Source organism: Lepidochelys olivacea (genome assembly GCF_965140295.1).
Source record: "Lepidochelys olivacea isolate rLepOli2 genome assembly, chromosome: 21".
In the NCBI taxonomy this organism is placed as follows: domain Eukaryota; kingdom Metazoa; phylum Chordata; order Testudines; family Cheloniidae; genus Lepidochelys; species Lepidochelys olivacea.
In genome coordinates, this window is record NC_140431.1 from 14,025,270 (window position 1) to 14,167,394 (window position 142,125).

The following is a 142,125-nucleotide window of genomic DNA, read 5'->3' on the forward strand; positions in this document are numbered from 1 at the left end:
ATGGCTACTAGCCAGGATGGGCAGGAATGGTGTCCCTAGCCTCTGTTTGCCAGAAGCTGGCATTAGGTGGCAGGGCATGGATCACTTGATTACCTGTTCTATTCATTCCTTCTGGGGCACCTGCCATTGGCCACTGTCGGAAGACAGGATACTGGGCTTGATGGACCTTTGGTCTGACCCAGTATGGCCGTTCTTATGACCAACGTCCACTGTGGAAAGAGTCAAGCTCTTCAGAAGCTCTGGGTGGCTTGAAAGCTTATCTCTCTCACCAGCAGAAGTTGGTCCAATAACAGATATTCCCTCACCCTCCTTGTGTCTCAAATATCCTGGGATTCTCATGGCTATAACGCTGCAACCGTCTTTAAAATTAGTCATGCATCATCACCAGAGGGCTGTGTAAGGGGGTCTCTCACAGCCCTCCCCTACTATGAGTTAGTCCTCGGAACCAGGGAGCAACACAGTACTGAACAGACGAGAGACACAAGATTTGTGGCCTTCAGCCCCAGCCTGCCTGCTGCCATGCTTCGGGTCTGTCTGCAGTGCCATCAGGGGGTGTGATTTGCACCTTTAATCCAGCTAGTCAGTGACCGAGAGCATGATGGCTGTGTGGAAGCCCAGCTGGGACCCTGGGTAACTGCTCGGGTGGCCAGCCCATGCTGATGTCCATGTTGCTGCCGCTTTATTGCTCTTGGTACTTGCAAGATGTACTCCTGGATGCATCAGGCATGTGCCGCATCACAGACCCAATTGCAATGTAGACATACCCTAAGATTTAGACTAAGCTGTGCCCTAGCTGACTGCAGCCAGTTTCTTGGCAGCCCACACATTTGACCTAGTGGCACAGACTGGTCCTCTCTCAACCACTCAGTCTCCTCTCCATACTGAACTTGGGTTCTTTCTCTCTGGAAGACTCTTGCACCAAGGAACCACAAATAGCATTCAGTAAGAAGGAGCTTGTCCTCCCAGATCCCTGTCATGCAGAGAGATCACTGTGCTTATAGGAGGCAGTGTGGCCCACTAGATAGAGCACTGGGCTGGAACCCAGGAGACCTGCATCCTAGTCTTGTCTTTCACACTGGCCTGCTGGGTGAGTTTGGGCAAGTCATTTTTCTCTGCGCCTCAGTTTCTCGATCTGTAAAATGGGGAAATGATACTGATTTCCTTTGTAAAATGCTTTGGGATCTACGGATGAAAAGTGCTAGATAAGAACCAGGTATTATTGGCCCCATTGTATAAATAGGAAAGCCGAGTTCCCAATTCTTGTGATATTTGGTGTTCTTCTTACAGCCTTAGCTCCTGGAGTCATGTGATTATGTGAGAATCTCACTTTTTTTCTTTTTTCTCTTCTTTTCCTTTTCTTTTATGAAAGCTAAATTTATAGCCCACATGGCAGAGGAGAAAAGCTTGGAAATGTGACCTGGTGGCTCAGAAAGCTGACAGCAACTGAAAAAAGCCTCAGCAGTGGACCAAAAAGAAAAAAAGGAAGTCCCACAGCCAGCCAATTAGAGCCAGCCTCTTTCCCAGCTCCCAGCACAGAGGGCGTGGAGTCAGAGCACTGCTGCGCTGTGGTTATACTCGGCTGCCCACCATCCCGTAGGGGCCTCGGACAGCCTACACACAAAATGAAACACCCTGAGGGTTGCTCTAACTTACATCAGGAGCTGGCTGGGACCTGAGGACCAGGAGGCACAAAGGTATCCTCGCTTTATTTTGCCCCGTATCTGCCTGCCCCTCTGCTGAGGGTGTGTCAGGCCCCCCTTCTGTTGCCAGTCAGCGGCGGCTATAAGTCTGTCACACAGCTAACGAGGGAGTTTTTAGCAGTTTGTGCTCTTAGCGCTGGAGATCCCTAGTTCAGGCCCTGGTGTGTCGGCCAACATGACCGCCATCATGAATGCAACCCGTTGCCAGTGGAGATTCAGGTCCTGAGGGAGGCCTGATTGCCCTGGGTTGGTTACTGCGATGAATGTATGCAGCTTCTGCGGTGTGAGCCGCTCCCCTGGGGGGCTGCTTCCTATCCCCACAGGGCAGCTGACTCTCGGCCCCTGCGCAGAGCTTCCTGGGCAGTTTCTAGACAGCAGAGAGATGTGCTACACACCCAGCCCCCATATTTGAGGTGCAGAGTTTGCCATCTTGGAGTTCTGCTGCCCCCCCCCCCACCGTCTGTTTCATGTCAGACGTTCTCAGTATTTTGGGTGGCTCAGAGCTGTTCCGAAGCCCCTCTTCATGTGTCACCCTGGCCCCTCTGTCATGGTCCTGCTTTGAGCAAGAGGTGGGACTGGATGACCTCCTGAGGTCTCTTCCAACCCTGATATTCTATGTGAGAGGGCATGGCTAATTCAGTGTCCATATGACATCCTCACTGGGCATCCCAGGGACCCCCATGTGTTCTTGGAGAGGCTGAGTTCCTCAAAGGTCACACAACCCCCACTCAGTAACCGTGGCATGCACTAGCCTGCCCCAGAGGACCGGAGAATGAAAGCCATGCTGCCAACTTTCATGATTTCATCGTGAGTCCGGTGGGTCTTTAAAGGTTCTCATGAATTTCTGATTTCATCTTCCAGTTTGGTGAAGGTCTGCCCTTATCCAAAATGGCTGCCCTCTCTCATTGCGTTCGAATGCCTGGCAGTGGCTAGGGTGACCAGATGTCCCAATTTTATAGGGACAGTCCCGATTATTTGGGGCTTTGTCTTATATAGGTGCCTATTGCCCCCCCCACCCCATGTCCCAGTTTTTTCACAGTAGCTGTCTGGTCACCCTAGCAGCGGCAGTTCTGGCTTTGGACTTTCTTGAACCGCTCTTGCAACAGAACAGTCCAAAAAGGGTGAACTGACCTGAAAAAATGCAGTCATTTACCTGAGAAAATCCTGACCTTCAGTCATACCCTGTGATTTCAGTGTAGACCTACCCAGGGGGATGCTACATCACTGCTTCCTGGTCCCATCACACACGGCTCCTGGTGTCACGCACAGGACATGGACATGTAGCAGACAGCTGCGAGAGCATGATCTGGGGTTCCACCTGGAGTCAGTTCGTCACCTATAAGGCTTGCACAAGGCCTGAGTTCAGGCAGTTTTATCTTTCTCTGGTGGAGGTTTCTTCACGTTCATTCCTAAACAGAGGTTCTCTAAAAGGACATTCCCACTCTAATGTGCGGGCGATGAGGCTGGTGCATTAGCAGATGGCTTCTCCCCAACCTCGTGGGCTGGATTTTCCAAGAGAGCTTAGCACCTAGCAACTCGCATTATTCTCAGTGGGGCTCTCAACAGGAGCTGGGCGCTTTGGAAATGCAGCAGGTGCACTCTGGCCCTCGGGGCAAGAAGACACGAACATCAGGGCCCAATTACGCAGCCCTGGAGTCCCACTTTCAACCCCAGATCTTTAATGAGAGGCTTGCGGCCTGTAATCACTGTAAACTTCCTCCCACAGGACAACATGGGGATTTCCTTATTCACTTACTTTCCTCCCTCCCTGCCCACAGCATCCCCATTGTCCTCTGCTGCCAGAGCAGAGTTTCCCTCTGCTTTAGCTGGGGCTAGGAATGTGATAGCAAATGGCTTTTCTGCCATGGCCATGTCAAAATCCAGTCGCTTCTTCCTTCAGGACAGCTGTGAGATCGGCCGGTCCTCTGTCCACATGGGTAAAACTCTCGTCCAGGCCCCTTGTCATCTCACATCTTCACTACTGCGGCCTCACCCCCTTCCCAGCCTGTCTAAATAGCTCCTTGCTGCTGCTTTGGGCTTGCTGCTTTGGCTATATTCCCCCCTCTCTGTGTGTCCCTCGCCCCCCACCCCCTCCGCCACATCAAATGCTAGCTACTCATCTTCGCTTTTAAGGCTCATCATGGCCTATCACCACCCTCCCTGTTATCTCATACACACTACAGAGATGCTCACGCCTGCCGCCGCTCCTCCAGCCCCCATTGCTCAAATTGTCCAGCCAGCACTCCATGCTTCCTCCCCTGGCGCCCCACGGGGGGAGCGCTCCATAAACCTCTGCTAGTCACCTGCCTCTTAACGCTCCCCTCTGCTGGGATGCAGACAAAGAACTCGACGACAGGGTGGCAGCTGGTGTGCGGAGAGCGCGGCTTGTCAGGCCGCGCAGAGTGGCCTCGTTATTACCTTGCGCCTGCCGCCCGTCTGTGTGTTGTAGTCTCTTGTCATGTACCTACGTACATTGTGAGCTCTTCAGAGAAGGGGCCGTCCTTGTTCTGTTTGTACAGCACCTGGCACAATGGTGCCCTGCTCCCTTACACTACCATAATACCAATAATAAATAATACGGCCACACTGGCCTCTCGCATTCCGGAGACAGGCTAGCAGTAGTTTTAATTAAGTCCTATTATTTATCTATCAAAACTATAGGCTCTGACTCCATGGGTGCTCCAGGGCTGGAGCACCCATGGGGAAAGAATGGTGGGTGCTGAGCACCCACTGGCAGCCCCCCATTAGTTCTCCCACCTGCCGGCAGGCCCCATGAATCAGCATCCCCCCTCCCTGCTTGTGCCTCCCACGAGGCAAGGGGGGAGAAGGGGGGACAGGGCACGCTCGGGGAGGACTGGGTGGGACTGGGCGGGAAAGGAAGGGGGAGAGCAGAGGCAGGGCAGGGGTGGGGCCTTGGGGGAAGGGGTGGATCGAGGTGGGGCCTGGGGCAGAGCCGGGGGTCAAAGCACCCCCCGGCACTTTGGAAATTCGGCATCTGTGATCAAAACCCCACATTTCATTGTCAAGAGATGGTCCCACTGCTCTGGGCTTCACCTGTCTGTCTCGTTGTCTGTATTTTCCTTGGGACATGATCCCGATGTTCTGGGGTAGATCCAGCCAGCAATGGTAAATGATCATGCTAAGATGGTGGTACCCAAATGTTCTAACGCTGTTCTGTATGGGCTTGTTGGTCCATTCTAACGTTAGTTATACTTTTCCTTCCTCATCCAAGTGTCTGCTCACATCTCTCTGTTCATCCATTTGCCGCTGGATGATAATCAGGGTGCTTTACTTTCCTGAGGCATATTTGAAATTCCTCAGACGCAAACGGGGGATCATTATCTGACGTGATCTGGTCAGATGACCTAGAAATGGCAAACATTATGCAATGCGTCACAGGGCCTGGCCAAAGGAGTGTTCTTCGTATGGCCACCTCGTATTAAGCATTAATCACAACTTACTCTTTTCTGCAAAATGAACGTGCAGTCTTTGCCAGAACCCAGTGAAAGCTTTGGCAGACTGGCTAGAAATCCAGAGATATTTTCTCCTTTGATTTGTGCCCTTAGATGGAACTTGGATCTTTCTGCTACAAGGTTAGTTTTGGACATCTCCTGCTTTTTAAGAACCTCTTCCAAGACTTTCTACTGGAAGTCACCTAGTCCCAGTGGAAAACCTAAACGCCGCAAATGCTAGTTGGCCCCACAACATTAGAAAAATGATCTTTTTTTATCAATACCCTTCACAACATTTGCATAAAAATACACTTTGAACCCGCAGACATAAAATCCCCCTTGTTCTTCCTTTTAGTTCAACTGGAAGCAGTCCCATATTTCCATAGTTGGCCTTCTAGCTTTTCTGTTTGTTTTGGGTTTTTTTAACCGGGAGGCAGGTTTCTTGCTCTTTCGCAGTCTTGGAGCTCCTCCCTGGGAGGAAGGCTGGCCTGGGGTTAGTGCGCTAGCCTGGGCCTTTGGAGAGCTGGTTCAATTCCCTGCTCTGCCACAGCTGCCCTGCATGACCTCGGACAAGTCATGGAAGGTACGTGCACATGGCAGCTGAGAGGTCTGATTCCCAGAATGGGTAGCACATGGGCTAGCATCTAAAAACCACAGTCTAGTGGCATGGGCTAGCTGCCTGCTGAGTACATTCCCAGGGGTCAGTGCGGACTGAACTTGGGTGGCTAGCCCAAGGTCGCACCACAGCCACGTTGCTATACTTAGGTGCTAGCATATGTGTCTACCTGTGCTGGGAATTACATCTTCCAGCAGCTGTCTACCTTGAGTCCCTCTGAGCTTTAGTTCCTCGTCTGTCCAACTGGGCTAACAGCATTGTCTGCCTAACAGGCGTGTGTGAGGATAAATACATTTAAAACTTTGATGCTCTCAGCTATTCTGAGGGCCAGAGAAGTACCAAAAGATTGTTTCCGCCAACCCATCCTTCCTCCTCACAAAGCTTATTGTACTTGCTGTCCACAAAGAGCAAACAGGTCTTCTAAATCAGTGGTTTTCAACCCGGTTTCATCTGCAGACCCCCTAAAAACTTTCACATGGAGATGCAAGTCCCTTTGGAAATCTTAGACATAGTCTGTAGACCCCTATGGGTGCCTGGACCACCGGTTGAAAAGCACTGTTGTAAATCCAAATGACCTTTCATTTAGGTTTATGAGACCAGCTGAACAAGAAAGAACAAAAGCCAACTCCCCCGAGAGAGCACAGTGGGTATCCCTGCTGAATCCTGGGAACATAATGGTGGCTGAGCTGCGTGAGCTCCACTGTTTAAAGGTTCGGGACACAAAAGTGAAAGGCAGTGCAGTTTCATAGCTACACAGGTCACAGTGGGTGTTTACGCCCTGGTATTTTTGAGACTCTTGCTTGAACTACACCTAATTAATGGAAGACAAATCTAGTTGGGTAAACTTTCTGGTCTCTGCTAATTGTGCATGCTGATTTTAGGACTGTAGGGGCTGGAATTGGTCCAGGCAGGGGCTCACAGTTACTCCACAGCCTTGCAAATGCAGACAGTGCATTGCTATTGGGTAATACAAGGGGGGATGGGGGGGGAGAGAAAGACCAGAAAATTCCACAGGTAGCAGGGTAGCACCGCTAACCAGCTTCTTCTGTGGCATATGGCACAGGTGTGGCCTTGAATGTTGTTGGCATCTCTTCAAACCCAGCTCTGCCTCCAAACCTAGGCCCTGACCATACTCCCCTAACACGGAATAGTCTCTGAGTCTGTGCCTAGCCCTGCTGATGTCAGAGGAACTCTTAATAGTGCTCCCAAACATAGAACCATAGAGGATCAGGGTTGGAAGGGACCTCAGGAGGTCATCTAGTCCAACCCCCTGCTCAAAGCAGGACCAATCCCCAACTAAATCGTCCCAGCCAGGGCTGAGGTGTTTAAGGATGGAGATTCCACCACCTCCCTAGGGAACCCATTCCAGTGTTTCACCACCCTCCTAGTGAAATAGTGTTTCCTAATATCCAACCTAAACCTCCCCCACTGCAACTTGAGACCATTGCTCCTTGTTCTGTCATCTGCCACGACTGAGACCAGCCGAGCTCCATCCTCTTTGGACCCCCCTTCAGGTAGTTGAAGGCTGCTATCAAATCCCCCCTCACTCTTCTCTACTGCAGACTAAACAATCCCAGTTCCTTCAGCCTCTCCTCCTAAGTCATGTGCCCCAGCCCCCTAATCATTTCCCCGTTGCCCTTGGGTGGACTCTCTCCAGCATGAATAAGGGGGCCCCAATCTGGCTCCGGTGAATTAAACACAAGTGTGCAGGTGAGGCCATGAGCCCCTCTCCTGCATCTCCTCTGTTCGCAGGCACTTCCAGCCAAGCTGCTTGGGGGCCTGATTTGGAAAGGGCCCAGGCGGTGCTGGGGGAAGTCATCCCCAGATCGCAGGCGGTGTTTACAGGCTGCCCTCCTGGGAGTTCTGCCCGGGCGGACGGTCCCACTCTCGGGCTGCGCCGGGTCCCTTGGCAAAGGGGGGAGCTGCAGCTACTTTCCCCCGCGGCAAGGACAGAGGGTGATGCCGGCACAGCCCGTGCCTGGCGCTTCAGCCGAGCCCGAGGGCAAGACTCCGCGGTTGGACGCGCTAAATCTCTGCCCCGGCAAAGCCAGCCCCGCAGCGAGGGGTGAGGCCCGGGTGGGGCTGGGGTGCGGCGGGGCTGGAGGGGGGGGGCGAGCCTGCAGCTCGTGCAGGAACCTGGCTGTGGGGCGGGGGGGGGCTGAGGCTGGGGCACACCCCTGCCCTGCAGTCCCTGCTTCCTCTTCGCCCCTCCAGGCGCCGGGGCCGCCGCCCCCCGAGCCCCCGGCCGCCGCGCTCCGAGCCCCCGGCCGCTGCCCCCCGAGAGCCCCCTGCCCGGCCGCTGCCCCCCGAGAGCCCCCTGCCCGGCCGCCGCTAGCTCTTTAAAATGTTGCCGGGCGAGAGCGCGGCGCGGGTGGCCATGTGATTGCCGGGGCGGCTGCAGGCGGCGAGCGGAGCCCGGCTGGTGAGCGCCGCGGCTGCGCCCCAGCCCGGGCGGCCGAGGGCAAAAGGAGCCGGCTGCAGGCGCAGGGTGCCGGGGGGCGGGATGGACGAGACCCCCGTAGCCCCGGCGGCCGCTCGGACGGGCTGAGTCCGCCGCTGCCCCGTCGGGGGCCGGCCGGCTGCACGGTCGGGAGCCGCGGGGCGAGGAGCGCACGGGCGTCCGGGGCGCAGCCACTTCGGAGCCGGAGCCGGGCCGGCGCGGCTGGGAGGCGCCCGCTGCTCCGGGGGGGCAGGGACCTGCCTAGGTGAGGGGGGGGGTCCACAGGTGGGAGTTGGTGGCCGGCGTGGTGGGCAGTTGCGGGAGGGGTGGACAAGTGAGAGGAGGTGGGCTGGGGGGGGTGTACAGGTGGGGAAGGAATGGCCAGAAAGGGGGTGGCCAGGTGATGGGGGGAGTGGGCTGCTGGGGGAGGGGTGGCCAGGTGGGGGAGGGGTGGACAAGTGGGAGGGGGGTGTACAGGTAGGGGAGGGGTGGCCAGGTGACGGGGGGGGGTGGGCTGCTGAGGAGGGGTGGATAAGTGGGAGAGGGGTGGACAGGTGGGGGAGGTGTGCCCAGGTGAGAGAAGGTAGGCTGGATGGGGGGGGTGGACAAGTGGGAGAGGGGGTGGCTGGCTGGAGGGTGGGTGGGTGTACAGGTTGGGGAGGGGTGGTCAGCAAGGAGGTGGCTAGTTGGGGGATGGGCCGGCGAGGGAGGTGGCCAGCAAGGGGGCGGACAGGTGGGGGTTGCTGTCCTCACAGCTGCTCTCCAGTTGGTGGATAGGCATAATGCCAGTGCTGGGGGTAACTGTCTTCCCCATGTGTTTGCAGGTGACCAACGAGCCCTGTCACCAGCGGGGACCAGGGCACTATGGCACAGTCCGTCTCTGCCTTCCAGGCTGCCTACATCACCATCGAAGTGCTGATTGCCTTGGTGTCTGTGCCAGGGAACGTCCTGGTGATCTGGGCTGTCAAGAAGAACCAGGCTCTGCAGGATGCCACCTTCAGCTTCATCGTCTCGCTGGCTGTGGCTGACGTGGCAGTGGGCACCCTGGTCATCCCACTTGCCATCGTTATCAACGTTGGGCCGCGGATGGAGTTCTACACCTGCCTGTCGGTGGCCTGCCCCGTCCTCATCCTCACCGAAAGCTCCATCCTGGCTCTGCTGGCCATCGCGGTGGATCGCTACCTGCGTGTGAAGATCCCCCTAAGGTAGGAAAGCCCCTGGGCACAGGAGAGCCTCTGCTGCCACCTTTCAGAGTCACCTTGGGACACAGCCAGGACGCTGCTGCTAACAGCATGAAGACAGGTCCATCTGTAATCCTGGCTGAGATCAGGCATACCCCAGCTCCCTCTGCAGTAGAAGGGCCACTCTCATGTCTCCAACCCCCTCGTGTCTCCATCCCGCTTAGCAGGCTGGATGGCCAGGGGGGTCTGTCCGTCCATCGTGCGGTACATGCCTGCCACATTGACAGGCCAGCCCGTAGCGCTCGTGACAGCAGTGAATGTGTCCAGCTCCACAAGGGGGGCTGGTAGTGCCCGGCTGCCCTAGAGAAGAGCCCCAGAAGCTGTACCTGACACAGAGCTGCTTGCCCTACTCTGGCTTGCCCACACACTTAACACTTTGCTTCAACACTTCCTCCTGGGAGGTGTCTCTTTAGAATGTGCCTGCGAAATGCGCTCCTTTGCCATGTGCCTTGCGCCATGTGGCTGTGTAACCCCCCCACACACTCCCAGGCCAGCACAGAACAAGGAAGTTGTTCTTGCCCTGGAGTTGTTCTTGCCCTGGAGTTGAGCACCACTAGAGATTAAGGGCAGTGGCGTGCTTCAGACAGCAGGAATGTGAAGACAGCCCTGGTGTGACTCCTGACTCAGAGCGGGGCATGGAAGCCAAGTGTCTGATTATAATGGCTCTGGGGCATTCAAAGCAGGCAGTGGTCTGGTGCCCGTACTATGCGGGGACTCCTGAGGGTCCAGTGCTGGTGCAGCCTTGGGGCAGAGAAAGAGCCAGTGTTCAAATCAGTGCTTGCCACCTGCCCCCCTCTCCGTCCTGGGGCAGAACTGCCTGCCCAGAGGAAGGGCTGCCTAGGGAGATGCTCCAGAAGTTAGGAAATTCTGGAATCCTTATCCTCCTTGCTATTATGTTTGTTGACAAAGCCAAGCCCATAGAATGTGAGTCTAATTGCCATCACATTGTGCCCCGGCAGAATGCGGGGTATAAATCAGGGAATGCCCTTTATTTGAACTCTGCAGTGCTGATAGGAAATGTTTAACCCCTTCACTTCTCCGCTGCTGCCCTGGTGCTCCTGGGCTGCCAGGTTCGGTGGCCTTTTCACGGCAGAGACCCTGAAACCCATGGTGGGCCCTGGGTATGCCTGGCGGTGGGGCGGGGGCGGGGGGAAGGGAGCTGCAAGGTTGCTGGATGTGGCAGGGCTGGAGCTGCGTGGCTTCTAGATGCATATGTACTGCAGGGAGCTCTCTGAGGTTCCTGCTTTGGTTGCTTCTGCTCCTACTGGCTGGAGTCCCTGGCTGGCTCCCCTCGGCAGTTTTTTCCCAGGGCTCCATGGCAGAAGGAGAGGGGCGGCACCCCCAGACCATGCTGCACGTAGTGATCGTGGGGGTCCCTGAGGAAGGAATAAAACAAACTAGAGAGCGTCTGTGATGAACTGCTCTGCACAGCTACCCTGGGTTCTCAACCCAGCTTCCAGGGCACATCTCTCAACTCCTAGATTCATCATACTGACCCTCCTGAGGGAGTGTCTCTACATTATAATCTTCCACAAACATCTCTCTGCATCTTCCCTCTTAAAGAGAAACCAGTTAGCTGTTTATTTATATATGTATGTATTTAAAAGCTAACAACCATCTTATAACATGGACGTTAAATACTCAACCCATGTCCAGCACGTTTCCAAACCCAATGTGTCAACTGTCTAGAGAGGAGAGGTTACCAGCACATCTCTCTGGAGTGACTCTTTACCACTCACTTTCCCTTTCCCTTTCTCCAGCCATGGCCAATATTTTCATTCAACCTCAAATCGGCATTTCTGTGAAAGGTACAAAATAGTCATGGCTACATTACAAACAAAATTAATGTCTCCTTTCAAACCAGAGTATTTACAGGAGAACAGGAAATAGCCATTTCAGGGACAGCAGCTGCCTTTACTGGATGCTGGAGCTTTGCAGACAAAGCCCGTGGCACAATTATTGCATCCAGCTGGGCAACAAGGAGCAACAGCCCTTTTTGCAAGAGGTGCACCTGCAATTTTTGGAGCCAGGAGCCACCTGTAGCACAAGGACAGTCCTGGGGATCCATCGCTCGCTGGGTTGCTGTGATAGCTGCTCAGTCACACGGAGGATCCGAGGCTGAGGCGAGGTTTTTCTCCAGGCAGGTTAGCAAGTCCTCTGAGTCTTTCAGGACGTTTTTATCTCCCTCTCTGGATCTGCCTTTCAATAGTTGTTCTCTTGTTCCTTGCCAGTTTCTCCTTTGTCTATTGATGATTAAGGATTAGTCAGTTTAGAAAGGCCAGAGTCCACATCAACTGTCAATGTGTTGGAACTTTCTGGGATTACTCCTAGATCCCTTTGATTAAAATGTGTCCCCCTTGTCTGTCTGGACTACATAAACCCTTGGAGGCAGCTGTTCTTTAATGGTACCCCTTTGGCCCCAAATATGAGACGTGTGATTCCTCAGGCACGCTCTGTCACCTGAGTTAAGAGATGGGGAGATCCCGGCCCTTTTGTCAAAATACTTCTGCTTCCAATTCTGATTTTCTTTCATCTTCTGCACAGTTTCATTGTCCTGAGATTTCAGCACGTTATCTGTGATTGGTACATTAGATCTGATCCTCCTCCCCTTTACCAACTGAGCTGGAGAAAAGCCATTCTCCAGGGGCGTACGTTGGTAAACCACTAACGCTTTATACAAATCACCCCCACTGTCAAAAATCTTTTTTCAAAGGGTCCGTTAGTGTCCGTATTGGCCTTTCCACAAGCCCATTCGATTGGGGGTAATTTGGGCTTGATGTTTTGTGATGAAAATCCCAGTCTATGGCAAATTGCCTAAATCTGCACTGGCAAATTGTGACCCATTAACACTAAAGATTTCATCTGCCATTCCATGCATGGAGAAGATTCCCTTCATGCCGGCTATCACTGATTTGCTATTAGTACTGTGCAGTGTGCAAATTTCTGGATACAGGGAATAAGAAGCTGTAGCTATTAAAGAATCCTTTGATTGCCAGGTAAATAAGTCTGGGCCAATCTTCTCATAAGGCCTTTGTGGAAGCCGGTGAGGTCTCAGCAGCTCTGCCTGTTGGCATGGCTTGAATTTCAAGCATGAAAAGCAGTTTCCTACCACATTAGTAACGTCGTGGTTGATCCGCGGCCAATACAGCACCTCTCGTGCTCATTGTTTGCACTTTTCAATTCCTAAATGACCCTCGTGGATCTTCTGTGGCATTTCTTTTCGGAGGCTCATTGGAATGACAGCCTTACTGCCCGTGAAAATCGCCCCATCTATCACAGCCAGCTCATGCCTGCAGTTCCAATGGTCTCTTACACTTGGGCAGCAGCTGCTTCTTTCTACAGGCCACCTTTAATGATCACTTCTTTAAGGATCCCCAATGATTCATCTTTCTCTGTTTTTCCTCTTATTAGTTGCGGTTTCCTTCTCATTCGGCACTTGTGACAGCAAGTAATGGTCTTGGGGTTCGTTAACCAACAAAGCGGTGAATGAGGAAGGAATAAAACTTTTAATAAAACAAACCAGAGAGCGTCTGTGGTGAACCGCTCTACTCAGCTCGGCTGGGTTCCTTGCCCCCGCCCCCCCCCCCCCCCGCAACACACACACACACTCTTGCTGGGCACAGCTCTAAACTCCTAGATTCATCATACTGTCCCTTATAAGGGAGAGTCTCTAAATTATAAACTTCCGCAAACCTATCTCTACCCTGCATGGACCTGCTGTGGCCACAACCCAGCTGAACAGCCAGAGTTTGCTTTGTCGGACTGTCTAGACAGGGTGTCCTGGCAGGGCTACTGTCCTTCCTGCAAGCAATCCACCACCCCCACCCCCCATCTCTTGCGGTGAGCATGATGGCCTGATTAGCCCAGACTGGCCTTCTCCTTTAAGAATATTCTATTTATCTCACAGGGGAAAAAAAATCCGTGCCAGTTTGGCCAGGAGTTAAGAATTTAAACACAGCAGCTGGGGAATGCACAGTTGAAATTCCAGCACCAGGCTTGTCCCTGCAGCCTGCCCATCTCCTATCTACCAACCTAAGGCAGTATGCATGCACCCCTCCCACCTGAGAGCTGTACCACCCCCCCTCCACCAAATGGAGCTCTGACTGCTCTTTTGGATCCATGATGATATGACCATTGCTATTCTGTGTTATTATTCATTTCTATTGTGGTAGCACTTAGGAACCCCAGTCATGAATCAAGAGTCCATTGTGCAAGGCACCGCACAAATACGGAACTAAAAGACCATCTCTCCCAGCCCAGGAGTGCCGGAAGGATAGTTGTTCAGAGCTCTCTAGGCCTTCTCAAGAGGGTGAATTGAGGGGCCGGAGCCTGCAGGAATCTCACAACTGCATGGGCACAGTTAGTGAGACAACAAGGGGGTACGGTTAGCCGGGCTCCGGACTGAGAACTGCCTGGTGGTTCCCTTGTTTTACATACTAAACCTGACATTTTTAACAAGTGTGTTGCTGTGGGAATTTCTTTGCTTTTATGTGTATTTGCCACAGTAAACTAGTAGCAAAGGAGGTTGCATCGCTAGGCAGCTTGCTAATGTAGCAGTTAAGGCTGCAGGGATACAATATTGTAGTTCAAGGCTGGGACAGACAATGTTTGTGAAGGATTTTTCCGAGCTATAACCAGTATAATTTTATACCTGGTTTATCACTGTGTAACCACCACCACCCCCGGCCCCATGTGTTAAAATTACTCCAAAATTTTAGTTTTAGTTTTTAGTTTCCTGGGTCTGGAGCTTGCAGCTTTAAGCACCGCGTCACTGCACCGTTGATCAGGATGACACTGAGGCCAGGTCGACCCAGCTACGGCGCTCAGAGTGGGGTGTGATAAATCCACACACCTGAGCAACCCCGTGCAGACAGGATGCGGTTGACAGAAGAATTCTGCTGCCTCTCGGGGCGGTGGAAGAACTCTGCTGACGGGAGAGCCCTTCCCGTCGCCGCAGTGAGCGGCTGCGGCTGCCCAGCTTGACAAAGGAGTTGATCACCACACCTGGGTGCTCGGCATCGCTGCAGATCAGGCTGCTTGGGAGAAGTATGGTGATAAAGTGCCGGACCGTGTCCCTGCCCTGCGTAGCCTGGCTCAGACAGCATTCCAGGGATGAGCGGGCTATGACTGGCTGATGGGATAAGGCAGAGGAATAGGTGCCTTCTAAAGGGGTGGTGAGTCAGGAAGGGCCGTTTGGAGACATCCAGGGCATAAGCCCCATGCCTGTGTGCCCCAGCTGGTGTTCTGGGAAACCCCAGGGCGGGCTGCTAGCCCAGGGTCCTGTATCTGGCAGTTCAGGCACCAAGACACGAGGGAGCAGAGAACCAGGCTGTGATAGGATTCTGGAATCTGTCAGCAACCACAACAGGGCTTTACACAGAGAGAGAGCGAGAGAGACACGCTGCCACCCTGTCACACTGCAGAAGGGGCTCAGCTCTGACCTCTGCACCAGCCGCTTCTCGCCTCTTTCACCTCCATCCCATTGCGTTGGGGGGGACTCGGGACTGACCGCTCAGAGGCAGTGCAAGCAGGCGTGGTCTTCCAGGTGGTCTTCCATGGTCTTCCAGGTGGGGTTTATCAGCCCCCTGGTAAGGCTGTCTGCCAGCATGCGCATGGCACAGGGGGCTGATAAACCAGCCCCCACTGGATCATGCTGTTAGCCACAGTCATGCTGTTGGCTGTGCTGGAAGGATGGCCAAGTGGCATGGGAGCTGGTCTGGGAACGTGGGGACCTGGGTTCAATTCTTTGCTGTGCCACAGCCTTCCTGGGTGACCTTGGGAAAGTCACTTAGTTTCTCTCTCTGCCTCACTTCCCCATCTCTACAGTGGGGATAATAGCACCTAATATTGTTCCATGCATGTACATGGTACAGACTGGGTGGGGCTCAGATACTACAGTAGTAGGGGGCATATAAGCAGAGGTGGATTTACAGTAAAACCCATTCTGCCCTGGCACAGGGCCCCCCAATGACAGGGGGCCCCAATGACAGGGGGCCCCAAAGCCGGGCAGCTGCAGGGGCAGAAGCTTGGTCCTGGGGCTGCTGCTGCAGGCTCTGCACCCACCGGCAGCCAAGCTGCCCCTTCCCCATCTTGTCCCCCGAGTGTGCCGTGTTCCCACCCCTCCCAGCAGTTCCCCCGCCACCAAATAGCTGTTTGCCGGTGCTCTGGGAGGGAGTGGAAGAAGCGGGGCCGCAGTGCACTTGCGGGAGGAGGTGGAGAAGAGGCAGGGGTGCGGCCTTGGGGAAGGGGGTGGAATCGGGGCAGGGTGGAGCAAAGGCAGGGCCCCCGCACTCCCCCTACTCAGACAGGGTGCTGGGTTGGGGCAGGGGGCTAGGAGCACCCCTGCAACCCCAGCCCACACCCCCATCCCCTGCCCTGACTCCTGCACCCCCCTCAAACACCCCCTGCCCACCCTGACTCCTGCAACCCCCCCACATCCTCACCTGCACCCCTCGCACCAAATGGGAGCTGCCCCAGGTAAGTGCTCCACACCCCAACCTCCTGCCCCAGCCCTGAGCCCCCTCCCACACCTTAACTCCTGGCCAGATCCTGCACTCCAATGTGTTTTTCATTTTTTTTTTTTTTTTTTTTTTAACGAAACCCTCTTATCCAAAGCACTTTACAATCATTCGCTAACGGTACAAACCATATTTGGAAAGATCATTAAATGGTCTGCCGAGACCCTCCGATTTTCAAGTGGTCTGTGGACAAATAAGTTAAACTACAAAAACAATCAAGGTACCTCCCTTTATTTTAATTTACTTCCTACTACTTATAGGAGGAGGATGAAGAAAAAAATAATGAAAACAGGGGCTGGGGGAAGATAAGAGCGAATGTTCTTTTTCTTGGCTGGGCCCCGCGGAGGGGCCCCATAAATGAAGCTGAGCACAGGGCCCCACTAACTCTAAATCAGCCGCTGAAGATAAGTTAAGCAGAGTAGCCCTGAGGAAGGGAAGTTCCCGACATGGACCACAGTCACTGACCGCCCAAAGCAGGACAGTCGCATGGTGGACACTGGTGACAAGGTGGGGCTCTGACAAGTAGCTGCCACCTTGTCTGATGAAGGGCAATAAGGCCAGCCCTTTCGGCTGTTCTGTTTGCTCTTAAATTGTCCCAGAGCCCTGTCTCCGATCAGCAGCTCCCACAGCGAGCACTGACTCTGTGTTTGCTGGCAGGGCAGGTGCGCCGGTAGCAGATGGGGGAATGCTTGTCTGATGGCGGAATGCTTGTGGGGGAGGTTTAGATTGGATATTAGGAAAAACTTTTTCACTAAGAGGGTGGTGAAACACTGGAATGCGTTACCTAGGGAGGTGGTAGAATCTCCTTCCTTAGAGGTTTTTAAGGTCAAGCTTGACAAAGCCCTGGCTGGGATGATTTAACTGGGAATTGGTCCTGCTTCGAGCAGGGGGTTGGACTAGATGACCTTCTGGGGTCCCTTCCAACCCTGATATTCTATGATTCTATGATGCTGCGGGCTCCCTGTGAGTGGAGCAGGAGCAATGCGTCCTTGGCCAGCACCTCAGCTCCATCTTTGTGCAAGCGGCCATGCGGGTCTTCAGCCCAAATCAGCATCTGCCTGAGTTCTGGGGCTTCTGTCTCAGGATCCTGCTTGTTTTTCAGACCCCAGAGTGGTGGGGTCACTTGGCTTCAGGAGGGCTCTTCACAGTCAGTCATTTACTGGCCACGGGGAAGTTCTGCTCCAGTAGGGACCACTGGCCAGATGAGAGGACAATGTGAGTGGACTGAATTTGGCCCCACGTTTGAACCGTTTGACTTGACCTCCTCAGGCCTCTGTTATCCGCACCTGCAAAATGGGGCTAACGCCCGGCTAGCTCACAGGGTATGTCACAAAGGCTCCTCCGATGGAAGCCCCACGGCAGGTCAGCATATGATTGCTACCCACGATGACCAATATTGTGTGTTCCGCAGTCTAGTGCTCGCCCACCAGGGCAAGCAGGCTTTGCAATTACCGCTAGGCAGGCTGGTGCACTAGGAAACGCTTTGTTTTGCATCCTAGCAAGAGACTCCTGATTAAAGCTAAGGCTCCTGCTTCAGCTCTGGGTCCCGTCCCCCCATCCCCACCCCTTCCCCCACAGTGCACTTTCCCAGAAACCTGCATGATCAAATTAAGTCCAGTTGCAGAGCAGCATTCGTGAGGGAACCCAGAGTGCTGAGTGCTTTCCTTGCCTGGCTCCCGTTTTTTTGCTGTGTAAGAAGCCACATGTGAAGTGATCCAAAGCAGCTGAGGCATCTGGTTAACATTTGGAACGTCCTGAGCCTCGTGGCTGCAAGACAAACGGGGGATACTCACGGCACGGACGCGCTCTGGGCTGCTGCCAGAGGTGACCCAAGGAGCTGGGAGGCAGATAGAGCAGCAGCAGCTTGGCTGCCCGGCTTCTGCCTCTGCTTGGCTGGGTGCATATCTCACTCTGAAGTTCGCATTCACACATCCAAGGCCAAATCAGCGCGGAGAAGAACTCTTTGCTCGGGAATGGAATGCACGGTTCAGAACAAGGGACTAACCTTCCCTTGTGCTTTTTAAGCACTCACCCGACCGTGATTTTCAATACAGCTCAGGGCAAGGTTCCCAAGCATAGCCAGGGTCAGATGTTCCAAAGAACTCAGCACCCAGTGTACACCCAGCATGCTGAGCTCTTGGCAAGCTCGTCCTGCTTGTAGAGGTGTCTGACTGAGAACAGGCCATCTTGGAAAGTGACTGCCAAGCCATGCTAGTGAGTGCCTGGTTTGGGGAGAGCATGGTGACCCTTTGGACGATGCGTTTAGGCTCTAATGCACAGGACGCTGAGATGCCAGCAGGTCCAGGTGACGTTTCACTTTGGTTTTTTTGTGGCAAATAGGAGATTTAGGCTTTTTAGTGACCTTCCTACATTCATCGAGGTTAAGGCCAGAAGGGACCATTATGATAATCCAGCCGCAGCTCCTGTCTAACACCAGCCCTAGGACTCCCCTGAATGAATGTACCTGGTTTTGTCTAAAGCTACATCACCAATTGTTCTGCATCTACCTTCCTAGTGAAAGAGCGGGTAAACTGCTTAAATACCTGACCCTGTCAGTTAATAAATAAATACATGTCAACAGGCAGAAGAAAAGAAAAATAAAACGGACTGTAAGTGGCTTTCTTTGATGTCCATGCAGAGAGACGGTTGTAGGCTCTTTCGGGCAGTGGCTATCATCACAATACAATAAAGTAATAAGAATCTGAGCACAGCTGGACTGGGTTGGGTCGAGCTGCAGCACCCTGTATATCCCTGTTTCTGAGAACAGCGTATGGGGCATCACCACTGAAAACTGATAGGTACCAAGCCAGGCACCTTCCTCCACTGGGTCACCTCAGAAATAAGGGTGGGGCAGCTGCACTGGGCTCTCTCTCTCTCATGTGCGTGTGTACACACACACACACCCTACCTCTGTTCTTGCTGCTCTTTCAGCAGCTTCCCACAACGATCTCGTCTCCGAATCCTTCATTCCTTTTTAAAAAACCTCTGCTTTCAATCCTGACTCTCAGCGTCCCCGCTTGCAGGCCAGATTGAATTAAATCAAGGCCCTTTAAATCAGTGATTTAAATCACGACTTAAATCACCGAGTGGAAAGCCTCAATTTAAATTGTGTGTGTTAATCAACTTCCCCATTTGTACGTCAGTTACATTCTAAGGAACGGTGCCTTTTTATTGCTTGGCGTAACCATTTAAAATGTGTTGATTTACAGCTAAATAAAGCCTTCACACTAGATTTAGTTCATCTTTTTTGCTTCCGAGGAGGGAACGCGGTAACTATATTCATTTATTTAAGCAATTATATAACTTAATATTTTCATATTCTTATTAATTGTACATTTTTAGTATGGCAGAAAATGGCAAATGATACATTGCTTATTTGCTGCTGTTTTGCAATATTTCTAAAGCGTGATCTCAAAAGCTAGATGTTTTGCCTCTGATTCTTTATATAGAAAAGCAGCCTTTAATGCAGAGTTTTTGCTAGAGGCTCACGGATTCAGCATATTCAAAGGAAGTATTTTTTTTTCACACAACGCACAGTGAACCTGTGGATCTCCTTGCCAGAGGATGTTGGAAGGCCAAGACTATGGCAGGGTTCAAAAAAGAACTTGATAAATTCATGGAGGACAGGTCCATCAATGACTATTAGCCAGGATGGGCAGGCATGGTGTCCCTAGCCTCTGTTTGCCAGAAGCTGGAAAAGGGTGACAGGGGATGGATCACTTGATGATGACCTGTTCTGTTCATTCCCTCTGAAGCACCTGGCATTGGCCGTTATCAGAAGACAGGATACTGGACTAGATAGACCATTGGTCTGACCCAGTAGGGCCATTCTTATGTTCTCATATTTATTTTTTTATTTAAATATTGTAATAGATTATAATTAGTTTAGCCCTGTTGTATTAATTCAAATGGAATATATGGGCTAAAAGTGTTAACATAACCCATCCGCTGTCCAACAATAGACAGTGTTAAATAAGGCTTGGCATATGGCGACCTCCACCTGCTCAGTACCATGGCAAACACACCATGAAAACTCCATTTAACCTTCTAATAAAGAGACAGAAAAGGAGGAAAAACAGTTAAAGCCTTTGCAATGTAAATGATTACATCAGGCTTTCATTCTAACAGCATCCCTTGTTTCCTTTTGGGGGAGAGAGTGTTTTGGAAAACGCTTCTCGTCTGACAGTCTTTTAGCTGGAATCCAAGATGATGGTAATTGTCCTTTTGGGGGGAAAAAGGAGACCTTGAGATAGGCTAGAGCAGCTGTTGCTGATGCTGTGGTTAAAATCCGGTCCTGACACCCTAGAAAAGAGCCTTCTATGCAGATGATCTAATATCAGTTTTATCTAACTCAAACATTTTCCTAAAATTAGTTTCTGAAGAAATGAGGACTTTGGGAAAGTGCCTGGATTTATCATAAATGATGCCAAATCTGACATGCTCGCTGTACACTTGCCAGACTCTGAAAAGTCACTCCTCCAGAAAACATTTGAGTACAAACGGGTAACAAATTCTATAAGGTACCTGCAAATTCAAATCTCAAACAACCTAGAAGAGCTCTAAGATGAAATGTCAAACCACTCCATCAGCCAGTGAACCAAGCTCTGCGGGCTGGGGGCAACATGCAATTTCCTGGTTGGGAAGAATAGCCACAGTCAAAATGAATATTCTGCTAAGGATCTCTGTCTTGTTTCCAAATCTTTCTGTGATTATCCCAGATAAAACCCTAGCAGAAATACAGAAGCGCTTGTTTAGAATTTATATGGAATTAAAAAAGACCAAGAGTGAGCGCAGATACTTTGTACAGACCCAGTAAACTGGGTGGACTAACTGCTTCAAATATTCTGTGGTGCTCGCAAGCCAACCCACTCAAAGCAGAAGTGGACTGGGGGCACGGTAACCCAGCCCAACAGTGGGTCCTGTTGAACAAGAAAATTGCTACAGTATAAAACATCACTAGGCTACCATGGATTAATAAAAAAATCACGCCTGCCAGAAATTTACACACATCCTTTAGCAAAGGCTTCTCTAGGGGTTTGGGATAGAACTAGAGATAAGATCAGTTCTTTCCCCTCACCAGCGACACCCATTGCACATAATCCAGCTCTTAACCCAAATGGCAAACCAGAGAGCTTTAAAGACTGGGACAGCCATGGAATACACACGGTTGTCCAGCTATTCGGTAAAGAAACTTTTCTAACTTTAACTTTAGCTGGCCCGCTGGCACTGGTGTGATCACTGCTGGAGAACTGTATCTAGTTCTGGTGCCCGTAATTCAAGAAGGATGTTGATAAATTGGAGAGGGGTCAGAGAAGAGCCACAAGAATGATTGAAGGATTAGAGTGATAGCCTCAAAGAGCTCAATTTATTCATCTTAACTAAGAAAAGGTTAAAGGGAGTCTTGATCACAGTCTACAAGTGTTTACATGGGGAACAAATTTTATAATGGGCTCTTCAGCCTAGCAGAGGAAGGTCTAACATGATCCAATGGCTGGAAGTTGAAGCTAGACAAATTCAGAGTGGAAATAAGGCGTACATCTTTAACGGTGAGAAAAACCACTGGAACAGTTTATCAAAGTTTGTGGTGGATTCTCCATCACTGATCATTTTTAAATCTAAGATTGGATGTTTTTCTCAAAGCTCTGCTCTAGGAATCATATCGGGGAAGTTTTCTGGCCTGTGCTCAGACTAGATGATCACAATTGTCCCTCCTGATCTTAATATCTATGGATCTATGAACATATGGGCCGAAAGTGTTAGCATAACCAAGTCACTCTCCAACATTAAATAGTGTTAAACAAGGTTTGGGGTTTGGTATACAGAGATGCTCGGTACCATGGCAAACACACCATGAAACGGCCTTTTCACCTTTTATTAAAATCACAGAAAAGAAGGAAAAACAGTTAACGTCTTTGCAATGTAAAGTATTAAATAAAGCTTTCATTCGACCAATGTCCCTTGTTCCCTTTAGCTGGAGAGAGATTTTAGAGGGAAGACCCTCCCTTGTTTGACAGTCTCTTAGCTGGTATCCAAGATGATATAATTGCTGTTTGCGGGCAAAGAGAAGAAGTGAGTTGAGCTGGGCTGGAGCTGTTCTTAAAATCCGATTCCATCTCATCTCAGGTGGTGGTTGGGATCAAGCCGGAGGTGGTAGAGGGGCAGTGTCCTCTGAGTCCCTCTATCTAGCCTGGTTTGTCAGGACATTTCTCAAGATCAGATTAACAAAGGCCTGGGTCTCGGGAAAGAGTGCGGGCAGCAGCGGTGATGGTGAAGTTTTTGTTCTAATAGCCTTCGTCTGTTCCTCCCTCCCGTCCTTCTCTCTGTTCTTCAGTAAAATTCCTTTCTTTAAAGACCCACAAAGGGGAACGGTGGGTGAAATAGCCCATTCTCTTGTTATTTTGTCCACAATTAGGCCTACTGTCTGACACATCAATTTTGATTAATTAACTTCCGGATTCACCGCACCTGATATTTGTTCAGCCCTGGAATTATATCTGGAGGCCTTCTCTTGCTGATGTTCTCTTGCACCTGTCGATAACGTTCTTTATTGAAAATAACGTGACCTACTTTCCACGGTAAATTCCTAAGCAGGCAAAAATTACAGACCGCTTGTCACATCTTTTATACGAATGTCAGATTTCATTAGAACAGATTTACTCATTTAAATAACAATCCAAAATCTGATTTAAATAAAAAAAATCCAATTTAATTTCCTTCTTTTTTTTTTCAAAAAAATCATTGATTTTTATCCTGCCCGCTTGCTTGCCGGTCCTAGCACTGCTGAGTGCAATGGCTCAGCTCCTGCCTCCCACGTCCGCCCAACCTTCTCCTCACAGCAGTGGAATGAGGAGCTCAGCTGGTCTGCACCTGAAAATGGAGCTTCCCTCCCTTGTCTGTGCAAGCTGCACCCAGGAGATGCCAGGTCTGGAAATATCACAGGAAAAGCCTTTTGCAGGCTCCTTGTGCAGGCACCACAAAAGGATTTTAACGAAATGTCTTTGATCTCCGAGCAGGCTCAGCTTGCTGCTGGTTTTAGGGATTTGTGAGGCTTCTTATTTGCTCTGACTTGATACCCACCACCCCTCTCTCTTTCAGAGATTCCTCCCCTATGCACGCTGCCATCTCCACAGCAGGAACCTGCGCGAAACCACCCAATATTGTCTGAAAGTGTGAGGTGTAATTCTGTAAGGGGGAGGTAGGCAGAGTGGCCTGGAGGGTGGAGGCCACGGCTGGAAGCCCCAGACTAGGATTCTGGCCCTGCTTTCGGGCGAGTCACTTCCTCTGTCTGAGTCTTCATTGCCTGTCAAATGGGGTAGTTGATGATGCTCAGTGTGTGTCACGTGTGAGAGGAGGAATGGTCCAGTGGTTGGGTGCCAGCCTAGTTTTTGGGAGAGCTGGGCTTAATTCCCTGCTCTGCCACAGATGGCTTTATAACCTTGGGCAAGTCCTTTAGTTTCTCTGGGCCTCAGTTCCCCATCTGTACAATGGGGATAATAGCACTGTCCTGCCTTCTGGAGGGTGGGGTGTGAGGGTTAAAATGATAATGACTGAACTGCCCAGATCCTGTTATTATGATAAAGGGGGCCAGAGAGATACCATGTGATGTGAGTTTGCTGGAGGAATCTTGCAGGAAAGTCATGATGTTCCTAAAGGTGGGAGATGGGGGGCGGCGGGTAATGTGTCTCCTTCCGCTCCCACACTGTGCCTCGCGCGCCCCAGCAGCATGGAAGCAAAGGTCACTTCAGGAGCCCCATCTGTACCAAGCAGAACAGAGCAGGGACTTTCCCCTGCCCCAACTGCAATGCATAGGACTGCTGACACGCAGGCCTGGGCTTCCTGTCCTGCAGCCACGCTCTTGAGTCATTGTGCTAACTACTGGGAAGACGGAACAAGTTCAAAGGGGCCGGAAATGAATGAAAGGGAGCATCTGGCAGGAACAGAACCCCGCCGAGGGCCACTTCCACCTATAGGGTCCCATATCCAGGATGCTGGTAGAGATATCAACAGAGAGAATCGGCGGGTGGGACTGGCTCCCTCCTCTGGGTCTTTACCAAAGTCTTAACTTCCCTGCAAGATCCTTGGGGGGAAATCACACAGTGGAGGCAAGCTGTGAAGGCCTGTATGCAGAGAGCCTGCATCTTTGATCTGAGAAACTGCTTCAGGCCGGATGCTTTTATGGCACAACGCCCCAAAGGCAGAGCTCTGAGGCCAGCCAGCTGCCTTAAAGTTGCCCTCCAGGTGAGCACCCAAAGTTGCTGCTGGCCTCTGCCACCTGTTGCACAGTGAGCCTGGATCTGGAGGGGTCAGTGCCCACCAGGGCTGTGACCCATCTGACCCAGCAGGCTGCTGGGGGACGGACTTTCATAAACAACACCAGCAATGGCAATCAGCCTGGGAGGGAGGAGCGGATTAGTGTTGTCTCGCTTGTTGGAAGATGTTAGGGCTCAGTAGAGACCTGGGAAACCGCTGGAGTGCTGGGATGGTATTAGGGAGTAGAGTCACGGGCAGGCATTGTTTCTTCGCTTAATAGAGAAGTGTCATCCCTCCCCCTCCCCTTCAGCCTGTTGGGAATAAATAAGCCTTGCAGCTGCATAAGAAATGTCGTGGTCCGAAAAAATACCCTTTGTGTAAAAAAAGTGTGATCTCCCCCTCCCGTCTTTCCCAGCTACACAAGCGAGCCCTGGGTCATGGCCCCTTCCTCCCGCCCCTGAGAACCGCTGATTCAGGGAATTTGTAGCGACAAATCACGGGAAAGAAATGTATTTTCAAGGTAAAAATGCCTAACATGCGTAATGCTGTGAACAACAGAAAGGGGTGGGTCTACTAATAGCATGGGTGTTTCTATTACTTAACGGGGGGGTTGCGGGTGTTGTAACAGATTTAGGCATTTACATACTAACTTAAATTTAAAAGGAGCGTGCTGTAATTAATCCAGTGCTTACTGGACAATTGGGTCGAGGGGAACAAGTATCGCAATAAAGAAGCCGGCGCTCAAATCCGCCTCTGGGTCAACCTGCTCCTTTGTCTTCTAACATCACCATTGGGCTCCCCGACCCATCTGTATCGAGCTGTTATCTCTTGTCTGACATTCGGCGCTTAATTCATGCCTGGCTCGCTCGGGCTACGTCCCAGTACCCTGGCTCGGCAGGTCAGAGCCCCGGCCCCTCTGGGCCTGGCAGGTCAGAGCCCCGGCCCCTCTGGGCTTGCAGCATCGGTTATGAATGTAAAAAAATTGCTTGAGCCCCAGCACCTCTTTCATTACAAATTAAGCCCTGCTGATCCTGTATGTTCCTTGGGGTAAAGATCGTCTTTTGGTTCTGTGTTTGTACAGCCCCTAGCACCGTAGGCCCTGGTCCGTGGCTGGGGCTCCTCGGTGAAACTGCAATGCAAATAGTAAATCGTCATCACCAGCTCTAGATTGGCAAAAAGCTTTCTGAACACTGCTGGCGAGCGAATCCCACCCTTCACTCAGCACAGGCCAGTAGAGGTAGTTGAAATGTTTTGGGCGAATAGGAAATTCACCTGGAAATGCAGTTCTGGGGTGACCGAAATTATCTGCAAGCATGGCGGATAGGTTCAGCCCAGTAAAAACGAGGACTTTGAAACAGTTCATTCTGATATTTTTTTAAACAAATCGTTTGGCCTTTTTGGCTTTCAAAAGGTTGTTTCAAAACAAGGTTTGAAAACGCTCTCTTTGACCCAAACAGAAGCTTCTTGATGGTTTGGTTCTGGCACCAAGAAAATGGAAATTGGCGGGATTTTTCAGTATAACCACGGGACCAAAACCTCAGTGAGTCCCTCAACTCCTGTGTCCACAGCAGCCCCGTAGGACCAGCACGTGCCGGCCTTTATTAATGCTGAGTACTATCTTCCCCTGCAAGTGGTCCTATTGGTCTTGCTGGGGCTACTCATGGAGGAAGCTGCTCCCCGGCAGAACCTGGTGAATCCTGAGTGAACAGCAAACAAAGCCGCATAGCCAGCACTGCAGGGTGAAGAACCATTACCCCTCCAGCTCTGGAAAGCCTGAAGGATTTTACTGTTGTCCTACAGGGCCGTCTGTGTATTGGCACTTACAAACCTTGTGCCCCTTTAAATTCTTTCATACCCACTTTACTTTGCTGCTAGCCCCTGTGAGAGACAAGGCCCTGGCCAAAGGGCTCAGGAATCTGGTCTGATCGGGTCTTCCCACCTCCCCCTAAGACTTGCAGTCTGCAGGGATATGCTTGGTGGGGTGGCAGGGTCTGTGAACTACCAGGGACTGGTAACCCTGTTTACAGGGAGAATAAAGCTCCTGCTCTGTGATGAGTGCAAACCTGAGATCTAAATGGTCTGGGTGGGCTTCTGCTAGTAAGACCTGCCATGAGCCCTCTTCTGGATGGCTTCATAGAATCATAGAGTATCAGGGTTGGAAGGGACCTGACGAGGTCATCTAGTCCAACCCCCTGCTCAAAGCAGGACCAATCCCCAACTAAATCATCCCAGGCAGGGCTTTGTCAAGCCAGGCCTTAAAAACCTCTAAGGAAGGAGATTCCACCACCTCCCTAGGGAACCTATTCCCTGTACTTCACCACCCTCCTAGTGAAAAAGTTTTTCCTAATATCCAACCTAAACCTCCCACACTGCAACTTGAGACCATTGCTCCTTGTTCTTTCAAAAGAGAGGAAAGCCAGAGGCAGGGCTTCGCATCCCTCCTTGCTAACATGCAGAATGTCTTTCTGAAAGTTCTGCTTCATCTTAGCCGTGAGCTCTGGGTTGGATGCAAGAATCCCTGTGGATGGTTCTCTGGCCTGTGCTGTGCAGGAGCTCAGACTGGGTGGTCATGTTGATCCCTTTTTGGTCTGAACATCTCTTGAAATGGACAGAAAATTCAAAATGGCTTTAAGGGAACACTTTTTCACATAGTGCATCGTTATCCAGTGGAACTCTCTCCCCCAGGATGTCATGGAGGCTTAGCTTGGTTTAAAAAAGAAATAGACATGTATAGGGGAGGCAGAGTGGCCTAGTAGATAGTGTACTAGAGTGGGACTCAGAAGACCTGAGTTGGATTGCTGGGTCTGCCACTGGCCTGCTGGGTGACTTCAGGCAAGTCACTTATAACTGCCTTGTGCCTCAATTTCCCCCAGCTGTAAAATGGGGATAATGATATGGACGTCCTTTGTAAATCACTTTGAGATCTATGGGGGGGGGGGAATTAAAATACTCTATTATTATAATGAGAACATCTCCAATCACACTAGCTAAGGGGAACATAACATATGGGGCGTGAGCCTTATAAACCAATCACTATGTAACAGAAATTGGAGGAACTTTCCCTTGAGGGCAGGTGATTCCATAATCGCCCACTGGGGGCTTTCTTGCGCCTTCCTTTGCAATGTCTAGCACTGGCCATTGTTGGAGATGAGACACTGGACCAGATGGGACTCCCTGCTCTGATGTGACAGGTCAATCTTATAGCATGAGAAAGGGTAACTAGGAGCTCCTGGCTGACTTTTCCCACACCACTCTTTGCATATATTAGTACTTTTATTATTTGTATTCAAGTAGCACTTAGCAGCCCTAGTCCCGGATCAGGACCCCACTGTGCTTGACGCTGTACAAACACAGAACAAAACCAGCCCCTCCTTCTGAGAGGTTACAATCCAAGTATAAAACAAGAGACAACAGGTGGACACGGACGGACGGGGGAGCCCAAGGAAGAAAATGAGAGAATATTGGTCAGCATGACAGGCCATGGTCTCAGCACACCAGCGGGCTTGCCCTTGCCCATAGTTCATGCAGGCTTCATGACCAAGGGGAGTTTTTGGGCAGGAGTCCAAGCAGGATGAGGAGGTTGTTCTGTATATTGAAGCTGCGTGTGGTGAAGGCTAAGGCTATATTTACTCCTGAGCAGAGGCCGTGCAACATGCAGAGTCAGAGGGAGGCCCCCAGGGGATGCTGCATGGAGGGGAAGCCAAGACGCTACAGTGGGTTTTAACGTGGGACAGAGCAGCCCGGGGCCGGTGGTTGAAAAGGCAAAGCGCTGCACATCATTGTTGCTCTGTGAACGTCTCCCCTGGGTGCTTGTTCTCCTAACAGCCAGAGCACGCGGAAGAAGAAAAGACGCATTTGTAGGGAGTCAGACGGGTTCATTCTCCAGAGCCCTGACACACAAACCATTTCCTTCCGGCCTGAAAGTTTGCATCTCACAAGGAGTTTTAGGCTGTGGTTTGGGGCGGGGAGAGAGGGTGAGTGGCAAGGCTTTTGCCATCTAGCCTGTGGTGTAGTGGCGGGGGGGGGGGGGACAGTTCACGGTCGCCTCAAGCGATTTCATGCGATCGCCTCAAGCGAGGCTGAAAATTCGCTCGGAGGTGCGAACTGGACAGCCGCTCCGCGGGGAAGAGAAAGGTGTAAATGCCTGCCCGGCTCAGTGAAGGGAGCATGGGGGGGTTGGTGAGACAGGCGCTACGTGACGGATACAAGGGTGGCTACGGAGGAACAGCTCTATGTATGGTAACGCCAGCACCTTTCAGAGGCGTTAGGCTAAGCCTTCCAAGATAAAACAGCTGAGCTAAACCAGGGGCATAAATCTTCCTGATAAGCCCTGTCACGGGCTACAGGGAGGCTTCTGGCCTCCGAGAGCCAGAAGTAGGGAGAATTCCAGACATCCTTCTGACAAGACACCCATAATAGCTAAGGCGTGGGAATGATTCTAGCCAACCAGTCTGTGGCTTTGGGCCAGCAGACCCTATTTGCCTTCAAGGGCAATAAAATATGTGGAGTTGCTTCTGAGCAGTAGTTCCCATGGAGCTCAGGTGAATGAAGAGCGGCCCTGCGACCCCCAAAATCCGGGATAGGCAGGAGAGAGCTGCAGGAGCTGGGGTGGGGTTGATGAGGCTGGAGCTCCCCTTCCTCCCCACCCCTTTTGAGGTGTTATCTGAGACAACCAGGGGAGGTTCTGTAGCCTGCGACGTGCAGGTCAGACTAGATGATCATGATGGTTCCTTCCAGCCTTCAAGTCTATGAGCCTGTGGCAAACTGAGTAGGGCGTGATCAGAGGGCAACGTTGCCGGGAGATGGAAGCAGCACTGAAAACCTCACGTGTTCAAAAATCATGAGTTAGGATCCCCCCAGAATAATGAGATTTAAACAACGAATAATTCTCTGGTTTTCGTTGCTTCCCTTCTGGGTTTTGAAGCTTTAGGAGTCATGTTTTCCAGCTTTTCTCTGCAACTATGAAGGCCAGAAACTGTTGGGGTGTTGTTTTTTCTTTTTTCACATGATAGCTGAGATTCCCCACAATAACATGACTCCAGAAGGTGGGGCTCTAAGAAAAATACCAAATATTGTCAGAGTCGCGATACATTTGCACAAGTTAACAAGGCTGTATCTAGTTTAGCGTGAGAGAAGGGTCAGTCCAGATATGTGAAGAAAACCGTTTCTTCCATGTTTTCTCCCTCTTTTTTAAAGAAATCATTTTTTTTAAAGATGACTACTGTAGTCTGAGGTAATTCTCGCCCCCACAACCATACTCAGAAAACGAGAACCCCTCAGCTCTCCAAACACGTAGAGAAGGTTAAAAACTTTCTGCAGCCTCAACCTTAACTGGGATTTTGGTCAAATGCCCTGGCCTGGGAGGTGTGTCACCCAGGACAATGGTCAGATGCACACAAGATGAGGCCTAAAGACCAAGGAGGAGATGTGTATTGGTGCAGGTGACAGCAGAACAGGCTGGGTGCATGGTTGGTGTGGCCACAATACTGCTGATGCCTGCCCCTTTGGGTTAAGGTGTAACCTCATAGTTGAGGCCAGAAGGGACCATTCTGATCTCCTGTATCACACAAGCCAGAGAAGCTTGCCCAGGGACTCCTGCATCCAGCCCATGGCTTGTGGTTGGGCTACAGCAGAGCACATGGAAAGAGACATCTAATTTAAGACAGCCCTGGGGGCACTTGGCGGGAGGAGTTTCACTGCAAGTCCACTGACGGCAAAGGTGGCTGGTTCTCCCGTAGCTGCTCCGGTACTGCACACTCTGTGAGCACTATGGGACAACCCCAGAACTGTATTTTCACTGAGATGGTAAAGAGGTGCTGAGCCTGGGATTTTTAGCTGAGGCAGGGAAGCCACTGCAGACCCACAGCACAGACTCTATTGGTGTGAACTTGTGTCTTCTCCTCTTGCTACTACGCCATTGTATGGGCACCCAGCCTGGGGAAATCCAGGACAAGAGTGCCTTTTTCTGATTTACCTTAATCCCCTTTGGTCTTAGTCTAGACATGAGAAAGCTGAGGGGCGACATGATAACAGTCTTCGAATATAGAAAGGTTCTTAGAAAGAGGACAGTGATCAGTGGTTCACCATGGCCACCAAGCGTAGACCTGAAGGAATCAGCTTAGTTTATAGAAAGAGAGATTTGGCTGGATTTTTAGGAAAAACTTTCTAACTCTCAGGGTAGTTCAGGGCTGGATCAGGTGACTTAGGGAGGTTGTGGAAACCCCATCACTGGAGGTTTTAAAGAACTGGTTGGACAAACACCTTTCAGGGCTGATCTAGGTTTACTTGGCCCTGGGGGATGGGCTAGATGACCTCTCAAGGGCCCTTCCAGCTCCCCATTTCTTTGATTCTATAAGTGTGTCCACACAGGGACCTATTCCGCAAGAGCTATAGCACTGTAAATCCACAGCCTGCCTTATTCTGGAGTAACTTTCCTGTAAGATAGTCACCATCACATGGTGATTTTCCAACACCCCTCTGCCAGTGATGAGCTTGAAGACCAGTGGCGCTCTCACCCCAATTAGCTGTATGTGCATCGACCAGTCTGAGGCTGTGCAAATGGTGGGCATTGGAATGGGCTGTAGCAGGGGAAGAAACTGCCTTCTGCTTTGCTTGACAATCTGAGTGTTGCTTTATTTGTGTCCTGGCCCGCTAGTGCTTTGCACTATGAGTTCTACTGCAGATATTCCAAGTGGTTCACCAAAGCCTGAGATCCGGGCATCAGACCAGCCACGCCATGAACGGGAAGTGTTCTTACAAGCAGGGTAATGCCGTGCTGAGCCCCCGGGTGGATCATCAGCCTTATGGATTGAACCTGGGACTTCTGGGTCTTCAAGCATGAGCTTCCACTGCTTGCGGTAAAAAGGCCCGGCTCTGTCAACCAAGAATGTAGCAGGATCATTGATATCTGTAAGTGGCCCAGCCAGCACTAGAGAGGGACAGAGCATCACACTGATGGGGGTGGGTTACACTGACACCCGATATGTATTGCTCCCTGTGATGACAATGCTAAGTGACATCACATCCTGTTGCCAGTGACCAAAAAGCACCATGAACAAGGTCAAAGCCAGCCTGACGGCAGGTGTCAGGACAGTCATTCTTTAGTAGCACTTCCCTTGTGTAACAGCAATTACTCCTGGTCTTTGTAGGGCTGCCCTAGGGGCATGTGCCATTCTAGCTCCTGTTCCGATACACAGCACAAGCTTCTCCTTAGGTAGAAAGAGGCTTATGAATCCGCCTTGAAAAACCATGGATTCAAATAATGGGGGGGAATTCCCCAGGTGGAACTAGTTCTAGGACTCCTGCAGACCCATAAAGTTCTTTGTGAAGTTTGGGAAAGCACAGACACCCAGAGGCCTGGCCATCCTTGCTAGAGAGGTTTGAGACCTGGGTTTGACATGAGGGACGATTCAACCTGGCAGATGCAAGCGATGGTAACGCACCAGAGGAGGAAGCTGTAATGTCCAAAGAGACTGAGGGCAGAGAGGCCGAAGCCAATTAGACGTGAGTTTGCAACGTGATATGGCAGCAAAAGAGACTTGTGGGTTTTTTGCAACACACGTGCAGAAGGATCACGTCATGGAGCGAGGGATTAGGGGGTGCTAGTCTCCCCATGGCCCTGAGGAGGCCAAGCCTACAATCCTGCAGTCTGTTCGGAGCACCTCTGCACCAGGAAGAGAAAGTTCAAGTGGAAGGAGTTCAGAAAGCAGTGACCAAAATCATTAGTGTCACAATTTCCAGGAGGGCTTGACTCCCAAAGGTAGTGGACAAATTTTCAAAGAGCTGGGCACATAGAATCATAGAAATGTAGGGCAGGAAGGGCCCTCAAGAGATCATCCAGTCCAGCGCCCTGTGCTGAGGCAGGACCAAGTAAACCTAGACCATCCCTGCCAGGTGTTTGTCCAGCCTGGTCTTAAAAACCTCCAGTGCCAGGGGTTCCACAACCTCCCTTGGAAACCTGTTCTACCTCTTAACTATCCTTAGAGTTAGTTTTCCCTAATATCTAACCTAAATCTCCCTGGCTGTAGATTAAACCCATTACTTCTTATCCTACCTCCAGTGGATGTGTTGGGTGCTGAGTGTGTGGAAATCTGTCTGGGCGATCTTTGGCTCCAAGAGAACAAGTGGGTTGAGTTAGGAAGAGAATTAAAATTAGTAAGTGTGGGTGGCTTGGCTGAGGGGCCCCCTCCCATTTTCACGGCGCAGAGAGCGGGTGAGCTGGGCATGGATGCAAGGGGAATTGGAATAACTGTTGTGACAAAAAGAACAGGAGTACTTGTGGCACCTTAGAGATTAACAAATTTATTTGAGCATAAGCTTTTGTGAGCTACAGCTCACTTCATCGGATGCATGCAGTGGAAAATACAGTGGGGAGATTTTATATACACAGAGAGCATGAAACAATGGGTGTTACCATACACGCTGTAATGAGAGTGATCAGGTAAGGTGAGCTATAACCAGCAGGAGAGTGTGTGTGTGCAGGGGGATCCTGCGCTTATTGGCAGCTTTGCTCGCTCAGAGGTTCACGGCAGCCCTCAGTTTGGCCACTTTTGATAGTGGCTCAAACCTGCTGTTCACTCAGCTAACCTCATCATGCCAGCATGGGGAAAAGGAAGGAGAACAATCCCCGCAGACTCTGCTGGTCCACCTAGTGGGTTGGGGGAAAGGCCAGGGACCTTCCCCTCTGGTGGAACCCACAGTCCAGGTCAACTCCTCCTGTATCCAACAGGGAGTTGGAGAGACGGGGGGAACCCGGGCCCACCCTCTACTCCGGGTTCCAGCCCAGGGCCCTGTGGATCACAGCGGTCTATAGTGCTTCGTGTAACACCTGTGTGATAGCTACAACTCCCTGGGTTACTTCCCCATGGCCTCCTCCCAACACCTTCTGTATCCTCACCACAGGAGCTTCCTCCTGATGCCAGATAGTGTTTGTACTCCTCAGTCCTCCAGCAGCACACCCTCTCACTCTCAGCTCCTTGCATGCCCCTCCCTGACTGAAGTGAGGTCCTTTTTAAACCAGGTGCCCTAATTAGCCTGCCTTAATTGATTCTAGTAGCTTCTTAAGTGTCTCCAGGTGTCCTAATTAGCCTGGCTGCCTTAACTGGTTCCAGCAAGTTCCTAATTGTTCTGGAACTGCCCCTGTTACCTTACCCAGGGAAAAGGGACCTGCTTAACCTGGGGCTAATATATCTGCCTTCTATCACGCTCCTGTACCCTGTTGTTCATTAGTTGTCCCCTGTAATTCTTTGTTTTTTCCAGGTCCTGTGGACCCCCCTCTTAGGCTGGGGGGGATCCTTTAGCAGTGGGCGGGCTTTGCCCACCCACTTTCTGGATCCCAATAAGATCACTCTCCTGTAGCCATCTGGCCCGACCCTTTCACACTGTGTATATCTGAAGGGTGGAACCATCAAGAGAAGTTGGTTAGGGTGGCACAAGGGTTCAGCTAAGAATGAGGGGGCGACATTAAGAAAGGGAACTGTATGTCGAATATGAGGGAAGTCTTCCTTGCAGTGAGCTGTAGCTTGCTGGGAACTCCCCATGGGTACAGCTGGAAGCCTAGACACTGAGGGTATTGACATGTAGTCTGGACAGAGCCCCAGATACCGTGCAAATGCAATTGGGAGCAATTCTGCTCAGCCAATTGAATAAACTACTGAATGGTTCTTTCACTGCTTCTTTCCCATTTTTAGTATATGGGTAAAATTGTCAAGAGTGCCCAATGGCCAGATTTGTAAAGGTTTGAAATCAGGGGGAGTTAGGCACCTAAAAACTTTTTAAAATCTGGCCTTAAGCACCTAAATCTCATTTCCAAAAGTGACTTGGGCATTTAGGGCCTTAATTTCCCTGGAAATCAATGGGACTTAAGATCCTATGTTAATTATGTGCTTTTGAAAAATGTTCCTGATACCATTATTAGACTCTAACACCATTCTTACTGGCATGTGAGCAAAGGCGGGGGAGACTGATTTCCCATGCTGTTTGAAAAGAGGAAAGTGATGAAAACTGGAGGAGTTAGATCCCTCCAGAAATCGCATAGAGCTGTATTTCTCCTGCGGTGCAGAGCAAAACCTGCAAAAAAAGAAAGAAAGAAAGCTGCTATGATGAATCCAATTATAAGCCAGGCTGGTATCTAGTTATAGTTCCTGGAGCTTTAGTTGCATGTGTCTGAAAAGGCTGGCTGTACTTCTAAGGAAGATCTCCTTTTTCCAGAGCTGGGGGGCTCTTGTAGAACCTGCTTGCTCTGTCAGTGGGCCTTCCCCCAGAGTAATTTCAGTCTCTTCTCTTGCTGCCCACTGGTGCAGAATTATATTTTTAGCAACCAAGGGTGCCCGGAGGTCACCTTTATTCCCAGGAAATAGGTAGAATCCATTGAAAACTCCATTGTCACCGAGGACAAAGAATAAAAGATCAGGAGATGGATCAAAGTCCAGTATCTGGTTAAGCTGCAGCCAGAAATTTTTGAGTCCCTCCAGGTCACATTTTTAAATGCTCCAGCTCCAGAGTTTTCAGGTTTCAGCATGTTAGGTGCTTAATCCAGCCACACGTGTCACAACTGGAGACGAGCGATTCTCAGACCCTGGCCCTCAGTGTTTCAAAGCCACGGATGGGCCATTCAGGCACCTACCTCCCCAACCCTTTCCATCTTCTGGTGCCCGGGATTTTTAGTCTTCAAGGTGGATAGTGATTTGTGAGCCAGGTGCAGTTTGACGTCAGGGAGACCCGGATATTATTTGTATTGCAGTAATGTCCAGGAGCCAGAGTCCTGGACCGGGACACCGCTAGGCGGGATGCTGCTCAAACAGAACAAAAAGACAGCCCCTGTCCCAACGCACTGACAATTGACGTAAGTACAACCCCTGATGTTTGGGTCCATCCTCAAAGGCTCCAGGTACCAATGTAATTTCTGCAAATCCTGGGAACAAACAAGTTGTCTAGATACCTGGATTGTGAGAGCTCAGTGGGAACTGGGATAATCCACTGTCCCCCGCTAGCCACTGTTGTCAGTTTGCCTGCGTGTGTGTTCTCTCCGTGTGCTGTCTCAGCTCTGAGCAGGAAGCTGGCTGAGCAATCTCGAGGGAACTGCCCAGAAAGACCTGACTTGGTTTGGTGGCAAAGGCACCAGCCCCAGGTTCATCGCCCTCAGCACACAGGGCTAACATCCCATAGACTCTACAGGGCCATGAGTTCGAGTGTGCAGTGCCAAGGACAAGCATAGTTAGCAGCGGGACTTTCTGCTACCCCCTAGGCTGGACAAAGGTGCCCCTCCTAGGATTTCTCCTTTAGACATTGATACATACTGCACTCCTGACATGGGTAGTTACCAACCGCTTGTACCCGCTGGTTCAAACAAAACATCCCCGTTCATCCTGTCCTCCTGTCTTTGTCTTTGCTTGAGGTCGGTACCATTTCCTGGGATTGTGTTTATGCCATATCTCTGTACTGGGGCGTACCTGTACTTGCCTTCTGGGATGTGTTTACATGAATACCCTGTGCCTCATACTTCTTGGGAGGGCCTGTGTTTTAGCAACACCAGCTGTGCTTTTGCAAAATTCATGTACTGGACAGGGAATTTGCAAACAAGTGCCTGCTTTCTGACAGGGCCTGACTTCTGCTCGGAGCATGGCTTTTGCTAACTTTGATTCAGGCCTCAGGCTTGCACCTGGCCCAGTGCTCCAGACTCTCTCTTTCTCTCTATTACAGCCACGTCCTTGTCTCCTAGGGTACGTCAACACTGCAGTGTAAACCAAGGGTTCAAACTCAGGCTCAAGCCTAACCCCTCTTCTGTTTACACACAAATCACGCTAACCCAGGGCTCAGACCAGGGTTCCAAGACCTCACCACGCTGAGGGGTCCAAGCCTGAGTCAAGCCAGACCCAGGGTTCAAGCCCTGTTGCTTTGCAGTGTAGACACAATCCCACTGGACTTGTGCTCCAGGAATCAGACAAAAGTATCCCACAATCCCCCAGGCCCGCTTTCTTCGTCCTCTGAACTGTCATGTTTTCCCACACTGCACCACGAACGAAGGGCGAGAGCAGCCACGTTTTGGGAGGGAGCTAGGAAATCTGGGGTACTCGGAAGTTTGACTCGGACCCACATAATGCAGTATAGATACTGGAGCCCCACGTCGGGACCCAGGGTTCAATGATTTTCAACCTGGGGTTACAAATGCGTGTAGATGCTCTGCTAACTCGAGTTCTACACCCCTGGGCTTACACTGCAGTGTAGACAGACCCTCTGAGCTTCCCCATGTTAGGCTCACTGTGAGCACACTGTGCTCGGTGGGTGGCACCAGGGAAAAGAAGCTGATTGTATCTCAGTTCAGGAGGCAGGGACGGGACTTGAGGATGAGAGGAGACTCCGAAGCAGAGTTGAGTGAATAATGTAATTTTCAGTACAAGAACTGTTTTGATTCAAACTGAAACCTTGTTATTATTATTTTTCATCAAATCAAAGAGATTTTGTTTCAAATTGACCTGAACATTTTGGGTCGGTTAGCAACAAATATTTTTCAGGTTTTCAATTTGTTCAGAATTGACCAAAACATTTTGGTTGGCTCAAAACAATTTTATGGTCAAGATTTTGGTTAAGATTCAGCCATTTTCAGGTGTGTTTCACCCTCCTTTTGTATTTGGTTTTTGAAAACAAAATAGCTGAAACAAAACGTTGAAAATAAAAAAAAAATCCAATTTTTTTTCAGCCAAAATGATATGCCAAATTCTATGTGACTTCACAAGTAATTTTGGAGCCCTGAAAAAATGCATTTTTCTGGAGAAAAATCTATTCACCCAAATAATGCATCCAACTCTGCTCCGGAGAGTTCAGAAGAAAACTTATTTAGACAGTGTCAGGGTTCCTTCCCCACTCTGAACTCTAGGGCACAGATGTGGAGACCCGCATGAAAGACCCCCTAAGCTTATTCTTACCAGCTTAGGCTAAAAACTTCCCCAAGGTACAAACTTTGCCTTGGCCTTGAACCCTATGCTGCCACCACCAAGCGTGTTAAATAAAGAACAGGGAAAGAGCCCACTTGGAGATGTCTTCCCCCAAAATATCTCCCCAAGCCCTACACCCCCTTTCCTGGGGAAGGCTTGATAAGAATCCTCACCAATTTGTACAGGTGAACACAAACCCAAACCCTTGGATCTTAAGAGCAATGTAAAATCAATCAGGTTCTTAAAAGAAGAATTTTAATTAAAGAAAAGGTGAAGGAATCACCTCTGTAAAATCAGGATGGAAAATACTTTACAGGGTATTCAGATTCAAAACACAGAGGATCCCCCTCTGGGCAAAACTTTAAAGTTACAGAAAACGGGAATAAACCTCCCTCTTAGCACAGGGGAAATTCACATAAAACAAAAGATAAACTAATCCACCTTGCCTGGCTTACTGGTTGCAATTTTGGAGACTTGGATTAGGATGGGTTGGAGAAGATGGATTTCTGTCTGGCCTCTCTCAGTCCCAAGAGAGAACAAACATGTAAACAAAGAGCACAAACAAAAGCCTTTCCCCCCACCAAGATTTGAAAGTATCTTGTTCCCTTATTGGTCCTTTGGGTCAGGTTCCAGCCAGGTTAGCTGAGCTTCTTAACGCTTTCCAGGTAACAGGATGTTGCCTCTGGCCAGGAGGGATTTTATAGCACTGTATACAGAAAGGTGGTTATCCTTCCCTTTATTTATGACAGACAGTGTTTGCTCTGAATCAGCATTCAAAGCCCTTTGACAGGACAAGTGTCTTGGGGCCCCAGGTTTGTCTACATGGGTATGGTATTGCCAGTAAATTTCCCTATATAAACAAGCCCTAAGTGTGGCTAGCGCAATCCAGTCAGGCGTTCCCTAGCTCGTGTTCATTAAGCCAGAGATCAAAGCTAGCTCTGGGCAGCAGGGGGCTTCCCTCGGCAGGGCAGGCGGAGATCTGGATTACACGGCACATTCTGCTCTCGGAGGGCGCACAGCTGCCGCTCCGCAGCCATAGGTCGTTGGTTGACAATCACATACACAATCAGGTCACTTCAATAAGCCACAGATCCACCAAGACAGTCAGAAAGGGATTAACCTGGGCTTTAATCAGCGTGTCTGCTGCAGTATCCCTATTGCAAGTGCCTGGATTTCCCATGGCATCAGCAACCCTCCCTGTGATGGAAGCAGGGCGATGGGAGGGGGGGTCCATAAGCCCCCCTCTTCCCCCAGTAGGGCAGGTAACAGGGCACTTCATCCCAGCAATAAGGAGGGGGAAGGGCCCTGAATCTTGCTCATTCGCCAGAGGGGTATAAAGGGGCTTCCTGGCATTTGCGGGAGTGTCGATTCCTGGACTTTTAGGACTAAAATTCCAAGAGGAGACACAGGAGCTGGGCGAGTGAATCGTGCAGCAGGGCACACTGATTGCACATTGGTACACGACTGTCATGGCTCTAGAGCCCCGTGCACGAGGTGCTCACAGTGGCCGCAACCTGTGTGAAGCATCAACAAGGGTTGCAGGATGACAGCGTAACGCAGACGGTGTGCTCAGACGAGAGAGAGCAGACGGGCTTGTGGAAACGAGGCAATTTGCATCACCAGGCGCAGCTTGCCCCCTTGACCTGAGCCACGTACCCACTGACAGAGCGGCTCAGAGCAGTGACTCACCTTACCCAGACTCCTCTTGCTGACAGTGGCTGATCCCACCAGCTGCAGAGGGCGGCGTCAGAAACTCTGCTGAAGCAATTATGGATAAAGTCCACCTAGGGTCATTCTCCTCCTGAGGCCCGCTAGCGGCAGGGGCAGAGGGGAGGCTTACGCCCTTCTGCACATTCAGGGGCATGTGAGTCATTAACAATCTCTCTTTGCACAGTGCTCTGCTCCCCATTCCCCTCAGGTTGGTCAGTGGGGGAAGATTTGATTGGAAAGATTTTCATTGTTTTTGTGGCAGGTGAAGATGCCATCTGATGTGCTGAGATACCACTGAGCCCACCTGCTCTGCCATTCCAGAAGGGGAGGAGGGGTGTCCAGTACCAGGTGACTTGGACCCGTGTCTTTGCAGGGCTGTGGCAGCCATTGCTCGTCGGCTTGTCTCAAGCATCCACAGGAAGACTAAGCTCTTTTACAGACCATTGTCTCTGCTAATGGCCCATTAGCACTGTGTGGCTTTCTCACTGAGTCAACAGTGTGCCCTTGTTGCCAAGAAGGCTAACAGCATTTTGGGCTGTATAAGTAGGGGCATTGCCAGCAGATTGAGGGATGTGATTGTTCCCCTCTATTCGGCATTGGTGAGGCCTCATCTGGAGTACAGTGTCCAGTTTTGGGCCCCACACTACAAGAAGGATGTGGAAAAATTGGAAAGCGTCCAGCAGAGGGCAACAAAACTGATTAGGGGACTGGAACACATGAGTTATGAGGAGAGGCTGAGGGAACTGGGGTTGTTTAGTCTGCGGAAGAGAAGAATGAGGGGGGATTTGATAGCTGCTTTCAACTACCTGAAAGGGGGTTCCAAAGAGGATGGATCTAGACTGTTCTCAGTGGTAGCAGATGACAAAATAAGGAGCAATGGTCTCAAGTTGCAGTGGGGGAGGTTTAGGTTGGATATTAAGAAACACTGTTTCACTAGGAGGGTGGTGAAGCACTGGAATGCGTTACCTAGGGAGGTGGTGGAATCTCCATCCTGAGAGGTTTTTAAGGTCAGGCTTGACACAGCCCTGGCTGAGATGATTTAATTGGGGATCGGTCCTGCTTTGAGCAAGGGGTGGGACTAGATGACCTCCTGAGGTCCCTTCCAACCTTGATATTCTATGATTCTAAGATTGTTGTAGCTGAAGGGCTGGTTAAGGGTGACACCCAAAGTAACCCATTTGAAATACAGATATCTGGCCAATATTCCTCACTTCAGATACAGAAGTGATACAGGCATACAAACTGGATAATCGCATTCAGTAAATCAGAACCTGTCCAATGATATCTTACATGAGCCACCTTGCATAAAGTTCATCTCAGTTTTGTCATATCCATATCATAAGCATATTCCCATAAAGAATATGGAGTGTAACATCAGTTGTGTCTGAAATTTCTGCCGGTTTCTAAGGTTGAAAAGTCACCCGCAAACAACCACCCCTAAATCCAGGCGAACAGAGAGAGCCATTCCGAAAGAAAGCTGCTCTCAGCATCGCAGCAGGATGGGAATCTGACCTAAGCAGCCCCGTTATAAGAGAAGCATCTCGCTCTCAGCGAGCCACTCGCATGCACGTATTCAGCTGAAAATGAATGTATGTTGGGAGAGAGCCTGAAATGCCATCATCTCTCCTGGTCCACGCTCCCAGCTCTGTGTGCGTACGTCACGAGGAGTGAGTGAGGCGAGAAGAGGCTTTTCCCTGCTCAGATGGACTCTAGGCCCAATTTCTGGGTGGCGTGAGTGCTCCCCACACGTAGGGGGAAGGGGGTGGGGTATGAGATGGAAACTCCCCCCGCACCGTGAAGGCCAGGAAGGAGTTAATAGACAGACCAGTTACCCACCAGCTGTGACTCAGGGGCAAATTAGCAGCAGCTGGCATAAAGCAGCTTAGACTGAGATGTGAGGCTGCCAGAGAGGCTGAGCGTGGCCTTGAGGAGGCAGAAGTCCAGTGTGGGAGTAATGGAGGCTACAGCCCTGTGATACGCCACAAACAGGAAGGGTAGGAGCAGCCCAGGGAAGGGGTGAGGGAGTATAAGGCGCAGTCCTTAGCTGCCCAACACAGAGTCCTTGGGCTGGGACCCAGGGGAGAGGGCAGACCTGGGTTCTCCGCATGATGGGAAACACAAGCCTCTCCCCTAAAAGAGGCAGAGACTGGCATGTCTGAGAGGGGGGTCCAATGGCGTGACATAAAGGCCATTAGACTTTGGGTTTTTCTGTTTCCCGGGAAGGGACGGAACTGAAAAGTGACCCGCTGGGACGGGAGGATGCGTCTGACAGCTGGGAGTGGTAGACCAGACGTACCCCTGCAATGCCACATCCTGGCATGTGGGCGCACTCTGGCCATGAGGACAAACCGAAACTCCCATCTGTGTGGGGTTAAGGCCCACTGAATTCAATGGGAGCTGGCTCAGGCCCTTAAAGAGGAGTTGGAGGGGGAGAGTGTTCCTGTTTTTAGTTCGAGCCCCACGGAGACCTCGAAAAGGGAGTTTGCAAAGACAGGATGTCCCTGAGGTGTGTTTGGAAACAGCTGCCACGCTGAGCCCCGGTCCCGATTTCAAAGCTCGAGATGCCGACCCTGCTCGGTAGCGAGGAGGAGCCGAGAGCTAGAGGTGGAATGGAGATTTTCTCAGGAGCACAGGGTCCAGGGTCACCTGTCTGGCAGAGTTCAGAGATGAGAGGTGGATCGGGCATCACTGAATCATTATGCTCCTGATTATGCTGTTTGCAGCAAGAGTCACGTTCTCTGCTTTGACCTGTGAATCCAAATCAGTCCGTCCCAGGGAACAAGCCCTCGTTGTCAGCCTGGTGCGTGATCCGCGAGGACCGAGGGATCATGAAAATTCATTTTTCTGTGCTTATGACAATGCACCGCAAGGTTCGGAGGAAGCTGTAAGACGCCTCAGACAGGAATAGTGTCAGCACCGGAATGGTCACTCTGGGCCATGGTTTCCAAAGCGCTCAGCAAGTTTGGTGCAGAGCTCACGTGGCAAATCCAGCCCCACACTAAGCGACGGACAGTTGTGAAGCCCTGGTGCTCCTATAAAGAAATGAAGCCACCAAACCCGCAGCCACTGTGTGTGTGACGATTGTTGGGAGGGGAGGTAATGGGCTTTGCAGGGACAAAAGGACAGCGAGGGGGTCACTGTAATTTTGCAGGCGGGAGACACCGGCTCCTAAGAGTTTGTTGAGTAAAACCAGCTGGAAGCTCCTTGGAATTTGGGACGAGATTGTCCAAGTTCCCACAAGTCTTGTTGTCGGAGTTACTGGGGCAGGGAAAAGGGAAAAGTGATGCAAGAAAACAGGAGGAGTCAGGGACAGCCAAAAGCAGAAAGTCCAAGCCACCAAGCCCCTGTTCAAGGGCCTAGAGTCTGGGGCCAGCTTGCCCTGGTAGTTAATCAGATGCAGAAGGAAACAGGTGTTTCCTACAGAGAGCAGGGCCCTCCTTTGGGAGGGAGAACAGGAAGCAGGAGTAGTCGCGTGGCCCCTGGGATAGGCTGCCAGGGGGGTGGCAGGGGGAACCTGCTGGGGAAAAGGGCCTTCAGAGCTACAGCCGTGGGCTTAGCTAAAAGAGCTGGGAACAGGAAGGGCTCGGCAGAGCCCAGGAGTTGGTGCAAAGGGCATGTAGTAGGGGTGCTCAGAAAGTGGGGTGACTTTCACGTTGTTGTCATGTTTAAGAAGGGCTTGGCGTGCCCAGCGTTGAAGGCCGGCTTGCAAGGAGCCTCGCTGGCAGTGGAAGAGTATCTATGATTTTGCAGCTGTTGAACAGTGTCTATCAGGGAGGGAGAGCAGAACCAGCTCAAACCCTTTACAAGGAGCTGGAGACTCCCAGGAAAGCAGTGTTGTGTTTGCGTCTCGCTGACTCATCTCTTACGTAACACTTGCCGTGGTGTTTGCCCCCAATGGAAGCCGCGGACACCCCACGACTGTGCTTGTGTGACCTCCGTCCTGGGGCACAGACTGTCCAGCTGCAGAGCCCTTAAGTCTGTCCCATTGACTCCTGACAGAGGAGACTCAGGCACAGTGGGACCACTCATACAAGGAACTGCTCCCCGGCGTAAGTCAGAGTGGCCCAGTCAGACCCAGAAAGGGGACAAATCCCAGAGAAACCCAATGTGAGCCGTACTTTGTCAATGAGACTGGGTTATAAATAGCTCATCGGGCATACTGTGAGATGATAATACCTTGCCACAGCGCTTCCCATCCATAGATCTCCCAAGTGCTCTACAAAGGCGGTCAGTATCATTATCCCCGTTTTACAGATTGGGAAACTGAGGCACAGAGATGGGAAGTAACTTGCCCAAGGGCACCCTGCAGGTCAGTGGCAGAGCTGGGACATTTCTGAAAGCATTAGCCTGCTTTTGTTATGTTATTAATAATACACAATATTTTCTGCACCTAAGGAAATCTAGGCAGAAATGTAATTTAACATACTCTGCACTGAACTGGCATTTCTCATTAATTTTAATGTTGAAATCAGCCTGTTTTAATAGGTATTAAACAGCAGCCCCCAGAACACTAACCTGCAGAGAGATTGGGTCATTCATGCCGGCAGAGTCTGAAGCTTTCTCTGTCGAACCGTTCAGGGTTTTGAAGTCCGATGTAGTTTTAGTTAACATGCTACCCTGAAATCGTTGACTACATGAGTCATCGCCTGAACTCCCAGGCAAGGTCCACTTCCAGAGAGTTCATTCTGCACCAAAGCAGAGAGGAAATTTTTCATTGACTAGTAAATTAACTGGAAAATGCATTTTTCGGCACACAGAAACTATTTGTGAACTGGGGTTGAATCTGGCAAATAGTTTCAGCAAAACAAATACATATAAAGTCGAAATGTTTTTTTTCAGTTTTTCATTTAGAACCATTTCGTTTCTGCCACTTCAAACGTTTTGATTTTTTGCTTCAAAACAGCATTTCATTTCAAATTTTCATTTTATTTTATTTTATTTTATTTTTATAGAAATACATAGAAACTCACATAGGTGGAAAAACACCTGGAAAAATGGCCCAAAATAAATCAAAAAATGAAAAGGAGAAAAAAAAATGTTTTGGGTTACACAATATGTTTTGTTTGAGTTGAAATGAAATTTTTCTTCCCCCTCCCCTCTCCCCCGAATTTGGTTATAAAAAATAAACCAGCTTTGGTTTTATTTTCAGAGTTTGTGATTCGGCACTGGAACTGAGAAATCAACGATTCTCTCAGCTCTGTTCTGCACTCCTGACGTCTGTTAACCCTAAGGGGCAGTAAACTTGTAAGCACAAGTGATTCAAAGTAATCAGCCTGTATATACACATACAAAGCAGAGGGCTTGGATCCCTGCTCTGTTCTGGTCGACACCGGTTTTTATGCCTCCCTCATCCCCGCAGCTTCTGAGCATCTTGCCGAGTTTAGGTGCAAAGCGCAGCTCACCCATAACTGTGCAGCCCACAAGAGCTCTTTCCCAGTAACTTTATACTTTATTTTCATACTTTGTTCTATGTGGCATAATAATTTGGCCTGAGCATCCATGAAAGAAGTTTTCAGGGCTCTTTGTTTGAAGGAAGATTGGGAAAGGAGCTGCTGGCAGCTGTTCACGTTGGGCCGTATCCTGGTCCTGAATCCCATTAGGACTGGGTGTGGGCCTGTAGCACAATGGGGGAAAGCAAAGGCCACAGCAGGCCACTGAGGCCTTTGGGACAATCTGTGCTGTGGGGGCACCCCACGGGACAGCGCAATGTGGGTATAAAGTGCTCCACGTCCACAGTTCCCACTCACGGGGGGCAGCATGGGACACACACTCTGCACATGGCACACCAGCTGAAAGAAAGGTAGCCCAGGGGTTAGGGGGCTAGCCTGGTCTACGGAGACGTGGGTTCAAGTCCCTGCTCTGCCACAGGCTCTCTGTGTGACCTGGGGCAAGTCACTTAGCCTCTCTGGACCTGGATCCCCAGGGACATTGTGTGGGTAAATACATCACATGGAGGTGCCCAGATCCTGTGGTGATAAGTCCCAAGTATAGTGAGCAGGAGAGAATCAGGCCTGTGGTGTTTTCCAAGAACCCTCCCTTGCTGGGCCAAATTGACCCTTTGGAATCAGTTGGCAGAATGAAACACTCCTGGGTGTGGAGAAGAAACCAGCCACTGTCTCCTCTGAGCAACCCTTGGAGACTGGGGAAAGGCAGGTGATGCCAGAAACCATAGATCAATCTGTGACTTCAGTTCAAGTGAAGTGTTGTTAACCCGAGTGCCCGGAGAGCTTAAATGAGCCTGGACACATGTATAGAGCCCTTTCCATCAGCACAGTGCCACGCATCCATGAATCAGTCCTGCAGCCAAGGCAGCTGGCCAAGAGAGCAGGATCCCCTGGGGTTTTGCCAGCTCCTCCTCTGACGAATTATAGTTTTAAAAGTCTTAATGCAGCTCACCTGTAAAATAAGGGTGAGGTGAAACCACCACCTGCCTGAGCATGTGAGGAACGAACCCATTGCAGTCACTTCTCTTTAGACATTAGATAATGGGAATTCGAGAAGCATCTTGTTTCTTTCAAAAGCGGTTTGACACCTTGTACGGGTCCCCTGCAGCATCACGACTCACCTAGGCTAATGTCAAACAGGGACGGAATCAGTTAAAAGATTAATGCAGCTGTTTAATTATTAAAGGTGTGAAATATGGTAGAACAAAGGCGGTTTCGTGTGGCTGTTAATTACCAGGAGGAACCGACAATGACCCAGGTCATAGAGAGCTGGGAGGGTTCACAACTAGGGCTGGCCGAAGAGCCAAAGTTTTGTTTTGCGACAAATTTTGAAATTTGTTTTGTCCCTTGTCAGAATGCAGAGAGAGACCTCTCCTGCTTGAATATCCATTAGCCCAGTGGGATGGGGGAGACCCGGGTTCCAGTCCCTATTCCACATAACTGAAGCAGGCAGTGTAGGGACTTGAACCTGTGTTCCCTATCCCAGGGGAGTGTTGTGTCCACTGGGATATTCTGGACATCCCGACTTCCTTTTCCCAACAAAATTTCCATCAAAACCAACATGTTCCCGTGAAACAGTTTGGTTTTGATGAAACAGGATTTCCCAACAGGGTAGAAGTTTTGTTGGAAAATTTTAAACTAGCTCTGTTAGCAACTCCTGCAGAAGAGGAAGACTGAGGCAGAAGGAAACTCACTGAGATTAGGATGCTGGTGAGTGATGTTATGCTTATAAGAAGCACATGGGATCATTTTCAGGGGAAAAGGCAACACGCTGCATTTATTGGAGATACAGCAATTAGCATATGCATTCAATCACACACACTGTCCCGCCAGTTGATGTTACAGTTACCAGTCCAGAGTCCAGAGCAATCTATTGCCCAGCTAGGTTGATCACGGGTAGGGAGGAGCCGGGTTCAGTTGGTCATGACATGATGCTCCGGGGAAATCTTGGCAGGACGAACCCAAAGTTTCATGGCAAGGCACCCTGTTTATATAGTGATCTTCCTCCTTTGGGACCAATGAGTTTTGCACCATCATGTTGTAAACAACTGCCGTTTGACGAGTGCTTGTTTTCTTAAATTGTTTTTCTCATCCTTTATTTTGTTCCTTCATCAGTCTCTCGGGGAGTTACCCCATGCTGGTTTTATTCACAGCTATCTTGTCCCAATTGATAGGTGCCTCCCTCATTTTTAGAGTAGCCAATCTACCCTCCTTTGACATCTCAGTGGGGCGTGTTGCAAAATCCTGGCGTCTTTAAGTCGTCTGTCCTTGGTTCCTCCCTAGAACATCTGGTCCGGTGATGGCCTTCACACTTATCTTCTAACATACACATTCCTCATGCACACACAAAACAGGATTGATTTACATAGAACATTTAAACAGGAACATTAAATTGCAATGGAGAAGAAAACAATCCTGGCATTCTTTTACTTATTTCAAAATGCTAATTTTAAACCTACAAGAAAGCGGTGATCCTAAAGGTCTATTACTGCCTTGAAATCAGCTTCAGACACAAGATTCTGGCTGATGCATCTTTACCAATGGCACACGAGGCCATTCCTTTCTGCTTTCAGAAAGGGTGGCTGGCAGAATATGGTCAAATCACTCAATACATTTAATACATGCTACATCATTAGTCTTTATCCTTCATTCTAAAGTCTACAAAACATAGAAAACATAAAATCCTAGTACTACAGTGAGCACTAACAAATGCAAAGTGGCTGAAAGTTAGAAATATAACCGGCTGGCTCAACCACAGCACTGCAGGGATGGCCCTGGCATTATGCCCAGAGCAGCAGGAATGGAGTGTGGGTTATGAGAGCAAAAGCAAAAGGCAAAGGATATTGTCGCACGCTCAATGGACTGACTCCGACAGGGGCCGCTAGAGGAGAAGTGCCCGCTGTGCCAGTCCAGCCACTAGGGGGTGCCCCAGCAGTGAGCACACTCTGTCGGTGCGGCTTATGGAATGGAACCGAAACTCTGCCCTGAGACGTGGAGACAGCCAGAGTGGCTGTATGAGGAAATATAAGGGACAAATGGACAGATCTTGCTGTAAGGCAGCGGTTCTCAAACTTCATTGCACGGCCACCCTCTTCTGACAACAAAAATTACTACGGCTCCGGCAGAGGGAGGTGGGGGCGACAGAAGCCTGAGCCCACCTGAGCCCCACCACCCTGGGCAGGGGGGGCCAAAGCCGAAGCCCAAGGACTTCATCCCCGGCCGGGGGGCCTGTAACCTGGGCCCTTCCGCCCCCAGCCAGTTTAACCCCAGCCCTGGTGACCTCACCAGAATGGGGTCGCAACCCACTTTGGGGTTGCGACCCACAGTTTGAGAACTGCTGATCGAAGGTACACGAGTGTGAACCGAGAGCGGTGGAGTTACTCCTGCTTCACACCAGTATAACTTAGGATCATAGGAATTGCCATAACGGATCAGAGCAACGTATACCGCCTCCAGCTGTGGCCAGGGGAAGGTGCAAGATGAGAACCCCCTAGTGGGCAATTATGGAATAACCTGCCTACAGGGGAAGCGTCTGCCTAATGAAACTTTGCTGTCTGCCTAGAAGCTTGAAGGATTATAGCTTTTCCAGGCTTTATTTTTTTTTAATCTGTCTCTTCAATGCCCAAAGAGCAAATCACGTGTCTGTCACTCGAGGTGACCTTTAGTTCAAATTAAGGAAAACCACAGAGAAAGAAAGAACCAGTATAATGTCTTATGGTTGAGAGAGAGGGAGAGAGAGCACAGGGTGATTCACTCTGTAACAATCTGCATCTGAAATGAGCCACAGAATAGCAAAAGAATTTCTCTGCTTTCAAAGGTGCAGTTCACAGGAAGCAGGATGACAGCCACTCTTGTCTGTTGTGTAGATACGTCAGGTAAAAAGACAAATACTGTAACCTTTGAAATCTGATCAGTAAGAAGGAGGAATCCCAGTGGAGAAACATCAAGGCCACTAGACAGGCAGGGAGTGAAAGGCCTGAGCTTTCACCACAGAGGATGCTTGGGGAACCATCGCCCCCAGGGTGACTCATTAGAGGTAGCAAAGAGCAAGCTGTGTTGGAGTGAGAGAGACGATGGGCCAATCTGAGAGATTAAAGAGCACTAAATCCCCAGGAGTGAATGGCATCTCCAGCGGGAATGACAGCCAGCACAGCTGAGCTGCTACCAACAGTAGCAATTTATCCCTGAAAACAGCTGTTGTCTTTCCCCCGGGGTATCCTGTTGGGGTGACATTTCATCGGATAAATTGGAGGGGAGCAAGGTGGAGAGGATGTGGGTGGGGAGGGGTGCACAGTAGTTGAGGAAGGATGATCGGGAGACCCGCCCTGTACACCCAGGCTGGTTTCTAAGGTACATGGGCTTTTAACTGAATTGAAGTCTTCTTATCACCCGGCCCACTCCCCTCTCTGTGCTCAGAGATGAGCATCACTTGGACCGGAGTTCCAAAGAAGGAAGCTAGCTGGTCGGAAACAAGTGTGCTAATTGTGCAGAGCATCCTCGTTGGGTGCTGGCAGGGAGGGTGACTCCCCCGAGCTGTTCCTGGCCAGCCCCGGGCTCTCACACAAGACACCTGATCACAAGAAAGAACGATTGACAAAGTCCAGAACAATCACAAAGAGCCACACAGCACTCGGGGTCCCTTCCTAAACAGCTGTGAGCCAAATGCACCACGCTAGCCAGCCAGCCCGTCCACCCCCCTCCTTAGCCTGCTTGGGGGCACGTAGCCGTGTTCAGATACGAGTGCCAGCTTTGAACTGACAGCATCCTGGTTAAAAACAAAATCATCGGCACTGAGCTGAAATGCACTCGTAGGAGGTGAAAATCTCCCTTGCGCAGAGACGGTCCACGCATCACTTATGTGTGTGGCTACAGTTTTGGCACAGGACAGCACACGGGCAATAATAAATCACAGATTTATTGGGGCCCGAGCCTGAGCCCTGCTGCCCAGGGCTGAGTTATTGGAATTCTCAAGAAGTCACAGAGTTCTTGTAAAATCACAGAATCCGTGACAGGTTCGTTGCCTTACTTATGTGCCATTTTAGTGGAGGGGACCATAATGGTGGGCTTTGAGTGGCTTTGGGTGCTGGCCATCAGCATGGGAGTGGGTTTCTCCTTAGAGGTGTACGAAATTGCAACATGTAGGGTGAAATCCTGACTCCATTGAAATCAATGGGACTTTTGCCTTTGGGGTCAGGATCCTTAGTAGTGATGCGAGATGCAGACATCTTGCTGCATCTGTCCTGCCTCCCACCAGCTCTTCCTCTTCGCTTTTCTCTCCCTTAGTTTTTGTTTCCCAGGGAGGGCAGGGAGTGAGCTGTGGAACAAGAGCCCCAATTCCCTCTGCTAACAGAACTGGGGCATGCTGCACTGCTGCACCCAGCGCCGGTTTCTTTGTAGCTGGCTGGCACTTTTGATTATTTTAATGAAAATCTTTATGCAAATAGGAGCAGGAGAAGGAGGTGGAAAATTCCCACAGTCCGTGAATCCGTGCTCATTGACATGCCTTGCATTCACCGGTTTGAGAAGCCTCCCTGGCTGCTGCTGCTGTCTATTCTTAGTATAACCAAAGCCATCTTCCCCAACCGCATCTCCTGCTGTCAGGCGAAGTTGACTTCCTAGCTGTAAACTGCAAGGTCCAGACAGACGAGTGCTCAGCTACCAAGGGAAGGAGCCTGGTGTGACACCCTGACTGGAACAGAAAGATACACAGGGCAAATATGTAGCTTGCCTGCACAGTAATGCCACTGTCAGTCTGGAGCAAATGGTGCACCTGACCCCGCTGCTGTCTAAGGTACTCGGCTGTCATTTTGTCCAAGCACCTCACGGTCTTCAATGGATTGACCCTCACCACACCGGCATGAGGCCGGGCAGTGCTGTTATCCCTGACGGACACATGGCAGCCGAGCTTTAGGGAGGCTAAGTGACATGCCCAGGGCCACACAGGAAGTCTGGCAGAGTAGGGACTTGAACACAGGCCTTCCAAATCTTAAGCTAGTGCCCTTGCCGCTGGGCAATCTGGCCCGACTACTGGAGACCTCATCTTATCCGTGATCGAGCAGAAAGAGGAAAGGCCTGAGAAGGGCAGCAAAACTTACTAGTGAATGTGACAGGAGGAGAGATGGAAGAAAGAGAGCGTTTAGTGTGGGTGGAATTCTCTCCATGCAGAGGGCCAGCAAAAGCCCCCCGCAACGCCCTTCACTAATGCGCAGGCCTTGGCTCAGGGGTGAATTTCACCCGTGTGACTCCAAATCTTGTACAAAGAGAGCCTTTCTTTGGCATTACCAGAGCAGATGCGGGCTGTTTTGGCCACGGATTGTGATGGTGGGTTGAGTGGGAGCTTTGAAGTCATCCTGGGTAAATGAGCGTAGCAGCTACAGAGGTGGTGAAGGAAAAGTGTCCTGCAGGGCTCCCAGCTGGATGCAGCTTCGGAGAGGATTCTCACTGTTGTTTGCATTCTTCTTTGGCGCCTGCGCTGGGGAGAGAATATTTGCCCGCGTCAACATCTGCTTTTCCTTCAAGGAGAAACTGTGACTATTTTGTGGGCTGAGCGTTTAAACCAGGAAGATGCTAGTGAGTCACGTAAGACGAATTCTTGTGGTTTGATTCATCTTGATCTGTTGGGTGATCTGGAGCAAAACCTTCCCCAGGCAGAATAGTCCATTGTACCTACCCCTATTGACCCAGCCCTTGCCCTGCCCTGGTGTGACTCACCACCCAAAGCACAGGGCAGAGGAGAAGCGCCTTGTGTCTAAGGCTGGCATGGACCAGAGTGAATGGGGCTTCGAGGGCACTCTTGCCATGCCAGCCCTGCTTCACCAGCCTGAGGAATGTCCTTGTCTGGCCCACATATGGGGGGCTATCACAGTTCTAGTGCTCAGAGACTGGGCATGATGGGCCAGTCCCCATATCCTTTCCCCATGCTGGTTACCTGTGCAGACCCAATCTGCCCCGATGACAGCTCTCTCTGAGCGGACGCCTCGCTGCCAGAGAGCAGTGCCATAGTGAGACGGAGGAGAGCTGTCCTGGCTCTGTGGCGACTCACCTGTGTCCCTGGGAGTCCCAGCCCTGCCCTGTGCGCTCTCCAGAGCGGACACTTCAGAACCATTTGGGCACTGGTTTTATTTCCGTGGTGTTCGTTTTCTGCTCCGATACCAGCCTGACCGGTGCTGGAGGATCTGCCCGAGGACTTGCTCACTGCCTTCGGTTTGGATCAACATTGCCAGTGAATGAGTGGCAGCGTTCAGAGGCAGGTGCCCAGCTGTGCCAGGGGCCGTCGCCTGCTTTCCTCTCTCCTCGGCGTGGTGGCAGCCTTGGGAGTGCTTCCACAGCAGAAGGGGTTGAGAATCGGCAGCCCTATTGTCTCCCACGGCGCCTCTTCTCCGTCACTATCTGGACACCTCCGTGGCCCTCCCCCTCTTCCTGCTGCTTCTCCCCACATGTTCCCTTCCCACTGTCCAGAAGCAGCAGTGGGAGGAGCAGCCCTAGCAGGCTTAGGACTGGTCTACACGGGGAAATGCCCTGGCATTACTCTTGCAGGATAACTAGACAGCTATGGTTATACTTGTATTGCTCCCCCTGGGGTCACTCTTACTCTATAGCTGTATTATTATACCCATGTAGTAATGCTGTGCCATTTCTACCTGTAGACCAGCCCTGCTTCAGGTCTTCTTCTGCCTGCAGCCCTGGCAGCCCTGTGAGCATCACAGGGAAACGTGTGCGACAGCAGCTACATCTCGGAGGAAATCCTTCCCCTGTAGGTCTAGTCCATCCATTGTTCCTTTTGCAGGCCGCAGTGCGTTCATTCAATCGCCCATTGCTCTCACCTTGGGGCCTAAGATTCTGCTCTCCGTTATCCAGAGCAATTCCCTTGCAGTCAGTGGGTTTACACTGGGGTAACTCAGAGCACCTGGTCTCACCCCTGGTGTCTAGTATTTCCTGGGCACAGAACTACATTTCCCTTTATTATACAACTGGTTGCTGAAAGTGAGTGGTTGGATTGGCTGATGAGATATGCCCGTGTCATTATCTACCAGCTAATCATTACGTGAGAGATAAGGAGCTCCTATATATTAAGCTATGTCATATTGGCATGACTATTATGATCTGGCTAGCAAAGCCATGTTATTGTGTAATGTGGGTGGCTGATTAGAATGTCCTCTATCAATGTAGGGATTTGACTTTATAGGGAAATAGCAACAGGAAGGCCACACAATCAGTTTAAATAAGGGCACCCCAGCACACACTTGAAAGATAGTGTATCAAGGAACCTGTATCTTATCTTCAACAAGCTGCATGCTGGGAGCTTGGAGATCAAAAGGGCACCCCAGGGCTAAAACTGTTATCAGGACTAGAAAGGGGTCAGGGTCAGCTGCTGGCTCGGGAGACAGGCAGACACAGAGGAAGACACTGCAGCAGGAGCGTGTGGGTCTGATCAGTAGTACGTTGCGCGAAGAGGGCTGTTTGGTCCCTGCTAGCCACTGGCACAGCTCCGGGAGAAGGGAACGCAACAGCCCAGGTCAGCCCCGGGGAGGTAATTCGCGTTAGGACCAGGGGACTGCCATCCCAGCCAGTCTGAGAGTGGAAGAATCGTGAGTTCACCCGGAGGCACCTCAGAATGAAGGTGCTCTTGGTGAGAGCAGGCGGGGTCGGCGGGGGAGGTCACCCAGGAACTGTGACAGGAATGTTCAGGTTGGAGTTTACCAGACCCCGCACCAGTGTTAAACCTAGAAAATGCAGCCGTACCATTCGCAAACATTCACAGTCATGAGTCGCCCTCCCAAAAAATGGTAAAATTGACTTATAAGTCATGAGATTATAAAAATAATAAGAGTTGGGTTCTTGTTCTTCATTTTCTGGGCCCTGAATCATTAGGAGTCACATTTTCCAGCTCTTCTCCACAACCAGGGGGGCTGGGAACTTTCTTTCTTTCTTTCTTAAAGGAAAGCTGAGATTATTCTCTAATCGCGTGAAGCCAGGAGATGAGGCTTCAAGAAAAGTGCAGTGTATCACGGGACTCGTGATAAAGCCGTGAGAGCTGGCAACACTGGGATGTTTCTAGTCCCAGATCCTGGTGTCAGGTGGTGGTAATAGAATGTCAGTTTTCGGTTTAAAAATGATGTTTTTAGCCTTCATGGCTGTGACGAAAAGCTTGCCTTGAGTGAGATCATAGGAGAGCCACCTTCCCCAATTCATCCTTAGTACAGATTTTAAAGAAAACATCCCATCTCCGGGTTTAATCTAGGAAGGGTGGCTGATCATCGCTATATTGGTCTGTAGTCTCAAAAGTGTAAGTAAAATGTGCTATTCTTTACCAAAACAGCAGATGTTCAGTTGTGAGGATGGAAATGGCTTCTATAAACGTCTCGATATTTTCTTTTGTCTTGTAATGCACAAGGGCTTGGTTAGAAAAATCAGTGTAGCCAATTGCTAGTCTCATGATATTTGGTGTTTTACTTAAAGCTCCAGCTCCTGGAGTCATGTTATTATGTGAGAACCTCAGCTTTCATTTTAAAGAAATCACGTTTCTAATCCTTGTGGTTGCAGAGAATTGCTTGCAAATGTGACTGGGATGGGACCCAAAGTCTCAGAAAACAAACAAACAAAAACCCCAGCTTTTATTTTTCACTGTCTTAAGCTTTTAAGCCAATTGCATTGTTTCGTGGCTCAGCTATTAGCTGTGAATGCTCCGGGTTGGCAATATCATGAAATTGTCCCTTGCCAAGATCTCGTGGTCTCGGGGCAGAAGAAGCCAGTGCAGCACCCTGAAACTCCAGGGAACAAATGCTGCAGCGTGGAGTGCTCTGACCCAGGCAGGCATTCACTAATGGGCGGGCTCAGCAGAGAGGCCAAGACTAAAAGGGGCCATAAAGACTGAGCTATCTCTGAGGAATCCCCCAGATCAGGGTTGATGCCTGCTAGCAGGGCCATAGGTGTGGGTAGCTTCCACTACAGCTGCCCTGTAGATAAATGGATAATGTATAACACCAGGGATATCAATCCAAGACCTTTCACCTGCCTTAAATCCGTGACACAGTGTTGTAAGACTAAAGTTTATGGTCAGATGCAAACATGCAGTGTATGCATCTATGCAAATTAGATCACTAAAATATTTGCATAGAACAATCACATGGCAGTGACACTGTGTCCCTAGCTGTTTCCCCAGAGGTCTCTTTGGAAGCCATGCGGAGACATCTGCCCAAGTCTGGACAGAGCCTGACATGACAGATCAAACCCGTGGGTTTAGGGACCTCCCGCTGATGCCAAGCCAGCAGCTGGCTTTGGTAGAAGGGGCCCCTGCTGCCTCCTAGCATGGTTTTGCTTGAGTGGATGGGTTCAACAAAAGCTCTTGGAGCCAGGGACCGTCATTTTGCTGTGTGTTGTACAGCTCCTATCACCCCAGAGTCCCGGTCCATAACGGCGGCTCTTTGGAGCGGTTGGACTAAAACAAGATAATTAGTACTACTAATAATAATCGTGTTGATTGCCAATAGGCTGTTTGAAAAGCACACGGCACTTTCCTGACACCAGCCGTACGTTTCTGGCCTTCGGGGTTTCCCACCGTCCATGTGGTTAAATAAAAACATTATATCTCGGAGATAATGTCCCCATTCTGTTGGGAACCGCATCTCACAGCACCCGAGTGCTGCGGGTCGGCAACAGGAAGCCCAGCCCTCATGAGGTATCATTGCTTGTATCTTGAGAGTTTATTTTAAACCCATTGGGAACAGAGTGAATGCTACAAATCAAAGAGAGTCAGTCAGTGGGTAAAATATTCACAGAGGATGAGGATCAACTTTGTGTACATTAAATCACTGTTTTTACTGCTTGGCTGAAGGACACTTCATGAAATATGTGAGAATGTGAACACACCACACACTCATCACTGATGAGTTCCATTTCTTTGCCTTCTTTGGACAACATCCATTACATCCTGTGCAATGCCGTGTGGTATGAAGGACGCAGAAGGGGTATGAGGTCGCCATGCATGCCACACATCTTACATAGCGATCCCACCTACTCCTTACTTCCCGCAATCCAGCAGTTATTTCCTAAAGGCCTCGCTAATTTGCAGCACTTCTTCTTTATTCTCTGTTTTCGCTGGTTGGTTCCATTCAGTTGTCATAGGGAGTAGGAAGTTGCCTGTCATGCTAATGTTACTTTGCTGTTTTATTGGATGAGGGCAGGGCACCTACCAGGGGATCTGTAGATTCCTGGAAGTCTGTGGCTTGCTTCCGGAGGGTGGAATGTGGACCTTTCTTCATAAATTCCTCGATTAAAGCCAAAAGAGTCCATCAGATCGTCTAGTTTGACTTCCTATATATAGGGACCTGCCAAATTCATGGTCCATTTTGGTCAATTTCACAGTCATAGTATTTTTAAAAGAGCAAATTTCATGATTTCAGCTATTTAAATCTGAAATTTCATGTTATTGTAATTGTAGGGGTCCTGACCCAAAAAGGACTTGGGGGGGGGGGTTGCAAGGTTATTGTACGGGGGGTTGTGGGACTGCTTCCCTAATACTTCTGCACAGCTGCTGGTGGTGGGGCTGCCATCGGAGCTGGGCGGCCGGAGCGCGGCGGCTGCTGGCCGGGAGCCCAGCTCTGAAGGCAGAGCCGCCACTGCCAGCAGCTGTGCAGACGTAAGGACGGCCTGGTCTGGTATCGCCACCCTTACTTCTGCGCGGCTGCCTGCAGAGCTGTCAGCAGCCACCGTTCTCCAGCCGCCCAGCTCTGAAGATGGCAGTGCAGAAGTAAGAGTGGTAATACTGCGACTCCCCCGCCCCTCAAATAACCTTGTGATCCCCCCCCCTGCAACTCCCTTTTGGGTCAGGACCCCCAATTTGAGAAACGCTGGCCTCCCCTGTGAAATCTAGATGGTAGAGGGTAAAAGCCCACAAAGGACCAGATTTCACGGTCCGGGACACATTTTTCAAGGCTGTGAATTTGATAGGGCCCTACATATATAACACCGGCCATAGAATTCCACCCAGTTACTTCCCTACATTGAGCCTTATATCAACTCTCAATTAACACGCCCCAATCAGGGTATCGCTGTGACAATTTCTAAGGTCCTGAGGAACAGCAATGTACAAAGGGAGGGCTCTTCAGTTTAGCAGACAAAAGGTATAACAAGTTCCAATGGCTGGACTGGTTTAGACAAGAAATAAGATGCAGTTTTTAAACTAAGGATAATTAACCATTGGAACAACTTGCCAAGGGCTGAGGTGGATTTGCCGTCGCTGGAAAATTTTAAATCAAGACTGGGTGTTTTTCTAGAAGATCTGCTCTAGTTCCAACAGGAATTAACTCAGGGCAGGTCTCTGGCCTGCGCTATGCAGGAGGTCAGGCTAGATGATCACACTGGTCCCTTCTGGCATTGGAATCTATGAAGGTTCTGGGCTAAATGTGTCTTCTACGTAATACGCGTTAGAGCTGGCCTGAGCCTACAGTCACAGTGCTTGTGAATGCCTGTTCAGCGTCCAAACAGGTGTGAAGTCTAACTATGCCAGTATTCCTTGTTAGTTCCTATTTGTTGACATCTGAGCTTTTGTTTGCATAGAGTGGTCCCCGATCTGTATTCGCTACTCATTCATTGTCCTAGCGGATCAAACAACTCCAGTTAACCAATCAGGGAGCAGTGTCAACTCTGTATGAGTCCGGTGACTCTGTACACAGGGAGGCCAGGCGTTGTAAAACACCCTCCAGATATCTAGTTGGGCACCTTTCTACCACACAAGTGTCTGCACCCCCAGTCACAGTGTGGAGAGGAAACCAGGCCAAGCCAGGCCATGGCTGTGGCTACTCTGGACTGGCCAGTTAAACCTGGGCCCTGTCACGCTGCAAGTGGAGTGTGCCCAACTGACAACATGACCTGGCCCCAGAATTTTTTCCCAGACAGTTCTGACCCATTTCTCCCCAGTCCCTGCATTGGGGCTGTGTTGGTGGAACTGGAGTCAGAGGGCTCGTGTTCCCTGGAGGGCCTGTTACTGGGGGAGTAGGGACACCAGATGCACAGGGAACCGGGTGAGTTCGACTGGAAGCAGCTCAGCTACACAGACAAAACAGTGCACAGGGTTTCATACAGTCCCACTGGTTCAGTTTCACCTGCGGGCAGCCTTGCTCTTTGCAAATGACACACTCTGTGCTGTGATAACACTGGGAGCCACGTTCTCATCCCCTTCATCTTCAAGCCTTAGGCAAATTGATGGAGCGAGTGTAGAACAAAGTGAATTCATGCCGATGGTTCCCTGTTTGTTGTCGCTCTCATTTATCTGTCGGGGGAGATCTGTTGGCCTCGAATGATGGGATTCACCTCAATTTGCTTGACCTTGCTCTGCTTGGTCTGGCTTTGAATCAATGCCGTATATCTGTGCGGGCAGCAATGCAAAGACAGCCAAGAGAACTTTCTAAGGTCCGCAGCAAGATCTTCTTTGGCAACAGGCTTGTACAAGGGGCCAGAGTCCCTGCGTTGGTCCCTGTCTCTCTCCGAGCCCAGAGCTGGGCAGCTGTGGGTGTGTAAGGAACAAGGAGAAGGCCTGGCAGGTTCCTCTCCATCCAGGCTATGAGGGCAGTGTGTATGTCCTAATTCCTAGGGCTTCCCACTCTGAGCCGTACAGGGGATGGGGAAATAGGCTTTCTGTATTAAGGACCCTAATACATGGTTCAGTGCTGACTTGAAAGCCTCTGCCTAGAGACTAAAGGTCCTAGAGCAGGTCCAGCTGAGCCTCCCTGGGCAGCTGAGCCTGGGACAACCCTGCCCTGAGCCATATGTCATTGACATCCGTGCAAACGGAATATGAAATGCACCCAAATCAGAACAGAAAGGTTTGCACCAGTGTGGACATGTCTACACTAGGCAGCCTCACACACGTTCCCAGAACACCGGACATTACTTCCGGAAGCAGCATGGGCCGGCCCTCGCCGGCGTGACCTCTCATGCACAGTGCGTGCGAGGTCATGCCCCCAAAAGGGATGCCATTTTGAGGAGTGTACTGCCTCCCCCCTGCTGGCGTGACTCGCACACACAGTGCGTGTGACAACATGCTGCCGGAGCGGGGCACCATCTTTAAGAGCGCACTGCCCAGCCCCCAGCAGCATGACCTCACACACGATGCTTTCCAGGTCATGCCAGAGGAGAAAGAGTGGCACGCTGTTAAAAATGGTGTCTCCCGTCTAACCCTGGACAAAAGCACTTCTGGTTTTGTCCCAGTACCAGACGGGGGAGAAACTACATCTCCAGCTCGAAGTGTAAACATACCCTGTAAATGACACACAAGGTGCAAAGCTGGTGAAAAATCAGACCCCTGAAGCCTGAAAGCTGGAGCAGTTTGGGCATGTACCTTAAATATTGTAGGAATGGCTTCTTGTATGGAATATGAGTTCGGAAGTATCCTGTTTTCCTGGATTTTGTGCAAATTTTGGTAGAACACTGGACTATTGGGTATAATGGGACATACAGAGCAATCAACACCGAAAAACTCCTGACCTGGTCCCCCTGTGCTGCCTTTGGTGCAGGACCCAACTCCAGTAGGCTTGCTCTGAGCATGACTGCTGGCTTAGGCCCCACAAGCGAGATAGGTGGGGAACACGTAGTTTGAGAATCAGGCCAGGACTACACACAGACATTGTACCAGTGTGTGACTTTTTATCAATATAGTGGCACTGTTACAACCCCTAGTGTTGGCAAGTGTAAATGTGATCTTCCTGTACGGGAATCCTCTACACTGGTGTCAGTTCTTTTATACCCAGATAACTTCATCCGCCCCAGGGAAGCTGTCCAGCTTTTACTGTACAGGTGTAGTTAAAGGGATATAACTTCTGTGTGTAGGCAAGATGCTTTTGAAAATGTTACCCATTATGCCATCCAATTTACCCTCACTGGGCGCTTTCTGCAAAACTATCATTTTCTTGCTCATCTTATGTTGCCTGCTCTCACTACAGTAGGGACAGATTCACGTACAGATTTATTCTTCAGCTGACTTGGCCCATCTGCCTTCAATTGCTCTATAAATTCTCTCCCTCTCACCCCTGCCTTTTTCTCCTCCCCTGGGCATAGTCATTTTCATACAGGTGTCCTGTCATTCTCCTGCTTTAATTGTCAGGCCTAAGCATTTTGCATTTTGCTTTCCCCGGACGCAGCTTCTCCCTCTCACTTTGGCAAGGCTGGAAGCACAGAACCCGTCACATTTCTGCTGATTTTTTATTTTTTGCCATCGTTTGTTGTTTATCCAACATTTAGTGCTTTTCCAACAATGATGCTAGTCAGATCGGACTCCACTCATCGATACACTAAGAAAACACACAATCAGCGAGATGACAAGCGGAAAGGGCACGGTGGACAGGAAAAGTAAGGACTGGTCAATTTCTGCAACCTAGATTTTTTCCCCCCCCTTGTATTCCTCTTCATCGCTGTCGCTAGGACATTTGCACCAAAACTGGCCATCAGTGACTTCTGGGGCTCCTGAGCACTGCTGCCCGCAAAGCTACCAGTAAAGATCAGAGTGTCTTTGTTAATATAACACGCTGTACTCCTGGCCCTGGACACGCCCCAAACTTGGATTGGCTTTGCTAGAATTGGTTTTTAAACAATTTATTTAAACCAGAGTAAACCCAGCGTGGACACACAAAATCCTGGTTTCCAGTGGCCTTCAATTAGTTCAGCTTGTGTCTGTAAAGCCAGTGCGGCATCAGTGGGCAGTGCAGAACTAGGAAGCAGGATGGTGTCCAGGTTTACACTGCAGTTAAAGGTGTGATAGCAGCAATGTGCAGTTGGTGGCTTGTGTACAGAGGGCAGGTTGCTATCGATTTGCTGTGCTCGCGATTCATATTTAGTAGCAACCACAGGGCATTCTTCTCCACTGACCGCCCCTGCATGGGTAGATGTACTCGAGCTAGCTTTAATCTGGCTAGTTTGTAGGAGCAGGGAAGCTATGCCAGCCTGGACTAGCCCCTTGAGCACATGCCCAGAGATCCTGAAAGACAGAAGCACTGCTCCCTTGTGCGTAGACAGGGCCCGAGAGCTTTTCTCTGTGGGGATCTCAAAGAGCCTTGCACACTCTGTGCAGCAGAGATGGAGTTAAGGTAAGAGAAACCGGTTGAGCCCTTTCCCCCTCGACTGCTCTGGCTTACATCAGGGAGCAAGATGGGCACTGGACAGCCCACAAATCAAGGAGCTGCAAAGGGACTGAAAGCCACCTTTGCTGCAGCCCCCCTGAGCTGCTGGGGTGCTGGCCAGGGTCAGGGCCTGTGATTTCAGGTTGCTTTTGTTAATGTTCGAACGCCTGAATAAAGGGCTGAAAGGATAGCTTTTGTGTTTAAGATTAAACAGCCAGGAACCCCTCCATCTCCAACAGAGTGGGGACAGTCAGGTTGACCCTCCTGGCGCCGCTACGGCCTTGTCTATGCTAGTAAGTTGCACTGTGTTAACTCTCGTGGTATAGTTAAAGTAGTACCACCGCCCACCCCCACATCCTCTTGTGGGCTCACGTATAAAGAAGCTTTATACTGGTATAGCAGTTCTGCAGGGGAAGGGCACGTGTACTAGGATAAGGCCGTAGTGTAACTGCGTCCACAGTGGACTTGGTCCTGGCATGGCAAGTCTGGTCAATAAAATCACACGCTAACTGACAGCGTTCTCCCCGCTGCCCTTTCGAGTGTAAGCCAGGCCTAAGGTACAAAAAAGGCAGGAGAAGAAACATTGTATGTGCGTGTGCAGGGTCCTTTCCTAGCCGCGTCACCCACCGCGATGAAACAAACAAGGACTCAGACCCAAGTGGCGTTTGAGTGACTTGCCCACGGTCACGCAAGTCGTCTGAGGCTGACATAGAAGCCTGCTGGGCCAACTCCTGGCCAGGTGCTTTAACCACCAGTCGCCCTTTCCCAGCGCTCTCAGGCATGGCGGAGTTCCAGGCACGACAGTATCTGGAATGGCCCTCTTTGTTCATAGCCCTTCAGACCGGCTATTTAGAGCTGCTGGGAATGGGTCAAATTCAGAGGCAAATGTTTTGCTTTGGAGCAGAGAAGCAGTGGCAGCCAGGGGGCTCCTGCACACGGGTGCATTGGGTGGACCCTGGATAGCACCGAAGGTTCCTGGCAGGTGAAGGCTGACGGGAGACTTTCTGTGGAGAAGAGCAGGTTCCGTGACCGGCTAACCCCATCGCTTTTCTATCACAGGTTGCACTGGGAGGTCAGTGCACATTACTGGCCCAACACAAAGACTCCCGTTACCTTCAATGGGCTTTGGATCAGGCCTTGGAAAAAAAGGCACTGTGGCATTTACACAAAAGAAACGACACCTCTAATTGTATCTGTGGATGTTTCTGCTTTCCCCGTGCCGCTGACCTGACTGCCTGGGAGCTATCCACTTAGTTGTGTTGCTCCCACTGCCAGTCACACCACTGAGCCCTGCTCACCACCCTGGATCTTGTGAATCATAGAATCATAGAATATCAGGTTTGGAAGGGACCTCAGGAGGTCATCTAGTCCAACCCCCTGCTCAAAAGCAGGACCCATCCCCAATTAAATCATCCCAGCCAGGGCTTTGTCAAGCCTGACCTTAAAAACTTCTAAGGAAGGAGATTCCACCACCTCCCTAGGTAACGCATTCCAGTGTTTCACCACACTCCTAGTGAAAAAGTTTTTCCTAATATCCAACCTAAACCTCCCCCACTGCAACTTGAGACCATTACTCCTTGTCCTGTCCTCTTCCACCACTGAGAATAGTCTAGAATCATCCTCTCTGGAACTACCTCTCAGGTAGTTGAAAGCAGCTATCAAATCCCCCCTCATTCTTCTCTTCCACAGACTAAACAATCCCAGTTCCCTCAGCCTCTACTCATAAATCATGTGTTCCAGACCCCTAATCATTTTTGTTGCCCTTCGCTGGACTCTTTCCAATTTATCCACATCCTTCTTGTAGTGTGGGGCCCAAAACTGGACACAGTACTCCAGATGAGGCCTCACCAATGTCGAATAGAGGGGGACGATCACGTCCCTCGATCTGCTCGCTATGCCCCTACTTATACATCCCAAAATGCCATTGGCCTTCTTGGCAACAAGGGCACACTGCTGACTCATATCCAGCTTCTCGTCCACTGTCACCCCTTGGTCCTTTTCCGCAGAACTGCTGCCTAGCCATTTGGTCCCTAGTCTGTAGCTGTGCATTGGGTTCTTCCGTCCTAAGTGCAGGACCCTGCACTTATCCTTATTGAACCTCATCAGATTTCTTTTGGCCCAATCCTCCAATTTGTCTAGGTCCCTCTGTATCCTATCCCTGCCCTCCAGCGTATCTACCACTCCTCCCAGTTTAGTATCATCCGCAAATTTGCTGAGAGTGCAATCCACACCATCCTCCAGATCATTTATGAAGATATTGAACAAAACCGGCCCCAGGACCGACCCCTGGGGCACTCCACTTGACACCAGCTGCCAACTAGACATGGAGCCATTGATCACTACCCATTGAGCCTGACAATCTAGCCAACTTTCTACCCACCTTATAGTGCATTCATCCAGCCCATACTTCTTTAACTTGCTGACAAGAATACTGTGGGAGACCGTGTCAAAAGCTTTGCTAAAGTCAAGATACAATACATCCACTGCTTTCCCTTCATCCACAGAACCAGTAATCTCATCATAGAAGGCGATTAGATTAGTCAGGCATGACCTTCCCTTGGTGAATCCATGCTGACTGTTCCTGATCACTTTCCTCTCATGTAAGTGCTTCAGTGTGGACGAGTGTGGATGGACATCCCATGCCTACGGCCAGGAGGAGGCCACCCGCCAGAGCAACAGGTGCTGTCTCAATACCATCCCCTGACCTGAAGCCTGGCAGAGATCCAGGATATTGGCAGTTAGCACTGCAGACTGTTTGCTGGATTTTCAACAAGCTTGCTTAGAAGAGGGAGCCTAGACCCGGGTAGTTTGCAAAGTCTAAGGTGAGGTTTCTGCATGCTGTAGCATAGGTGGTAGATTCCACTCATGGGAGATGTTGACGGTTCTTTAGAGGCAGGGTCCCAGCTGTTCTTTGTTCTCCATACCACGCAAACACGCCTGGGGTCAGCATCACAGCTTGTGGCCTGGGTTGGCATCAGTACATCCAGGACTCATTGCGTGAGCAGCATGAATGCTTCGGAGGAGGGTGCTGTGCATCTGGTCTTGCTCTCGGTGGCCCATGCAGCTGTCCCCGATGTAACAGATCTTCTCTACAAAGTGAGAAGACAGCGGGAGGTGCTGGACTCTGTGGCTGAGTTTATGCAGAGTTCTGTGGGTTGTGTTTTTGCAGCCTGTCTGATGGAGAAGTTGGAACTCTTCCCACCCGTCTTGGCAATGGTGTTGGTTCAGAGACTCTCTGTACCGGACTGTCTTGTCCATCAGTCAAGTTTGAGTTCTTTTCTTTCCTATGTTGTTTGCCATAGGTCTGTAAGGGTGACTCCCTGGTTATAGAGCTCCTTCTGTGTCCGATCTGCAGGGGCTGGGAGTCTGTTACAGTCCCACCTGGTGAGGTAGCCTCTGGAGCTCAAGTTGTAGCAGCTCGTGCTTTTAGCTCTGGCAGTCCCCGGCTGCTAGCCGTGATGAGCGTTCTCATGTAGGGGGTTTCAGCCGGGATCTGAATGGTTACTGCTCTCAGACATTTGAAATGAACGACCTGGACCCAGAGGAAGTATTGAACTCTCTGGTGGTGTGTGCTGTGTACTCCTCTGTGCCTGACCCAGAGGGTGCGAGTCTGTTACAGCTTTAAGCTAGAGAGCTGGCTCATCAGCTGTGAAGATCCCTGAGTCGATCCCTGGGTCTGGCCAAGATGGCAGCCATCACACGAGCTCTCTAGAGCAGGGGCTGTGGTTTCTGGAGTTACAGAGTTTAAGGCCAGAAGGAACCAGCAGATCATCCAGAATGTCCTCCCGTGCATCACAGGACACCAACCCCACCCAGCACCCACACACTAAACCACACAACTGAAATGAGACCGAAGTCTTACAGCCCACAGGAGACTAGACTATTGTGGGCCACAGGCAGAGGACAGGAGGGTCTGAGGTGCACCAGTGCCCGAAGCCCCCGCAATGGTAGAGAGTAGGGTTGCCAACTTTCTAATCACACAAAACCGAACACCTTTGCCCTGCTCCCTCCCTGCCCCTTCTCCGAGGCCCCGCCTCCACTCACTCCATCCCGCTTCCCTCCGTTGCTTGCTCTCCCCCACCTTCACTCACTTTCACTGGGCTGGGGCAGGGGGTGAGAGAGACCCATATAATCCTGGCAAGATAGGGTTGCCAGGCATCCGGTTTTTGACTAGAAGTCCAGTCGGCGGCGCAGTGGGGCTAAGGCAGGCTCCCTGCCCGGTTCCACACGGCTCCCGGAAGTGGCCGGCATGTCCCTGCGGCCTCTTGGCACAGGGGCAATCAGGGAAGCTCTATGCACTGCCCCTGCCCCGAGTGCTGGCTCCGCAGCTCCCATTGGCCAGGAACCATGGCCAATGGGAGCTGCGGGGACGCCGCCTGCGGGTATGGGCAGTGCGCACTTAACAGAGCCACCTGCCTGTCCCCGCACCGCCGACCGGGAGCCACCTGAGGTAAGTGCCGCCCAGCCAGAGCCTGCACCCCCTCCCACACTCCAAGCCCACCTGAGCTCCCACCCACACCCAAACTTCCTCCCAGAGCCCGCACCCCAACCTCCTGCCCCAGCCCTGAGCCCCCTCCCAGAGCCCGCACCCCAACCCCCTGCCTCAGCCCTGAGCCCCCTCGCAGAGCCCGCACCCCAACCCCCTGCCTCAGCCCTGAGCCCCCTCGCAGAGCCCGCACCCCAACCCCCTGCCTCAGCCCTGAGCCCCCTCGCAGAGCCCGCACCCCAACCTCCTGCCCCAGCCCTGAGCCCCCTCGCAGAGCCCGCACCCCAACCCCCTGCCTCAGCCCTGAGCCCCCTCCCAGAGCCCGCACCCCAACCCCCTGCCTCAGCCCTGAGCCCCCTCCCAGAGCCCGCACCCCAACCCCCTGCCTCAGCCCTGAGCCCCCTCCCAGAGCCCGCACCCCAACCCCCTGCCTCAGCCCTGAGTCCCCTCCCAGAGCCCGCACCCCAACCCCCTGCCTCAGCCCTGAGTCCCCTCGCAGAGCCCGCACCCCAACCCCCTGCCTCAGCCCTGAGCCCCCTCGCAGAGCCCGCACCCCAACCCCCTGCCCCAGCCCTGAGCCCCCTCGCAGAGCCCGCACCCCAACCTCCTGCCCCAGCCCTGAGCCCCCTCGCAGAGCCCGCACCCCAACCCCCTGCCTCAGCCCTGAGCCCCCTCGCAGAGCCCGCACCCCAACCCCCTGCCTCAGCCCTGAGCCCCCTCCCAGAGCCCGCACCCCAACCCCCTGCCTCAGCCCTGAGCCCCCTCCCAGAGCCCGCACCCCAACCCCCTGCCTCAGCCCTGAGCCCCCTCCCAGAGCCCGCACCCCAACCCCCTGCCTCAGCCCTGAGCCCCCTCGCAGAGCCCGCACCCCAACCCCCTGCCTCAGCCCTGAGCCCCCTCCCAGAGCCCGCACCCCAACCTCCTGCCCCAGCCCTGAGCCCCCTCGCAGAGCCCGCACCCCAACCCCCTGCCTCAGCCCTGAGCCCCCTCCCAGAGCCCGCACCCCAACCCCCTGCCTCAGCCCTGAGCCCCCTCGCAGAGCCCGCACCCCAACCCCCTGCCTCAGCCCTGAGCCCCCTCGCAGAGCCCGCACCCCAACCTCCTGCCCCAGCCCTGAGCCCCCTCGCAGAGCCCGTACCCCAACCTCCTGCCTCAGCCCTGAGCCCCCTCCCAGAGCCCGCACCCCAACCCCCTGCCTCAGCCCTGAGCCCCCTCCCAGAGCCCGCACCCCAACCTCCTGCCCCAGCCCTGAGCCCCCTCCCAGAGCCCACACCCCAACCCCCTGCCCCAGCCCTGAGCCCCCTCCCAGAGCCCGCACCCCAACCCCCTGCCTCAGCCCTGAGCCCCCTCGCAGAGCCCGCACCCCAACCCCCTGCCTCAGCCCTGAGCCCCCTCGCAGAGCCCGCACCCCAACCCCCTGCCTCAGCCCTGAGCCCCCTCCCAGAGCCCGCACCCCAACCCCCTGCCTCAGCCCTGAGCCCCCTCCCAGAGCCCGCACCCCAACCCCCTGCCTCAGCCCTGAGCCCCCTCCCAGAGCCCGCACCCCAACCCCCTGCCTCAGCCCTGAGCCCCCTCCCAGAGCCCGCACCCCAACCCCCTGCCTCAGCCCTGAGCCCCCTCCCAGAGCCCGCACCCCAACCTCCTGCCCCAGCCCTGAGCACCCTCCCAGAGCCCGCACCCCAACCCCCTGCCCCAGCCCTGAGCCCCCTCACAGAGCCCGCACCCCAACCTCCTGCCCCAGCCCTGAGCCCCCTCCCAGAGCCCGCACCCCAACCCCCTGCCTCAGCCCTGAGCCCCCTCGCAGAGCCCGCACCCCAACCCCCTGCCTCAGCCCTGAGCCCCCTCGCAGAGCCCGCACCCCAACCCCCTGCCTCAGCCCTGAGCCCCCTCCCAGAGCCCGCACCCCAACCCCCTGCCTCAGCCCTGAGCCCCCTCCCAGAGCCCGCACCCCAACCTCCTGCCCCAGCCCTGAGCCCCCTCCCAGAGCCCGCACCCCAACCCCCTGCCCCAGCCCTGAGCCCCCTCACAGAGCCCGCACCCCAACCTCCTGCCCCAGCCCTGAGCCCCCTCGCAGAGCCCGCACCCCAACCCCCTGCCTCAGCCCTGAGCCCCCTCGCAGAGCCCGCACCCCAACCTCCTGCCCCAGCCCTGAGCCCCCTCCCAGAGCCCGCACCCCAACCTCCTGCCCCAGCCCTGAGCCCCCTCACAGAGCCTGCACCCCCTCCTACACCCCAACCACCTGCCTCACCCCTGACCCCCCTCCTGCACCCCAAACCCCTCATCCCCAGCCCCACTCCAGAGCTTGAACCCCCAGCCGGAACCCTCACCCCATCCCACATCCCAACCCCCTGCTCCAGCCTGGAGCCCCCTCCTGCATGCTGACCCCCTCGTTTCTGGCCCCACCCCAGAGCCTGCATCCCCAGCTGGAGCCCTCACTCCCTCCTGCACCCCAACCCCCTGCCCCAGCCCAGTGAAAGTGAGTGAAGGTGGGGGAGAGCGAGCAACAGAGGGAAGTGGGATGGAGTGAGTGGAGGCGGGGCCTCGGAGAAGGGGCAGGGAGGGAGCAGGGCAAAGGTGTTCGGTTTTGTGTGATTAGAAATTTGGCAACCCTAGCTGTGGAGGATGGCAAAATACTCCAGGGTCCTGGCCAATCTGACCGGGGGGGTGGGGGGGGATTTCTTGCCAACGCCACATACGGCGATCAGTTAGACCCGGAGCATGTGAGCAAAAAACAGCCAGCCAAGCACCTCAGAGAGCAACCGCTCAGTGCCACCACAGAGCCCTGGCACGCCTGGTCCTACGTCCCATCTCCAGCTGGGGCCATCCCGGATGCTTCAGAGAAAGGAGATTGAAAAAACCGAAACCAGAACACATTGCGGGGGGGGGGGGGACATCGCTTTCTGACCCCAGCAAGTGGATGGTTGAAACCTTGAAGCATGAGCTTGTAGGAACATGAGACACAGCCCTGGGCACGGGGCTCACTTCCAGTGTATGTGGCCTGCACTCAGTAACCTTTTTGGGGGGCCGCCACCATAGAAATAAAGAACAGTGATAAATTAACAACTTTCCATTATGACTCCCTCTGGTGATAAGTGATTATTTTCAGTCAGTGAGCAAGCAGCTGGGAATAAGTACCCAGCTTCAGCCTCATAAAAGTTTATCTTTTTTACAACGTGTCCTTTAAACACTTCCTGGAGAAACAGCTATTCTTTACAATTCTTCATAGCACTCATTGTCCATGTCTCTGTGCAGCGGCCTTCAGGAGTCTGCAAGATCTGAAGCAAAGATAGACAAGGGAAAAAGGAACAGAAACCTAAACTACCAGAGATCAAAGCTTTTTTGTCAGGGGGATTTCCGTGAGATCAGCAGCCATTCTGGCTTTTATTTCTGTGTAATCATAACTCAGATAAGCTGCATTTCAGTTGTACTTTCTCTTCCCCATGCACTTTGTCCAGCTTCATGTGATTAGCTGAGCCCTGTCTTCATTAGAGAACTTTTCACTGATTTATTTTCCTGGGGATCTTACTGGAATAAGATGTACCATTGTAAGAATTACTTTATTTGAGTCCAGCGCACCTGCTTGGGCTACTTGGAAAATTATAGCTATTTTCTACACACAAAAAATCCAAAGAAACCAAGAACATTTGTTTCGTGTGAAAATTTTCTCCAAAATTTTTAATTTTTTGTCAAAACAAAAGGGAAACATTTCATTTTGATTTGAATCTGAATGAATAATTGGGAGGGGCAGTTTTGAGGGTATTTCCCCCCCCCCCATCTCTCCCTCCCCCTCCTTTTTCCACTGGAAAAGGAGGGGGAGGGGCCCAAAATCTGAAAATATTTTGTTTCAAATTAAACCCAAATGAAATTGAAAAATTTCAGATGACCCGGCCGTTTTCTGTAAAAACGTTTGTTTTTGCTGCTCGAAAAACATTTTTTGTAAAAAGAAAAAACCCTTTTGGATGAAAATTACATGTCTTCCGGTGCCATTTGTGGTTTGCCCTGCAGAATGGAATCATTATAGATAATACATGAGTACAGATTTCTCTAATGTGAACAGGGCCACACTCAGCCACCAACTCCGACTTACAATAATAAGAGGCTGCTGCTGGAAATGGAATCAGGCTAAGCTTTAAAGCAGACGTTGTTTTGAAAAAATACTGTAATTGTAACCTGAGTGTTGTGCTGTTCAGTGTGAATCTTCGCTGTCATGGTGATAGGTGGAGCTGAAAACCAAGAAAGAAGAAAAATCCATTAGCACAATGATGAGATACTGAAGGGGGATGTAATAAAAGTGTAAATTCATAGAGTTGGAGGCCAGAAGGGACCATTACATCAGCTAGTCTTGCTTCCTGCATAACACAGGCCATTAAATTTCACCCAGTTATCTCTGCATTGAGTCCAATAAAGTGTGTCTAGCTAAAGTCTCTCTTCTAGAAAGGCTCCAGTCTGGATCTGAAGACATCAAGAGATGGAGAATCTGCCACTTCCCTGGGGAGTTTGTTCCAAGGGTCAGTCATCCTCACAGTTAAACATTTGGCCCTGATTTCTAATTTGAATCAGTCTGGTTTTATCTCCCAGCCATCTCTCCTTGTTCTGCCTTTCTCCACTTCTAACCATGAGGCATAACAATAATGAATGTATTTGCTATTAATGTGATTTTTTTGAGCACCTGAACAAGTGCTGGGTACCACATAAACCCACAGTCCTGCCCTAAGGAAGACTAATTTCAGCATGACATAAATGAAGGTAAAAACAGTCCTGGAGATGGATGGAGGACAGAGGAGGATGAGGGTCCATTCACACCCCGATGGTCCCTCACTTCTCATGGGCTCCGTGGCTGGAGTTGAGTGTTGGGTGGGATTTCAGTGAGGTGAGGGAGTGGCGTGGAGATGGAAGAAGCATGAGGAAGAAGACGAAAGGGGTACCCAGGGGGCATTGGCAGAGCAGAGAGGGCTTGAGGGGATGACATAAAAGGGGATGACATCTATGTAGCGGTCAGAGTTTTATGCTGCTGCCCATCACCATAGGATCTGGGCACCTTTCCATGTAAAATAGCCAAGTCTCTAGTGGACTTTCTGGAATCTCTGAAGCTTCTCTGTTTTCAGGGTCAATCCTTGGGGTAGGATGTTTGGTTTTGATTTGGTTAGGTGTTATTAATTCCACTATTTAACTTTGTTTATTTATCCGGATAAGTCAGGGGTTCAGTAGAAGGGGGTACCTGGGTGGGGTGTGTCGTTCTTATGGTGCAAAAAACCTGTACTGCCCCCAATTTCACATATTAGTGTCTCCCATGTGACCTCACACTAGTGCTGTTCTAAGCCCTTCTCGCAGTGTCGCTGACTCCTCCTGCCTCTTCTCGCATGCTCTTCGGGAGGCATGCTCACCATTATCCGTGCTGTAACGTGGCATTCTCGGGCACAAAGCAATAATGGTAACAAAGGGCAGGGAAGCGTGTACAAACACCTATGCACAGGCATGTGCATACCTACACACGTGTGCACACAGAAACATGTACATTCTGATCCCACCTCTGACATAGACCACGGCTGACAGTTTTGTATTCCCACCCAATAAGCACTGGACATGGCTGTGGAGAGGAGCTGTCTGAGGGTCCCTGAGCCAGGGGTCTGTTCTCCCCCAGTGCAATTTAGGAAGGGGGGGTGCTATATGGCTTGTGAAACCATAGAGTACTGGGAACTGAATTGTGTGCGAGTACAGAGACAGAGGAGCAGGCAGGATGGTGGGTGACATGCAGATGCGTGGCCGTTACAAATGCCCGAGACGGATCGGACGGGTTATGTGGAGAGCTGATGGGGGCTTTAGGGCATGTCAAGGTTCCTCCCCCACTCTGAACTCTAGGGTACAGATGTGGTGACCTGCATGAAAAACCTCCTAAGCTTATCTTTACCAGCTTAGGTCAAAACTTCCCCAAGGTACAAAATATTCCACCCGTTGTCCTTGGACTGGCCGCTACCACCACCAAACTAATACTGGTTACTGGGGAAGAGCTGTTTGGACGCGTCCTTCCCCCCAAAATACTTCCCAAAACCTTGCACCCCACTTCCTGGACAAGGTTTGGTAAAAAGCATCACCAATTTGCCTAGGTGACTACAGACCCAGACCCTTGGATCTTAAGAACAATGAACAATCCTCCCAACACTTGCACCCCCCCTTTCCTGGGAAATGTTGGATAAAAAGCCTCACCAATTTGCATAGGTGACCACCGACCCAAACCCTTGGATCTGAGAACAATGAAAAAGCATTCAGTTTTTTACAAGAAGATTTTTAATAAAAAATAGAAGTAAATAGAAATAAAGAAATCCCCCCTGTAAAATCAGGATGGTAGATATCTTACAGGGTAATTAGATTCAAAAACATAGAGAACCCCTCTAGGCAAAACCTTAAGTTACAAAAAAGATACACAGACAGAAATAGTTATTCTATTCAGCACAATTCTTTTCTCAGCCATTTAAAGAAATCATAATCTAACACATACCTAGCTAGATTACTTACTAAAAGTTCTAAGACTCCATTCCTGGTCTATCCCCGGCAAAGACCCAGCATACAGACAGACACAGACCCTTTGTTTCTCTCCCTCCTCCCAGCTTTTGAAAGTATCTTGTCTCCTCATTGGTCATTTTGGTCAGGTGCCAGCGAGGTTACCTTTAGCTTCTTAACCCTTTACAGGTGAGAGGAGCTTTCCCCTGGCCAGGAGGGATTTCAAAGGGGTTTACCCTTCCCTTTATATTTATGACAGGGCAGGATGTATGTGGGGTGGGGGGGGGTTGAAGGTAGGATTCTGGGAGGGTTGGATGGGGGTAATGATGGGACAATGGGTACACTCTGTGTGTGTGGTCAGGGGAGATGGTGTGCAAGGACTATAAGAGCCCTGTGTGAGTGTGGGGGGTGCAGGCAGGAGAAGGTGTATGGTCGGGCGTCTCCCTGGGGCATAGGTGGTATGTGTGGCGGGGTCTTTGTGTTGGTGGGGGTGGAGAGGCCGTGTGTGATCTATGTGTGTCACCAGGTAGGGAGGGCGCTGAGGGTGTTGCCCATGGGATGTGGGATGTGGAGGGGGTTGGTGTAGCAAGCTGGGCATGATGTGGCTGGGCCGTGTGGGGAAGAGGGGCAGGGCGGGCACTGGGAGGGTGTAGTGGAGTACAGGGGGGACCATGGGGCTGTGGTGGGTGTTATTTGCATTACCATAGCCCATAGGAACGCCCTGTCATGGCTCCATCCCTGTTGTGCCAGGCGCTGTCTAAACACAGAACAAAACAAAAGCCCCTGTCACAAGGAGCTTCCAGTCTAAGTAGAAGACACCAGGTGGATACAGACATACTGGGGAGCACAAGGAATGGGGTTTGGTGGCGTTGGGGTGAGAAGGGGTGGATGTCTGTGCATGCAGCCAGGGTGCGTGCTGTGCATACCATTACACAGGGGAGTCTAAGGGGGTGGAGGCCCATCACTTCTGGGCAGCGCTGGCTTGCACACACCCTGGAGCTTGGCAGGGTGATTATCATTTCCAGCAAGCTGAAGTGCCCTGGTGCAGGGTGGGGAAGGCAGGTTTCCTGTGGCCCCCCCAACACCCTCTCTCTTCTGGGATACCATGCCTGCCAGATGGCCACTGGTTAGTGGAAAGAGGGTGTGACACAGCCAGAGCTCCCTTCTGCAGACATGCTCTCTGCTGGGATTCAAATGCACAAGCTGTAAATATCTAGGATCTCAACAGGAGAGGGCAGAGATGCTGTCTGAGCAGCTCGAGCCCAGAAAGGGCTCTTCACCAGGGGCCTCTGGGCACTGGAGACAGATTCCTCAGACCGAGACAGCACCAATCCCTGCTGTAAAATGCAGTACGCGGAGGCGATCGATGCATTGCGCCCTCTGCCCACCCCACCCCCTGGCTCTCCGCACTGGCCCGGCTCCCCAACTACCTCCAGCCCCCCAACGCCCACAGCAGATTCAAGCAGCCCCATTCTCTGAGCTATGAGATACAGCCCCTCCCCACCATTCCCTCCCCGCAAAGTGATGCTGCTCTGAGGGGCCTGGACCAGGGACTGGTACGAAGCCTGCTCTGCTCCCACTCAACTCACCGGGAGCCTGCGCACCCCACATCCAGCAAATCCACTAACACTCAGAAATGGGAGCTGCAGCCCGTTGGACCGGGGGTTCCCGGTGGTTCGCTCCTAGCTCTGCGGGGGCTGGAGAAAATAGGCTGCCGATGGGCATGGCTTTAGGTAAGTCTTTGTGAGTGGAGTTGAAACCGCTCAGTTATCATTCCCCTTTCCCCTGAGCTTGGCACCACTGGACTCAGGGTGGCGAAGGCACTGGCCTTCACAGGCGGAGGGGTACAAGAAATATTGTACTGCCCAATGGCAGTATTTAAACATCAGTAAAATATGTGGCATATACAGGGCATGTCCCACCCCGCTCCCCCTGAGGGGCTCTCCCTCCCAGCCCCCTCTCTATCCCAGCTTTGCTGCCCCTCCAGTCCACTGCCTTTCCAGGGGCTCCCCATCCTCCAGAGTTCTCTCTAGCCCTGGAGGTTCCTGCCTCCCATCGCTCCGAGTGAGGCATATCCCCCTTTTCCCTGCTCTGTCCAAATTCACAGGACCACCCCGAGTAGAGAGCGATGCCGCCTAAGCTCCCCTGTGCTTGCCACCAGCCAGCCCTTCCTTGCCTCCTCTACTCCCGGTGCCCCTGCCTCGCCGTTCATGCCACATGGCGCCTTTCTCCTGAGTCACCCGCTGCTGCCCAGAGTCTGCTCCCTTTCCGGAGTATAAATCACCAACTCAGAACACGGGCTCTGCTTGCAAAGGGAAGAGCGAGCAATTCTCAGGCCAGCCGTCCTTCCCGTGGGAGCCAGCCTGCCCCTCCGGTTGATGGGAATCATTTCCCAGACGAGAGGTGGTTAGCAGGGGAAATAAAGGGGGACTGACTGCAGCAAACCCTTCTCCGATGGTAGATACACCAGAACACGCTTATGGTTACTGAATAATTTATGCTCAGTGCTCTAATGAGCTTAGCAGCCTTTCCTTCCGCACCTCCCCTCCTCACGCTGCTCTGGGGGGCCATGACACACTCCAGTGGGCTCACTCCACCCTCTGACATCCTGCGTATTAGGACAGCAAAAGCCCAGACAGCTGTCATTCAAGGTGACCTGCAATGGGTTTGAGCCCTTACTTTGCTTACTCATGTATAAAACCCCATGAAGTGATTCATAGATTCATAGATATTTAGGTCAGAAGGGACCATTATGATCATCTAGTCTGACCTCCTGCACAACACAGGCCACAGAATTTTACACACCACTCCTACAAAAAAACCTCATACCTATATCTGTGCTATTGAAGTCCTCAAATCGTAGTTTAAAGACTTCAAGGAGCAGAGAATCCTCCAGCCAGTGACCCGTGCCCCATGCTACAGAGGAAGGCGAAAAACCTCCAGGGCCTCTTCCAATCTGCCCTGGAGGAAAATTCCTTCCCGACCCCAAATATGGCGATCAGCTAAACCCTGAGCATATGGGGGTGGTACCGTTTCTTTCGGTTTGGTTTTTGCATCAGAGCTACTGAGCTTGTCTCCCCATTTTTTCTTGGGAGACTCGCTGGAGACCTGGCAGGGTTATAATACGACCAGCACCACAGAAGTGAACCCTGAGCAATAGGTGAGGGAGGGAGGTTTAGTCTGACTGCTACATTCCAATTTGTTGGTGTTCACACCTATCTAATTGAAATGCCCAACAAACAGTTGGTAGAACGGCGTTCCTGGTTAAAGTTTCAACACCTCCATCCCTTCAGTTAAGCGTTAATAAAACTTTTGCTCCTCACCTCTACACCCTCCCTAGAGATTTTTTGCAAAAGCAGGGAAGGCAAGACCTGCTGTTCTGATGGTAAAACTTTTGTTGGGGGGTGTGAAATAAAACCTTCCAGGCTTTATTGATTGGTCTTGACGATATTTTTCAAAGGGGAACAACCCCAGAATGTTTGCCTGTGGCAGGTGGGTGCGTTGGAAGGTTGAGCAGTACAGAGCACCACCTAAGACTAGACAATGCTCTGTCTCTCCTGACCCTCAGCCCAGGGCTCAGAGAAGGTAGGCCTGGTCCTCAGGAACTGACACATTAGGAAATGAAAAAGTTCTTGTCCAGAAGCTTCTCTTACTGGCAGCGGTGGAGCAGGGAATCGATTTCTCCTCCAGCCACCAGCTGGTACGGGAGGAACCTTTTTGCTGATTGCTGCCTCTGTGTCAGGACTCTTTTCTGTGGGGCTTCCCAGGCCACTCCACTCCAGCTGAATACAGCCGTACGGAGCTGGAGAGCGCCCTTGGGCAAAGCCCCAGAAAGCCAGAAAGTCATTCTGCTGGGACACCCTGACTTTGCCATGTCAGCGTCCCCCGCTATTTATGCCACACGGCGATGCAAAATAACATCAGGCCGTCGTGCTGTGGTGACAGTCCTGGCCCTTTAAAATCCCTCCTGACCGACAGGAAGGGGATAACTTTGTCACAGGATCTCAAGGCCCGGCCCTGCACCTTGTGTGTCATTTGCACGTGTGCAAAGTGAGTGTGAAATGCTCCCACTGGTGGGAGTGGAGTGTTCTGCTTCCAGCCACTGCTAACTTGGCTGGACTGTGAACAGGTAACCTAGAAGTGAATGGGCCATGGCAATTCTCTGACCCCCACCCTCTTTGGGCTTAAAACTGTCTCTGGCCTCTGAGGTCAACGTAAAACTGCTGTAAGACCAGATTCAGTCCCCATCCCTCTCTCTGCCCCCACAAAGTCTCACCCCCTTAGTGCAGGAGCTTTCTCCTCTCCAGCCTCTGACCAGCCTGCCTGTGCCTCTCTGCCTCTCCATTCATCTCAGCTTCTTGATCCGGGCACCCCTCCTGGTGCACCCCCACCACCCTCCTCAGGCATTCACTCTATGGGTGATGCTGAGGCCAGATTTTCCAAAGAGCTCAGTATCCCACATGCGCCCATCATGGGCTCTTCTGCAGATTGGGCCACTTGTTTGGGTGACTCCGTGGGAGCTGATCTCTCAAAAATCCCCTTTTGCTGCAGGGCATGGAGCTAAGAAGTGACCCAAGCTGCGATTTCACCTGTATCTAACGTCACGTGGTGTTTTCTGTCTCCTCCATAGGTACAAGAGTGTAGTGACACCCAAACGAGCAGCTGTGGCCATTGCTTGCTGCTGGATCGTTTCCCTGCTCGTGGGGCTGACCCCCATGTTTGGCTGGAACAACCTGAACAAGATAAGGAGGACTCAGGAGGCGAACGCCAGCCACACGGCGTTCGTCATCAGGTGCCAGTTCGAGAACGTCATCAGCATGGAGTACATGGTCTATTTCAATTTCTTTGTCTGGGTGCTGCCCCCCTTGCTGCTGATGCTCATCATCTACCTGGAGGTCTTCAACCTGATCCGCAAGCAGCTCGACAAGAAGGTCTCGTCCAACTCATCGGATCCTCAGAAATATTACGGGAAGGAGCTGAAGATCGCCAAGTCCTTGGCACTGGTCCTCTTCCTGTTTGCACTGAGCTGGATCCCGCTGCACACGCTCAACTGCATCACCTTGTTTTGCTCGTCCTGCCAGACTCCCAGCATCCTGACATACATCGCTATTTTCCTGACTCACGGCAACTCGGCCATGAACCCCATCGTCTACGCCTTCCGGATCAAAAAATTCAGGACCACGTTCCTGCAAATCTGGCACCAGTACATCTGCTGTGAAACCGACAAGAACGCTAACAACCTGGACAACAACGAGCTGGGCACCTGGCCGCTACAGAGAGCAGGGACCATCCCAGATATGCCGTTCATTGATTTAAAAAGTCCTTTTCATGTCCAAAGAGCAAACTTGGCTTCACCCCTTCCACACGCACACAATTGTAAATGACTGGTAGGGAAGGGGGAAGCAACGACCCAGGAGACCTGAGATGGTCAGACCAAGCCGACGTTTACCTGAGCTAGCATAGGGCATTATTTATTCACAGCCATTGTACTGTTCTGATATTGTAGCCTGCACTGTTCTTATCTTTTATTTTTAGGGTGAAGTGTATCTAGGTATTCAAAGGGGAATTGTCCAGTCAAGGATGTGATTTATCTTTAACTCAAATAAAAAAGAAAGACAGCAGCTCTGCAGCATTATGGATGGGTTCTCGCTCCCGGGGTCTCACTGCGGTGCTCGCTCTTAGAACTGGGACAGCCAGAGGCTGCTCAAATCTAAAAGCGGTATGAGACAGGAGAGGGGCACAGAGTGGGACAATGGGGAAGTGGCTTGAGGTTGTAAATGTCCCCATGTCCTCTCTCCTACATCTCCCATAAGGATTCCTGTGATGCAGCCCCTCCCCTCACCGAGGGGGGAGAGTCGTGCATCATGGGAGATGTAGTCTGACCAGGGAGTCCAGCCTGTTATGGAGAATGGGAGCATAAGGCACCCAAACTATTACTCCCATGAGGCACCGTGGCAGCATGTTAAATAGAAACAGTTCAAAATCTGACCAAATTATTTTGCTGAAAAGTTAATTTTCTGAGGGAAAAAACCCTTATTTTCCAACCAGATTTAGGTTGACGACATGAGGGCTAAGCTGCCCAAGTCTAGCAGGTCGGGCATCTGGATTTTAGCCAGAAAGTCCTATTTTTGAAAGGTTTGTCCCTCTCCAGTACTGGTCATGGCTCTGCCCCCGGCAGAATGACCTCATATGCATGGTGCATGCAAGGTCACAATGGCTCATGTCAGGTCATGGCGGTAGGGTATGCCCAGCATTCTGGGGATGTGTCAGAGGCCACCCTGTCGTGCCCGCACTATAGCTTCCACCGGTGGAGTTGGGACACCTGAAACTCCCAGTGCAGATGCTCAGCCGGGGACTCTGGGGATGAGCCCTCGGGGACTACAAATAGGTGGTCTCTCTGTCTACACTGAACCCACAACTTGCTTCCAGACAGGCCTCTGATGTGGAGCCTAGCCCAGACCTTAACTGTGCTTCATAACCAGGCTAAGACAGGGCCTGACGGGACACAGGGCTACTTTTAGCTGCAGCTTCTCTCGCTCGTGCCTTGGCCTGCTTGCGGAGCTGGAGGCCTTCCCATGGTAAGCAAGGTTGGCTTCCTCAGGTTCATTAGCCTGAGTTGGTTGCTCTGGAAGCTCTGGAGCCAGATGGCGCCTGTATGTAGATGTCACAATGGTGAAAATACACAGACAGCCTTAACCAGCGCTGCCAGGTCAACGACATGGCAGGCCATGATCTGTGGACTGGCAGATATTCAGGCTGCCCTTTAGAGACATTGGCCAGAGCAAAAGCCATCTGCCCCCAGACTCCATTGTGGTAGAAGCTTGTATCATGGGGGCTGCAGCCTCTTTGTTCACATGCTCTGAGTTGTGAGTCACTGATCTGCACTCTGAGCTCCCCTAGAAAGTCTTCCACCTGAGGGAGAGCGCGCGCCCCGGAGCTGCAACCTCCCCAGCCGCAGGAAGGCGGGCGGCATGGCCCCAGCTCCCTGGAGCCCAGCAGCCCCGAGGAAGCAGAGCTCTAGGGGGTGGAGTGTGGGCTGGACCACACCTAGCTGTTTGGGAAGGCTGGGGGAAGTCACTTCCTCCCGGGCTCTGCATCCCCCTAGGGACGGCCCTGTTACCTTACGCTCTGTACTCACCCAAGTTGGGCCTCCCCATCACACTGCTGTTTTTACCAGTGTAGCGTCCTTATCAGCCTTGCCCCGCCACAGGAAACGATTCACCAGCTTAGCCCGTTCCCGCTGCCTCCCCTCTGCCAGAACCTTTCACCGGCATGTAGCTACCCACCGCAGCATGGATACAGCTTGCTTGTCACTGGGACGTGCAGCCACATGCACGCTACAGCCGGTGGTGTGTAATGTAGACATGGCCATTGTTGCGTGCGCCCAGCTTACCAGAGGGTCCAGATTGTGCCGTTTGAGTGACATGTCCTTTATCACTTTATCTTGTGCAAATTTTATCACTCATTATATTAAGTTTTCTTCCAGGTCATTGGTAAAGATGTTAAATAGTGTAGGGTCAAGAACCGATCCCTGTGGGACCCCCGCTGGAAACAGACCCGCTCAGTGTCTCAGTTACATTTTGAGAGCTAGCTGTAAGTCAGTTTTTAATCCATTTAATATGTGCCATGTTGATTTTGTATCATTCTAGTTTCTTAATTGAAATTGCAATCAGTACCAAGTCAAATGCCTTACAGAAGTCTAACTATATTACATTAACACTATTACCTTTATCAGCAAACTTGTAATCTTCTCAGAAAAAAAGATATGCAATTACTTTGACAGGCTCTGTTTTCCGTAAGCCCGTGGTGATTGGTACTAACTATATTCCCCTCCTTTGGTTCTTTATTAATTGACTCCTGTATCAGCCACCCCATTATCTTCCCCGGGATCAATGTCAGACTGACAGGCCTATAATTACGCAGGTTGTCCCATTTATACTTTTTCAACATTGGCACAGCGCTCGCTTTCTTCTACTCCTCCAGAACTTCCCCAGAGTTCCAAGACAAGTTGAAAAAAATCAACATTAACACTACAGCAAAGTCTTCAAACAAGTCTTAAAAGTCTTGGCCGCAACCCTCCAAGCAGTTACAGGCTTTGCCTGGCCTAATGGAAGCTGCATTCGCCACTGGCATAGATGCCAGGAGTGATCATTTCCACAAGCACAGTATTTGACAGAGACTTCAAATATGGTGCTATTTCCCGGTGCTCTCACTTGCTTTAAAATCTCCAGTGATCTGGAGAACATTCAATGTCCATGAAGCCTCTATAACCAAGCAAACAAATACACAGACCTAAAAAAAGTCTTTGTTAATTAACCTTAACTCTGCCCCCATAATCCTGCACACTGTCTGTCTAATTGGTGGGGGAGGGTTCACTGGCATAAATCACTGCAGCTTTAGAAATATTTGAAATGGCTGACTTTCAATGATAACCTTACACAAACTACAAACATGCTCTCCTTCAGGATAAGTGGGCAAAGTGAGAATTAGAGTTAAACTTGAGGTTGGTTTTACAATCGCTTCATTTTCACGTCTCTTTGTTTGTAAAACACCATGCTGATAATGTTGTTTCAACTCAAGCACTCTTTATTCACTTCTATAACTCTGTCTTCCAAGACTTTAATTTGGCAAAAATGTGGCACGAATGACCTGCTCTGGGTGACGTATTCCCATCAGGCAGCCTCTAGGATGTTTGTAGTTTATTGCTGATGTCATTGTAAATTATGGGGCCTCGTTCCCACGTTGAATCATATTCAGCCAAGCGGCCAGGTTCCTGGAATCGACAAGTTTAGCTGGGACTTGCAAAGGTGCCCAGAGGCCCTGGGGTGGGAGGCTCATAAATTAAAAGCCACTCTGATGATTGTTCTCAGCAGAGGTCTGCAAAAAAATTTCCACTCTGTGACCTGTGGAGAGAACTCTGTATTTGAGGAAGCAGGTCAGTGCCCTTACCCATGGCTTCACATTGCAGCGAACTCATTTAGTACCAGTTACCCTTCAGAGTCATAGATTCCAAGGCCATAAAGCACCACTCTGATTGTCGTCTGACCTCCTCCATAACATAGGCCCGAGAACTTCCCAATAATCATACCTAGAGCAGATCTTTGAGAAAAACAGCTAGTCTTGATTTAAAAATAGTCACTGATGGAGAATCCACCTCAAACCTTAGTAAATTGTTCCAATGGTTAATTACCCTCCCTGTTAACCATTTACACCTTGTTTCTCTTCTGAACTTGTCTGACTTCAACTTCCAGCCATTGGGTCGTGTTAGACCTTTCTCTGCTAGTCTAAAGAGCCCATTATTAAATATTTGTTCTCCATGTAGGTGCTTATAGACAGTGATCAAGATACCCCTTTACCTTCTCTTTTTTAAACTGAATAGATTGAGCTCCTGGAGTCTATCATGCTGAGGCATGATTTCTAATCCTTTAATCATTCTCCTGGCTTGTCTCTGAACCCTCTCCAATTGATCAACATCCATCTTGAATTGTGGACACCAGAACCGGACATAGGATTCCAGCAGCGGTGGCATGTATTTGAGAGTCTCCCATCATTACCATCAACTTCTCCTTTCTTCCATTTGTACATATTATTTTTTATAACTGTCTTCACTTCCCCTCTAAACCAGGTCATCTTTTTTAAGCCAGTACAACCTTCTTCCTTGATTGTGGGATTGGGGCTTTGGGGGCATCTAGTAAAGTGATCTTAAACAATTTCTAATTATCCTTCATATTTTTCTTATTACATTCCCTCCCCCCCAGATGATTTGGTTCATAAATATTTTCTACTTTCTGCAACTGTCCCTTTAAAATCACTAAATATATATAGATATATATTACTGGTTTGGCCTTTATTCTGTTTGCACATAAATATGAGCAAGTCCTGATCACTCGTACCTAAACTACCACTGATTTTTGGTTCTGTGATCAATTCCTCTTTACTTGTCAAGAGAAGGTCTAATATAAAACCCCCTGGATTGGCTGCAACACTGTGTGAGTTAGAAATTTGTCATCTATAATTTTTAGAAATTCCAAGGCTGTTTGAATACTGATAGCATGTGACCTCCAGCAGATGTCCCTCAAATTGAGGTCCCCCATGAAGTCCCCTTTTTTCCCTACACGTTATAGATAGGTGCTTAAGGAGCCAGTTATCCTGATCCCTACTGTGATTTGATGGTCATGTACTGACATCGACCTATATCCCATCTTGTGCTTTAGGACATTGATCCATAAGCGTTCAGGATAATCTTTTTCTGAGCTATCAGTGACTCGGAAACAGATAATGCCATTTTTGGCATCCCATGCCACTTTTGCCTGCTCAATCCTTCCTAAATAGGTTACAATCATTGATTTTAAGATACCCGTCATAGGAATCATCCCATCAGGTTTCAATCCTAGCAACTAGATCAAATTTATGCTCGTAAAACGTGGTATTGGTCTTTAAAGCAGAATCAGGAAGCAGGGTGGTGCAGTGGATACAGCAGTGAAGTGGGACTCGGGAGTCCTTGATTCTACCCCTGGCTCTGCTGCTGGGTGACCCTGGGCGCATCACTGCCTTCCTCTGTGCCTCAGTTTTCCCATCTGTAAAATGGGGATAATGATACTGCCCTCTTTGGTAAAGTGCTTCGAGAGATACTGATGAAAGGTCCTGTATAAAAGCTAGGGATCATAATGTTCAAAAATCATGAATCAGCCCCTCCCTCCTCAAAAGCACCAGATTGGTTAAAAAAAAATCATGGTATATTAAACACAGTAACAATCGGGGGTTCTTCTTTTGCCTTTCGGGATCACATTTGCCAGCTTTTCTGCCCCCCACCCCCCACTCCCCCTCCAGGCACAAGGGTTAGAAATGTTTTACAACTGAAATCTGAGCCTCCCATGTAATCCCTGACTCCAGGAATGGGGCTTTAATGTCAGGAGACTTGTGCTAAAATCAGTGTGAGAGCCAGCAACATTACCATGACGGGACACAAAATACGCTGTCACCCAGCTCCTGAACACCTGAGGATGGTGAGGGGGCTTTGGCAGTGGGTGTGATGACGACTAGGGTGACCAGATGTCCCCATTTTATAGGGACAGTCCCGATATTTGGAGCTTTTTTTATATGGGCTTCTATTACCCCCTGGCCCGATTTTTCTCACTCACTCTCTGGTGACCCTACACACACAGCCCCGTACACTCAGCACCATATGCCTCTTTTTTGTGTGAGTGGCAATCCGTGGACACAGCTGTGCCATGGGAAATACTGACCTGCAGCAAAAGTAGTGTAAAGACCTTGGTATAATTACTGGGGTGATTTTACACTGTAAAAACATTGTGTTTAGAACTGGGGGGGGGGCTGGTTTTACTGTTGAATTTCCTGTGCTTGTCTGTGCTGAACAGAAGCCACCCGACTAACAACAAGAGGCCGCAGCCGGAGATGGGGAGCAGCCCGTGGGCAGTGGAGAAGAGAGACCTGGCCCAGGCGAGCTCTAAAAGGGCAGGACATGAGTTAATCATCTTGCTTTTCCCCGAAAGGAGCTGCGTTCCCGAAGGTGCAACACGGGCACCAGGAGTGGGGCTGGATACGCAGGGCCTTGCTAGTGAGTGGTAGAGCCTTTCCCCTGCAGGGCGCCAGTCTGAATCCAGCACCCCCGTTCCCCTCCGCCCCCCCAGCTCTCAATTGCACCATCGGGAATTATCTCATCGAAGAGCTAGTTGGTGGCTCCTATACAAAGTGCTTTGCAGCATCAGGACCTAGCTAAAGATGGATGTGGGTGGCGCTCGGTCTGCAAGGAGGCCATCCCCTGAGGATTGCCGGCAGGATGAGCAGGTGAGTTTGGTGGCTCCCAGTTCACATTGCAAACCCACCTCCAGGCTTTGCGCTAGATTTAGGTGACGTCTGTACTGCAGCAAACGTAGCTAGCTGCAATCTAGCTAGCTGGGGTGCTGAGAGGCCATGGCAGTCCAGGCTAATCAGGTGTCTACAGCCTAGGCTGGAGCAGCTTCCCTGCTATCGGTACCCAAGCGTAGCGAGATTAAAGCTGGCTCGGGGATGTCCACACGGCCTGCCGTCACGCCCCTTGATTGCACTGTGGTATGACCCTGACTGAAGATGGGTCATTTCATGAGTGCTCCTGCAGTGGGGGGCCGAAATCACCTGGCTCGCTCTACCTGGTGAGAGCTGGTGACACTGTGCTTGGCGGGTGCACACCGTGGGCGAGGGTTCGGGCGACCAGAGGGCAAGTGTGAAAAATTGGGAGGGGGGAGGGGTAGGGGGTAATAGATGCCTATATAAGACAAAGCCCCCAAAATTGGGACTGTCCCTATAAAGTCGGGACATCTGCTCACCCTAGGGAGGGTGAAGGCGGATAAAACACAAACTAACCAGGAGTTCGTTTAAAAACAAAACAGCTCGTGATTTTTTCTGCCAGTCCCAGGCTATTTGGGGGCCTGATGTTTTGACCTTGCCGGGTTGGTGCCGCTGAACCCGATGGCCATGGCGTGTGGCCGACAAGTGCGGATGGCTACCAAGCCCCTCGCTGTCCTGCCCTGCCCACCTTGGGGACATGGGCTGTGGGGCACATCTCCCAGAACTGTGTGCCGATGGGCTGGGGAGATTCTCCCCGGCCTGGCTCCCCTGTTCAGCATGGGAGGCCGAGCACAAAGGGCCAAGGGAGAGGAGCGCGCTCCATGCCCTTTGGCACTGGGTCCCCGAACGTGCTGCCCTGGTGGCTGCAGCCCCCGGCTCCCCTGGCATGGCTCGCTGGCAGAGTCATCCCCGCTGTTTAATGCACCTGCCCGCAGAGATGGGGGCAGGGAAATTGGTGCAATGGCGCCCTCTGGTGGTGGAAGTAGCGTGAGGGCGCTGCCCGGTGAAAGCTGCTGGGGCGTGCAGGGTGGGGCTGGTGAGGGTGATGGGTGCTCGGGCTGGAGGCTGCCTCTGCTAGTGCCCAGCTCCCAGGGTGCCTGTGGACATGGGGAATGGGGCAGCGGGGAGGGAGCAGGAGGCAGGGGCAGCAAAGGTGGGGTCCCCTATATCGGGGGTGGGCTGCAGGGACGATGGGATGGACCACAGGGGTGGGGAGGGGTGTCTTGAACTCTGCCTGGCTGGGGTCCCACGGCGAGCCCTTCCCAGGGCAACAGGGCTATAGGAGTGGAATAGGATTCCCCCTTAGCTGTAAGGTGTGACCCTGTCCTGGCGTGTATCCCAGGGATGCAGCTGGGGCTGGGGAGGCTACGCTCCAGTGGCAGGCCGGGGCAGAGCAGCAGGGTCAGGGCTAGCTGTCCAGCCCAGCAGCCTGGCACCCGAGTGCACTTGCCCCTGGGGAAGGCCCTTGTTCAGACACGTCCTCCAGCTCTTCAAGCTGAGCCTTTCAGCCGTTCCCGCACACCCAGGATTAGAAAGAGCCTGCAGCCCAGTTCCCCAGTGCTCCCGCCGATGCGGGAATTCATCACTGCCACACGGCCCCTTCATGGCAGCTATGCCAGCACCAAGCAGCCCCAAAACAGCTGTCCAGCTGTCCCCGCCCCGGGCGATTCCCCACATGCATGGACTCTCTGCCAGGGTCAGAGCTGATGCCACCTGTCCCTCACATCCCCTGCAGGAGGTGTGCTGGGGACCGGGCGGGGACATGGCTAAATCCCAGCTCCTCTGCAGTGCTGCAGCCTGTAGGGACCACGGCAGCAAGCCTGTAAAGCTGACCTAGCCCGTACAGGGGCAATGTGCCTTGAACGGGTATAAAACTGACCGAGATGGGCGCCAGCCGGGAGGGGGTGAGGGGGGGGAGCTGCTTTGTGATTTGTCCCCAGCCTCAGACAGACAGTCTCTACACAGGTGATCTTTGATCTGTTGTCAGCACCATTGCACAAACCTGCTACCAAGACAATCTTTTGGCTGGCAGAAGGAAAACGAATACCCAGCTTGTCTGATGCATGGTGGGGCTTCGGTATGCCAGAACATGTGTAGTGTTCTATAAATGCTGAGCATGACTCCTCTGCTTTGCCACATTATTACCTAATACCCAAGGTTTGCCACAGATTCTGTGTGAACTATCTGAGCCCGTTTGGCCAGCTGACGCTGCTGATTTACACTGAGCAGCCCTGTTCAGGGACCAGGACCCAGGGAACTAGGGGCAATGCGAGCAGATTCCCTCCCTGAGCCTTTAGTTATCCTGAGAAGGCTGAAGGGCCATTGTTTCTGTCTGCTCGCATGCAGTGACTCTCCTGTAAGCAAGATTTCAGAGTAGCAGCCATGTCAGTCTGGAGCCACAAAAAGAACAGGAGGACTTGTGGCACCTTCGAGACCAACAAATTTATTAGAGCATCAGCTTTTGTGAGCTACAGCTCACTTCATCGGAATTCATACTTCGCTGTCTGGGGGATTTGTGTCTGGCACAAGCCATTGTTAACCGGGACTTGACATACAGCCTGCAGGGCTGTGACCACTGTCTTGGCTTGGTTGCTGAGTGACTGACTGGGAACAGAGGCTACTGCATAAAGCGATTAAAGCCCTTTCCCTGCCATCCGGTTACCAGTTGTTTCTTTTTAACCTGATGGATCAGTCTAGGGTTTATGATAATAAACAGCCTCTGACCTGAGTAGTCTCCACTCTGTAAGTAACGAAGCTTCCTCACTGTTATTGACTTATTGTTAGTTAAAGGGTTTTATTCCATCTCCCTGTAACGTATTGATGCATTGTCTCATGCCCACATCTTGCAACTGAGAATAGTATGGTAACACCCATTGTTACATGTTCTCTATGTATATAAATCCCCCCACTCTATTTTCCACTGAATGCATCCGATGAAGTGAGCTGTAGCTCATGAAAGCTCATGCTCAAATAAATTTGTTAGTCTCTAAGGTGTCACAAGTCCTCCTGTTCTTTTTGCAGATACAGACCGACACAGCTGCTCCTCTGAAGCCTGAGAGTAGATGGGGCTCGTTAACTCACCAAGGGGCTATGGGCCGCCAGCTGTTGTGTAGAAGGGATATTATTTTTCTTTTATATTGCATGACTCGCCCTTTTCATCACCGGCTTATTGGATGCTCAGCTGGGGATTTTGTGGTGTCCAAGGTACAGTACATTTGGGCCACTGCTGTGCGTTATTCTAGCCGGGTTCAGGGATTAGCCCAATGGTCTACCACGCAGGCTGCAAGAGCTAACAACTGAGGTGCTTGCAAATATCCTTTTAATACTAGGGAATGCGCAGTGCTCAGATTTCTAGGAGGCAGGACACGTGGCAGGGAAATTCTCTGGGTTCAGGATGAACTTTGCAATGATTTGGGGTGAGTTCCTGGCCCCAGTGATGCTAAAGGCTGAATCCCAGTTAGCTTCTGCAGGGGCACCCTTTGTGGTTCATTCTGCTGGGAATTTTAAAACTAGAAGGAAGCAATTGCAGTTGGTCTGATGAATGTGTCAAGGAGCTAAGGTCTGCTTCGATTGCTTTGGAAAGTCAGCCTGGATCACGTTCAATAGCTTATGTTGCTGAGATCTTTATGAACTAACCCCCCACCACCCCACCTTGCAGCATATTGTGAACCCTGTGCTATTGGGCTACATGGTGCCCTCAAGATCCCGACGTGGAGGAGACCCCACCATCACCACCGATTGACCCCCCCTGCATGGAAAGAGGGCTCAGGTAAAGTCTGTGGCCGCATTCTCCCTTCCAAGTTTCCTGATGTCCAGCCCTACGGTCGCTCCATAGGTGTCGCTGTCTGTGCTGGCTTTCCTTTGCCCTGGGGGCCTGTCTGCTCTAGGGTGCCATAAAGCAGCCGCCTAGAAATGCTGCTTATCGTATATGAAACTCTAGACCCCAGGGGACAACAGCTCTTCAAGGGAGCAATGCCTCTGCGATGCATGGGGTACTTGGGTATCCTTCCTCGAGACCCTGGGGGAGCAGCAGCACCTGCTGCCAGGTTCTGGGAGGGAGTGATCATCGTGACCCATCGCGAAGGGGGGGTCAGAGGCAGGAGGCCCTGCAGATCAGTGGAGGTATGGGGGGAAGCTGGCAGAAGGAAGGAGCCTGTGTGAGACCAAGCCCTGAGTTACCCAGCTGATATGTCTCGGCTTCCCACGCTTTGTGCCTTTCATGGGTGGGTTGCAGGCGTTGGGTGAGTCTCCGAGTCCCCAGAGATGGGTTAGGGGTGTAGAGAGCAGTGTTCAGAATGCCACACTGAGGGCTGGGCTGGGTGCAAGACCCCAGCCAGCGACAGCAAGGCAATGCACCCCTCCAGGGTAAGAGGCAGCTGCTGGTTTAAATGTCCAGCGAGGCTACGCCGCAGTGCAGGGTAGGACGTGACGACTAACGCTGCAGGCAGTTGGGGTGGGGGGCAGAGCGGGTCGGGGCAGAGGGTGGAGAGGCAGCTGGGCTCTGCAGTGAGACTGCAGGGCTGAGGCAGGGAAAGGGAATTCTCTCTGCAGCAAGGGCGGAGGCGGAAGGGGCGGTTTGGAGGGGAAGGTGGCAATGTCACCAGCCAACAGCCCTGCTGCTGCCAAACAATCCATTTGCAGCAGGCCAAGGCCAGCTTTTCACCAGAGCTCAGTGCAAAGGGTGCCGACTGGGCGCTGAGTTCTTTGGAAAATCGGGCCCCGGAGGTGGGCCCTGAGTGCCTGAAAACGCGGCCTGAAAGGCTCAGGCCCTCGGCTTCCCAGCTCTGCAGAAGGAAAGCAGCAGCGTGGCCCCGCCCCGGCCCCAGCACGCTGCTGGGGTGTTCGCTTAGTTAAGGAAGAGAGACATCAGCTGAGCCAGCCATGCTGCTTCCTGTGGCACAAGGGGGCCGGATCCCCTACTGCCTTGCAGCCAGGGCTAAGTGGGTGTAAAACGCTGCATTGTACGCTGAGATCTTTAGCAAATCTGCTCCCATGTGCCTATCATAGAAGATCAAGGTTGGAAGAGACCTCAGGAGGTCATCTAGTCCCACCCCCTGGTTAAAGCAGGACCAACCCCTAATTTTTGCCCCAGATCCCTAAATGGCCCCCTCAAGGATTGAACTCACAAACCACTGAGCTATCCCTCCCCCCAGCTATCCCTCCCCGCAGGGGTCAGCAATGTGTCCGTACAAGGACATGAGTGTCTGTGGTAAACATGTCGAGGTCCGCAGTAATGAATGACACAACTCTCCCGCTGTCCGTCACTACGTCCGGGAATTCTGTCAAGCGTCCGTCGCACAACATGGCAGTGCCGACCCCTGGTTCTCCCCACCGCTTTGACTGTCCCCTGTCCACGCCCCATCATCCTCACGGATCCCATTTCACCCTCTGCCCCGTGGCTTTGCTTACGCCGGCGCTCCCCACCCTGGCCGCCTGCTCGTGCCGCTCCTTGCACGGGGACACAGCCGCAGCTTCTCCCAGGGGAGCGTGACAGCCCTTTCGGGGGCCCACAGGCAGTCTGAGCCCTGCCTGGCCCCACGGGCAGGGGTGCCCAGTTCCAGTTGCTAAGGCAGAGCCCCTGCTGCTCAGAAGCGCTGCACCCCCCTCACACAGCTCCTGCCCCCAAACTGCCCCCTTGCAGCTCCAGATGCTCCAGCAGCCATGAATGGGGAAAAGACTCTCATCTCCCCCCTGCACACACACACACTGCCAGCTTGTGAGGCTGGTCCAAAATCCAAACCTGATCCTCAGGCTCAGCCCAGTGCTAACCCCTCCCTGACCAGTAGGGACCCCTCCTTCCTGAGTGCAGAGCTCCCTTGGGCTCCTGCCCTCTGAGCACCTAAAGGAGCAAGGCCCCAGAAAGCAGCCCAGCCCCTGCCCCAGAGCCTTGCTCTGGCTCAGCCCCCACCCTGCCTCGCCCGCAGAGACCACGCAGCAGTGCCTCGCACGCTCACTGGGAAGCTTTTTATTGTCACAGCTAAAGGCACGTTGGGGGACTGGAGCACCGGAGCAGGGCTGCCACCACAGGACGCTGCTTCAGCGCGGGACAGAGCTGAAGACGAACACAGATCTGGGGACAGGGCCAAAGCCGGCAGGCTCCAGGGTCCGCTGCATTTCTGCTGCCCATGCTACCAAGTGGCAACTTCACTCCAAGCTGCAGCTTCCGTCTACGGAGCAAAGAGACCAGGCCTGAGCCAGCGGGACAGTGCCGTGCTGAGACCGGAGCCTCTGGGGCTGGGGGGCAAGGAGAGGCTGTGCAGCCCGTCTGTCCAGCTTCAGAGGGGAAAGCCTGGCCCAGAGCTGCTTCCCGACGCCCACACAGCGTCCTCCCATGCTCTGGCCTAGCTCTCTTCCTACAGACGTGTCCTGCCCCTTGCCCCTCCCACCGTATGACCAGGCTCCAGCTCCACTCATCTGTCTCCCCACTGGCCCCGTCCCACTCCCCCTGCATGGGCACCAAGGGCCCAGGCTTGGACCCCCATATACAGATGCTCCCAACCCAGAATCCGACCGATGCTTTGCTCTCCCTGTACATGCCCACCCCCTACCCTCCATGCGTCCAGCTACACTCGTTTCCCTGTTTGTGACCACTGATGTCTCCCAAAGACTCTGTGCTCCCCGACACACCAGAGCTCCCCTCACCCACATGCCCACTAATGACACAGGGCTCTCCACACACCACCACCGTCACCACCCCTCCTCCCAGGCTCATGCCCAGCACGGCCCCAGGATTGGGAACGGCTTCTCTCGCAGGGCTTGGCTTGTCACCAGACTCACGCAGTGACAGCAAGGCCCGGGTCTCTGCTCCCCATCCCCACCACGCTGCGCTGGCCAGAATACGCCCTACCGTGCAAACAGCCCTCTCTCCACCAGCAGGCAGCCCACAGAGGGCAAGCGGGGATGGTACTGATCACACGACCTAAAATGTAGCAACCGTGTTTGGGTCCTTGGGGCCGGATGCCCCTGCCCCAACTGGCCTGATTATAGCCCCATTTAGATGCCAACCTACCTTGTCCTTCCTCAGACCCGCCACACGGCCCTCACTGGGGTACTGTAAAAAACAATCCCATAGCAGAGTCAGGAAACCACCCCTTGGGCCTTTGCCACTCGTGCTGCAGGACAACGCCGTCCCTCATTCCCACCACTGTCTTCTCTGCCCTGCCCCTCAAGCTCTGCCCTCATGGGGGGGGCCCCAAACCCCGCTCTCAGGGAATCCAGTACCCAGACCCACTAGTCTGATGTAGGAATGTTTCCCTGTCCACTCCGCCTTGGCTTCAAGCCACCACCTGTTGTCCTGCCACATTCGGGTCCCTTGCCATCTTCCCAGGCTGGGCGCGCTCCTCCCCTTCCTCCCCTTCCCCTAAAGGTATTAGTGGCTGCACTCATGGCCGCTCCGCTTTGCTGGCCTGCACGCACAGCTCCCATGGCTCCTAGCCATGAACCCAGGTGTCGTCTCCTTGCCTGTTTTTGTGGTGCTCTAGCTTTTCCAGCCTGGGCCAGGGCTCTGGAGGGTGCCATTGTCCCCACCTGAGGGCTTGGCGCCCCTAGGGTCCGTGTGACTCCCCCAGCCTGCAGCGTGCCTATGTCGGCCACTAGCCCTAGCTTCTACAGCCACATCACACTGCAGAAGCGGGTCCGCACCGGCTCAGCCCGCTGGGGTCCTGTCGCTGCGGGACATTTACGTACCCTTAGCCCAGCCAGGATGCAGCCACAGTGATGCTGAGCCACTACTGTAGATGGGGACTGAGGGGGCGTGAACCGTCCCTCAGCTGTGAGGCCTGCCAGGGCTGGGCCTGTTTGGTATCTCCGCTGAGTCCTCTCAGGGGGGAGCCAGTGAACTACTGGGCATTCGCATCCCTACGCCAGCTGGCAACGGATGGGGACGGGCTCTGTTGTCGTCTCATTGACTGTGGGTGCTGGTGCTGGGCGGGGGGTGGCACATGTTTTGAGGTCACCCCAGAGCAGGCAGCAGGGCAAGCTCCAGGGGGCGCTGATGGGCCGTGCCAGCTCGTTCCAGGGAGGGGATATGCCCCCCATGGTGGTTCTCCAGCGGAGCCATTTGCAGGCGATAGCAAAGGTGCCTTCTACCATCTTCAGCTGGGCCGGGCGCTGTGTCCCTTTTCCCCGCTGACCCCTGCACTGCTGGGTCCTAGGCCCAGCCCCTCCGTGCAGGAGGGTTATGTCGAGCACGTCACTTGGCACTACCCTGCCAGGCTAGTCAAAAGCTGCAGCTTGCCCGAGGTCGGCAGGGCAAGCCAATGTGAACGCCTAACAGCTGTGCCCAAGCCCCGCCCAGGCTTCACTCTCGGGTGGGATTCAAGCTGTTAATACTAGAGCCCCTCAGACAGTCTCAGGACGACCTGTCCTCATCGCCTCTCCATTATGAGCAGCTGCAATGTTCTTGCTCACCTCCCGGGAGCACTGGTGAGGTAGCAGGCGCTCAGCCCCGGAACCGCTCCCGCTCGTGGCCCGGCAGAGGCCAAGTTTGGTGACTCCTAGGCTGCAAAGCCAGGCGTGTCTGTCCAGGCTAGCTGCTTAGGGGCCTACTTGTGCAGGGGGCAAGGGGTGTGGCCAGCAGCTGGGCTGCTAGTTTATACGGTGGGGAGAGGGGTGCCTAGAGCGGCGATCTGGCTAACTGGCTAGCAGCTTCCTACTTTCAGCCTTCCCAATGGAGGTGCCCTTGCATGCCACTGTCATTGCCTGGTCACCAGACAGCGCTCCTGGTTCCCGGTACACTGTGGGCAGCTCAGCAGATGGGCTCTGGCTGGCTGCACCCCACACTGGCCTGAAGCCCTAGCACAGCTGTTACAAAGCCCACTATAGCCTGTGGCTCTTTGCCACCCCTGGAGCCTAATATCCCAGCCGCAGAGCTCGGCTTAAAGAGATCGCAGTAGGGCAATACGGTGACCCTGCGGCGCTCCAGAGGGAGGGAACACAGGTCACCGCGGGACAGTTCCTCATTCCAGCCAGGGGCGTCTGGGGGAGCCAGGCCCAAATCTGGCTCATCTAGCCGCAGCCATGGGGCTGTAGCATCTGGGCGCCGGGCCTTGTGCACAGAGGCGACGTGAGATGGAAAAGGGACGTTCTACTGGAAACCCTGAGGCCTTCCAGCCTGAGCGCACCCCTCTTACCCGCCCCGGGGAGCGAGCTGGGAAGGCTCGGAGAATGGCAATGAGGTCGTGGCCCGGAGAGCCACGACTGGAGAGCCACGACTAGCTGGCAGCTGCTCAGTGAGGGACCTAGGCCCCGCTTTGGTGGACAGCTTTCCGCATCACAACGGTTCTGGCCACATGTTCATGGGGGGTGCTGAGCGCTTGGGAAAACCGGGGCACAGCTGAGGATGCTGAGCCCTTGGGAATGGGGCTCTCGCTGGCTCTCCTATTAGCAGTCTCCACCCAGCAGTCTCCACCTGATGGGCTACGGAGGATGCACGCCCCACCCAACCCATCAAGGTGCTTATATGGCCCTCCTCACTCCCAAGTACTAATGAAGGGCCGGCCTGGGGCCCCTTCCCTGTGGGCATGGGGTGCTCATCCACCCCCTGTGCTGCACCAAGGGTAGCATCTGTCTCTAGGGCTGTAGAAGGTGCTGGGAATGTCCTAACTAGAGCCTGCTGCCTATCACCCTAAATCTGAGGCAGATACAGCCCTTCCCCCATGACACATTCATGACACCCACTGAGGAGTGGGTGTTACAGGTCCCCCGCTGGGCCAGACTGTTAGAGGGGCAGGGAGGGAGGTTTGACTCTTTAGCTCAAACTGGCACCATTCATGCTTTTCGCTCTGGAGGGCCCCGGTTCAATCCCTGCTGTCCCCCAGAATGGCAGCCATCAGAGCCTCCTACATACAGTGAGGCAGGAGGAGATTCCAATGCAGTGCCGTGGGCTTCAGTAAAACATGCAGGGTTGAGATTTAAAGAAGCCTAATGCCCCAGATCTCAGTAAGACCCAGGCACCGAAGGCTCCTGGACATCTCAGGCTGTGAATTTCAAAGACAAGCAATCCCAGCACTGGGACGAGGAACAGATCCACAAGAGCCGCCAGCCTTACCTTTCACATCAAGCCTACAGTCCACCGAGGCTTCCCCGAGGGGATTGACCGCTTTGCAGGTATAGACGCCTCCATCAAATGGGCTGGGTTTCCGGATTTCCAGCGAGCAAACCCCCTCGTTGATCACTGCGATGTACTTGGGGTCTTCCCGAATCTCCATCTGGTTTTTCAGCCAGATGATTTTGGGCTGAAAGACAGCGGGTTTCGTTCGCCGTAGAAATGAGCTTGTTTCCCGAACAGCTGCTCGCGGCAGCTGGAGGCACCTCACTAGCCCAAAGCTTCTTCCTGTAGCCAGTGCTCTGCCTCTGGTCGTCTTCACGGCTTTTCTGCACTGGTCCTGGCAGTGAGACCTTTGAAGAGCCCCTTTGCCGTGGTGAATTAGAAGCCACCCAGCTGGTGTGATCTGTCAGTTTCTGGACAGGACCCTCAGGGCATGCAGCAGGGCCTTTGGGGGAACAGCCGTCCAGGGCCCCATGCCCATTGCTGACGGGGCAATGGGGTAGCTCCCCGTGTGTGCGTGTAATGGGTCTTTGGTGCAGCAGAGGAGTGGGTTAACCACACAGGTGGCACTGTTCCCTCGGCGGCGGTAAAACACCCTGATGCCACAGAGAGGGGCACCTTAGATATTAACACACTTGCTCTCCGCAGCCCCGCGGGGAAACAGGCAAGTATAACTAGCCTCCTTTTAGAGATGGAAAAATTAAGGGTGAGGTGAGGTGACTTGCCTGAGGCTGTAAATAAGCAGCGCCAGCAGGATTAGAACCCAGGTCCCCCAGCTGCTGGCTCTGCATTCCAGCCACTGCCTCTTCCAGGCCATAGGAAAGTCCATGAGAGGAGGGCGGTGCATGTGGCTGGGGAGCCCGGGCAGAATTTCTGCACCCCCACCCCCCACCCCCCAGGGTTGGCGCACTCCCCTGACCTGCCAAAACGGGGCGCTGCATTCCCAGTGCTCTCAGATAACTCCTCCGGCCCCTTCAGACACCGACCCCACTCATGGAGCAGCCTCTGAGCCCGCTCCTTCCTGCCGGTCGCCTGGTGCCACCCAAGCACCCAGCACAGTCACGCTGCAGGCTCTGGCGGCCGCTCAGGCACCCACCCCGTGACAAGCCGTGCGAGGGAGAGGCGGGGTGAGGAGGGGGCGGAGTCTCACCTTGGGGAAGGCCCGGACGCAGCAGAAGAGCTGGGTGTTGTAGCCTCTGGTGGTGGACCTGTCCGCCAAGGGCTGGGTGAATTTGGGAGCTTCGGAGAAGTCCCGGCCCAAGTATTTCTCGGGCTGGTAAACAATTTCTAGGAAACAAACAGCAGGTCACTGCAGCGGCCGCCTGTGCCCCGGTGCTCGTGCCAGGCGGCGGTGGGGCTCAGGGCACCCTCAGCAGAGAAGCACGGACTCCTCCAGAACACCCTCCTCCCAGGAACAGAATCAAACCCTGCCAAGAGTGGGTCACTGGAACGTGTCCTCGCCCCGTGCTCTGTACCAGCCCAGGAGAACCCCTACCCCCACCCCGCAACACACTGATGTCCCCTGAGATCCCACCGCAGCCACCCAGCTTGTCTCGGAGGGCCAACATCTCATGCTGGGAGAGCAGCTCTGAGGCCGTGCCACCCCATGCTACCTGGCAGGAGATCACAGGAGAGAAAGCAACGGGTTGGGGGGAAATTACCAGGGAGACCACTCCTCCTGGAAAAAAAAGCTATTTTAGGAAGGTTTAAGAGAGTATTTATTGGGACTATTTTTCATATCCTTCCGCCTTTGGAGCTAGGGGCTGAATCCCATGTTAGGGATCCCGAAGAGGTCCACAGAGCCTCCCCAAAGTGCTCTAAGCTAGCTGTGTGCCTTTCACACCGTACCGTCCACTACCGCAGGCTCTTGGGTGGGGTCAGGAACAAGGTCTGCTCTAGGACTCCCCCTGTTCTAACGGGAGAGCGCTCCCATTTCGAGCCGGGCAGGGCCCGAGCCGTTGGAGCTGAACGCTGCAACCTTTCGACGTCTAGAAAACCCTGGGCCTCCTCCTTTCACTCACATCAGCATTGCTGAGCTGCGGCCGGCTGCAGCTTCCCCCAGCCAAGCTGTCTGGCCCCCCCGGGATCTGGCTGGAGATCTCCTGCTTCTGCCATTGGCCACCTCTTAGGGAGAGCACCTCCTCCCCGCCCGGCCGCTGCTCTTTGTTGGGCGCCCCCAGCACCCACCTGGTTTCGGGATGTGGGCCAGCTCCGTGGTGACGGCCGCCACGGCGCTGTGCCCACAGGCATTCTCCGAGAACACCCGGAAGGAGTAGCTGTTGCCGATGATGAGGTCCGAGACGGTGCAGCTGAGCCGGGGGCAGTGCTCCACCACGGTGAACCATTGCTGGAAGCCAAGGGAAGCCAGGCTGTTAGTGCGGGGACTGGCGGACGCCACCCAGTCCCCGGGGCTCTTCCCGCTGCAAGCCCCAGTGCTGGGAGAGTGGGGTCAACCCCCCCGCCGTGGTTACAGCACAGGTTGGCAGGCAGCCCCTCAGCCCAGACCCTGGGGGGAGCCCGGGGCCCTGGCGCTCCAGCTATGGGCCCGGGCTCCACCCAGGCACCGAGTCGGTCTTTCCGTGCCTGCATCCCCGCTGCAGCCCCTCTGCCTTGAGCAGCCGAACCCAGCTTGGCCGAGGCCTCCACCCTCCCGTGAGGCGCCGGGCAGGAGCTGAGATTCCCTAGATGGACGCGCCGCTCGAGCCAGCATGGCAGCCAGCTTCGGCCCCTCCGCCCTCCCCCATCTTTTCTCTCCTTCTCATTAACGGCTCTCTTCCCTGCTCCACGGCACTCCCGGCCATCGCCCCACTCCACCTTCACCCTCTCCTCCAACCCACTCGCACCCACCCCCCACTCAGTGTGAGCCCCCTCCCCTGCCCTCCATCCCACCCTCAGCGAATCCTGCTCGCCCCAGGGCCTGGTGGTGGCCTGGCCCTTCTGCTCTCCTCAGACCTCTGCTGGCCCCTTGACCTCAGCCCCTCCTGACCTGCCCAACACCCTCCATCGGCCCGTCGCTCTCCGCGGGCTCTTCTCTCCCGGATTTTACCATCTCCCCTCTCATAATCCCTCCCTTGAGCCTCCCCGCCTGCCCCTCACAGCCAAGATCCTCAGACACGCAGCCTTGGCAGTCCGGCTTTAACATCTCACCCCAGGCACCCTTCTCCAGCCTCACCTCCCTGGACCTTCCCACTGTCTCTGATCCTGTTGATTGCACCGCCCGTCTCAGCTGCCTCTCCCCGGGCATGGCTGGTTCTCCCCCTGCCTCTCGGGCCACTCCCTCCGTGTCTCCTGTGGTGTCTCCCCCCACCTCCATTCATGGGTGTCCCTTAGGGGCTTCTCCTTGGGGACCCTCCTCTTCCCCCTTTGCCTGGGTGACCTTATGTGCTCTGATGGCTTCAGCTGCCATCTCCCAGACCTTCCTCAAAGCCCCCGCAGCCATCCGCTCAGTCTCATGTCTGACCCTGGCTCCAGCACCTCAGCTGGAGGGCGGCATGGCAAAGACCGAGCTCATCGACTTAAAGGCCAGAAGGGTCCATCCTCTCATCTGACCTCCTGCACATCACAGGCCGCAGCCCCTCACCCGCCCACCCCTGCAGTAGTCCCACGACTTCTGGCTGCGTTACGGATGCCCTCAAATCGTGACTAAAGACCTCAAGTTACAAAGAATCCACCACTGACACTAGTTTAAACCTGCAAGTGACCCGTGTCCTGTGCTGTAGAGGAAGGCGAAAACCCCCCACGGTCTCTGCCGATCTGACCCAGGGGGGCGGAATTCCTTGCCGACTCCAAACATGGTGTCATAAATAAAGGGAAGGGTAACCACCTTGCTGTATACAGTGCTATAAAATCCCTCCTGGCCAGACGCAACATCCTGCTACCTGGAAAGGGTTAAGAAGCTCAGCTAACCTGGCTGGCACCTGACCCAAAGGACCAATAAGGGAACAAGATACTTTCAAATCTTGGGGGGGGAAAGGCTTTTGTTTGTGCTCTTTGTTTACGTGTTTGTTCTCTCTTGGGACTGAGAGAGGCCAGACAGAAATCCATCTTCTCCAACCCATCCTAATTCAAGTCTCCAAAATTACAACCAGTAGAGATAAGCCAGGCAAGGTGGATTAGTTTATCTTTTGTTTTATGTGAATTTTCCCTGTGTTAAGAGGGAGGTTTATTCCTGTTTTCTGTAACTTTAAGGTTTTGCCCAGAGGGGGGATCCTCTGTGTTTTGAATCTGAATACCCTGTAAAGTATTTTCCATCCTGATCTTACAGAGGTGAATCTTTTACCTTTTCTTTAATTAAAATTCTTCTTTTAAGAACCTGATTGATTTTTCATTGTTCTTAAGATCCAGTGGTTTGGGTCTGTGTTCACCTGTACAAATTGGTGAGGATTCTTCTCAAGCCTTCCCCAGGAAAGGGGGTGTAGGGCTTGGGGGGGATATTTTGGGGGAAGACGTCTCCAGGTGGGCTCTTTCCCGGTTCTTTGTTTAACACGCTTGGTGGTGGCAGCGTACAGTTCAAGGCCAAGGCAAAGTTTGTACCTTGGGGAAGTTTTTAACCTAAGCTGGTAAGAATAAGCTTAGGGGGTCTTTCATACGGGTCCCCACATCTGTACCCTAGAGTTCAGAGTGGGGAAGGAACCCTCACACATGGTGAGAAGTTAGACCCTGAACATGTGGGCAAGACCCACCAGCCAGACACCTGGGAAGAAATTCTCTGTAGTAACTCAGAGCCTTTCCCATCTGGTGGCCCATCTCCGACCATTGGAGATATTGGCTGCTAGCAGTCGCAGATCAGCTCCGTGCCAGTGTAGCCAGACTCCTCACACCATTCCTGCCAGAAACTTATCAAGTTCAGTCTTGAATCCAGTTAGGGTTTTTTGCCCCCACTGTGCCCCTTGGGAGGCTGCTCCAGAACTTCACTCCTCTGATGGTTAGAAACCTTCGCCTAATTTCAAGCCTAAACTTGTTGATGGCCAGTTTATATCGCCCAGTAGAGAATCCAGGGCCTGTCCCATTACTCAGGCCTTGGGGCCACCCTTACAGCCAAAAATAAGCCATGTAGCCGCACCAGGGAGGGGCTAGCTGCAATGTAGACACCCCCTAAGAACGGAAAGAGATTCCTCATCTGGGCAACTCTGAAGTGGGTGGACTCTGATACCTTCCCCCTCAACTGTCATTTTAGCCTATTAATTACCCGTAGGGCAGGTGAGAAACAAAAACCAACACAGCCCACAACTCTGATTTCCTCCAGGAGGAGACATGTGGTTGTCTTCTTTGTGCAAACCTCTGATACTCCGATTTGCCTCCCCTTGGGATACCCTCGAGAACGACTTGGGGCCGTTTTGCTGGGCGAGCTGCAGAAAAAGGCACTGACAGTTCTCGATAGCTCAGATCGTTACTGAGATACCAGCCTAATGACTTGCTCTTTGACGTCCTTCTGGTGGAGAATCTTCCCTCAGCTGCGAAAAGTACGAGCCACTGAATGCCCCGAGCAAGACAGACAAGGCATGGCAGCCAGCCCTCAGCCAGGGTGAGCCTTTAATGCGCAGGGTAAGCAATTTGCTCGTGGGGAGGCTGCAGTTGCTGACACAACAGAGAACAGTTGCCCTTGAGCCTGGCTCAGCGGGTCCTGCCTGCATGACATTCTCCCTTTCGCCTGCACCCAAGCATCATTCAGCAGCGACTGGTCTCTCAACAGGTGCCGGTGGGGGTTGGGCAAGGGGGATCTCACTACTTTAAAGGCTGAAAAGCAAGAGGTGCTGAAACTGGCAGGCCTCCTCTCCTCCCCAGCCCACCCCACCTCTCCGCCTTCCTCTTCCGTATCCCCAGATGCTTCCTCGGGCCAGTCCCTCCCGTGACCGCCTCCAGTAGCAGCAGTGGGGGGGTGGGGGGAGCTGCCATGACCCCTACATCTGCCCACACCCCCGCCCGACAATTAATTCCACCCTCCAACTCCCAGATCAATCCTGTCCCCCCATCAACTCTGCCCCTGCATCTGTTCTGTCACATCTCTCCTCCTGCAGCTCCTGGGGTTCTTCACCTCCTTCTCCCAGGCCTCGGGAGGGGCTGCAGCGGGGTCCCCTCTCCAGGCAGGATGTTGCATGCAGGGAGGGGAGGGGCAGAGCAGACTCCGTTGCTCACAAGGGGAAGGACGGGGAGGAAGTGGAGCTGCTGGGGTCTCTCTGCTCTCCCCCCGTCCCCCGCTTGACAAGGTGTCACGTCATTGGGGGGGGGGGGAACAGAACCCTGTCTACCTCCTGCACAGATCTGATTGGCTGCTCTTCCCCAGGAGGTGGGTAAGTGGGGAAAGCAGCCAATCGGGGGTGGTCCCCGAGTGGTACTAACTATGCGCCCCACTGAGACAGTTTATGGCCTGGGTCTGCGCCCCATTGCACCATGAGGCTTGAGCACTGGGTAGCGAGGGGCCTGGCATTGACTCTCCGCTCACATTAGAAGGGCACCTGCCTCTTGCTCAGCCCTGGGCCCAGGGCTACTCACTGCTCTCCAGCCTTCAGGGCTCTGCCTCCCGAGGGCAGCAGCCAGCCACCCCATAGGCAGCAGCAGCTGGAAACGAGGTGCCCCGGCTAGAGGCACGGCACCTCAGAGTGCTTCCCCGGGAAAACTCCACTTGACGGACCATCTCCATGGCAGGTGGTTCTGATCACGTCCGTCCCTCGAGCCCCACACCCCACCGCCAGCTCCTCCTCCATGTCATCACACACAAGCTTCTGCTCCTTTCTTTTCAGGTCCTACACAGCTTAGTGCCTCCCTGCTTATCCACACCACACGGCCCTGACTTCCCCCACTCTGCTGCCCCTACAGCGCCAACCTCCACGCCCAAAGCCACCGATGCATCTTCTTCGGAGCACCCCCTGGGGTGGGCTGCGTCCTCCTGGAGCGACCTCTGCCCTCGCCTCCTTCAAGCCCCTCTCGGAGGCTCACTTCACTGGGTCACCTATGGGCGACTCCCAGCTGAGAACGTCGGGTCTGTAGGGACCTTGGACAGACACCTGATTTCTCGCTCGCTTTGTTATTTTTTGGAAATAGCTGATTTCAAACCACCTCACTGTGAACAGAGCTGGCCTGGGTAAAGGCATGGGCCACCCTCCACCCCATTCTTTCCAGCTGCCTGTTACAGCCTCTTGCTTTGTCTTGCCTTCGCCTGCGAGCCCTGGCCGTGCAGCACCCGGCCCAACGGGATCCGGATCCCAACTGGGGCTGTTGTGCAAATAACCGAACCCATGCAGAGCTGGGAACCAAACCCTTTCAGAGGCACCCAAGAACGCCCCGTGCAAACCACTCCTGCGCCGCGACGTGAGGACTCTCTCCTACACTGCGCAAACAGACCTCAGGAGGGGGCTCCATCTCCACAGCACTGCCTGCTGGGGGAGGTTAGGAGGCTATCGACACCAACCCCCCTGCTGCCATGTCCGCAGCGTCTGACTCAGGCCGTACACCCTCCCCAGGTCCCGCTGCTCAGAGGGATATGCCAGGCAGACGCCGCAGACTCACCCCACTCTTCCTGTCCGATTTCTGGACCGTGTACCCTTTGAGGGCTGCGTTCCCGTTGTCCTTTGGTGGGCTCCACTCCAGCGCCACGTTAAACCCCCACACGTCAACCAGCTTCAGGTTCTCTGGAGGGCCCGGCTGCTCTGCAATGACAACCAGAGGCTCATACCAGCCCCTGAGGCCATCCCCTGGCAGGTACGGGGTGGGCACGGCAGCTCACAGCAGTAGCCAGAGAGCTCACACAGCCACCTGCCTGCAGAGACGGCAGCTGCTTTGCTGAGTCCATGGGTTGTGGCTCTGTGGATCTGTATGGGGTGGGAGTAACTTGGGGAACCCTGGCTGGTCCCTCACCCAGAATCTGCCCCATCTCTTACGAATCTGTAGTGCCCATCACCATGGTGTCAGAGCAGGGAGAGACCTGCATGTGTGTCTGTCTGATTTCATGGGTTATTCATGTGTGCAGGAGTCTACAGCAGCATCCAGGAGTCTAGCAAGAATATGCACCCTGTCCCCCAGCCCATAATGACCCTCTCTCCATCCCTACCTTCTAGCCATTTTGTACCCTCTTATTCATCCCTTTAGGGCATCCTAGCCTTATGCCCAGAAGCAAGCCCCAAACCCTGCAGTGTTTCTCATGCAGACCTTTCCTCCTGACCACACATCGGGCAGCGGGCAGCGGGCAGAGCACCCTATTCGGGGAGGTGCTGCAGGAGCTTCCAGCATCTCACACAGAAGGACAACACACCCACCCTCTGCTCTGGACTCTCTCCCCCCATTGCTGGGTGCTGGCCAGCAGGGCGTTTTGCGGGCAACGCCATCCCCAGCCACACCAGGGCTTGGCTAGCCCAGCTGGAGCTGCCATGTGGCAGAAGTGAATTCTAGGGGCCCCGTGCTGCAGGGAATCTTGCTTGATGGCTGCAGGCCCATGAGAGCCGGCAGAGGCCGCAAAACTCCATCCAGGCACCGCCCCGCGCCCAGTGCTTGCTCCGTTCTTACCGATGACGCGGATGTCAATGGTAGCTTTGTCCTCCAGCCTGTCTATCTTGACGCTCAGCTGGTACTGGCCAGAGTCACTGCGCTCTGCCTTGCGAATGAAGAAAATGGTGTCCCTGTCGCCGTTGCGCACCGTCACCCTCTTGGGATCCAGAGGCTGGCCGTCTTTGCTCCAGCTCACCTGGGGCCTCGGCTGTCCCTAGGACAAAGGCGGAGGAGAAAGCTCAGGAGAGCAGTTCAGCTCCAGTCCACCGGCCGGGCACCGCCCAGCCAGCTCTCTGCCAGTGATCCCTGTGCGGTCTTCGGATAGGGCAGAGACGTGCCTTCTGAGAGCACCTTTGAGACGTCAGTTTTTTAGGGGGCAGGTGGCTTGGCCTAGTGGGTCAATCTGTGGCTTGGCTGCGATGCCATTTCCAACGCCCGTCTTCTGATCTCCCCTGCAGCTGTGGTATCTGGGAGCAGTCGCTGCTAGTCAACCGCCTCAAGAGGACAATGCCAGCTGGGCCCACGCATGCTAAGACTACGGCTAACGTGTCAGCTGTGACACGAAAATACAGCATCCGTCCGAAAGCGGATAGCCTGTGGTCCTGATCCTCCAGTGGGAGCCACAGAGGATCATCTCCATGGCCCCCGCCCCGCTCCGGCCACCCACTCTTACAATCTAGTCTAATTAGCTGCAGCAGTGTCAAATTCTCGTTTTGTCTTGCCTTTGCTAGAGAGACCAGAATGTGCAGACAGCGGGGGCGGGGGGGTTGGTGCTCTGGAGCGCTTAGCGTTTGCATTGAGTGTCACCTACTGAAGGGCACTGACAGTTAATTACGGCCGTGCTTTAATTGGCACGATGCCCAGATCACAGCACCAGGCACCTGGCTGGAGAATGCACGGCACTTTGCAGGCACCTACTCGCCCGCACGAGCCAGAGCAGGAGGATCGCAGGGTATGCAGAATAGACCTTTGCAGCTGCTTGGTTAGGTAATCAGACAGGGCGGACCTGGGGCTGGACAGAACACGCAGCCCCCGTTGGGGCCCCTAGGCTGTTCACATGGCGTTGGGGCCAACCTCTACCATTGGGGCCAAAGAGAGTTGGAGGATGCCCTGTCCTAGCCAGTCACTGGTGCACGTGGCGTGCAAGGTGAGCGAGGGAAACACAGCCCCAAGCCCCCAAGTCACACTCCTGGGAGCAGGCAGGAACCCCCTCCTCCACTCTGCAGGGGTCCCACCAACCCCTCTCTGCGCGTTGGGGCAGGGCATGGAGGACAGCCCTGGGGATGCAGCAGCCTTCCTACTCCTGCCGGGTGTGAAGACCCTGATGGTATGGCTCTAGCCCCTCCCACCCAGTCAGTGGGGCAGTAAATATATTCCCAGTGCCCCCCATGTGGTTGGGGGGTAAAATCCCACTGGGGCCTGCCCCCAAGACCTGGTGCCGAGGAGCTGGGGGAGGGGTGAATGGCTTTGACTGAGGGGCGAAAGGGCATTTCCCCATGCCCTGTAATTGGCGGAGCTCCTTTCTCCCTCCAGCCTGTCCCGTATCTCAGCCCAGCTCTCCGCCATCTCCCGGGTAACATGGGCCCAGCTGACCTCCCAAGGCCACCATCTGGGCTCTCACCCAGGCCTCCTCATCAACCCTCCAGAGCCAGGCAGCATCCCATTCTCATCTCTTCTTCCTCCGACATGTGGCCTTCCCGTTCTGTCCCGGGGGCCTAAACTCCCCACCAGGTCTCCTCTGCCTAGACCCCCTCGAGCCATGCCAAGTGCAGCTGCTGACACCTCTCTATGGTGCTTTCCTGGCTCTCCTCACCTCACACCTCTGAGCACCTGCCAATCTTTACCATACTTACCCTCACACAGGCCTGAGAGGCAGGTCACTGCTAGTCCCCATTGGCCAGCTGGGGAACTGAGGCACAGAGAGACTAAGGGACGTGCCCAAGGTCGCACAGGGACTCTGTGGCAGAGCCAGGCATTGAACCAGCGGCTCTTGAGTCGCAGCCTAACCACTCTTTTCCCTTTGCTCTCCACATGCCCCTTGGATCCCTCCACTAGCTCCCCGTTTCACCCCACCAAGTTCAAACTTCCTCTCCCCTCCCCACGTGTCCGCTCCTGTCTGTTCTGCTGGTCTCCCTTGAGCCACCTGCTGCAAGGAAGGAGCCCCCCAGCAGCTCCGCACATGGGAGGGGGTTTGCTGTGTAGACAGAGGCCAAGGCCAAGAGCCATTCACTGGAAACATCAATCACCTACCTGGAAAGGGATTAGCAGGTTCACCGCCTCCCCCACGGGCCGGATGTACGTCTGCCGCAGGTGGCGTGGCACTCGGATCTTCGGGTGCTCTAGACAAAGCAGACGTCACACACGCCCGTCGTTTTCATGCGAGCTTCGGGAAATCACAGCCCCGCGCTCTCAGCGGGAGTTCCTACAGCAGGATCTCGGGCCCCCAGAGCACTTCTTGTCCCAGGTATCCCCAGCCGCTCCCCGCCTGGGCAGCACAGGATTGGCTGACTTGGCACTACAATGCAGCCACCTCTTGGCTGGAGCGTGGCTGCCAGCTCACACCAGCAACACAACACAAGGGGATTACGGAGCAAGTGGGGAATTACTTCTCCAGCAGAACCTGGGCAGGCTGCTGTTGGAGCAGAACATCCCGACTCTAATGAACAGGGGCTGCGGAGCTGTTACGGTGGTCACGGGGTGGTCACGGGGTGGTCACGGGGTTGGTATTTTATTGCATCTTCATGGCTCTGCCTCCTGCAGCGTAGCACTAAATAACGCCGTTGCTGGGCCTGGAACTCGCTCCAGAGAGAGCGCCCCCTGCTGAGCCACCCGTGCCGCTCCCTGCAGCACAGCGCCCCCTAGCACCACACCGGGTCATTGGGGTCAGTGCTCACCCACTGGAGAGAGCGCCCCCTACAGAGTCATCCAGCAGCCCTCCCTGTAGCACAGCGCCTCCTAGTGGGGAAATTGGTTCTCTACGGACTCAGGAGACAGAGCACTTCTAAAAGTCATGCAGCACCATTTCCTGCAGCAGCTGGGGTTCCCTGCTTGACTGGGAGCTGAGAGAAGAGTGAAGGCCGGACGGTGTGGGGTACTAACTGGGACCTCTGGTGCTAACACCATGTGCTGGAAACTTACTTCTGTGTCCCCTGGGGAACGTAACAGAGGGAAGCAGAAAACGTTTGCGCGTGTATACGGACTTTCTGTCTCCTTTACCAGAGTCAAAATAGCAGCAGGGTAACTATCATGGCTGCATTTGCTGGCAGTTCCTTTGGGGGCAAAGGGTTTATGTTAATACATAATAAAAGACACGTATGCCTCTCCCAGGATTAAACGTGCAGGGGCTTACCTCTAGGAGGGATATTGTATGGTGGGGGTGTCTAGAATTAAATCTGAGTTGAATGATGCCTAAACAGCTGTGAGAGTAAAACACAGGCAGTGCGGTGCGGGTAGCGAAGGAATGCCTGACATTCCCAGATGGCCTGCCCAACAGCTGAGCTAGCATCCCCTCCTCGCACGCTTCTATTTGGTCCTGGAATTTCTTCCTGATGCCCACGCTTGCCCTTATCAGTCTCGGTGGAACAAAGAAATCTCACATCCCCCAAGAAAAAATGTTAATTCATGTGTATCCGTCTCAGAGCCTATACACACACATCGTCAGGTGTACCTTACCCTGGCAGAGACCTCATGATAATTGTTTCCCCAGGTGTGAAACACTTCTTCCTGCCCTAGTTACATGTGAAATGTGCATTGTGTTGACTGTCCAACAGATACATCACAATACCCCATTCCTGCTTTTAACTGTCTGTCTAGGGATCTGCTGCTATTTAAAATCTCTTCTGAGCACTCCACATGATTTGTTGAAACAAGTGAACTGCATCAATAAATAAGTGAAAATGGAAGATAACAGATGGAGCAGAGTGACGTACACACAGTAGGGTTTAGCAGAACAAACATACAACATTAATAAGCCATGCACAGTGTTTGTTCCCAGCACAGTGAGGAAAGCAGTGACAGGTACACATTGAGAATGAAATGCAAAAATTAGATTAATGCCACTTTCTGGCTGAGATTTTAGCTTAACAGAAACCAGGAAACTCAAAATTGTAACTTGGCCCCAGGGCATAAGCATGAAGGCATCAAACTGGCCAACGAACCATAGATACAGAAAAGTGTGGGGACCATGATTCTTTAGCCAGTTCGAGGTGAGTCACGTTCCCATGTTGCACACAGACAGTGCGTAACTCTTCCGAGCAAAATAAACCGGCAGCATTCTAGCACACAGACAGTTGCATACATGTGTGTGAATGTGCAACAACACATGAGTGTGCAAAGGACAAGTGAGCCCCAGATGCTATGAGTGTATAAATAGAGGCGTGTAAGTGCACACACTGAAATAACACAGAAAATGTTTATTTCAATGATTAGAACGTTCAAATGAATGCCTTTTGCTGGCGGTCTGACAATACATGGGCATTCCATGAGCTATCTAGTGGTCTGTCAGGAAGTGTCTAGACACAGGTCAGGGACGTCCAAACGGAGTGCCCTGAAATCAATGGAAGTTGCACCCATTTACATCCAGGCTGAATTTGACCCAGTAACTATTATTTGAGAAATAGCAGTTGATCACAATCGAAAGCCATACTGTAATGCATCAGTGGGCAGAGTTAAGGGTTTGTGAGAGTTCAACCTTAGCTGAGCACATACTGACTTGTGTGCGTCTTTGTGCGACCATAACGATGCACCAGTGTCGCCTGTGTATAGGCTGCATGGAGTGAGGACAATACCGTACCGAGTATCTCTCTGATGACGACAGGCTGTTCCAGGACAGCTGGAACACTCATGCCCCCAGCATTCACTGCCTTCACGCGAATCTGAAGTCTGTCTCCGGGTGTCAGGTTGCGGATCGTGTACCGGACAGAAAGAAAGAGTTCTTTGTTAGCAGCTTCCCAGTCTTCAGCTGGAGCAAACAAACAAAAGATCTTCCTTAATAAGACAGCAGGTGACAAGCGGAAAAAACCTAACCGCCAAATAAAGTAAATGACGGAAGTTAAACGGATTCTGACAACGTTCATAGGCCCAACGTGGGACCAGTTTTGTGGTAGTCCAATGCACCTGTCTACAAAATCTAATTCTCTCCATACGGGAGTTTCCCAAAACCACTTCAGTTCACCTGTGCCACCGTTCAAATCCCTAGCTAGCAAGTTGTCAATTTCATTCCCCGCAGAATGCAACCCAAAACACCTCTGTGCAGCCTCCTCCATCCCCAGCAGAGCTGGCTAAAGAGTGAGTAATGCTGGTTTGGTGAGTTTTGATCAGACTTTCAGTGGGACTCCTCTGCTCACTTACTCTTTCCCTCACTTTTCCTGAGCATTCGTGACTGGGTTAATGTTCCCAGAGAGCAGCTTTCTCAGAGCTAGCGTAAGCGGGGGAATAGTCCCGCTCTTGTGGGGAACTCTCCTGGCTTCTGCACTACCCCAGTGAAGTGGGCTAGCGAAAGAATCTGAGTCCTTGCTCCCACTTCCTTTACCCAGAGGCCTCCCTGCCCTTGAGGACTCCCCTTCCACTCTCCTGCCTGGCAGAGTCCTCGTAACCCCAACAAGGCTGGACCCAGGATTCCTGGGGGGCTCGCCCCCCAACCCTGCTGTGCTCACCTAGGACAGGGGCTAGGGTGTCCCCACTCCGGGGTACTCTCTCTTCACTGGGCACTTCTCTGACCCACTGACCATTACATACAATTTAAAGCAAATGCAAGTTATTTAATCAACAATTAATTTTAAAAAGAATAAGGAAAAATGGGAAAGGTGAAAGGAAACACATCACCCCGCTCTGTGGCAGCGAACATCACAAACACCGTCTCTGGAACGTCAGGGCAGTTCACAGTCTGTTCCTTGTAAGTCCCAGGCCCCCTGCTCCGGCCCTGGCTGTGCTGCAGGGATGCTGGGGGTTGGACACTCGCTCTGGTGGTGGCCACACGCTCTCAGGCTCTAAGTGGTGGGACCCTTCTTCCCAGTGTCACCCCCGCCCTGTCGGGGTTACGATCCAAGCCTGGCCTGCAGAGCCTCTTGGCTGAGGCGTCTCCCTGTGCTGGGCCCGCTGCCCAGGGTCCCCCTCGCTCTCCCCAGCTGCTCACCGCACCCAGCTCCGGACGGCTCCAGCCCCGGCTCCACCACTCGGTCTCTACACGGCTGCTGCTGCTCTGCCTCCAGCTCCCTGGGCTGCTTCTCTGGCCCCTCTGGCTCTGGCTGCTGCGGCTCTGCTCCCAGGACAGGTCTGCTCTGCAGGCTGCTTCTGTGACTCTGCTCCCAGCGCTGACCTGCTCCCTGGGCTGCTTCTCTGGCCCCTCTGGCTCTGGTTGCTGCAGCTCTGCTCCCAGGGCAAGTCTGCTCTCTCTGGGCTGTGCCTCTGGCTTTGGGGCTGCAGCTCTGCTCCCAGGACAGGGTCTGCGCTCTCTGGGCTGCTTTTCTGGTCCCTCTGGATCTGGCCCAGCTCTGCTCCCCAGCTCAGCTTGGGCCCCTGCTTTCTCCTCAGCTCGGCCCCACTCTGTCTGACCCAGGCAATTCCAGCTCACACGGAGGATGGGACCTCCCTGGCCTCCTGACTCCCTGATAGCCTGCCGGCCCTGTCATTGAGGCTGACCTAGAGCATTGGCCTCTCCCCATTGTTCCTGGGGACTGTCAGTCTCAGGGTCCTGATTTGCCATAGACCCTTCCCCCTTTTAGTACTGGGAGCTAGCAACCAAAACACCCCCACTGAATGTTAGTAAGGGGCCAACAGTCCCTTTACACTAGGCTCAGAGCCAAATGCCACTGCATTGCAACACCGGCTTTGATTCAGACAAAGGCAGCAGAAAGTTATAAAGGTCAGGTTATCCAGGCAGGGAACAGAAACAATGCCATGCGGCTAGAGGTGACTTTGCACAGTGTGACTGTGGAACGGTGAATATCAGATACTCTAAGGAGTGCTCATGCAGGCTGAAATTTACTCACACAAAATATCCATCGAACAATCCGGAATAGCAGACACCTTTCAAACAGGAAAAAGGGGCGAAACTCACTGAATAAATTGCTCGTTCTGAACTGTTCACCCAGCGCTCAGCCCCAGCCAACCGACACTCACCAGCCCCCTCGGATCCACCAACCAACCAGAGCTCGTTAGCCATCCCCACCAGCCAGCTCATTCGTACTTATCAACCTCTCAGAGAGAAAACTGGCGTGCCATCCGGCGTCCCAGTGGGGAAGAGCCTGCAGAAGGGGAATGGCCCACAAGTGGGGAACTTTGCACTTTCAGGAGCTGCACAGAAGCTAGTGCACGGCTGCTTCCCCCTCGGGACCGTACAGCTGCGAGCCTCAGGCTCCATCCTGCTCCGCTTTGTGCATTCCCACTGCGCCTCTGGTGAGTCAGTAGCGTAGCAGGCAACACCACGAGTTGCTGGTGAGTTGACAGCCACATAGCAGGGCTTGTCAGCCACCCTAACAAACCAATCTACATGCCCTGGCCTCCCCAAGCCAACTCACTGGGGCTCCCTGACCAGAGCTTGGCAGCTGCACCAAAACAAGCAAGAGGCAGGACTCCTCTACCATCCGCTAAACACTAACTAGGGCTTGCTAGCCAACCTCAGCCAGAGCTAATCAGCTGCCTTCAACCAGCCACAGCTTGGGAGCACAATGCCTCTAACGTGCTAGACAGCCAAGGCTTGGGAGCCTCCAAAAGTCAATCAAAGTAAGGATTGCCAGCCATGCCATCCAACCAGAAACATCCATGCCCTGGAAGAAGTCCTCAAGACCCCCCAGTCCGTCCCCCGCAGAGCAGTCCCCCAGAGCTAGCTTGCCTCAGCACCCAAACAAGCGAGGGTCACAAGCCCTCCCTTCCACCCCTAACCACCAGCAAGGTCTGTGCATCAGCCAAAACTTTCCAACCAGCCAAAACTCTCATTCCGGCCCCAACCAACCAACAGCCCAGATCCAACTAGCTAGCCAGGGCACAAGAGCTACCCGCTGCCAGATGGCCAGGGCTCCCTCACCAACTAACCAGGCCCTATACAATCAAGGATCATAACAGATTGGATAGTAGCCCAGCTCTGTCCAAACAGGTGCTTGGTTTAGCACCAGACTTGGGAGTGCCAGGTTGGGAAGCACTTTTTCCTCCTTCACTACACAGTTCAGTGTTAGGGGCTGGTGGCGATGTCACCTCCAGTAAGGCAGCTTCCCATCTTACCAAGGCTCATGGGCTACCCCAAGCCAGCCAGTGCCTGTAAACCTCTCTGTATCAGCCAGCTACGGCCAACACTCTGCCCCAAACCCACCAACCAGGCTCTGCTGCAACCAGACATCAGAGACGCCCACTATCCAACTGAACAACCAAAGGTTCACACAGCATCCCGTTCCTGAGCCTGGCAGGGCTGCGTGAGTCGCCCCACACATCCAGCTCTCACCAACAAACCCAGCCCCAGCTCCCCAGCATCCTGCAAAACTCAAGCCACCAACAAATGCAAATGGGGAATCCCCAACCATCCCCCAACCACCAGTCTGAAAAACACGATGGAGCAAATCCTGCCACCAGCCAGGGATCAGCCCCAAAGAATCAGCCAGCCAGTGGCCCCAATGAGAACTTGCCAAATGCCACCAGTCGATAAGGTCTCCCTCCCTAGCCTGCCCTATTCCATCAACCAGCAAAGCAACCAGTGGGCTAATCAGAGACCATCAACCTGCCAACCAGAGCCTGCCAGCTGCCACCAGCCCGCCAAGTTTCACTAGCCTCGTCCAATCCAGTTTGCCACCATCCAGCTCACCACCAGTCCTCTACCCAGGAACCAACACCTACAGCTTCAGCCAAGTATGACTTGCCAACTCTCCCCAACCCTCTCTTCCTAATCCTTACATTTCCTTTCAGATCCATGAGGATTAAATATTTCCCCTCTCCCTGCCCATCTCCACCCCCTCACCAATCATCCTGAGTCTGAAGCCAAAATATATTGCACCTGCTGATCAAACATAACGCCAACATGTTCTAAATTCGGAGCCTCAAATTAGGGATCTATGTCTATATATAGGCACCTAAATATATGAACTGCTTTTCAGAGGCACTGAACAGCCACAATACCTGCTGATTTCAATAGACCACTGAAAATCAGGTCATTTATTTAGGAGACAAAATAGAGACACAGACCTATATCCTCAAAAGGATTTAGGCACCTAATGTCCATTGAAATCAATGGGAATCAGGTGCCTAAATACTTTTGAGGATCTGGGCCACAGGGCCCTGAAGTGAAGTACACAAGTTTGAAAATATGGGACTGACCTTCTTAGTGCCCCTCCGTTTGGCCCTAGCCCCCCACCCGTTCCTGTTCCTCTGCAAACTTTTTCCTCCTCCTGATGTTTTTACGGCTTTCTGGCATCCAGATCTACATTCATATGTAGTGATTCAGATGTTCAGAGACCCCAACATAGGACAAGGAACCACCCTGCTGTTCCCACCGCAGTCTCCTGACTCCAGTATGCAGCTCAGGAAGAGAGACTTGGGTTCATAGATTCACAGATTCCAAGGCCAGAAGGGACTGCTGTGATCATCCAGTCTGACCTCTGGGTATAATACAGGCCAGAGATCTGCCCCAGTATAATTCCTAGAGCCGAACTTTTAGAAAGACATCCTATCGTGATTTTAAAATGGTCAGCCATGCAGAATCCACCACGACCCACAGTAAATTGTCCCAATGGTTAATTACCCTTGCCATTAAAACTAAACACCTAATTTCCAGATTGACTTTATCTAACTTCAACCTCCAGCCATTGGATCATGTTAGACCTTTCTCTACTAGACTGAAGAGCCCAGTATTAAAAATATGTTCCCCGTGTAGCTGCTTATCGACATAATCAAGTCCTTTTATCCCATGGGACCAACGCTTCCACTACAGGTTGTCACTGGACATTAAACCTGTGGCCTTCAGCACCAAAAGCATGGCCCTCTTCCCGTGGAGTTATTGGCGTCAACCCACTATCTGGCAGCAATAGGAAGCTCCTATCCTCTATAGAGAGCTGGCCAACTTTTACTTATTTGGAACTTTCAAAGCAAAAAGAAATTTTACACAAAAATGTTTTGCTGGTTTTCAACCAGCTCCTCCCCTGTGTGGCCTGTCCATGAGTCAGGGACATGACACACTCAGCCAGTGTGTCACACCATCTTCTCCATTAACACACAGCTCTTCATGCTTATAAAGGAGTAAAGCTCAAGCCTACTTCCATCTCTGCAGCACTCTACCAGGTATCCATCCAGGCCAGTGGAGCCCGCCTGCTCTGGGGCCTTCCATGTCAGGGACACCGAGTTATCATTCACGTCCTCCACTGCCAGGTGCAATGGGCAGCTGGGCGGCTCTGTAACAAACACAGGCATGTTAGAAAGACACAGAACCCCCACTGACATGACCCCTCTGGCTAGGCCTGTTCGCCATACACAGCCTCTCAATGCATTCCCCAAGGGCCTAACACGCTCCCACCCCAGCCTCCCACCACCACCCCGGAACTCCCACCCCAGCCTCCCCCGCCCACCCCAGCCACCCAGAGATACCCACCCCAGCCACCCACCCCAGCCTCCCCTGGCCCCCCATCCACCCATCGACACCCACCTCAGCCTCCCTCACCCACCCCCCACAAGACACTGAGACACCCACCCCAGCCTCCCCTGGCCCCCCATCCACCCATGGACATCCACCTCAGCCTTCCCCACCCAACCCCCACAAGATACCCACCCTAGCCTCCCCTGCCCATCCCCTGAGAAATCACCCCGGCCTCCCTCGCCCACCCCGCACAAGACCCTCATCCCAGCCTCCCTCGCCCATCCCCATCCACCCAAATACACCCACCCCAGTTTCCTCTGCCCAACCCATTCCCTCCTAAATGCACCCACCAGCTTCCCCATGACCCAAAACACACTCAGCCCAGCCCCACACACTCACCCCATTCCCCTCTGCCCCCCCAACCCCCAATACACCTATCTCAGCCCCCTTGCCTACACCCATGCACCCAGACACACACATCCCAGCCTCCCCTGCCCATCCCAGCCTCCCAATACACCCCCAGCCTCTCCACCCATCCGATCCCCCAATTCACACTCCCCAGCCTACACTGCCTACCCCCCTACTCCCAGATACCTATCAATGTAAGAGGGGCCATACCAGGTCAGACCAATGGTCCGTCTAGCCCAGTATCCTGTCTCTGACAGACAGGGCCAGGTACTTCAAAGGGAATGAGCAGAACAGGGCAATTAATGAGTGACCCATCCCCTGCTGTCCAGTTGGAGGTTTTGGGACACCCAGAGCATGGAGTGTGTCCCTGACAATCTTGGCTAATAGTCATTGAGGGACCTGTCCTCCATGGACTTATCTAATGCCTTTGGAACCCTGTCATACTTTGGACACCTCAGCCTCCCGCTGCATATCCCATCCCCTAAATACATCCCCTCCCCCTGCCAGCCTAACCTCCTCCCCTCTTTGTACCCCCAGCCTCCCCCTGCCCACCCCATCCCCTAAATACACCCCTCCCCCACCCGCCAGACTAACCCTCTCCCCTCCTTATGCCCCCCAGCCTCCCTCTACCCACCCCATCCTCTAAATACACCCCTCCCCCTGCCAGCCTAACCTCCTCCCCTCTTTGCACCCTCAGCCTCCCCCTGCCCACCCCATCCCCTAAATACATGCCTCCCCCACCCGCCAGACTAACCCTCTCCCCTCCTTATGCCCCCCAGTCTCCCTCTACCCACCCCATCCCCTAAATACACCCCTCCCCCACCCACCAGACTAACCCTCTCCCCTCCTTATGCCCCCCAGCCTCCCTCTACCCACCCCATCCCCCAAATACACCCCTCCCCCACCCACCAGACTAACCCTCTCCCCTCCTTATGCCCCCCAGCCTCCCCCTGCCCACCCCGACCCCCAAATACACCCCTCCCCCACCCACCAGACTAACCCTCTCCCCTCCTTATGCCCCCCAGCCTTCCTCTGCCCACCCCATCCCCCTAAATACACCCCTGCCCCAACCAGCCTAATCTCCTCCCCTCTTTGCACCCCAGCCTCCCCCTGCCCACCCCGACCCCCGAGGATGGGCTCCCAGGTCCGCCTGGCTCCCCCTGCACAGACGCTCCTCTCTGATCAGATCCCTGTTCCCACCCCCCCACACACCCCCCTTCACCTGGTTTAGGCTCCCCGCGCTCCGGAGCAGCGGCCGGGGGCTGGGGCTCAGGCGGCAGGGCGCCCCCTGCTGGCGAGGCGGGAGCCGCTACTGCTGCCGGGGTTTCGGCCGGTTCGGCCGCTGGGGTTGCCTGGGCCAGCTCTGGGTCTGGTTCTTTGCTGGGCATGACCGTAGGGTCTGGGGGCTCCGCTCTAGGGGGGAAGAGGGCTCTGCTCCGGATGGGACCGGGTGTCTGCTCCGGATCCGGGGGCACCGCTCCGGCTGGGACCGGGTCTCTGCTCCGGATCTGGGGGGTCCGCTCCGGATGGGACCCGGTGTCTGCTCCGGATCCGGGGGCACCGCACCGCCTGGGACCGGGTCTCTGCTCCGGATCTGGGGGGTCCGCTCCGGCTGGGACCGGGTTTCTGCTCCGGATCCGGGGGCACCGCACCGCCTGGGACTGGGTCTCTGCTCCGGATCCGGGGGCACCGCTCCGGCTGGGACCGGGTCTCTGCTCCGGATCTGGGGGGTCCGCTCCGGCTGGGACCGGGTCTCTGCTCCGGATCTGGGGGGTCCGCTCCGGCTGGGACCGGGTCTCTGCTCCGGATCTGGGGGGTCCGCTCCGGCTGGGACCGGGTCTCTGCTCCGGATCTGGGGGGTCCGCTCCGGCTGGGACCGGGTCTCTGCTCCGGATCTGGGGGGCTCCGCGCGAGGAGACCGGCTCTGTGAGTCGCTGGAGGCTCGGGAATTTTTATAGGCTCCGGCTGCCACCTGTCACCTCCCCGCAGCCCCCCGCCGCGGGTGGGGGCCGCCGCCAGGAATAGCCGCCCGGGAGCTGCGCGTCCCCGACTCTTCCCACCCGGCCACCCCGGCCCGGCCCGGAGCTGCGGGGCTCCTCACTCCGCCCGCCCGGGACCGGCCCAGTGCGCCGCCGCCCCGCAGCGCACCCCCAGGGCAAGGGACCCGGGGCAGAGCCGGGCGCTCCCCAAACCCCTTGGCCACAGAGTCTCCTAAAGTGAGCAGGCTGTGGGTACCGCTCCCCTGACCCCCATTCCCAGTCACCCCCCTGACCCCCACTCCCTGAGTCACCCCCCATGCCCTGACCCCCCTGACCTCCCCTGACCCCCACTCCCTGAGTCATCCCCCTGATCTACCCTGACCTCCACTCCCTGAGTCACTCCCCTGACCTACCCTGTTAAGTATCCTCACACCTTCTTGTCAACTGTCTAAATGGGCCATCTTGATAATCACTACAAAAGTTTTTTCTCCTGCTGATAATAGCTCATCTTAATTAATTCGCCTCTTACAGTTTGTATGGCAACTTCCACCTTCTCTGTATGTGTATATATATCTTCTTACTATGTGTTCCATTCTATGCATCCGATGAAGTGGGCTGGGGCCCACGAAAGCTTATGCTCAAATAAATGGGTTAGTCTCTAAGATGCCACAAGTCCTCCTGTTCTTTTTGTGAATACAGACTAACACGGCTGCTACTCTGAAACCTGAATTCCATGAGTGACTCATCCGCTCCCGCCTGGCACTTCCTGAGTCCCTGGCATCCATATTAGCCGTCTTGGGTTGCAAACAAAGTGAGCAGGTGCCCCCTCCTTCCCAACAGGGTCTAGTGGACATGGGAGCAGGGGTTACTCTGTCCAGCTGCCTGTGGGCCAAGAGGGGAGGAGGCTTTGTTCTTTTAACAGAAATAAAGTCCACTCAAGTTATATCAAATTCACCCACAAAGCAAGAATAGCACTGAAGGATTAAGCACTCTTTGTTCTCTCTTTCTCTCTCTCTCCATTTTTATCACACTCCTCTCTGCATGCCAGTGCCTAACAGAAGTGTCATCACCACTGAATAAAGGCCCCATGTGGTCTCTTTTCCTCCCTACCTTTCCCTGAGGCAGCCAGAAAGTTTTCTCCTCTTTCTCCACATTTGTAGTTGTCTATGTTATGGCCGGGGAAAAGTTTTACGGTGTCTGTTTCCACCCTTCTGGGCCAGCTGCAGAGAAAGCTCTGTCCGCTGCCCTGATGGGCTTTGCCCTGGGGGCGCACGATTTCATAGTCCCTGAGAAACTTGCCTGCCTAGGGAGATCATGGCTGCAGAGAGGCAGGCTTGGGCCAGTTATCTGGAGGGTATTAAAGCCTGAATCTAAGCCACTCTGGGGTATAGGGAGACCCCTGCAGTGAGCAGTGCACCAGGGTGATGTTCTCGCAGCAGCCCATCTGGCTGAGGAGATGGGCTGCTGCACACTGGACTAATTAAAGCATTTTTAACATTGGGGGGGCTCATTCCTAGGTGGAGTGAGTTGCAGTAATCCAAGAGGGAGGGCATGAAAGCGTAGAACACTGCGGCCCAGTCAGCGTCTGCAAGGAGAGCGACAAGCTCTGGGCAGCTGCGCCTTGGAGGAGACATTTTTAGCCACTGTAGTCATCTGAGTATCCAACATCAGCAGCGCAAGGTCCAGAAGGCCCCAGGCTGCACACTGCTCTGACCATCTGAAAGCAGACTCAAGAGAGGGCAAAGTTATAGCGGTGGCCAGATCTTCCGAATGTTTCCCTCTTCAGTCACCAGGTTTAGTTTCAGCCAACCGCCAACCATCCAGGTGCCAATATCAGCCAGGCACTGGGCCTGCTGAGAGACAGGAACATTCACAGTGGAAGACGTAAATGATATGTTAAACCACGTGTAATCTGCATGTTGCTGGCACTTGAGACTCAGTCCTTGAGTCCTGCCAAAACCCTCCAGGACGTCGTTCCGATACTTTTATGGGGAGCTAGAACAGCATCTGCTGGCACTTCCAGTATTTCCAGTATTTGCATTCTCCAGCACAGCGCTCACCTGCCGATGTGTCCGTGATATCTCGTGATCCCGCCGTGGACTCGTGGAGATGTTAAATAGGATGAGGAAAAGAACAGAACCAGGTGGAACTCCACAAGGTATTCACTGTTTTCTAGGAACTGCAAAAAAAAAGGGTTGGGCCCATCTGGGCGCTTTTCTGTTAACTCCTGCTTTAGCTTCACTCCAGGAGAGTAATTATCATAGAATCATAGAATCATAGAATATCAGGGTTGGAAGGGACCCCAGAAGGTCATCTAGTCCATCCCCCTGCTCGAAGCAGGACCAATCCCCAACTAAATCATCCCAGCCAGGGCTTTGTCAAGCCTGACCTTAAAAACCTCTAAGGAAGGAGATTCTACCACCTCCCTAGGTAACGCATTCCAGTGTTTCACCACCCTCTTAGTGAAAAAGTTTTTCCTAATATCCAATCTAAACCTCCCCCACTGCAACTTGAGACCATTACTCCTCGTTCTGTCATCTGCTACCATTGAGAACAGTCTAGAGCCATCCTCTTTGGAACCCCCTTTCAGGTAGTTGAAAGCAGCTATCAAATCCCCCCTCATTCTTCTCTTCTGCAGGCTAAACAATCCCAGCTCCCTCAGCCTCTCCTCATAACTCATGTGTTCCAGGCCCCTAATCAGTTTTGTTGCCCTTCGCTGGACTCTCTCCAATTTATCCACATCCTTCTTGAAGTGTGGGGCCCAAAACTGGACACAGTACTCCAGATGAGGCCTCACCAATGTCGAATAGTTGATCATGATCATTAGCATCCAAAACCACCGAGAGATCCACTAATACGGATATGGACATTCTGACCACAGTCCAGGGTCATTCGCCCTCTGTCCATTCAGCAGCGTGGCCAGCATTATTGTCACTCCACATCCCAGCCCGGAGGGATCTAGAACACCGGTGTAGTTGTAAATGGCTCTTTGCTGGTTTTTCAATTACTATATTCAAAAGTAAGAAGGATACCAAGCAGTAGCAGGTAATGTCTGTTAAATCAAGAGACGGCTTCTTGGGTACCAGTTGGATACCACATGCGCAGACCCGTCTGAAAAGGGGTATTGACAATATCTATTAGTAATAGTCCTAGCTGTTGTCAAGTCACTTTCACAAGCTAGGAAGGAAGTGGGTCTGAGGCCCAGATAGATCCTCAAGGGTATTTAGGCTCATAATGTCCATTGAGGCTCTCAAATTTCCTTCAGCATTTCTGCTATTTTTTCCTGTGTTAGATGCAGGCGTGGGTTTAGCCTGGGTTCCTTTCCACCCCCAGAAATCATGAAACCAAGGGTGCCAAACTTGAGTGGCGCTGTGACCCCATGCACCAGGTCAGGACGCCGGGTGCAGGGAGCTAAGCCTAGACCCAATGGACAGGAGCTGCTGCTGTGAGGGGAGTGAGGAGTGGGCTAGCTCTCCAGACCACCACTACCACCCAGGGCCTCCCCTCTCACCAGGCTGGGATTAGGGTTGCGGGGCTGGGACAGAAGGTGCTGTTGAGGGTGGTTAGTGCCCCTCCCTTGACTACAACTCAAAATCACCTCCAAGAAGAGTGCACCCATGTTTATTATGGAACACTAGTAATGCACAAGTTAAAAATAAATGTCTTTGCAAAAACTGCAAAAGCACCTAAAACATGTCTAGTTATGCTAAAGAATTGAAAAATCAGAATAAAAAGCAAAAATGTATTTTATCAAAGGGGGGAATAAAGAGTGAAAAAACAGGTCATTTTTCTCTCATATGCTGTACCAAAGCACAGCTTGTGTTATAAATGACTTGAGCCGTATTATATTGTAAATAAACTAAATTAATCTGTGTATACACTCGGGTTACTAAAAACAAGGGAAATGTAACACCAGACAAACAAACAAACAAACAATATATCCTGTTAACCAACTTAAGCTATTTAAGGGTGCATCCCACAGACCACAAACACCAGGAAATATCAGTACACAGTGGAAAAAACCTGCCCTGTTGAAAATATTTTTTTAAGTGTGTTATAAATAACAGACTGGTCCACTACACTTCTGCTTACTATACATGGACAAACGAGGATGCAATCAACTATAGAAACATTATAAAAACCAATAACCGGGCCAGGTCAAACTGTTATTTAAACTGTATATTATTAAGCAAAGTAAGTTCACGGATATACCTGTGGTTTTAAATCTTTCTCACTAAAATATGGCGAAATTTGGTTACTGCGTAAAAACAAATGTATCATTACTGCATATTTCTTGATTAATTAATATGATAGCGTCTTATCAGAAATGAGCACAAAACTCAAGGGCTGGTCAAAAAACTATTTCACAGTCTGGTATCTTTCAAAATACTGTAGAACACTCCAAAATTCTTGGCTACATTTCAAGATGATCTAACTCTAAATATCTTCTTGAAACAGGGGTGATAGATAGATAGATAGATAGATAGATAGATAGATAGATAGATAGATAGATAGATAGATAGATATAAATCATGAACTATTTTGACCACCAGGCAGTGGAAACCATTGTGTGGTACTGACGGCCTGGCCACTAAGAAATGGTACACCATTTACAATATGCAATATACTAAACTGTAAAAACACAAGTACAAATTAATACATTATTTACAGTAAACAACCTAAAGGCAAGGGGAAATCATGGTAGGGAAATTATATGTACCACTTACTGTGTAACTCCCATAACCAGCTCGTTAGAAAACACTGAAAAAGGAAAATTGCCCAACCTTATTAACAATAAACAGTTAGCTAATTGATAAAAACTCTAGCTAACTGACAGTATGTTAAAGCATGTAACCAAATTCCCTTTAAGAACCATCTGAGGTCAGTAACACAACATCCTAATTAAGGCACATGTTATTCAAAACAATCTGGCTCTAGACTGTTCTCAATGGTAGCAGATGACAGAAGGAGGAGTAATGGACTCAAGTTGCAGTGGGGGAGGTTTAGATTGGATATTAGGAAAAACTTTTTCACTAAGAGGGTGGTGAAACACTGGAATGCGTTACCTAGGGAGGTGGTAGAATCTCCTTCCTTAGAGGTTTTTAAGGTCAGGCTTGATAAAGCCCTGGCTGGGATGATTTAACTGGGAATTGGTCCTGCTTCGAGCAGGGGGTTGGACTAGATGACCTCCTGAGGTCCCTTCCAACCCTGATATTCTATGATTCTATGCTTAGTATCTGGTTCCATGTACACTTCTCTTACGGAATCACTGCCGATATTGGATCCTGGCACCGCAATATTGAATAAATTGGGTACTGTCCATTCAGCAGTATCTACACTGAACTGGAAGGCATTATCTACAAAAACAGCTGAATCTACGTCAACTACTGGTGTATCATGCACCAATGCACACCTGATAAGCACCCCACACAGCTTCTTATGCCAGGGATGTTTTTAACATCACAACTCCAGAAAGACTCAGCCCAGCATCGGAGACAGAGAAGCTCGACGCTCCTATCTCCTGCCCAGTAAAGCTTACCAAATGGTAAACGTCAGCGGGAAGGGTGACCTATAACATGAATGGACAGTACTGTGTAGTAACTAATGACAAGAAATGTCACTTGTAATGTCACTCCTCCAGATTTCTGTTTTGCTCCTCATGTACGAGCCTGTGGAAGACACTCATAACGCCTTTCCCAGTTTTTCAAAACAAATCTGTTATCCGAAGTAAGCTCAATACCAAAACGAAGTTAACATTTACCTACCAGTTTTAATGTGTGTATTCATCACTTTAAAACATGACTAGCCAAAAAAGCCACACACATTATTCACATTAGCAATAACATGCACAAGGCAAAACAGGCCTCGAGTAACTTGGTCCATAGTGGGGATCTCGACATGCTGATTTCCTGCACTTGGATGAAGTTGTGTTTAAGGCTTTGCTTGTGTTACAAGGTGGATTCATAGATTCATAGATATTTAGGTCAGAAGGGACCATTATGATCATCTAGTCTGACCTCCTGCACAATGCAGGCCACAGAATTTCACCCACCACTCCTAAAAAAGACCTCACACCTATATCTGTGCTATTGAAGTCCTCAAATTGTAGTTTGAAGACCTCAAGGAGCAGAGAATCCTCCAGCAAGTGACCCGTGCCCCATGCTACAGAGGAAGGCGAAAAACCTCCAGGGCCTTCCAATCTGCCCTGGAGGAAAATTCCTTCCCGACCCCAAATATGGCGATCAGCTAAACCCTGAGCACATGGGCAAGATTCATCAGCCAGATACTACAGAAAATTCTTTCCCGGGTAACTTGGATCTTACCCCATCTAAAAACCCATCACAGGCCATTGGGCCTATTTACCATGAATATTTAATTACCAAAACCATGTTATCCCATCATACCATCTCCTCCATAAACTTATCGAGTTTAATCTTAAAGCAAGATAGATCTTTTGCCCCCACTACTTCCCTCGGAAGGCTATTCCAAAACTTCACTCCTCTGATGGTTAGAAACCTTCGTCTAATTTCTAATCTAAATTTCCTAGTGGCCAGTTTATATCCATTTGTTCTTGTGTCCACATTGGTATTGAGTTTAAATAATTCCTCTCCCTCTCTGGTATTTATCCCTCTGATATATTTATAGAGAGCAATCATATCTCCCCTCAACCTTCTTTTAGTTAGGCTAAACAAGCCAAGCTCCCTGAGTCTCCTTTCATAAGACAAGTTTTCCATTCCTCGGATCATCCTAGTAGCCCTTCTCTGATTCGTTTTAGCTGTGGTAATTATGTATTGCCGCTTACACCGTTTGTTAAAAACTTTAAATTACATATGAAGGATTCTCACTATTAATTCATATATTAAATTGGCAAAAGTATCACCTTGACTACAACAAACAAGACAACAAGCAGGGGCCTTGTTGACTATATATGCTGGCTAACATAAATATATATCAATAATACATATTATCTGCACCATATATATACATATTAGTAATGTATACTAATATACATTAAGCACCAACATTAATCACAAATATTATAACAGTGATATAGCATAAACAGGCCTGTATCAAAATCCCGTTCACTTATGCTAAGTATCCAATAACACTTTAGATTTGCTGAAGCATTTCACTTAAGCAGATAGGAAACTTGTCAAAATCAAGATACATTTGTTCTATGTCTTAGAACAAACTAGAGAAGGATCTTCATGGATCAATACCAAAACAAAGATCCAAAACAAAGAGAAGGAAAGATCAGAACAAGTTAGGGAACTGGGACAAGCTGATGGATTGAATTTTAGTGATGTGTAAAGAAATGTGTAACTTGTAAAATCATATATATAATACCAGCTAAAATGTGTAACTTGGGGGAGCACACCTTCTGCACAAGGTAAGTGTAACATCCCTGCACAAAACTGCTCTTCGGAGACTGGTATCATATAAACCCATTTTCCTGCACCATATTCATAAACATGACTAACGCTGGTTCTTTCTCTTAAGTGTATTTCATAACAAACCAAAGTAGGGTCAAGCAATACAAATCTTCACTGAAAACCGAAACATTTTGAAATACTTCAGCTTTCAGGCATTCAGTTTTTTGATGAAAAATTGTAATTTTCTGTGTCTTGTGGACATTTTCCACGAAAACGGTTTAGGAAGAGACTTTTCAGCCAGGCCTAAGAACAATATATACCTGTCTCCCAGGGAGGTTGTGAGGCTTCATTAATTATTGCTTGGACATTGCTTTGAAAGTCTCAGATGAAAGGTGCCACCTAACTGATAAAGTATCACTCTAATTCCCAGCACCCTCCGGTAGAATCTCTGGAATACATCTTGGAAATGACCTACCAACTCTGGCTTCCCTATCATTCAAGAGGGTGGCAAGAGTGGACTAGAGCAGAACGGGGAAAAATTGTTTCCTGTGGTTCAGTTTTTCCCAAGGTGCTTAGGCCCAGATCCTCAAAGGTATTTAGGTGCCTAACTCCCATTGAAACCAATGAGAGTCAGGTGCCTAAATACCTCTGAAGACCTGGATCTAGTATTGTGACATTTGTGTTACCTCTCAATCCATATACAGGTTCGCTTATCACCAGAGCATCTGGATGCCAGATACATGATCAAGGAGAGCACCAATCCTTTCTTAATGGGCCAGGGTCCTCGCTTCTCACTCATCGTAGGCCCTTCAAATTTGTCTTCAGAAGCAGTGTATTGAGAGGAGGCTCGCGTGAACAGATGAGTCTTACCGCACCCTATAAGTGGTCAGGCTCATCCAGATTTTTAGCGATAGGAAATGACACAGCCAAGAATCTTCCCCCAGATCTGGCCTGGGCCCCCAGCACTTTCGCTCTGAGGACCATCAGGCACTTAGATCTCTGTTAACCAGGGCTGTTGCCTTGGTGCATGGAGTTAGAAGCTATCTCTGAGACAGCTGGGCTGTAGCCTGAGGCTCCTGAGATTAAGACCAGCACCTTGACATGGATCCAGAATTAGACAACCAGTCATGATGACATTATGTAAATGCAGAAAGACTTTGTGTCCTCATGTCATGGAGCAAAGTGGTGACACCAAAGGCCCAAAATAAATTCAGGACTCTTTTCTTGTCCTTGTGGGAGAGGCTTGTGAAAGCAGGGTTGTTCTGAGGGATTAGTAGTAGTTAAACATTGACACTGTAAAGTGCACAGAAGACACAGTCCTGCTCTGACGAGTTTAGCTTCAGTCTGCAACACAGAGAAGTCATCCGCAACTTGCACCCGGCGTCTAAATCCGGTGTTCACAATCTCATTAAGGGCAATGGTAGGTGTAACACCTAAGCACGCTTCTGTAGAAATCTGATATTCCCAGATAACTGATGGGAAGGTTCAGAGGATATTTACAGCTTGATATCTTCAGTCTGCACACCTTCAAAGTCACCTCACTCTGATCGCTTATTCCCAACTCTGGCTCGTGTTTTCTTATAATCAGTGATCAAGTCAGAGCTATACCCATGTAAGCAGGGTCTCAATGAATGATCGTCTGACAGCTAGCTGGCAGGGGGAGAGACTTTAGGTGTGTTTATGTAAATACAGTTTGCTCCTGCTCTGCTTAGATATTCAGCAGATAGAGTGGTGTCAAAGTGATCAACATTGGCTGGCGTTGGGTTACAAATCACTTTAGTACTGAATGGGGGTAATGAAATATGGTTACCAATGTTGTAATTATTGTAGGAATACAGGGAAGCAGGACTGTGCTTAATCTGTCCCAAATGAGGGGGTCATCCTCCGTTGAAAGACCCTTATTAAGTCAGGGGCTTGAATGCCATAGTCCTGTGAAAATAAGATGGGTGAGAATAAGAGTTCTGTTTAAAGCTGGTTTCAGAGTAGCAGCCATGTTAGTCTGTATCCGCAAAAAGAACGAGAGGACTTGTGGCACCTCAGAGACTACACATTTATTTGAGCATAAGCTTTCGTGGGCTACAGCTCACTTTGTTGGATGCATGACCTTTCCCCAACTGTTCTTCTGGGACTGGTTTAACATGTTTCCTACTTCTCTTTTTTCCCCCCGCCCCTTCTTCAGAGAAAGCGCTAAACAGGCTTTATTAGGAGTCTCTTTTTATTTTTTTATTTTAAATGCTCAATCAGCACTAAAACCAGGTGTGGTGGGACTGTGTTTCTGCCATGGTAAGAGCTAAAAATCACTGAGAGCTGAAATCACTCAAGATGGGGCAGGGTTTCTGCCCAGCCTGCAAAGAGCTGAAAATCACGAAGGGGCTACAGCTGGGAACTTTAACACTCTGTCCCGGGAGCGCTTTGAAGTGCAAGCATGGTCGCTGGGAGAGCTCTCCCCACGCCCCTGGTAATCCACCTCCACGAGGGGATTAGCTCTGAGCGCCCAGCGCTTGGAGCCTTGTCCACACTGGCGCTTGAAAGCGCTCCGACTTGCTGCACTCAGGGGTGGGGGGGGGGTGATTTTTCACAGCCCTGAGCCAGCAAGCTAGAGCGCTATAAAATGCAAGCGTAGCCGAGCTCTGAGAGACGGACATCCAGAGGCCACAGCAAAGAGGCATAGCAGCAGAAGGTGGCTGACAATCGGCTGGCGAATGAGTGGCTGGTGAGGTGGCACAGTGAGCGGTTGGCGGGGTGGCCAGGTGGTGCAGAGAGTGGCCGCAAGGCCCAGTGAGTAGCCAGCAGGGCAGCTGGGGGAGCGGCGAGCGAGTGCCTGAGCAGTGGAGCAAGTAAGGTGCCTCCTTACCTTCACCCAGGGTGGGAGGTGAACTCTGCAGATGCATCTCTGAACTCTGGGGCTGCACTGGCCAAGGACAGCAACTGTGAGTGGGGTGCAGAGAAGGGACGGGCACATTAAGGGGACTTTTGGGTTGCAGGGCTCAAGAACCTGAGGGGAAAAGGACACTGCCCAACTTACTTGGGGCTGGGTCTGTTGCTCATGGTTTCTGTTTATGAACCCTGTCTGCAGTGTTTCCCCAAATTAACACTGAGTTACTTCCCGCCTTTTATTAAAAGTTTACTTTCTCCACTCAGCCTCTGTGCTTGTGAGGGGGGGAAGTATGGCCTCTCAGAGGTGCCCAGGGGTGGTGTGTAATTTTCCCAGGTTACTGGGTGGGGGCTCAAGCCAGCTCTGTGTTGTATCAATGGAAAAGAACCCTGAGATATTGAACCCGGCCCTGGTTGCTGCTGGCTCCGCCTGGCAGAAGGGTTACACACTTCTGGAGAGATCGTGGGGAAAGAGAAGGCTCACAGATCCTGGCAGCAAATGTCACTCCAGAGAAACCCCTTAAAGGCAAACAAAGTGCCTGTCATTTCATGTTTCCCTGGGCTCTCAGAAGAGGCATTTCCCAGCTTAGCATCATCAGGATATTCACAGCAGGCTGAGTCAAATCCCTTGGATACACAGCAGGTGGACTTGGACACAGAGAAGCTTCCCATTTTGTGTGTCACACACGGACATTTACCTCACTCGTAAGCAATGATGGCAGGTGTGCCCTCTTGAGAGTGGGCAATGAATCAGGGTTCCGCCTGACATGTGTCCCTCTCTGTTGTACCCTATTCTTCAGCCCCTCAGTAGTGCAGTGCACCCGGGTCCACTCTCAGCATTCGTTCATCTGAGACAGTCTTTGGTTTCGTTTAGTTCTATAATTTTAATAATATTTCCTTTATTTCTGAACAGTGCATCCAGTCAAAAATAAGGACACATGTCACATGCTCAGCGTGGGATCTCCAAGCTCCTTTGTACACTGGCTCCGACAGATGCTATGAGTCCTTCTGCCAGCAGATGGATACTAAGGGGGGAAAAGTCCTACATTTTCAAAAGTGACTTATCAGTTTGGATTCCCAATTTAAGGGACCTGAAAGGACCCTGATTTTCAGAGGGAGAAAGAGAGGGTGCTCGGTACTTTTTGATCATCGGAATTAGGGGCCTTGAGTGAGGTACCCAAAATCACCAATCACTTTTGCAGAGCTGTTTGAGGTGAGCCCTGGATAAAGCTCCCAATCTGAGGTTTCCAGAGCCCTAAAAACAAAACACATCTTTTCATTTCTGGAATTGGCAACTTCAGGTAGAAATGGCCCCAAGATCCACCCACACAACAGAACAACTCACACCTGGGCTGGCATGTTAAGAGAATTAGAGAAACCAGTTCAGTGGACTTTTCTTCCCAGCATCCCAGTGTGATGAATGCCAATTTAGCTGACACCAGGGGGACATATTATACACACTGCCCAGCTGGTTACACCGGCACAGACTGTGATGCCTTCAAAAATCAGATCAGCTCCCAAGCTGGAGCAGGTCGGGAACTTTCTGACAAAACAATTTAGCTGGAAAATGCCGATTTGTCAAACCCAAAATGTTTTGTGGAAATATCTTGAGGGCAAACCCTGCCTGGTTTCCAGGGTAGCCTGGCCTTCCAGGGTCCATAGCTCAGGGGCAGCCCATCTGGTGGATTCCCCAAGGATTCCCCAAGGATGCGGGGAATCCCCAGGTTTCCAGGTTCCCTGCTACAGAGCCAGGAAACCCTAAGAATCCTGGCCATTCAGTGTCTGGCAGCGGTGACAACTGACAACGTCTCGATTTCATTCCGAAACTGTCAGGCTCTGCATTTTTTGTTTCGGAAACACCAGGGGTCGGTGTTTCCCAAATGAAAACTTGTCAGCATTTCCGGTTCACAGGAAATTTAAAGAATGTTGGTTTCAGTCCAAACTGGAATGAACCCAAATTTCAAAATGTTAAGATTTCCCACAAATTGGAAATTCCAAGTTTCCGCCAGCTCTATCCAAACAGATATAGGGAGGGGACTGTAACATCCTGGGAATATCCACTCTCAAATCCTGGCCTGGCCTTTGCACAAATGAAGAAGAGATGCCCACTGATGAGTCTAGCCGAGGTTTACAGTGGAGGTTGGGGAGTTTTAGTGAGTGCTGGGCAGATGCACATGTATTTATGATGATATTTATTGATAAATCAAAGCAAATGTTTATTAATGTCGCATCCTTGCCTTAGGCCACACCGCATACAAAATAAAGACATGCTTTAGAATCAGCTCAGTAAAATGGATACGCAGGTTTTGAAAGACAAAACTTAAGAACACAGGATTAATCCTTCTCCCAAAATCAGTTACACCTTCACAGTCGCCCTCCCTGATGATACACAGTGTGAAAGAGGCACGTGATGAGCTATGAAGAAATAATGAGAAAGACACGTTCGGTAAGGAAATATCTTTTATTGGGCCAACTTCTGTTGGTGGAAGGGACAAGCTTTTGAGCTTCACAGAGCTCTTCTTCAGGTGACATAATGTAATTTTAACTCTGGTTATTTAGTTTTGTATATTTACTGATAAAGGAATTGACTACGTAGTTCCTCCAGCACTGAATTTTAGTGCACTAGGGAGGGTTTTTCAAAAAGTTCCTAACGGAGTGTAGTATCCTGCTCTCCTTGAAAGTGAGTGAGAATTGAGCTCCTGCCACCCTAACTCCAAAGCCTTCCCGTAAGGTCCTTCCTAGTGAAAGTGACATCTTCATACACTGCCTGTATGTAGAACCCGAGGTACTGTAAACTGTAGTGTTTGGGTCCTATGCCAGTTCCTCTCAGTCTCTGGCCTGCCCTCCTGATATAGGCGACGCTTTCAAGCCTGAAATAGCAGCTGGGGACTCGAATAGCTGCTTGCTGGGCCAGTTTCTCTGCTGTACTATATCAGCAGAGAATTTGGCCCCTTGTTCTCAGAGCAGTTCCTGTTTGGCTGCTGAGATGGGTCAGTGTTGGCTGCTCCAGGTGGTTTTCACTGTCAGTGACCGTGTGTGCATGTGCGTATGTTCATTTGACCTCCTGCATAACACTGCCCAGAGGACCTCATCCAGGCATTTCAGCATCCAGCCCATAACTCATGGCTGAGCTAGAGCAGAGCTTTTAGACAACTATCTTGGCCTGGATTTTTAAAGTATTTAGGCCCGTAATTCCAATTTAAATCATGGGAGTTAGGAGTCTAAGTACCTTTGAAAGTCTGGCTCTAGTCTTGATTTAGACTCCAAGCAATGGAGAATCCATCACACCCCTTGGTTGTTCCCTTGGTTAATTACTCACTGTTACAAATTTGCACTTTATTTCTGGTAGGAATTTGTCTCACTTCAGCTTCCAGCCATTGGATCCCATTAACGATATTTCTGTCTACACAGGAACACTGTCAGTGACACATCTGGATGTCTTCAAGACATAGCGAGCTTCCTTGGTTTTGTTCCTCCTGGGGACTGAGCCTGCTGGGTAGTCCCAACAGATGATGTTGGTGTGGATGGGTCAGCTGTTAGCGCAGCAGGTGGCCAGCCTCTAGCTCTTTGAACTCTGCACTTAAAGTGACAAGTACATTTCCGGTGGTGTTACAAGAAGAAGGAGGAGGAGCAGATGAGTCCTTCAGATGAGGACCCTGAAGACAGAGAGAACCTATCATTTCCCCTTAAGGAGCTGAGCTGTTCCCTAGTGCCCAAGGCCAGATCTGAAGAAGCAGACACAGCAAGAAGCAGACACACTGGTCCAGTCCTGGCTGGAAGGATCAATGCAACAGTATCAGTGACCACAGCATCCAAGAGCTGCAGAGCCCGTAGCCATTGCCCTCAAGTCTAAACACTTACTTGGCAATGACCCATCCTCATATCCATGGTGCTTCTTTGCAAGCTGTTCCGAGCAATAAGTCCAAGGGGAAAGGAAGGTACAAGGATACTTACTAGACACTGGAGTTCTCCTTTCACGGGTCATGTGCTTTTGAGTCTCTTGAGCCATTTGAAAAATCCCAGCCTGGATATTATTGCTTCTGCAAAGCAATTTGCAATGGCTGTTGGATCTCAGCACAATCCCCAAGCTGTACAACCGTCGTGGGGCTTGTCCTGTGAACTGCCGACCAACCACGGCTGTGCAGGGGGCCAGACACAAAGCCCCTCTCTGCTGCCCTCCCCTTTTAACTATTAAAACACTCCGAAGAAGCAGAGAGGGCTACAGAAACAAGGAGAAGCCCAGATAGAGTAAATCACCCTCTCTTCTCCACCAGGAAATCTCCACTGCAGGGCCTTGTGGTAGGGGATTTGTAAACAGCAGACTATCCCGGAGAAAGGCTGAGGACGGCTAATTAGAAACCTCTTGAACTGGGGCAAGGATATCTGGAATGCTCAGGGTCAATCAACCAGAGACTGGTTCCTGGTGGATCTCCAGGCACCTCATCCTGTTTTGGAAGGGAAGTGGGGATGGAGAACTCTTCCTCCAGGAGGGGGCAGGATGCTCAGGAATTGGGTGATTTGGGCACTTGATTGGACTGTATACCCTGGGGTGTTACTAATCTGCATCTCCTCTTCAACCCTCATGCTCGCTCTCTCTCTCTCTCTCTTTTGGAAATCTACTCAGTAACCCACTTCATGGGCAGTGCATAGGATTCACGGGGTGTAATTATCTTACACTGGGAACGGAGGAGTTGCCAGATTGGGAGTATATCTAGCACAGCCTCCTGTCTCTGACAGCAGCCAGCACCAGCTGCTTCAGGGGAAGCTGCAAGAAACCCCCTATTGCAGAACAATGGACTAAGCCCCTAAGGGGAGCTCCTTCCTTTCAGTCAGTGCTTGACTCACGCTGCAAAAGGAATTCACCTCCAAACAGGAGCAAGGGATGTGACCCAGGATGGAGAAGGATAAACCAAAACCTTCACTGAGATACAAGGCCTGATTTTTAGCAACTGCATGAGCAACCTGTTACACACAGGTCTAGGCCGAGCTGGGCTTGGCGTGGGCCCAAGGGAAGCAAAGGTAGCTTTAAGACTCCTTTGGCCGCAGAAGAATGGTGCCCATGGCTCCAAGGGGTCTCAGCCAGATGTTGCCATGTCCCAGCCATGCCCTCTTTGCCTGGATGCACGGGGCAGGGGCTGTAGGAGCAACTCTCGTGCCTCTGCGCTGCCAGAAGATTCACTTGCCACGGAGGAGTCCTTTGCTCCCTCTGTCTCCTGGCTCTACAGATCTACTCAGAATTTGCCTGTTCAATTAGGGCAGTTCAGCTGGGGATGAACTGAGGATGAGCAGATGGGGATAGTGTCTCCCAAACGATCACTGCTGGGGATGAGCACTGACAGTTTGGGAGATGTGGGTAAAAGCAGAGAGCAACACCGCTCCTGTCTGATGTGAAACCAGACACAGCAGGCCACATTCTGCTCTGGGAGAAAGGCTGATTCACACCACTGGAGGGAAGAAGAACTGGTCCAATCTGAGGGCAGCCTCATTAACCAGAGGGACTTTGGACCAGGCACAGAACTACTGAACCACTGGATTCAGCTACGAGTGATTAGATCCCGGCTGCTTTGACCAGTGTCGGGGCAAAACGTGGGGAGAACTGCCTTTTCTTTCCTGGTTTTCAGTGCATCTGGGGAGTTGTCACCAATGGCCTATCAAATGGACTGTCCTTCATGCCGCTGAAAGCAAATGGAGAGATTTGGGGGTGGATATTTCTGATGATTGGTTAATGCCTTCTTTGGGAGAACAGGGACAGCAAGTGTGGATTAAACCCTGGCTCAATATACAGATCTGGCGGTGAACAGACTCTGCCCGCATCACCTTGGGCAGAACGTCCCTGTCTAGGGAAGATTGCTGGGAAGTGGAGATCCAGCTACACTTAGAGATCCCAGATTTATTGTGGTCCATCTTCCCCTGAAGCCCTACAGAGAAACAGCAGTGGGAGAGGAAGTAGGGGGCAGCCATGTCCAACTGTCTTTTACCCTTCTGTACGCTGCCACCTCTGTTACACACACATGTACACACAGTGCGCGGGCAGGTGTCTTTTTGCATACAGTTATTTAGAGGGACCCGAACAGTCAAAGTAGCTACGTGATCTTAGGGTGGCAGTCCATGTCCACACACACCCGCCCCAGCCCTGCCCCATTGGCTGAAGGTAGCACCCAGGTCTGTGGGCCTGTACCTCAGACTGACAAGGTGGGTGAGGGAATATCTTTTATTGGACCAGCTTCTGTCGGTGAGAGACACAAGCTTTTCAGCTTACACAGAGCTCTTCTTTGGGTCTGTGTAAGCTGGAAAGCTTGTCTCTCTCACCAGCAGAAGTTGGTCCCCTAAAAGATCTCACCTCACCCACCTTGTCTCTCTGATCTCCTGGGACCGACACAGCGACTGCGACCCTGCATCCAACCATGTAGTTCAGACTGTGAGCTCTGCCTGGCTCTGAGCACACTTCTGGGGGCTCGGTGAACAGGTGTCTCTGTCAGCTGGGGAGGAAGCAGAGGCTGTGTGGATACGGATGACCCATGATCTCTTTCTAGAGATGGATAAGAGCGAGGTGGCCGCACTGACACGGCAGGGTCTGTCATGGCTTTTGATACAACTGACCCTGCTGTGCCACTCCCTGACCTGGGGGCTGGAGGAATGGATCTATAGGAGGTTTGCGCCTCCTTGTTTGTGAAATTCCAGCTTCCCTCTCAAGAGTCCTGCAGGCCTCCAGGTTGTACCCCCTCCCAGTCAATGTGGGCGAAGGCTTCCGCAAGGAGCTGAGGATACTCTGCTGTCACCGGACCCAGAGACCCCAGGGACTACGTCTGTCTGAGCCAGGGATCTATAGACTCTTAAACTGGCACTGACTTCACCCCTACGAGCCGGACGTGGAACTTGACAGATACAGCTATTATCCAGACTACAAAGCTCACTGGGGAGCAGGGTGCCAGAGGCAGGAAGAGATCTGCCGAATTAGGCAGCCTGAGGGACCCTGTTGGTGAGAGAAGCTCAGTGGAAACGGGAGGGAGCTGGGTTACTCCCCAGCCTACGGACGCTGCAGGATCCAGGAGGTGAGAGGGGCCACAGAACGTGAGAAGCCGGGTTCATTCCCCAGCCCAGCCAGCCCGTCAGGATCCCATGGGGCCACAGCTGCTGTGGAATGGGAGGGGCTGGTTCATTTTCTGGGCCAGGTTCTGTGACTCGCAGAGGGTGGTGAAGGCCACATGCTGCGTTAATATTTTCCTGAACGGCTGTTAATGATTTATGAATAAAACTGAAACCCACCCCACCCCCCCCGACACACACACACGCTATTGCGTGACATGGCTTTCACTCTCCCCTCTTTCCCGAGCGCTGCTGGCTGGAGCTCAGGGCTGCTTCCTCACTCCCTGTTTCTGGGAAGCTGTGTTGTTTTAGAGTAACAGCCGTGTTAGTCTGTATTCGCAAAAAGAACAGGAGGACTTGCGGTACCTTTGAGACTAACCCATTTATTTGAGCATAAGCTTTCGTGAGCTACAGCTCGCTTCATCGGATGCATACCGTGGAAAATACAGTAGGTGTTTTTATACACACAGACCATGAAAAAAATGGGTGTTTATCACTACAAAAGGTTTTCTCTCCCCCCACCCCACTCTCCTGCTGGTAATAGCTTATCTAAAGTGATCACTCTCCTTACAATGTGTATGATAACCTGGATTAGTGCTGGAAGTGGCCCACCTTGATTATCATACACATTGTAAGGAGAGTGATCACTTTAGATAAGCTATTGCCAGCAGGAGAGTGGGGTGGGGGGAGAGAAAACCTTTTGTAGTGATAAACACCCATTTTTTTCATGGTCTGTGTGTATAAAAACATCTGCTGTATTTTCCACGGTATGCATCCGATGAAGCGAGCTGTAGCTCACGAAAGCTTATGCTCAAATAAATTGGTTAGTCTCTAAGGTGCTGCAAGTCCTCCTGTTCTTTTTGTGTTGTTTTGAGGCTCAGGTGGAGTGAGTGCAGCCAGATATCTGAGCCTGTCCCAGCTCCAGGGTAAACTTAGCCTGGCCTTTCGCAAAGTACTTGCTGTGGCAAAATGCACAGTAAATCAGTGCTGCGAATGCCAACAAATACTTAGGGATTAGCAAAATGTATGGAATGGCTCAGCAGAAAGCGTGGAGCTGATTCAGCCTCCCAGAGGCAGAGGACTACCCAGCTGCCTCACCAGCCTGATCCCTTCACCTCTGCCCAGGGCACCACGGGGAACAGCCACGAAGATGGGCACTTATTGTAACTGCTCTTTATTCCTTCAGGCTTGAAGGTAACTGGGGGAGATGGTGGGCCCCAGAACGTCCAACTTAACCCCATAGATACAGGCTAACAGTAGAGCAGAACATGCCAGGCACCAGAGGCACCATGGGCCCATGGTGGAGCAGGAATGCTGCTTTATTCTCCGTTGCTTCCTCCGTATTTTTTCCTTCATATTTCCACGGGAATTCCGTGCCAGTGAAAGGGGAGAAGGGGCGGCTGGGCAGAAGCACACAATCCCCATCACGCCACTCCCATGATGCCTCCTTTTCCTCTGGCATTCGCCACTTGACGCAGATCGGCCCCGGCTTGCCTCACGGTCTCTCTCAAGGATCAAGGGTTGACACAAACACTCCCCCGTGCCCACCCATTTTCCCACTCGAATTATTGGGTGATATAAGATTTCCGCAATTGTAGAGGAAAAGTAGCACCTGTGACCAAATGCACCCTGGTGTTTACACCCTGTATGCCGTTGTAATCATCTTGGTACAAAATATGCCTCAGGAGGTATCATTTGAAAACTAATAACTCCCTGGTCAATAACATCATGGTAGAATGTGGGTAGCAACATTCTACGTAAAGTGACGAATTCCCACTGAATGATGTTGGAGACACATGTTCAAGCCCCCATAGCCCTTCTTAAGCAGGACTGGTCAAGCAGGGTCTAAACAAAGGAATGTGTGTTTACCTCACTTTACATTTAAATTGTAAACAGGATCCCCAGACAGCGAGAGGTGGGGGAGGAGACAGGAGACAAGAGACAAGGAAAATCTGCATTCCAGAAAATAGATGAAAGAAGAAACAGCATACACCCTATTGCACCACCAGGTCGCCTTCTTTGCTGTGTGAATGAACTTCAACTAGGGTTTGCCCTCAAGAAAATGCATTTCAAAAGATAATTGAACTATAAAAGCAAAGAGCAAAAAGCCCCCAAGTCATCGCTCCCCCTTCATCTCTCTTTCACCTAAAACGACAAAGAAAGAGTCGATCCTGGCCTGAGAGTTTGGCCAGCAAGGTGCTGAAAACACACAGTAAGGGACTTCACCTTGAACCAAGTCTAGTTTGTTACATTTTGAAAGCATTTTATCTTTATTTGTCTTGTAACCATTTCAGACTTTAATGCCTCATTAGTTGTACTCACTGAAAATCTCTTTGTAGTTCAGTAAACTTGCTTTATTCTGTAATTCAAACTAATCCAGTGTTATGAACTGTTTGGGGAACTCCATTTAAGGCAGCAGACTGTTGTATGTTGATCCCCTTAGAAGAGCAACAGACCTAATATACCTGGACTGTTGAGGAGAGGGCTAGACAGAGCAGAACACACGATTCTGGGGGGGGAAAGCCGAGCATGGGAGCGTGTTGGGATCATCCTACAGGTAGTAACCCAGGCTGGTGGGAGCCAAAGTGTGGCTGGTATTTGCTGACAGCTGCTGGACCAGAGCTGTGGTTACACAGACACTCAGGCTGGGACCCGCATGCTGTCTGTGAGGAGCCCTGGTTGGGCGCTGCAGCAGCAATGCATTGGGAGGCACCCCAGGTTACAGAGCAAGCGGGGGGCACAGCCCCTCACTGGTCTGGCTTGCACCCTGCAATGTCAGAAGGCCCTGAGTCATTGACTAGAATAAGAGGAGAAAATATTGGTACTAAAAAGCTTTGTAATCCAGTGGAGAAAGGCAGACGAAGAACCAAGGGCTGGACGTTCAAGGCAAAGACATTCTCATTTGAAATGAGGCACACAGGTAAACAGTGAGGGTGAGTAACCACTGGAGCAAACTGGAGATTCTCCATCTCTTGATATTTTCCAGTCAAGGCTGGGTGCCTTTCTGGAAGATGCGTCGGTCAAACAAGTTACTGGGCTCCATGCTGGGGTAAGGTGGATGAAATTCTCGGGCCTGGGTTATGCAGGAGGGCAGATTAGAGGATCTAATGGTACCTTCTAACCTTGAACTCTGTGAGCCTCTGATCAGCATGCAGCTGGAAGAGAGTCCAGCCCCCATTCATGGTCTCTCTGCTCAGACTGCTGGCTCCGTCTGCTAACAGCCTTCGCTCAAGACAGCTCAATGCTAGGTCTGAACCTGTGATGGGGCAGCAAAGAGGCCTTACGGCCCAGCACCAATCAATCATAGAATCAGAGAAGATTAGGGTTGGAAGAGACTGCAGGAAGTCATCTAGTCCAATCCCCTGCTCAAAGCACGGCCAACCCCAACTAAATCATCCCAGCCAGGGCTTTATCAAGCCTGACCTTAAAAACCTCTAAGGCTGGAGATTCCACCACCTCCCTAGGGAACCCATTCCAGTGCTTCTCCGCCCTCCCAGTGAAATAGTGTTTCCTAATATCCAACCTAGACCCCTCCACTGCAACTTGAGACCATGGCTCCTTGTTCTGTCATCTGCCACCACTGAGACCAGCCGAGCTCCATCCCCTTTGGACCCCCCTTCAGGTAGTTGAAGGCCACTATCAAATCCCCCCGCGCTCAGTGTATTAAAATCTCAGTGAGCGGCAGCATACAGAGTCTACAACACAGCAATCTGGGCTCACACACAGAAGCAGGGGGCAGGCTAAGTTTACTGCAAATGGAACAAAAAAAAATCTTAGGTTTCAGTGTAACTGAATGAAGTAATAACAATATTTTTTTGGCGTGCGGGGGAGGGATAGCTCAATGGTTTGAGCATTGGCCTGCTAAACCCAGGGTTGTGAGTTCAATCCTTGAGGGGGCCATTTAGGGATCTGGGGCAAAAATTGGGGATTGGTCCTGCTTTGAGCAGGGATTTGGACTAGATGACCTCCTGAGGTCCCTTCCAACCCTGATATTCTATGATTCTCTTCTGCAGACTAAACAAGCCCAGCTCCCTCCGCCTCTCCTTGTAAGTCATGCATCCCAGCTCCCTGATCATTTTCATTGCCCTCCGCTGGACTCTCTCCAGTTTGTCCACATCCCTTCTGTAGTGGGGGGCCTAAACTGGACACAATACTCCAGATGTGGCTTCATCAGTGCCGAATAGAGGAGAATAATCACTTCCCTTGATCTGCTAGCAATGCTCCAACTAATGCCGCCCAGTATGCCGTTGGCCTTCTAGGCAACAAGGGCACACTGCTGACTCATATCCAACTTCTCATCCACTGTAACCCCTAGGTCCTTTTCTGCAGAACTGCTGCCTAGCCAGTCGGTCCATAGTCTGTAGCAGTGCATGGGATTCTTCCGTCCTAAGTGCAGGACTCTGCACTTGTCCTTGTTGAACCTCATCAGATTTCTTTTGGCTCAATCCTCCAATTTGTCTAAGTTACTCTGGACCCTATCTTCCTCTCCCCCCAGCTTAGTGTCATCCACAAACTTGCTGAGGATGCAATCTATCCCATCCTCCAGATCATTAATGAAGATGTTGAACAATGCCTGGGTCTAGCCTAGTGTGGGCAAGGCACGTGTTCAAACGTCATGAGTGAGGCGGCCCAAAATCCTAAGCTCGGCTTAAAACTCATGTGGGCTTTTCTAACTGCTGGGATCTTTTTCTTTCCTTTCTGGGTTCTGAGCCTTTACGGTCACACCCAGGGGGGCACATTGTCAATCTGTCCTCCACAACCACGACAGCTAGAAATTTACTTTTAAAAAAAATAAAAGCTCAGATTATCACACTGTCTTCTGACTCCAACCAACAAGGCTTTACGCAAAGTAGCAGGAGACCTGGCAGCCCTGCCATCCAGGCTCCATTCCCTGACTCACCAGCTTCTAAATGTGTATTTGCTAGAGCAGGGGGAATGCTTGGTGATGAATGATACAGTCAACACACGGAGCCAGCTTTTCTGTTCGTGACCAAACTCTTTTTTTCTAATGTTACCTGCACAAAATTCTCTGTTACTCTCACACTCTAGGGAAACCCACCCTTACCCTGTTCCTAGGGCTCAGGTGTAACCCTGCAGGTTTGTAGGACCTTTTACTAGTGAAAGAACCTTACACAGCAATATCCATATCCTCTATTTATTAACAATCACCAAAAATAGAATGCACATGCTACCCATATATTGCTCACCACTCACAATAAGACAGATGAACTTTCCTTGATGGCCAGTCAGGATCAGGTCATCCGGGGGACTCCAGTTTCTGCACGGTGTCATTGGGCAGAGTTTTGAGGTCTGGCAACTCTGATCTTTGGTGTGTCCGGGAGTTGGTTCCCAAGGAACTTCCTTTTGGACCCCAGTTTATATAGTGACATTTGAGTCCTGTTTAGCTATACCTTAAACAATCATTATATTAAAGTTTTACTAACCAATCCTAACAGTGTAACAAAATTCTCTAACCAATCCTACCCCACCACCTTAATTCATTTACACATAGCAAAATGAATTATGTAAGAGACAGGAACACTCAAAGAACCAGACAGAGATCATACAGATAAACCATAGGGAAGTGGGGACCATAATGACAAAACAATAAAGAAATGAGGATGTCAGAACCACAACTATTGATAAGTGATTTCTTGACAGACAGGATGCCTTGATCTGTTCCTTTATCTGGTGACAGTGGGGGCCATTAGGATGGGGTCTCCCTCTTAATAGCTTGATATTACATTGTTTTAGTGTAATTTAGATGGAATGTGAGGATATGACTTCCTGCTTCTCAGCTAATGGCTCGGCTGCTCTTTTAATCTGGCTGCAGACGAAGGCCTTAGGCCTTGCAATATGGCTGCAGACAAAGGCTTGATCCTTACACTAACTTGTTCAGTCTGATCATTGTTTTACCATTTATTTAGGTGTGTGGATTTAAAACAACAAGACGCGTACCAAGGGCTCTACATCCTCTAGCCAGTTGTTAACAGTACAATCAATGCAATGAAATCCAAAACACCCTTAAAGTGAAGGCATATAGCTCAGTGATCCAGCATTTGACAACAGCTGAAGAGACTCCCTGGTTCAAATCCAGGTGCTTGCTCATTACAGGAGCTCAGACTAGGTGATCACTCATCTTATACTCTGTGAATCTTTCCAGCCAAAACTTAGCTAACCAGTAGGGTGACCAGATGTCCCGATTTTATAGGGATAGTCCCAATATTTGGGGCTTTTTCTTATATAGGCGGCTATTACCCCCCCCCCCCCACACACACACACCTCCGTCCTGATTTGTCACACTTGCTATTTGACCACCCTACTAACCAGACACCAATGGAGCTGGCTTTTCACCCCTTCACCACTTGGTGAAACAGACCCTCATTCCTCTCCAACAACTGCACCAAACGTTTTTATATGAACAAATTTTAGCCTATGGGCCACTTGTACTTATTGAGTTCTTAGTTACATGGTGTCACAGAGCATTGCTCCCGCTTACTGACTATAGGTTTCAGAGTAACAGCCGTGTTAGTCTGTATTCGCAAAAAGAAAAGGAGGACTTGTGGCACCTTAGAGACGAACCAATTTATACAATATTTTCCACTTTATGCATCCGATGAAGCGAGCTGTAGCTCACGAAAGCTGATGCTCAAATAAATTGGTTAGTCTCTAAGGTGCCACAAGTCCTCCTGTTCTTTTTACTGATTATAGTTTCACTCACCCAATTAGCAAGGGCAGAGTGTGGCCAGTTAAGGGGGGGAGGGGGTCTTAGCAGGAGCAGTCTGTGGCGTTAGAAGGTTCTAGGCCACCAGGATGAAGGAATTTTTAGGACGTGATACACCTTTTCCTCCCCGGGATGCTGTTGCTGTCACTGTCATAGTTCTGTTGTTTAACAGATGGGCCTTAATTGAAATGGCTGCTAAATCACTGCTCTTTCCACCCCTAGTGAATTTTGTTTAATCACAACATCAGCTGAGAAATTTGGGCCATGGTCCGTCTCTTTGTCCTGTGTCTGCCCAGCACAGTGGAGTCCTGCCCACGGCTGGGGCTCCTATGCGCTAGGGTAGTGCAAATGAGAACCAATCATTCGTTTTCCCACAAACATTCTGCGAGCGAAACACCACTTCCAATATTCTGAGTTCTTGGTAAACAGTCCGGCCACACCATTCGCCACCTGAGCCAAACTTATTCAATACCTGCCCGTAAGCCAGGCCGGTCACCCAGTAGCGTCCCTACCGAGCAAGGACTCAGCCAAGTACCAGCAGCTCTCATACTTGACCCAAATGGCAGACTCCCTCAAACCCAGCCACGTTTATCCAGGAGGTGGCTGTTGCTCTCACAGCACCTGCTGGCTCTTAAAGCCATGGGCCTTTCACCCTCTGAGGACACCCTCAGCACCCAAATAGTGGCGTCTCCTCTCAGCTGGCGAATATGTATATCAGCTCTCCATGGCAGCCAGCATCCCATGTTCCAGCATGAGATGGTCCAAGAGGCAGTAACACTGCATGCAACAGGAAAAGGAAAAGAAGAAGCAGGCTGCAGAAGAGAATCAGGACAGAGGACTTTCCTGCAGGGACTGAGGGTGTCTAGCAAGGGAGTGACAGTGTATTTAAAAATAACTGTGCAAAGCAAACCATTAGACCTCAGCTCCGTCCTCACATCTTCCAGCCGCATTGTGCTTTGATTCATATGCAGCCAGGCCCTCTCTGGCAGAAATCCCTCGCTGGAGCAGGGCAGTGTTGCCGGCACCCAGTGCCGAGAGGCTGAACAACAGCTTGAGTTGGTTCGTTACCCGGTGTGCTACAACCAATAATCACAACGGGGTGGAGAAGCAGAAAAGTTTATTTGCAGCTGCAAAAAGGTACAGGGAGAATAAAATCTCAAATCCTGCACACAGAGCAGGAAGTTACACAGGCTTTTATACATCCTTTATCCAAGGATCCTTTATCCACTGCTGCGAGTGCCTCCAGGCAGGAGGGGGGGCCAAGGACACCTGGGCCTAGTGCGAGGGGGCTTCATCGACACTCGTGGTATTCCATCCCCTCGAGTTACCTAGTGGCCATGCCCCAGTGTCCCCAACAACTCCCCCCTTTGAGAACACTCAACAGCCTTGGCTCTGAGTTTTCTCACTTGGGCTACTTATTTTTTACAATATGACTTTGCATAAGCACTTTGTGATAGCCTGAAGAGAAGGACTTATTAACTTTTGCAAAAGGGCCCTGACACATGATACTGCACAGCATAATACCAGTAATACAAGCAATACAGGAAAGAGAATTTTCAATAGCAGGCTAAATAAACCACCAAGCCAAGACGACAAACCCCAGCCTGAAAACAAGGTTTGCAACCAATTGTTCTCTGGGGCAGTATAGGCAACCTGTGCTCCGGCTCGGGCATGGGCCTCAGCCTGTACCACCTTTTTATAGATTTCATAACTGCTATCATTTACATATACACAACATCGGGGCCCGACGAGGGCACAAACCCCTGCTTGGGATGCCAAGAGATAGTCCAAAGCCAGCCTGTTTTGGAGGGAAAACGTCCTGAGCTGCTGTACCTTTTTATTTAAAGTTTTTACTGCTGACCCTAAATTACTAACCGAGTCCTCTAACTCTAAGGCCACTTTCTCAAATACCATCTGCAGCCTTACAGTATAGCGGCCTATGCATGCCATGGCTGGCCCGGAAACCAGTGGCGCTATTCCCAGTACAGAGCACCCTACAAGCTTCTCGGTTGTGAGGGCATTCTTCATATTGCCCTCCAATGCCTTAGTCGCCGCAGGGTCTTTTCTCGTGACTCAACAGAGGTGTCTCGGGCATTTTTAATCTTTCCTTTGGGCAGTGTGGCAGTTATGGAAAGATGAGGAACTCCATGAGCTATATAACAGCTACCTGTCCAGTTGGCTGGCAGCACCTTGTAAGCCTTTCGGCCACATACAAAATAGTGACCCTGTAGGGCCCAGTAAGGACTGTTTCTTAAGGGGATTCCTGGGATATTTAAGGCTGCTTTTCCAAACAGTTCATATGCCCCTAGGGGGGCATCCCATCCTCCTGATTGGGTACAAGTGGGGGCATTTCTAATTGTGCCATTCAAATTACACTCGCCATAGGGACCACTACAAACCCACCATTGGCTTGCTACATTGGAGATATTAACTGGACGGCAAGTTACATTTCCAAACCCCTTTTTTGTGGTAAGATTATTTGTAAGTGTTTCCCTAAAAGGGGAGGAACCATTACACCCACACTGTTGGCCTCCCCTGTTGGTCTTTATTTAATACCCATCAGTCCACTGTGTAATAACACAGGAGCTCTTTCCCACAGGATGCCCATAGTGATCAGATTGGTTTCGGGTAAAACATAATACTTCCTCAGTGCGTATGGCAACTGAATACTCCTGGTCCTGACAGGTGGCCTGCTGTAAAGAGGTCTTATTCCAGAACGGCGAGTCCGTTCTTTCCTGCTCTTTGGTGGTGGCTAATTCTGCTAGGGTCAGGGGCAGCATGTCAAGGGGCATTCCCGTTTTGGGGGACAGTGGAGCCGGAGCACACACCCAGCAATCAGTCTGGTTTGTTAAATTAGCAACATGGTGCGCAAGCAAAACAAAGGAGTTATGCTCCCGATATGCACAGTTTGGAAATACCAATACAGAGAATAACTATATTACCCAATTAATTATGACCAGCGTCTTCCCAACCCAGGGTCTTCAGTACCTGGGTGGGCCCATTTTAGCATTAAAGTGCCCGTTATTTGTGTCTTTTAAACAGTAGTTTTAGCCTGAGATCGTCACTAGATGAGGAGTCAGCAGGTTGGACGGTCCACTGTCCTGCTGACGAGGGGGCGGTTACTGCCTTCAGACGAGAGTGATGGATCCAGTTCTTGTGTCCCTCGATCTTTGCCGCTGTATGGGAGATCAGCAGGACGCTATAGGGTCCTTTCCACTTTTCCTGGAGAGGCTCGTCTTTCCAGGTGCGAACAAGTACAGAGGCACTGGGCTGTAAGGAGTGGACGGGAGTGTCCAAGGGGAGAGGCTGGGAATCCTTGGTATACCTGTGAAGAGACAAGAGAACAGCAGACAG

General features: G+C 51.7%; 2 protein-coding genes and 1 long non-coding RNA gene across 9 annotated transcripts in view; 1 reads left to right on the forward strand and 2 right to left on the reverse strand.

Annotated features, from left to right (window-relative positions):
- The first annotated feature begins 1,586 nt into the window (after positions 1-1,586).
- Positions 1,587-79,107, forward strand: ADORA1 (adenosine A1 receptor). 5 transcript variants are annotated; one of them, XM_084611160.1, is made up of 3 exons: positions 1,587-1,694; positions 9,033-9,413; positions 76,030-79,107. In XM_084611160.1, the coding sequence occupies exons 2-3, from the start codon at positions 9,073-9,075 to the stop codon at positions 76,781-76,783; spliced, it is 1,095 nt and encodes a 364-aa protein (XP_084467286.1). In that variant the 5' UTR covers positions 1,587-1,694; positions 9,033-9,072; the 3' UTR covers positions 76,784-79,107. The 5 variants fall into 5 exon arrangements, with proteins under 5 accessions (XP_084467286.1, XP_084467284.1, XP_084467285.1 ...); XM_084611158.1 differs by lacking the exon at positions 1,587-1,694 and adding an exon at positions 7,250-7,282; XM_084611159.1 differs by lacking the exon at positions 1,587-1,694 and adding an exon at positions 7,455-7,478.
- Positions 79,108-89,203: 10,096 nt separating this feature from the next.
- On the reverse strand, positions 89,204-128,955 carry MYBPH (myosin binding protein H). Of its 3 annotated transcripts, XM_084611531.1 has the most exons (11): positions 113,958-114,632; positions 112,011-112,145; positions 106,568-106,735; positions 104,026-104,114; positions 101,794-101,989; positions 100,801-100,940; positions 95,482-95,641; positions 94,445-94,581; positions 93,295-93,481; positions 90,256-90,297; positions 89,204-89,413 (listed from the first exon to the last, which is right to left on the reverse strand). In XM_084611531.1, exons 1-10 carry the CDS (start codon positions 114,121-114,123, stop codon positions 90,287-90,289), a joined length of 1,389 nt encoding a protein of 462 aa, XP_084467657.1. In that variant the 5' UTR covers positions 114,124-114,632; the 3' UTR covers positions 89,204-89,413; positions 90,256-90,286. The 3 variants fall into 3 exon arrangements, with proteins under 3 accessions (XP_084467657.1, XP_084467659.1, XP_084467658.1); XM_084611533.1 differs by lacking the exons at positions 112,011-112,145; positions 113,958-114,632 and adding an exon at positions 128,916-128,955; XM_084611532.1 differs by lacking the exons at positions 112,011-112,145; positions 113,958-114,632 and adding an exon at positions 108,895-108,996.
- Positions 128,956-139,871: 10,916 nt separating this feature from the next.
- LOC311510951 overlaps positions 139,872-142,125 on the reverse strand; it is a 6,006-nt gene continuing 3,752 nt past the window's right edge. The window contains exon 2 of the long non-coding RNA XR_014709167.1: positions 139,872-142,096. This is a non-coding gene — a long non-coding RNA (uncharacterized lncRNA). The remainder of the gene's footprint in view (positions 142,097-142,125) is intronic.

Coding starts and splice junctions, on each gene's coding strand:
- ADORA1 (XM_084611160.1), top strand. CDS start 9,073: ATGGCACAGTCCGTCTCTGCCTTCCAGGCTGCCTACATCACCATCGAA. Junction 9,414..76,029: donor CGTGTGAAGATCCCCCTAAG/GTAGGAAAGCCC, acceptor TCTCCTCCATAG/GTACAAGAGTGTAGTGACAC.
- MYBPH (XM_084611531.1), bottom strand. CDS start 114,123: ATGCCCAGCAAAGAACCAGACCCAGAGCTGGCCCAGGCAACCCCAGCG. Junction 101,990..104,025: donor ACCTGCTAATCCCTTTCCAG/GTAGGTGATTGA, acceptor CCTTTGTCCTAG/GGACAGCCGAGGCCCCAGGT. Junction 100,941..101,793: donor CATTGACATCCGCGTCATCG/GTAAGAACGGAG, acceptor TTGTCATTGCAG/AGCAGCCGGGCCCTCCAGAG.